Genomic DNA, 144,179 nt, shown 5'->3' with positions numbered 1-144,179 from the left:
CACTGAGCTTTGCTGTTGCACATGTGAGAGTGCCTTTGATTGAAGGAGGTCGACAGTGGGAAATGTCCCATCACATGTTGAAATTGCCCTTCCATCTGTGAATCTGGCATATGCCCTTGAAACATGATGAGGTTTTTTTGGAAACAAGGTTTCAACTGTCCATCACTCTATAAAGAGTTTGATACTGAAAAAGGACATAAGGAGAGAAAAATGCTTTCTCTTTTCCTGTGACCTGTTTACCTATCTGGCTTAGACTTCTAGCAATGTGGGAAGCTAGGAGTATTTGTGGATCTTGATCTTTCCGAATTGCTTATATTGGCTTAGGTAGAGTTAGAAATAGAGAGCAAGGGATTTTCATGATCCTGAGATCCAACTTAGGTTCCAAGAATGATTGTTTCTAGGAATATTTGTAAGCATTCTTTGAATTGCATGTCACTGTCATACTTTCAGCCATACTACTGACTGCTAAAGAAGCAGTTTCCTGCCTCTGAGTTTGGTGTGGACATGTAGCCATCTAACAGAAAGCATCTGCAGCATGTGAAACGGTGGACACAACAAACACCAGTGATGGAGTAGGAGCCAAATAAAGTGGCTACAGAATCTACTAGTTTGAGAAAATATCAGGTAGTACTTTGAAGCAACTGATTTGGGGCTATTATGCTACTGGTGGACTTGACATAAAAGATTTATGTTTTAAAGCAAGTACAAAGGTCTCAGTAATTACAGTTTCTAAAGAGCCACGACATAGGCATTAAACACAAATAATAAAGCTGAGATTCAGAAAATGTAAATGACAGTCCAAAAGCACACATACAGACTGAGTTAGTATGGGACTGTTTAGAAGGCTGGTGGCACCTTCACCCATGGTCATAAATTGGTATTAGAATTATTTAAGTTTGGATCTCTGATGTGATATGAACTTGCAATTTAATAAATGCAATATTGGAACTTCAGTCAATAAGAACAACAAGTGTCTTTCAGTTCTAAATTTGAGCTTCACTTCCCACTCAGCAGGGCAGAAGAATATGGCCACTGACTGTTTACATCAGTACTTCAGAATGATAAAGCACTTTATTTTTATTCTGCTTTTAAAAATCTCTAGAAGCCAATTTTATTTTCCATTTTGCACAATGCATCATTCCAAGATCAATTTTGAGTGGTAAAAAAAAAAAAAGCATGTTAGACTAAACACAAATTTTAGCAGGCTTTCAAATTACTCCTTGAATCTCACTAGATTTTAGTAATAGCACGTTGTGTATGATTTCATTATAGCTTGTGTATTATTTTGTATCATTATTAAGAGTAATTTTTTCTCAATATCATTTTTTCTCATTGTTCCGTGGGCTTTCAAGTGGAATGGGAGAACTTCACATGTAACTAACAGAAAAGGTCACAAAGGCTGATTCCTTAATGCCTTGGACCTCTGGATGGGCTAGAATGTAGTCAATGACATGTAAAGGACAAATCAAAACATACGATTCAAACAGATTGGATTTTAAATATCAATGTTTCCATTTTGTATCTGGGTAACATTGAGCAACTCACTTCAACATCATGACATTCAGCTGACAAATTAGAATAATTCTTAATTTAAATGCAGGTCTTCTATCAATTAATACTGCTGCAAAGTCAATCACCCTATAAGTTAATGGCTCGAAGTAATAATCATTTCATTCTTATTCTGCAGGTAAGCTGGGTGGTTCCTCTGCTCTGAGCTGGCTGCTCCAGAGTTAGAGGATCTGGAATGGTCTCACTCACACGTCTGCTCTCAGCTGGGGTTGCTGAGGGAGCTGGAGTCTCCCTTTCCATGGCCTTTCACCTTCCAGAGAATTAGCTCAGGTTATCCACATAGTGACAGAAAAGTCTCCAGAGGCAAGAGAGGGCAGACCTGAATGGCAAGTGTTTTTAACAATATGCTAGTCAGGGGTGCTAATATACCACTGACCCAAGTAAGACACCCAACCAAGTCCAAATAAGGTAGAGAAATAAACTCCCCTTCTTTACAGAACAGCCTCGAGGAATCTGTGATCATTTTCTGCAGTTTCTAATAGAGCTGTTTTGAATATTAGTGAAAATGAATGCAAAGTGTTTATCATGTAAAAATAATTAAATACATATTATTATTGTTAATGTGGTTTATCAATCATTCATGTTATCATCCTATGATTTAACAAATATTTATTAGCCAAATACTGTGGGTAAAGATCTTCTAATCACAATCACAGTGAATGATAGCGTTGGGCATAAACCTTTGCATGCTTACCCAAGTATTCCTGAGGAAGAGCTATTGATAAGTGTGAGAAGTTATTTTTAAATGCTAAATTCGGAACAGAGAATATAATCCTTTCCTTAATTTTGGTGATTTTCCAATATTTTATTTTTTGTTCTGTAAACATATCTATTAATTCACCTTTGGAATCATGATTACCAGGTATTCAAGAACTTTCTAAGTAATGATTAAAGGATCTATTTTCAGGATATTGAAAGTTCTAGTTTAAAATTGTAATCTTTACCATGACCTCCACTTTTCTGAATCAATAGTTTTTAATTCTCATTAAAACCTCCTCAAACTATAAATTACAAATGAAAATTATTAGTCTATTCATCCCGAAATGAGAAGATGTCCTTACAGTGAATGACATGCTCTCTCCCTGTGTACTTTCATCCAGTTTCATATCTGAAAGCACTAACTATAGACTGTTGACTTCCAAATTTTTTTCTTTTTGGATAATAAACATTTTTTGGGGGGGGTGACCCAGAGGGATGAAGGACAATTTGGCTTCATGGGTAAATAGACCACAAGAGGGACTTTTATGTTTTATAACATATACTTCCATGTTGTACACATTTTTTTTTGTTTGTTTTGTTTAGTTTTGTTTTGAGAGGGCATCTCTCATATTTATTGATCAAATGGTTGTTAACAACAATAAAATTCTGTATACGGGACTCAATGCACAATCATTAATCAACCCCAAGCCTAATTCTCAACAGTCTCCAATCTTCTGAAGCATAACGAACAAATTCTTACATGGTGAACAAGTTCTTACATACTGAATAAGTTCTTACATGGTGAACAGTGCAAGGGCAGTCATCACAGAAACTTTTGGTTTTGATCATGCATCATGAACTATAAACAATCAAGTCAGATATGATTATTCGTTTGATTTTTATACTTGATTTATATGTGAATCCCACATTTCTCCCTTATTATTATTACTATTATTATTTAATAAAATGCTGAAGTGGTAGGTAGATGCAAGATAAAGGTATAAAACATAGTTTAGTGCTGTAAGAGGGCAAATGTAGATGATCAGGTCTGTGCCTATAGATTAAACATTAATCCAAGCTAGACAAGGGCAACAAAATATCCACGGATGCAGAAGATTTCTCTCAAAACAGGGGGGGTGAGGTTCTAAGCCTCACCTCTGTTGATCCCCATTTTCTCACCTGATGGCCCCCTGTGACTGTGCCTGTCTTAGGTTGTTCCTCCCTTGAGGAATCTTACCCGTCTCTGGCTAACCAGTCATCTTCCGGGGCCATACAGGGAAATGTAAAGTTGGTAAGTGAGAGGGAAGCCTTATTGTTTGAAAAGGTTAGCTTTCTACTTCTTTGCAGATTTATGCCCTGTGGCTTTTATGCCCAGCATTTGTCTTGAGGTATCTTTACCACTTGGAAGAATTATGATACTCGCTAATTTTCGATATGAGGCACGAATTCTACTAAAGGGTTGTAATTAGGAAGGAAGAAGAAAAGCTATAGAAGTAGCAGACGGAAGAAAACATGGGAAGATTGATTATTTCTTTGACATATCTTCTTGTAGAGTAACTTCAGCATGTATAGGTTTTACCAAACTACTAATTAAATTGCGTACACACATTAACAGAATAGGAATACAGCTACATAACAAAAGCAGACCTACAATTACCAACCATATCCAGTGAAACCAAGAAAACCAGTTAGGTACCCTAGGCATTTGTGAAAACTTATCAATGATATGATGGATATTGTCTAACTGAATAGTTTGAGAAAAATCAGACAAATTAAAACAACACATTCCTGGGAACTGTTTGAATAGTTTGAGAAAAATCAGACAAATTAAAACAACACATTCCTGGGAACTGTTCACATCCTGTATGTTCTTTTATCAGTAGATAGTCTATTTGACTTCCAAATTTTAACTTTAGTATAGACATCTCTGCCGAGCCCCAGATTTGCACAACTACACTGTGCTATCTTAGAGTTATGGTGTAAACCAATTAGGATGCAACAGGTTAGAGATCCCTGGTACACTTCATTCATTTTTACTTCCACTGCGGTACAACACTATAAAGGACTCAGTAAATACACCATGTTATATAAAATGCAAAACGCAAGCATTTGAAATGAAAAAAGCCTGAGGAAACTTATCTCCAAATCCCTTCCTTTCAGTGGTTTAAGAGACTTCTCTGTAAGTTTTAATATCATCTAAAGTGGCATTTCCTAAATTTGGCTTGGAATCCTGTCTGTCATATCATATTGGCTCTTGCAAGACTCAGAACTTAATCTCCGATTTTGCCAGGACTGCTCTGCACCTGGGGCCTCCTGCGGCAGCCAGGAGAGCAGATGCAGGAAGATTTCCTGGCAGTTCTCATGTTGGTTGGATGGAGAATCAATATTCTTTTTTGTGATGTTTTATTGTATTCAGAAGTGTTAGATCTTCCCTCTCCTTTGTGAGTGAATTATTGTATTTTTGTACTTTAGGTTGCTGTTTAAATAATGATCCTGATGCTGGATGCTTTCAGCCACTCTCTCCATTTATATTATAATGGTGATACATGTACTTATATGTCTCGTCGTTATGCTTATTTCTGACCATCACAAAATCACTAGGACTGCCTCACATGATGGTGGTGAGGATTATAGATAAATAAGATGCTGTATGTAACATTCTTTCTAAACTGATAGGTTATGTATAAACGTTAGCTTGAAATTCATTCAGTAAATATCTCTGAAATAACTTTGCTGCACTAGTCAATTGCTGCGTGCTAAGGGTCCCCAAAATAAATAAATAAACTAAGACTGTATCCCTTTTTTTGAAGTCACTTGTGGTCCAATCATTCATTAAATGGCATTAAATATCTCTTGCATGAATTCAACACTTTAGATTCTGCACAGAGCTTTCATATGCATTAGCTATGAGTCCCTCATAACAAACCAGTGAGGTAGACAGAACAGTAATTATTTCCCCCATTTAAAAAAAAAAAAGGTAATTGCTCACCAAGGAGGTAAATATCACCCTTAGAATATTGGATTTCTATGAAATGGACCAGTGCTTTCTCCATCAGAGAAGACACATTTTATAAGAGGAAAATTGATTTTCACTTGAAAAATACTTTAATGTATAGATAATCTAAACAAGATTGCACCGTTGAAATAGAAAAAAAACAAGCAATAACAAAACTCAGCCTCCTTTTAATATCAGTTCTATCTTCCACATCTAATTTGATCATGCTTGTATGTACACTTAGCCTAAATAATTATTTATTTTTATGTCTCCTACCAAGGACACTGGGTAAATGCCATACATGGGAAGGAAGAAGCTATGCACTGTAATGCTAGTTCATTCATTAGGTATGTCCTCTTGAGTAAACTGCACATCTTTTATGTGCATTGATATGTATCATTGGAAATGAAGACAATCATATCTAACTTGGAGACATTTTATGATTTACGCAAACAATAGTCACTAAACAATTCATATTTCTCCTCATCCCTTCATTTCCCCCCCTCATCTTTACTTCCCCTTCTTTTTCAATATACAATAGATTTGTTTTGCATTTTGTAGTCCAAAGAGGAAGCTTATTCTGTAAGGAAATGGGACTTCCTTATCATCAGATGTTTTGTGTAAGCAACTTATATGATAATATAATAAATTTAATTAAATGCAAAGCAATCAAAGATAATCATTTAATATGACACCTTTCAGACAATTCAGCCCAAGTAACTTTCTGATGGTCAAAAATAAACATATTGACTAGAAATATAACTCTGTGTATCCCAAACCTGGTGGATAGACACAAAGCATCTAGATCCAAGTTTACTTACATGAACTAAAAGTGGTAGAAATATTTACTTGGCTCTCCATCTCCTCTGAACACAGGTAATTGTGTTGAGACAACTTAGTAAACTCCGAAGCTCCACATCCATATTCTGTAGCCTCAAGCCTGATTTCAGAGGCACGTCATGCCTACATGAGTTTCCCAGTGTTAATTTGGAGAAATTCAGTAGTAGCCCTAGAGGATCTGATAAAATAGTCACCCCACCACCACAGAAAACTGGTCTTAAGATAGAATGAGGACTACGGATCCTTACTGAAGGGAATGGTGCACTAAGGTCTCCAATAGTATTGGAATTTGGGGGAGCAAAACAGTCCCAGACTGGAGATGAGACGATGTCCACATTGAGCAAATGGGCAAAGGAGGGGTTTGTGACTATCTACATAATGCCTTCTACTTAGCCGTCTCCCATTGCTGGGAATTGCAAACAGGCTTGGAAAACTTTCAAAACACCTTACAAGCAAAAGCTCAGCCCACTGGAAAGCATAGTGCTGTGGTGAGCTCTGTCTTAACCCATGAGAGTCTGGATAGGTGAGCGTAGGAGTTTAAGTTGTCTCAACACCATTTGCATAGATGGTTCAGAAGTGGTGGAAATCTAAGTAAATGTTTCTACTACTTCTAGTTCATGTAATTACAACTCCTGGATTTAGATGGTTATCTATTTACCATAAGTGACACATGATAGGTAGCAGCTATATTTCTAGTCACTGCTTTTTTAGACCATCAGAAAGTCACTAAGGTTAAAATGTCTGAAAGTTTCAATATTAAATGAATTTTACTGATTGTTTTGCATTTAAATTTCCTGCTTTATCATATTTTGTTAAATAAAAATGTGTTCCTTTGATGGTCATGAAATCTCATTATATTATTATAATATATATGTATATATATATATTTATTTATTTTTTAGTGAATCTTATGTTTAAAGTACAAACAAGTAAAATTACATGGAAGAATCCTAAAATTTTCAGTTTAATAAATAAATATGGATTTAAAAGAAGGATGTCTATGAAATACTTTTACTAATGGGATTTATCAATATTAGTGTTAGTTTTACCAATAAATTTTATTTTTGGAAAGCACAGCCAAAGAACATAAATTGAATAAAACAAAGGTTATAGTTATTATATCCCATTCATTGAGTATGGTCTTAGAATATTTCCTCTTATTAAGAAGTTCATACACAAATTCATTAATACATGAAACAGCCCCAGGCTTAAATGCAATTTAATTAAATTACTTTCAAGCCACAAAAATTCCAATAAATCCAATGCTTATTGAATTCTTATTATGAACAAAACACTATGATAATGCCAAAAATAAACTGGCATGCTCCTTGTCACCATCAGGTGCAAATAACTTGTATGTAAATAGCCACCACCCAACCCAAACCACCAAGACTGGTGGTTGTCCTAAGATCTGAAAAAACATTGGTCAGTATCCCAGAAGCCATTGCAGATTAGACTCAAGATATACGCCTGTCTGAGGCATAGTTCTGCATAACCTAATGGTTCCTTTGTCTTTGAGGAACAGGAATTGTAGAGAAGTGAGATGAAGGAAGGAATGGCTCTTTTTTCTCAATAAGCCTTCTGGAATTTTTTTTTAACCATTTAAGCTACATACATCTGTATAAGCTCTATAACCTTGCTGAAAGGAAAATCTATTTAAAAATCAATAATAATTTTAATATCTTATTTTTTCTGCTGTATTTGTAATGGTTTCATGCTTACCTAGGAAAATTCTGCATCAAGTTCAGTTTGATATACAAGGGACATTGATGGGAAGAAAGTATGTCTTGTCCTTACTGAAATGATTTCTTAAAAGAAATGAATAATACATTCTTTTGTGTTATGATCCACCATCACAAGTGACTTGAAATGGAAGGGATTTCAGATAAGTCCTGGAACAGACAAACGGATGTTCAAATTCTTTGTGTGCCAATTACAAGTTGTGTTGTACTAGGAAAAATACTTAAACCCCTGAATCTGTTTGATTGTTCATAAAACTAGATGTTCATAACCACTTCATAAGGTTTTGTGAGAATTGGATTAAAATGTATATAAAGCCTTCAGCATAGTCCCTGATATAAGGTAATTCTTTGGTAAATACCTGCTATTATCGTTGATATTTTCATTCCTCTGAATATCCTTAAGGTAAAGTTTTAAAGCATCATCAAGGCATTTACTCAGGCTTATGTGAATTTTTAGTCAGCATGAATTTATTGCTTGAGTTCTGGTAGCGCTTAGGCATTACCAAGGAACTATTACAGGCCAAATTCAACCAATCAGCCTCAGATACGCCTGTACCTTTTGAAGACTTACAACCCTTGTCCTTCTACTTAATTCTATTTTGTACTTAACACTTCTTTCTTTTTCCTGTGAACACAAATAATATGCAAATGTTCATATTAAAATATTCTTATGTTTAGTTTATTTCATGTTCAGGAGAAGAAAAAATGACATTAAAGTCTAACATGAAGATAGACATAAAAATTCTTCATAAAATATTAACAAATTGAATCCAGCTGTATTAAAAACACATGATTGCCAATTCAGATTTATTCCATGAGTACAAAGTTGCTTTCATATTTAAAAAATAGTCAATATAATTTATTTCATTAAAATAATGTTTGAGAAAGCCTATATAACTGTCTCAAAAATATGCACAACTATTTTTAAAAGTCCAGGATCCTGAGGTCAGATGGATATCTATTACCAACATTTGTATTCATTTTTATACTGGAGATACTAGACAGTATAATAAAGCAAAAAATTATTTTTTTCCAGGTTTATTGAGATACAACTGACATGACATTGTGAAAGCTTAAGGTGTACAATGTATTGACTTGATACTCATAAATTTTGAAACGGTTCACACTACAGTGTTAGCTAGCACTTCCATCACTCACTTAATTACTATTTCTTTCTGTGGTGAGAACATTTAAAATCTGCTCTCTTAGTGACTTTCAAGAATATAATGCAGTTTTGTTGAGTATAATCACCATGTTGTACAAGAAGTTTGAATCCTTCTATCAACATCGTCCCTTTTCCACTGTCTCAGCGCCAGTAACCACCATTCTACTCTCTGTTTCTATGAGTTCAGCCTTTTCAGATTTCACATATAAGTGATACCAGGCATTATTTGTCTTTCTTTGTTTGACTTATTTAACTAAACGTGATGCAGTCAAGTTCCATCCATGCTGTTACAAATGGCAGTATTTCCTTCCCTCTCATAACTGAATAATAGTTGTGTCTTCTTTATTCATTTGTTGCTGGAAACTTGGGTTGTTTCCATATCTTGGCTGTTGTGAATAACACTGCAGTGATTTTGGAAGTGCATGTATGTCTTCTAAGATCCTGATTTTATTTCCTTTGGATATAGACCCAGAGGTGGGATTGCTGGATCATGTAGCAGTTCTTTTTTTAATTTTATGAGGAACATCCATCTATACTGGTTTTCATAGCGGCTGTACCAATTTACATATATCTGATAACGGGTTGGTATCCATATATAGAAAGACCTCATACAATTCAATAGAAAAGAAACAAGCAGTCCAATTAAAAACTGAGCAGAGAAATTGAATGGTCATTTTTTCCAAAGACTCAAATGACATTCAAGAAACACTAACCAGAAAGTACCATTAAAACTAAAACTTTATGTTCCTCAAAACAAACTTGAAGAGTGAAAGACTAATGAAGTATCTTTTTTTAAAATATTTATAACATACAAAATTCAGATACAACATATATAGAGAATCTTTTAAAATCAAAAAAAAAAAGGAAAGAAGAAAAAAAAAGAAGTTCAACTAAAATTAAACCACAGGCTAGTGCAGACATGTCACAGAAAGAAATAATATCCAAGTTGCCAATAAATATATGGAGAGATGATCAATCTCATCAACCAACAAGGAAATACAAATTAAAACCACAATAAGATACCAGTGTCAAGCCATTAAAGTGTCTAAAATTAAGTAGCCTCACCATATCATGTTCGTATGGATGCCAAACATTTAAAACTGCAAAACACTATTGTTGAGAGTGTAAAATTATACCACTTTAAACTCTGATAGATGGCATCATCTATCATGATGAATATCCACATGCAGCAATTCCATGCCTAGGTATATACTACACCCCCCAAGTGCACGTATATGTGGTCCTAACATCACATAATATTCGTAAACTGCTAACAGTAATAGCCCCAATCCTAATATCCACCAGTCATGAGTGGAATGAATAAATAAACTGAGAGATATACATGGTGGAATATGATTGTAGTGAACAAATTGTGACACACACAATAAGGAAAGAAGAAAAGAAGTCATCCAGGCAGAAGTACTGTGTGAGTCAACATATAAAATTTAACAAGTCAGAACTATGAAGTGAGAAGTCAGGATAGTGGCTACCTTTTAAGAAAAGAAATATTTTAGAAAGACAATTTAGAAAACTACCATGCAATGTTAGTAATTTTCTACTTCATTTGTTTGTTTGTTAGATGAATTTGTTGACTCATTGTATTTATGATTTATTTATATTTGCCATATTTTATTTAAAGTGTTTAATGAAAAATTTCATGTGCAAGACCTTAACAGTATTAGAATTCCATTATTTGGACTTAAAAATTACTATGTGAACTTGGGCAATTTTACTTAACTGTCTGACTCATTTCTATTCTACATTATAAAGGATATAGTGATACTATAGTATCAGTTTTGTTGAGAGAATTACATAGTGTGATAACGTAGAAAGTGGTTATAATGCTGTCTGTCATCTATAAAGTACTTAATAAATGGTATTTGTTGCTGTGGTTCTGTGCTATTTCCATTATGTTGTGCATTGTTTGCTTCTTAAAGCAATATTTGAATCTTACTGACAGTATTAGAGCTTTCATATTTTCAGTTTTCATGAACATATGGCTTTTATATTCATGGTAGTACTGGCAATACAATTTTAGCATCCATTTTATTACTACTCACTATGTAGCCTCGGGCAAGTCATTTCCTCACTTCCTCACTGTGTTTTACATATTTAAAAATATTGGGTTTAGATAGCATGAGAGTAAGAGTTTCTACTTAGTCTAAATTTCTAATGAATTATGTTAAAATAATATAGTCCCATGTTCATATACTAAAAAAATAACTAGATCCAATAGTAATCATACATTTGTTGAAGAATCATAGATTTTAAGCTTTGTAAGGTAATACCTTATTGCACGTTGAAACTATAAGAATCTACAGACAAGCAATTAAATAAAATTCCACTTTTCAATACCATTATTTAGGACAATGTAGGGTAGATATATAGAGAGAGATACAGATGTATACATCTGCATCTCTTTGTAAACATAAACATACACACAGAAACACAAATACACACATATTCCATTTTCTCATCACATCTTAGAGAGATGTCCCCTTATTTCTTGAAAGCGGGATATGTGTGGGTAGAACTTGGGTTCCAGTAATAGGAAGTCTGCTGAAAAATGATGCCTTTAGAAAAATCACTTGATTTTTTTTTCAGAAAGTTAGAGGAAAGGATATTTTTAGAATTTTGAGGATAAAAATAATGTCTTTTTTAGAGAAAATGTTTATAAGGTGGTACATTGTAACATAAGAACAAGAAAGACATGCTAAGAGAATAAACATACATATCTCTTTTTTAAGGACAACTCAAATTATCTGAATTAAGAGTAATATTAAGCAGTGTGGAAAACATAACAAAGGATATTTTATATAGAAAAATCAAGCACATTATAAGTAGTCAATAAATATTTAAAATAATAAAATTTGGATATTCATTTAAAAAGAGGGAGCATCTAAGGAAGATAACAGAAATTACTACTCATAAGTTATCAATACACACCATCTGATATAGGGTGGATCCTTATTACAGGCCACAGATAGAGACACAAATATAGAAAACTACTTTCCTACGGTTCACTAACATGGGAAACAAAATTTTCCATTTACTCAAGAGACGTTTCCTGAGTATTCTCCCTCATAAAACATACCCTTTAAAAGGAGCTGGAGAATATCTTTGTTAATAAGTTAGACAAGTGCTTTGTCCTCATATGAATTATATTTTAAGGGGAGAGAGAGACACAAACAACTAAACGAATGAACAACATAATTACAGATTCTGATAGACGCTCTGAAGGAAACAGACAGGGTGATTAAGCATATATTAATTCTCAGTGTCAACGGTAGATATACCCCAAGAACAGTCTTTCTGTAGAAGTAATAATTTGAGCTGAGAATGGCAGCGACATTCAGCTGAAGGAAGGGAGTTTTCGTTGGATAGTGAAAACACAAAGGGTCATCAGCAGAAATGGGAGGAAAGGCCAAGGGAATGAATGGAAGACAGGAAGGCTAGATCTGATTCAAAGCTCTTTTACGTAGCACCTCCTAACAAGGGATTTTCCGAATCCTTTATCAAAGTAGCACCACTTCCGTCACTCCCTCCTACAGCCTCTCTGCTATGGACTGAACTGTGTGCCCACAAAACCTGCACGCTGAAAATCACTAGCCCGCTATTTGGAGAAAGGGACTTTGGGACCTAACTAGGTTTAGATGAGGTCATGAGTGAAGCCCTCATGATGGAATTAGTGTCCTTATCAAAGGCTGAAGAGACGAGAGACAAAGTTCTAATATATTTCACATCTGTTTTCCCCTCACACCTTCCAATAGTATGGGATATATTTCTCAACTAAGGAACCAATGTTGAAACATTATTAATAACTAAGATCCATACTTTATTCTGATTTCCTAGCTTTTGCCTAATGTCCTTTTCTTCTCATAGGGTCCCATCAGAACAGCACATTACATTTAGTTACTGCCTCCTTAGATTCTCTTGGCTGTAACAGTTTCCCAGATTTCCTTGTTTATGGTAACATTGACAGTTTTGAGGCACTGTAAGATGTACTAGGGCCATCCTGTGCTGGAGTATTTTATATTTATTTTTCCTGTCCTAGTCATAGATCAGCCATTTCTCCTAGGAATCCAGGTTCCCTTTGTCAGAGAACAGCTTTAGAAAATAAGATTATTCTTGCTTTATAGCAAATCTTGAAATAGGGCAACTATGAATCCACCAAATTTGTTTTTCTTCTTCAGTGTTGTGTTGGATTTTCTAGGTTTTTTGTCTTCCTATGTAAACTTCAGTTTCAGTTTGTTGATAACTATAAAATAAGTTGGATTTTAATTTAGATTGTATTCAATGAATAAAGTTGGGAAAAATTGAGTCTAAACAATGGCAAACCTTCTAATCTAAACATGGAATTTCTCTCCATTTATTTAGATCTTCTTTGATTTATTACATCAGAGTCATTTTATTTTTTCACAGAGAAGTCCTGTACATAGTAATTTTTTATTTTTGGCTCTACTGTAAATTATTGTTATTATTTCATATACCAGTTATTCATTACCTTGTTCCTGATCTTAGGGAAAAAGCTGTCTGCTCCCTGAAAATGTTTATTGAATTACACATTTCCTTATGCACATCTATACAATAAAATACCATCACTGTATTTGACTTATCCACTGTCAAAGATCTATATTTATTGATATAGTAAGTGGGTTATGATAATTATTCAAAAGTAGTAACAGTTTTTAATAAAGCTTTCATTTCCTAAAAATTATAGACATACACATTTAGAAAACCATGAATAATAAATTCAAACACATTAATTGATGGTACTTTGGAGAGAAGGATATGGGTGGCACTTTTTTCACCTTTATCAGAAAGCAATAAGAAAATTCTCATAAATTGGATGTTCTAGAATGAAGAGATTTCTCATTGTGTTCACTGGAGTTTAAAGAGCATTTAGATGTGTTCCTCTGGAGCCACCTGCCCTAGTCTCCTGAGCTCTGATCAACACTACTCCCATTCTGCTCTCTTGAAGAAGAAAGTAAAAGAAAAGAAAAAGTTATGACAACTCTCCTAATGAACAATGAGAGGCTTAGAAAGTAGAATAAACAAAAAGTCATCCCAAGACAGAAAGTCCATGTTAAATACTGCTTTCAATTCCAAGATATTTTGACTTTGCACTAAGAATCCCAGAACATGGACCTGCAGTTTGGGGGTCCACCAAGTTGTTAGGAGATAGCAATAAAAGAGCATGCATTTCCTAAATCCTTATTCTGTATCGGCCTTGTGAATGAACAACATGTCATGATAAGAGTTTGTGAGCTACTACCAACACTTTTATAGAAATTGATTTGAAATATTTATAACAATATTTTGTAAAAAACTGAAACAAGAAGATTTTGTGGTAAGACCAACAAAGGTAAATAATGGATACAATTTCTCTGCTGTTTCTCAAATGAAAAAAAATTATTGCTAACACTAGAAATACAATGATTAGAATTTCAGTTTTGCAGAAAGGTATGAATTTAAAAGAGGAAAAGCAAATCATAAAAGTTTGCAACTAACAATAACAACCATCCTGTATTTAATTCTAAGACCACCGTTATTCACTCTGTGTTCATGTCTCACAGCCACAGTTGGGAAGCAGCAATGGATGGAGATGAAGATCAATTAGGCCAATTAGCTTGCTAAAAGGCTACACTAATTTCATAACAGCAAGCTGTTACTTCTTCACAGATGTTTCCTAGGCAAGGAACCTCACCAAACATGGTTTATATCAGGGGGAAGCAGAGTGAGAGGAAATAGCAATGAAAGGATTTGTTGGTAATAAGAAAGTTGGAAATCCATCCCAAAGTCTTGACCTCTGTATCTTGAAAAGTCTGCCAAGTCAGATGGGGAATGAAATGAAAATGCCTAAAACTGACCTAGACATAGACAACTGCTTTTTCACAGGCAAAGGGGAAACATATTATGCTTTGATTGCTTAGCCAAAGAATAGTCAGATTTGACCTTTCTTTGTGAAATAACTTCTGTTTCTTTCCATAAAATAGCTCCTTATTCTTCCTCTTTGAATTTCCATATATAAATACTGTCTTTAAATCATGTTCCACGTTAAAGGTTAAATCATTTTCTGCCCCTACAATATGTCTATTTTATAGCACACTGGTGTGCTTTTATGTTTATATTTTGCTCTAAATAGCATATTCCTAGCTTAGGGTCTATTATTATTTCTGACAAAATTGAAATGAGAGCATTAGAAGTTTGAATTTAGTGAGGTATGGGACCCTTAGGGACTATCCAACTCATTCTTAAAAACCTAATCCTAAATAACATCGAATTACTCCAGTGCCCTTGAGGACTTGTATGTTCTATATTTTAAGTACTCTTAACTCACAGCTATTGTTTATAGAAAAGTAGGAGACATTACACGGTTATTATGTCTGTCTTACTTAAAGGACAATTATCTTTATTTTCTGTTAAAATACAAATGCATGCTTCATTTACAGTAAATACATTAAGATTGAAGGATTTTTTTACTGCAAAATCCAGTCATTTTCTATGAATTCTGAATAGAGCAGTGTTATCATCTTCCTCCCTTGACAGCAATTACCTTTAGATTTAGTTTTTCAGTTTTAAGAATATTTTCTAATTTATAGTATTGTATGTTTAGATAAAAATCAATGGGTAACACCTACAGCAACAACACAGCTTAACATGGAGGCTTATCCCGGCGTGTGGCTAACTGGCCCAAGCAAAGAGGTTGCTCCCTGTGCACGGTTGACTGGCACAGACAGCAGAGATGGGCTCCAAGACCAGGAGGCATGAAAGGGCTTTGTTCTCACTGCAGAACCTGTACTGCTTGCCTACGACCACCACTAGCACCCTAAGCTAACCCGAGGGCCTGCCACACCCACAGCAGTTTAGGGGATTAACTCAGAGGCCACTCCCTGTGCTTGGTTAACTGGCATAGACAGTGGAGACAGGCATGGTGACCACAAAGCATGGAGGGACTTTGTCCTCCCAGCTGACACCTGTGCCACTCACTGGTGACCACTCCCATTGCTCCAGGACTATAAAAAAGCAGACGAAACTTGTTCAGTCCATAATTCCTCATACACCAGAGAGAGGGCTTGGTGAGAAAGAAATCACCAATATTCCTGAAAAAGAACTCAAAATAAAAATCTTAAGCATGCTGATGGAGCTACAGAGAAATATTCAAGAGATAAGGGATGAATTCAGGAGAGAGATAACAGAAATGAAACAAATAATGGAGGGATTTAAAAGCAGATTAGATGAAGTGGAGGAGACCATTAATGGAATAGAAATCAGAGAACAGGAATACAGAGAAGCAGAGGCAGAGAGAGAAAAAAGGATCTCTAGGAATAAAAGAATATTAAGAGAACTGTGTGACCAATCAAAATGTAACAATATTCACATTATAGGGGTACCAGAAGAAGAAGAGAGAGAAAAAGTGTCTTTGAAGAAATAATTGCTGAAAACATCCCCAGTCTGGGGAAGGAAATAGTCTCTCAGGCCATGGAAGTCCACAGATCTCCCAACACAAGGGACCCAAGGAGGACAACACAAAGACATATAATAATTAAAATGGCAAAGATCAAAGACAAGGACAGAGTATTAAAAAAGCCAGAGGGAGAAAAAAGATCACTTACAAAGAAAACCCATCAGGTTATCATCAGACTTCTCAGCAGAAACCCTACAGGTCATAAGGGAGTGGCATGATACAGTCAATGCGATGAAACAGAGGGCCTCAAAGCAAGAATACTCTATCCAGCAAGGTTATCATTTAAATTTGAAGGAGGAACTAAACAATTCCTAGATAAGCAAAAGTTGAGGGAATTTACCTCCCACAAACCATCTCCACAGTATATTTTAAAGAGACTTCTCTAGATGGAAGTGTGCCTAAGGCTAAATAGATGTCACCAGAGAAAATAAAACCACAGCAAAGGAAGTGGACCAACTAAATACCAAACAAACCAAAATTTAATCAGCTACACACAAAGTCAGTCAAGGGATATACAAAGAGTACAGAATATGAGTGGAGGAGAAAGAAAAAAGAATCATCAGACAGCTTTTATAACAGCATAATAAGTGATGTAAAGTAGACTGCTAGATAGTAAAGGTGCTTCCCTTGAACCTTTGGTAACCACGAATCCAAAATCTGCAATGGCAATAAGTACATATCTGTCACTAATCACACTAAATGTAAATGGACTGAATGCATCAATCAAAAGACACAGAGTTACAGAATGGATAAAAAAGCAAGAACCATCTATATGCTGCCTAGAAAAGACTCACTTTAAACCCAAAGACATACACAGGCTAAAAATGAAGGGATGGAAAAAGATATTTCATGAAAACAATAGGGAGAAAAAAGCACGCATTGCAGTACTTGTATCAGACAAAATAGACCTCAAAACAAAAAAGAAACAAGAGACAAAGAAGGACATTTATAATGATGAAGGGGTCAGTCCAACAAGAGGATATAACTATTATAAATATCTATGCACCCAACACAGGAGCACATACATATGTAAAATAAATACTAACAGAATTAAAGGGGGGAAACAGAACACAATGCATTCATTTTAGGAGACTGCAACACACCATTCACTCCAAAGGACAGATCAACCAGACAGAGAATAAGTAAGGACACAGAGGCACTGAACAATACACTAGAACAGATGGACCTAACAGACATATATAGAACACTCCACCCAAAAGCAGCAGGATACACATTCTTCTCAAGTGCACATGGAACATTTTCCAGAATAGACCACATACTAGGCCACTAAAAGAGCCTCAGCAAATTAAAAAAGATTGAAATTGTACTAAACAAATTCTCACATCACAAAGGTATAAAACTAGAAATAAATTGTACAAAGAAAACAAAAAGGTTCACAAACATATGGAGGCTTAACACCATGCTCCTAAATAATCAATGGGTCAGTGACCAAATTAAAACAGAGATCAAGCAATATATGGAGACAAATGAACACAACAGCTCAATGCCCCAACTTCTGTGAGATGCAGTGAAGGCAGTTCTAAAAGGAAAGTATATACCAATCCAGGACTATTTAAAGAAGGAAAAACAATCCCAAATGAATAACCTAAATTCACAATTGTTAAAACTGCAAAAAGAAGAATAAATGAGGCCCAAAATCATTAGAAGAAGGGACACAATAAAGATTAGTGCAGAAATAAACAAAATTGAGAAGAATGAACAACAGAAAGAATGAAAACAAGAGCTTGTTCTTGGAGAAAATAAACAAAATAGATAAACCCCTAGCCAGGATTATGAAGTGAAAAAGAGAATTTACACACATAAACAGAATCAGAAATGAGAATGGAAAAATCACTATGGACACCACAGAAATACAAAAATTATTAGAGAATACTATGAAAATCTACATGCTAACAAACTGGAGAACATAGAAGAAATGGACAACATTGTAGAAAAATACAATCTTCTAAGACTGAGCAAGGAAGAAACAGAAAATCTAAACAGACCAATTACCAGTAATGAAATTGAATTGGTTATCAAAAATCTATCCAAGAACAAAACACACAGACCAGATGGATTCACCACTTAATTTTATCAGACATTCAGAGAAGACATAATACCCATTCTCCTTAAAATTTTCCAAAAAACAGAAGAGGAAGGAATACTTGCAAATTAATTCTATGAAGCCAGAATCACTCTAATCCAAAACCAGGCAAAGACACCACAAAAAAATAAAATTACAGACCATATCCCTGATGAACATAGATGCAAAAATAATCAACAAAATATTAGCAAACTGAATCCAAAAATACATCAGGAGGATCATACATCATGATCAAGTGGGATTCATCCCAGGGATACCAGGATGGTACAGCATTTGAAAATCCATCAACATCATCCACTATATCATTAAAAAGAAGGACAAAAATCACATGATCATCTCCATAGATGCTGAAAAAGCATTTGACAAAATTCACCATCCATTCATGATAAAAATTCTCAACCAAATGGGTATAGAGGGCAAGTACCTCAACATAATAAAGGCCATATATGTCAAACCCACAGTAAACATCACACTTAACAGTGAAAAGATGAAAGCTTTTCCTCTAAGATCAGGAATAAGACAAGGATGCCCGTGCTCCCCACTTTTATTCAACATAGTACTGGAGATCCTAGCTACCACAATCAGACAACACAAAGAAATAAAAGGCATCCAGATTGGTAAGGAAGAAGTCAAACTGCCACTGTTTGCAGATGACATGATATTGTACATAAAAACCCTAAAGAATCCAGTCCAAAAGTACTAGAACTAATATCTGAATTCAGGAAAGTTGTAGGATACATAATTAATACACAGAAACCTGTTGCATTCCCATACACTAATGATGAACTAGTAGAAAGAGAAATCAGGAAAACAATTACATTCACAATTGCATCAAAAAGAATAAAATACCAAGGAATAAACCTAACCAAGGAAGTGAAAGACCTATACCCTGAAAACTATAAGACACTCTTAAGAGAAATTAAAGAGGACACTAATAAATGGAAATTCATCCTATGCTCTTGGGTAGGAAGAATAATTATTGTCAAAATGGCCATCCTGAGTAAAGCAATCTACAGATTCAATGAAATTCCTACCAAAATATCAACAGAGATATTAGTTCAACTAGAGAAAATAGTTCAAAAATTCATATGGAACCACAAAAGACCCTGAATAGCCAAAGCAATCCTGAGAAGGAATAAAAAAGCAGCAGGGATCTTGCTTCCCAACTTCAAGCTCTACTACAAAGCCACAGTAATCAAGACAATTTGGTACTGGCACAAGAACAGAGCCATAGACCAGTGGAACACAACATAGAGTCCAGATATTAATCCAAGCATATGTGATCAATCAATATATGATAACGGAGCTATGGATATACAATGGGGAAATGACAGCCTCTTCAACAACTGCTGCCGGCAAAACTGGACAGCTACATGTAAGAGAATAAAACTGTATTATTACCTAAATCCATACATGAAAATAAACTTGAAATTTATCAAAGACCTAAAAATAAGTCATGAAACCATTAAACTGTTAGAAGAAAACAGACAAAACTCTCTTGAGTATAAACATGAACAACATTTTCATAAGCATATCTCCTCGAGCAATGGAAACAGAAGCAAACATGAACAAGTGGGACTATATCAAACTGAAAAGCTTCTGTACAGCAAAGGACACCATCAGTAGAACAAAAAGGCATCCTATAGCATGGGAGGATATATTCATAAATGACATATCTGAAAAGGGGTTGACATCCAAAATATACAAAGAACTCACACACCTTAACAACAAAAAAGAAAATAATCCAATTCAAAAATGGGCAGAGGATCTGAACAGACACTTCTCCAAAGAAGAAATTCAGATGACCAATAGGCACATGAAAAGATGCTTCACAGTGCTAATCATCAGAGAAATTCAAATTAAAACCACAATGGGCTATCACCTCACACCAGTTGGGATGTCCACCATCCAAAAGACCAACAAGAACAAATGCTGGCGAGGATGTGGAGAAAGGGGAACCCTCCTACACTGCTGGTGGAATGTAAATTGGTTCAACCATTGTGTAAAGCAATGTGGAGGTTTCTCAAAAAACTGAAAATAAAAATACCATTAGACCCAGATATGCCACTCCTAGGAATTTATCCTAAGAATGCAAGATCCCAGATTCAAAAAGACATATGCACTCCTACGTTTATCGTAACACTATTTACAGTAATCAAGAAATGGAAGCAACCTAAGTGTCCATCAGTAGATGAATAGATAAAGAGTAGGTGGTACATATACACAATGGAACATTATTCCGCCATAAGAAGAAAACAAATCCTACCATTTGCAGCAACATGGATCGAGCTGGAGGGTATTATGCTCAGTGAAATAAGCCAGGTGGAGAAAGATAAGTACCAAATGATTTCACTCATCTGTGGAGTATAAGAACAAAGGAAAAACTGAAGGGAAAAACAGCAGCCGACTCACAGAACCCAAGAATGGGCTAACAGTTGCCAAAGGGAAAGGGACTGGGGAGGGTGGGTAGGAAGTGAGGGGTAAGGGGATTAAGGTACATTATGATTAGCACACATAATGTATGGGGGGTCACGGGGAAGGCCGTATAGCCCAGAGAAGACAAGTAGTGACTCTATAACATCTTACTATGCTGATGGTCAGTGATTGTAATGAGGTATGTGGTGGGGACTTAATAATGGGGAGTATATAGTAACCGCAATGTTGCTCATGTGATTGTATATTAATGATACCATAATAAAAAATAAAAAATAAAAATCAATGGGTATATTACTTACTAACCAAGATACTTTCTTCAAATATATAATCACATGACAGGATTCAATTTTGATTAACCTCTTATAAATTTCAGATTTCAGAACTTATTCTCTGTAATACTATGTGATGAGATTGCTAAAAATACAAATTAAATGAGATCTAGGCCAGCAGAATACCCACTAAACCTACAAAACAGCCTCCCTAAGTTCATCATAATATACTGAAGCTCTTGTCCACTTATTTTATGAAAATAAATAAATATGTCTTTTGAAGTCACACATAATTTGTCCTATAATACCAGATGTGTGGGTGCATAAGATTCTCTTATCTTTCATATTGAATTCTGTATCTATTTCCTAGATTGTTTTACTGGCAGTTCTGAGGAAACCCTCGTAAATCACTTCCTTGTCAGCTAAACTGATACAGTTAATAAAACTAAGAATTAGCATCAACTTTCTGCTCTTGTCTTTCTCATGAAATTTGGAGAATTTTTCTACACTGTTGGTAGACATAACCACTGACCTTTTAAACAATGACAGCCATATTGAAATAAGATATTTATTCTCCTATAATGACATTAATCAAACTCCTACTTAAAGACACTCAGACCAAAGGGTTTTGTGATGCAAAGCATTGTAAAGTTGTCTGGAACAGTCAGCTGTCATTTTCAAGATACCCTTTCTAGTACAGGGTTAACAAGGGAAAAACATCAATATTTCACTTTTCTAATAGACTGAGACAATATATATATATATATTTTTTTCCAAATGTACAATGTGGAAATATGTCCTCATAAAAGCATACTTTGAAGATTGGGAAGTTGGCATACATTACTGAAGGATGGGCATTCTGAAAGCCAGGTCCTGGGCACAGTGCAGAGAATTAAATATAATGAGATCACACAGTGGAAGTGATGGCAATGTCCTGGGAATGCTTTAATGTATATGTCCACCCTGAGAGGTTGAGGACCATCTGGAAGGTCATCAGATCTCCTCTTGACTTGTGACTTTACTGAGAGAAAAGGTGAAAAGAATTTGGGAATTAACATTTCACTTCCTATGTCAATAAGATTTACACTCGAACAAAATTCTAACTTCAGGGGTAGCACAGGTGCTATGGTGAGATGCTCGAGAAGTCAGAGTAATAGTCATGAGGACATAAGCACATGGCATTAGGTAACTTCTTCTTTGAAATAAATCTCCCTAGGGTTTTAATTGGTAGACCAGTTTAAGGTTTTCTGTTTGATATCTTTAAGCTGTACTTGGTTTCCTGAATTTAAGAGCAGAGAAAACATCCTGAGTGGAGGAAGAGGGCATGGCATAACTGATGGCATGGTGCAAAACATGACAAGGATGAAGGAGTAGGGGAGAGAGCTGCAGAAATCAAGTAGGAGAAGGAATGGGCCATGGAGTGCGGGAGGCTGATGGGAAAGAGGCGTAAATGCAACACATTCGGCTTTTGTAGTCTAAGAAATATGGGAGATTGTCATCTACATGTGTTAGTTTGGACCTTCAGAAAATAACAAATCCAGCTCTCAGTTTAATTATTCAAGCATATCGGTGGGAGAGCTCCCTGGCATTGTGTGAATGGAATGGAGTGGTCATAGAGGTCGTCAGAGCTCAGATAAAAGAGTTGGAAGTTTCTGCAAGGATAATCACTGACTATGCAGTTAGAATAACTCAGAATGATAGTAGGATCTAAGAAATGAAGAAGACAATATTTGTCAAATTAATTAATTCTCAACCCCCACCAGTCAGTCACTCTAGCTTTTTCATAAATACATTTAATTAGGTAGCAGTTGTGACTGTCCAAGCAAATGAGTTCCAGTTTCTAATTGCTCTCAATGCTGGAGAGCTCTTGAACATATTGAGATGGAAGTTTATGGGTGGATTTTTTTTTCATTGTCCATAATTAGTACCATCATGATTTACAAAAGAAAAAAATCAGGCCAGTGTGTTAAATTGTTGTGTGTATATGAGGAAACAGACAGGCTTTAGGTCCTGGGACAGGCAAGTAAAGGCTTCTTCTTTGGGAGAAGTAGGAGAAGGAGAGGACTCTCTCCCTAATTCCTAACTCTTATTAAGTGGCTTCCCCTTAACAAATGGAAACTTCTAGTTTCCATACCTAACTTAACCATATAGAAGCATGGGCAGATGCTCCAGGCAGCAGTGTGAGACCAGCCAGCCCTTTCCTTACCGGGATGTCTAAGCGTACAATGCGAAAGTGCAAATGTGCATTTTGGTTGAAATTAAAGGCCACCAGCCATACATGACCTGAAACAGCACAACCAGGCCAGGAATACGTGCCTGTCTGACGCTTCTGCACAGAACAATAGGTTTAAGATGTGAAGCCAGTTGTCCCACTACAGATGGGATCACGGGGCCTCACAGTGCTTAGGTGACATGCTCCTTTCTCCCCGGAGAACTGCAAGAGGAAGCCTCAGACGTAGGATCTCCCGATCCTGGTGTTCTACTTCTCCCCTGCTTTTGGAAAACGCTTTCTTCCCTTCTCCCCTCTCCCTTCTCCCCCACACCCTCTGGGTCAGGTGGCCCAGGAGCTAATGGCTGTACACACTGTCCCTTTTTCCCTGGACATGGAATTTTAGGACATTCACAAATATATACTTGCAAATGGATATAATTAAGCTAAGATACTTGACTGCTTATACCTATTTATATACCATCATGCACTTAATGTGCTTATAAGTGGAGTTGTTATTCTTGTTCTGCTGTGAGAAATTGTCAGCTTCCCACATAACTGCATTCTGTGCTGAGGATTGAAAGGCACCAGTATATATCTGTATTTGTTGTTTTATGTTTTAAGATATGCACTTTTTTGAGATGCAGACATTTGAGGGAGAAAGATCCACATAAGAAAACCAAGCAAGAGAATATTCAAGACAGCCACACACCACACATAATAATGAAATTTCCATGACTCTCTTTGGCTCAAGCTGGTCCCCTTAATAATTTATATATCAACTCTCCTCCCCTCTACAAACAGGTGAGTGTGGCGGAGCTTTGCAAACATTTCCTCTTTGCCCCTTTGCCTGTCTCTGAGAAGGTCAGATTGTCTAGAACACTTTCCTTTGGGTATCCAGAAGGGGAAACGGGCTCTCTTTGTCTGTAATTTGCATAATGTAAATGAGTCAGAAATGGCAGTTCTGGGACTAGCAGGCAGACTCTCTCATCAGTGCCATATGGACAGCACTGAGGTCCCTCAAGCACCACAGGAGAATGGGGTAGGGCTGAGGGGTGTAGAAAAATGTCAGCACACGAGTGGACTTTGGAACAGAGGCAGGCACTCAGATTACACCGGGTTCCATCAGCAAATGATGCCACAGAGCCAAAACCTCTGATTGGGTCTTGTCCAGTTGATTTTTGGTGTGGAGAATGTCCATGGCATCCCCCTCGTCCAGGTCTGTTCCTCTCCATACCTGGGCTCACAGCCAGTTTTCTTTTTTTTATTGAGGCGTAATTGACATGTGACATATTAGTTTCAGTTGCACAAGGTAAAGATTCAATGCCTGTGTATACTGTCATGATCACCGCAGTGAGTTCACTCAGCATTTCTCACCATAAAAAGATACAAAAAGTCTTCTTTTTTTAGTGATGAGAATTTTCAAGATTCATTCTCCTGGCACCTTCAAATATGCAGTATGATACTATTGACTATAGTCACCATGCTGTATTCCTGGACCTGTTCATTTCACAGTGGAAAGTCTGTAGCTCCCAACTCCCTTCACCCATCTCACCAAACCCCCTTCCCTCCTGGAAATCACCACTCAGTTCTTCATATCCATGAGTTTTGTTTTGGTTTGGTTTTTAGATTTCACATATGAGATCATATGGTATTTGTCTTTCTCTGTCTGACTTATTTCACTGAGCATAATACCCTCTAGGTCCATCCATGTTGTCACAAGTAGCAGAATTTATTTTGTTTTATGGTTGAATAATGTTCCATTGTGTGTATATGTATATCACATTTTCTTTGTCCATTCATCCACAATGGACACTTAGGTTGTTTCCATGCCCTGGCTATTGTAAATAATGCTGCAGTGAACATGGGATGCAGATATCTTTTCAAGACAGTGATTTCCTTACCTTCATATAAATACCCATAAGTGGAATTGCTAGATCATATGGCAGTTTTATATGTGATTTTTTGAGGAACTTTCATACTGTTGTGCATAGTAGCTTCACCAAGTACATTCCCACCGCCAAAGGGTGCAAGTGAAATTACAAAGAAAAACTAGAAATTAGTAAAGGCTTTGGAGGTTAGAAATTGACATAGTAAACTGTGCATCAGGATGTTAAAAGCTGTGTGTATGTTCTTGCTTAGATCCAACCTCTTCTACATCCAAAACAGGACATCATGAGTAAGTGCCCTTCTCCAAAAAAAAGCAAGTGAACATTCTGTGTCTTTTAAGAACAGGTAAGCCATTCGTAATGTGGTATAAATTATAAAGACACATAAACCCTGGTATGTGTTAAAAAAGAAATGTGTACCTCTAAAAATACAAAGTTTCATGTGAAAATTCTTCCTGAGTATTGCTAGTTTTTTTCTCCCTGCTAATTTTAGAGATTTCACTGCCTTCATTCAAGATGCTGTGATTGCCAGAGTTTGAATCAGATGGCACAGAGCTAAGTGAGATGAGTTTGTATCAATAACAAATTTAAAAATAATTTTTACTAAAAATATGCTCTGTAAGACTTAATTAACAACCAGAGTTCCCATTTTATACATGAGATATAAACAGAAAATATATTTTGAAGTCTTTATTGTAACCTTGTGTGAACATTGGATGTTAAAATGAGGAGGAGGCTTGTATACGGCAATTTTCTAACTAGAGAGCCTGGCTGAAATGGAAGTAGATCAGCAGAGGAGTGGGTGACAGGCATGATAAACACCTGTGACCTCTTGTGAGTCACTTGATGACTCTGTCAGTGAGGCCTCCAGGTCACATCAAATTTGCCATTCTTTATGTCTTATGCAGTCAGATCAGAGGATGAAGCCCCTGTACTGCAACTGGGTCATTAAACACGAGGACTCAGAAGCCCAGGAAATAGGTAGGAAGAGGGGATAAAGCTAACACTGAAGTCTTGCAGCGTCTGTAACTTTATAACTGTGCAATCAATTCACATGGACTTCATGCTCCAAGAGCAGGACTCTCTCCCTTTCTCAAGACCCCAAGCGGACTAAGAGAGCCACAGACTCACAGATACCAGCTTGACAGTGGGGAGTATACTGTAGATGGAGAAAACATAGATGTCCTGTGGGGAAAACTGTCTGATACTTTTAATCTTCTTTGCAAGGAAAAGTACTCCCCCCACCACTTACTCTACTCTAGGGCCTGCATGTGTTCACCTGCCTGTTTCCCCCTAGCACATATTCTGTGATCTTATGGAAGGTGGGAGCCAATTTAATTTGAGGACTGGCCTGGTGTAGTGCACAGTGAATAGGGACAGAAGGAAGAAAGGAGAGGCAGAGAAAGGATAAGAAGAAAAATGAAAGAAGGAGATAAAGGAAGAGGAAGTAAGGAATTCAGGAAGAAAAACATTTGCTGAGCTGTACTAAGTCACCATTTGTTTTGCCCACAGTGCTGTCTTTTCATGCTGCTTGTCATATTACAGATGTCCAAAAAGTAGCATTTGTTTTAAGCAGTAGAAGCACTTTGTATATAAATCACCAGATTTAATTTTAGATGGTGGAGCAATGCTATAAAGTAGGTATTATAAGAAAGGTACAAAGTATCTTCTTTATAAGCGGACAAACAAAATCCCATAGAGCATAGCATTAAATTACACATTTTTTCCTGCTAGATTCTACTGAGTTTTCAAGGTCCTGCTGCACCTCACCTCCTGCCCACCATGGCAGGCCCAGTTCCCAAGGCTTTCCTGGGTCTCTGAACAAACAACAGAAAATAAGGACTTAGTCCTTATCCAAATACTGCTTCTTAGCTCTGATTTTGTTTTGTGTGTGTGCACCATCTTTCCATCTAGATAACAAACCCTTAGGTTGTGCCATACTTTCAAACATCTACCAAAACCTGATAGAGACAAGGAACTTAGTAGTTACTCTTTTTTGTTTTAAGTGTCATTAATAGACAATCTTATGTTGGTTTCAAATGTACATCACAGTGGTTCAACAGACCCCGTGATCAACTTATATTGTGATTGTGAATTATTGTGCCCCTATATCTCACTCCTCTTACCTCCCTGCACGCATCCCAATCAGTCCCTCTTGGTAACCACTAGTCACTTCTCAGTGTCTATGAGTCTACTGCTATTTTGTTCCTTCTGTTTTGCTCTTTTATATTCCATAAATAAGTGAAATTTTATGGTATTTGTTTTTCTCTGCCTGGCTTATTTCATTGAGCATAATACCCTCTTATCCATCCATATAGTTGCAAATGGCAGGATTTCTTTGCTTTTTATGTCTGAATAATATTCCATTGTGTATAAGTACCACACCTTCTTTATCAATTCGTCTACTGATGGACACTTAGGTTGCTTTCATATCTTGGCTATTGCAAATAGTGCAGCAATAAACATAGGGGTGCACATATCTTTTTGAATCAGGGATTTTGTTTTCTTTGGGTAAATTCTTAGGGGTGGAATTACTAGGTCAAATTATATTTTTATTTTTAGCTTTTGAGGAACCTCCATACTGCTTTCCAGAGTGGTTGCACCAATTACATTCCCACCAAACAGTGTAGGAGGGTTCCCATTTCTCTGCATCCTTGCCAGCATTTGCTGTTTCTTATCTTTTGGATAGGGGCCATTCTAACGGGTATGAGATGATATCTCATTGTGGTTTTAATTTACATTTCCCTGATGATTATTTATTCTTTGACAGTTGGACCAGAGATGTAGAGTTATGAGAAACATGTATTGTTAGATTCTGACTCAAATGCTTAACAAGAACTTAGAATCCCAGCATATTCAAAGTGTGGTTAGTATGCTCCCGCCTTCTGATCTCTACTTTGGGTATATAGGAATATCCATATATATTTGCTAAAAGTTAAATGTACTTATTCTCTACCTTGTAGCAGTACAGCCTTTTCCAGTGGTTCTCCTCTTAACTGTTTCTTCTACTTGACGATCAGCATGTTCTGTCTATAATTATTTTTTAAGCAGTATTCACTTGCTTAAATCATCTTGACGGTACCCTAGTGCTTAAATGTTAGTTCAAATTCCTTGGTTCATCATCCACAGAATTTGCCACTCTCAAAATGTTCAGTCTACTTTCATGCTTCTCTGTCTGCTTCCTGTGCCTGAGATATTCTTTTCTTTACTTGGCAAACTTTTCCCACCCTTTAAGATCAAACTCAAGTGCCTCATCTTTCCAAAGGCTTCTCTGGACAACCTGCCCCCCGTACTGTAGCACTTTGTGCCTTTACCATTCATCATTTTTTTCCGCATCTAAATTAACATTGTGTTTTTCACATCACAAGTGCTCAACAACTATATCCAGAATAAGTCAATAAGTTATTATCTAATAAGTTCATGAGTTAGTCAACTACTGAAGCAGTTACTTGCCTCCTCTGTGTCTCACTTTTATTTCCTGTGGAATAGTAATATCGTTCAAAATATACTCCGAGGTGCTTCTCAGGGCTGCATTTTTAATGAGGTAACATGGCTAGTGTAGTATAATGAACGCACCGGTCTCAGCCTGAGTTACAAAATAGATGTTTACCAAGGTCAAGGATTTGGGGAAAGGATTTTGGCGCACCCCCCTTACATGTGCACACTGGCTCATGGAAGGCTAGATAAGGTCCATAATAACAATACATATTTAACGTCCTTGGACTCATTCATTTCAGAATCTGTTTAGATGTGTAATAAATTGTGTAGGTTGCTTCACATTGCCCACATAAATGTCTCAAAGTCAAACCAAAGACTCCCTATGTTAAGATAAAGCAAAGGATCCAGTTAAGTCACCTTCAAGCGTTCAGATAGGGAAGAAAAAGAGAGGCACAGATTCTGTGCCCTTGTATGAGCTCAGCACTTACTTAGGCAGCATTCCCCCCCTAGGTGATTACACAGCCTGCGAGGGAAGCATGAGCGCATGAGCGACTGCCGTGAGCACAGAGGAAGAATGAGGAAGAAGAGAAGTAAAGGACTTAGTAAAAGTCTTCAGCTATTAATTAGACTGGGACTGAGAGCTGTTCGCTTATATTCTCTCTCAGCTGATACAAAGGTTAGTTTTACCTTCACATTGCATCTTACATTTTAGCAAAGTTCCAAAGTGTCATTGGATTTTAAAGAAACTACACATGGCATAATTACTTTAATTAAATAATTATACTTAAAGGTGCTATCCTGCCATTTTCTTTTTTTCTGGAAGGCTCCTATAGGTGTAAGGACATTTTTAAAACTGTGGAATTATTACAGAAGAAAGTGACAATCAAGCTTGTTAACAATATGAAGCCATATCATAATATGCTTCAGATATTAAAAACAACAGTAATGACATTCAAGATTTTGATGAGATTAAGACAAATTGTAATCTCAGCAGTTAAGTGATATCCCTGCTGGGGATTACATAGAGTGGCAATAAATTTTCTGTGTAACAATTTTTAATGAAACATACTAGGAAAAGGCAAAGTTTTCAAGCTTAGATATTAATGGTGGGGATAATATTAAGGATTTGATTTGATTTTCATTTTTCTCTGAAGGTCTCATGGCACTAAAACCTTACTTAGAAGTTATATGTAAAAAGAAATAACAATTCACTTATAATTAAAAGCCTGATTCAGTTTACCTCATTTTTGGACGAGCAAATAATCTCTTCTGGCTCTTAAATGCATTGGAGATGTGAAGTATTTCTCCTGCTGCGGTGTCAACACCCAGCCCCAAGGTGGGAGCCGGCCGGACCATGATGTAGGCACATGGGAGATGCAACCACTTTGCAGAAGCCACACAAGTGGGAAAAGGTGCGCAGGGGAAGGAAAAGGATAGGTACTTCACTGGCTTCTCTTTTTCCGTTGCTCACTAATCCTCTGAAGGTGCAGTTGGCAAAGAAACCTAGAAAAAAAACTTCACGGGCCAGCAGCCTCCTCCAGAGAAGAGTAGAGCAAGGAAAGGTAGATGAGAGATCTGAGGCAGAATTCATAAAGGAACAGCATACGCACCTACCATTATAAGATTATGGTTTGGATCAAATGTGTTTGTAATAGTAATAACCTTCAAAATTTATAATTTACAAAACACAGTCATTTTACATCATTTAATTGTCCTGGTAAATCTGTGAGGTTATTGTCATTAACAAGGAAATGAGTGTTTAGAGAGAATTAATTTTCACAGGATTACTTAGAGAAAGGAAGTGTAGGATTTGAATCCAGATCATTATCTTCTTTGTCTTTCTCTTTTTTCTGTCTCCATATATACATATACATACATACATACACATATATATATATACATAATCATGTTACTTACATATGCAAATACATTACTTAGCATTTTATGCCCTTCTATATCATTTTGAAATTTCAACCAGATATGCAGTTTACTTTTTAAAACGTTTTTTTAAATGTGGGAACACAAAATATATGCTGCTTCACAAAAGGGCTTGGCAACTCATAAGCAATTCCAATAACTTCAAATGAACATGTTAATATTTTTAGATAATTAGACTGGCTGACCTTTAAAATCAGAGAGATCATTGCTAAGAAACTTTGCTCACTCTGAAATTAATGATAAAATTACTTCCTAGGGTTATATCATTGTTAGCAAAACCCTATTAACACTTTGGTGTCCTGAATCCTAATCCAATTCAATACTATTTCCACTGCCTCATAATCCCCCATGTGTGCTTATATTCCATCTGTTGTAAACTGTAATATTTACTAGTGAAGTTTCTGCTTAATTTCTATATATCCCACTAGACCATGTACCCTATGGAAGTATGAATGGTATGAATGATAAATTCTCAGTACCTAAAAACTAACCTCCTAATTCACATGTTTAGAGAAATGACAATTTGAGCTTTTTATATTGGTTAGATATTTTCGAAGATTCTTTTCCTTTACATTATTTCTTTATCCTCATGTCTATTCTTAGAGACACATAGCAAAAAACTATTATTATCCTTCTTACATATGAAAAAAATGATCATAAAAGTTAAAAGATTTTCCAGTAATTATGTACCAAGTATATAGTAAAGCAAGGTCTTCTGACTATGAATAGAAAGTCCTTTCCTTTCCTGAGGTTATTACACTCACAGGTCTGAGATTTAAGAAGGTTCCCTTATAGGTTTCAAACTTAAGCATAACTCCAACCGTAGTGTACTAAATTTAACATTGAAAAGAGAGTTTGTCTTTACCACCTATTTACCATTTCCAGTGCTATTTATTGTTCTAAGTAGGTCTTTTCTATCTGGCTCCAGTGTCCTTCTGCATGAATAATTACCTTTAACGTGTTTTATACTGCAATTCTATCAACAATGAATTAATGTCTGAAAAAATATTTATATTTTTCATTTTTGATATGTTTCACCATGTATGAAATTCTAGATTAGCAGTCTTTTCTTTTTTTTTTCCAGCACTTTAAAATCTGTGTTTGTCTTCTCACTTGTAGTTTGAGACATATCTGCCAAATTTATACCCTGTTCCTCTCTACATGATATGTTTTCTTCTACTCAGGATTCTCTTAAGATTTTTCTCTTTATCTCTTTTTTTAAAACATTTTAAATACAATGTGTGTTGTTTCTTGACATTTTGGAGTTCATTCTTTGTGTGTTTGGTTTAACATTTGCACATATGCATTTGTAATTTTACAATTCTCAGAATTTCTGTGGCCATTATTCCTTGAAATACTTTTTTCTGCATCTCCTTTTTCCTTTTGTGACCCACAGTGTTCATATATTGAACTGCTTGATACCATCTCCCAGGTCACTTAAGCTCTATTCACTTTTCATTTATTGTTTTTCCTGTTGTTTTGGTTTGTTCATTTCTATTGCTTATCTTTAAGTTCATTACTGTTTTCTTCTTTGGTGACAAATATTCCATTAAGCCCATCCAGTAAATTTTTCATATTAGATACTGTATATTTTCATATACAGAACATTTCATTTGTTCTTTTTATATATTCTGTTTTTCTTCTCAATACACTCAAAATTTTCTTTAAATCCTTGAACATATTTATAATATCTGTATTAAAGTCCCTGCTTATTGATTCCATCATGTCTGTTATTTCTGTCTGGTTCAACTGACTGATTTTTTTCTCATGCATGTGGGTTGTATTTTCTTATTGAATGTCAGATTTTAAAAATTTTATGTTTTTGAGTGCTACTTGGTTACCTTACTGAAAAGACTGTTGGTCCATGTTCTAGTAGTTTTTAGACACTTGTTTCTAAAGTTTTTTAGGGCAAATATTGAGCAGTTTTACTCTAAGACAGTTTACTCTTACTACTAACAGACTTTCCTTGGGTCTCTACTGGGGTCCAAGTATCCAATGAGGTATCTGCCTTCTGGCTAGTAAGAACTTTAAAAAAAGTGCCTTCCTCTGTGTGAATTGTAGAAACTATTTTAAGGTTCCCTTATAAGCATCATTTCTCCAGCAGTTAAGCTTTGACTAGTCTTGTGGAATTTCAGTCAAAGAGAAAACCTTTTGTAGATTTCTGTTATATTTTTCTCTCTTTATTCCTCTGCCTAACAAATTTAAGCCCCTTTAACTTCTACAAATTTCTGTCTCTTCTTCTTCACTTAGTAAAATTATGCACTCTGAATACCCCATTTGCTCAGCAGTTTGAAGAAAGTATGGAAATCAGTGTCACAATTAAACTTTGGAAGGGGGATTTTTTTTCTTATTGAGTTGTAAATTTCTATGTGATAGACTGTATACAACTAAAAATGGATTGGCTACTCGGAAGAATCTGAAATCATGAAACTTTCTCTTACTATTTTCTATTTCTTCTCTTGATCTCCTCTTCTCGAAGAACGTTGATTTTTTTACTATAGTCTATACTTTGAAACAGCAGTTACCATAAATCCTTTAGGATGTTATTAACTCACATATTAAAGGCCTTTATTGATACCCAAACCAGACCATCTGTTTGACATTCATAAGGAAGGTTAGAAAGAAAAAAAATCAACATTTGGATTAGCTCTATGTAACATTATATTCTAGATGATAATGCAAATTCACAAAAGAATTTTGGCAGTGCTTGCAGCCATTCGAGTTAGTTGTATTAAATTATTTGTGGGCAATTTGAGAACTCTGAATATTGTAATACATAAACATGATTAGCTTAACCTAGGAAATCTCATTAATAAAACACAATCAGCCTTTATTAGCACTGAGTGTCTGTAAAGACTCTCACTTCTGTTTAAGGAATTGTAATAGTTGGTTTAAAATGCAGGATTGTCTCCTTCCTACGTATTAGCTCCCAATTAGCCAGAAAATATAATCATTATCACTTTTCCATTGTAAATATAAGCCATTATATTTGGCATTGCTGTATATTTGCCACATTGGCTTTTTACTTCTTGAACATGGAAAGAATATAAAATAAAGGAACAGCAATTAATATACGATAAAGGAGCTATGACATAAAATGGGGAAATGACAGCCTCTTCAACAACTGGTGTTGGCAAAACTGGACAGCTACATGCAAGAGAATGAAACTGGATTATTGTCTAACCCCATACCCAAAAGTAAACTCAAAATGGATCAAAGACCTGAATATAAGTCATGAAACCATAAAACTCTGAGAGGAAAACAGCAAAAATCTCCTGAATATTAACATGAGCAACTTTTTCCTGAACACATCTCTTTGGGCAAGGGAAACGAAAGCAAAAATGAACAAATGGGACTACATCAAGCTAAAAAGTTCTGTACAGCAAAAGATACCATCAGCAGAACAAAAAAGGGATCCTACAGTATGGGAGAATATATTTGTAAACAACATATCCAACAAAGGGTTAACATCCAAAATATATAAAGAACTCACACGCCTCAACAACCAAAAAGCAAATAACCCTATTGAAAAATGGGCAGAGAATATGAACAGACACTTCTCCAAAGAAGAAATTCAGATGGCCAACAGGCATATGAAAAGATGCTCCACATCACTAATTATCAGTGAAATACAAATTAAAACCATGAGATATCACCTCACACCAGCTATGATGGCTGGCATCAAAAAGACTAAGAACAACAAGTGCTGGCAAGGATGCAGAGAAAGGGGGACCCTACTATACTGCTGGTGGGAATGTAAACTAGTTCAAACATTGTGGAAAGCAATATGGAGGTTCCTAAAAATACTAAAAATAGAAATACCATTTGACTCAGGAATTCTACTACTAGAATTTACGCAAAGAATACAAGTTCTCAGATTCGAAAAAATACATGCACCCCTATGTTTATTGCAGCACTATTTACAATAGCCAAGATATGGAAGCAACCTAAGTGTCCATCAGTGGATGAATGGATAAAGAAGATGTGGTACATATATACAATGGAATACTATTCAGCCATAAAAAGAATACAAATCCTACCATTTGCAACAACATGGATGGAGCTGGAGGGTATTATGCTCAGTGAAATAAGCCAGGCAGAGAAAGACAAGTACCAAATGATTTCCCTCATCTGTGGAATATAACAATGAAGTGAAATTGAAGAAACAAAACAACAGCAGACTCAGACTCCAAGAAGGGACTAGCAGTTACCAAAGGGGAGGGGTGGGGGAGGGCAGGTGGGAAGGGAGAAAGAAGGCTATTGAGGGTATTATAAGTAGTACACATGGTGTGTGGGGAATCATGGGGAAGACAGTGTAGCACAGAGAAGACAAATCGGGACTCTGTGGCATCTTACTGCACAGATGGACAGTGACTGCAATGGGGCATGGGTGGGGGACTCGATAAAACGGGTGAATGTAGTAACCACATTGTTTTTCATGTGAAACCTTCATAAGAGTGTATATCAATTAATACCTTAATAAAAAAATTTTATGAAAAAAACAAAAATAATAATATGAAGGAACAGAAGAGCTGGGCTTGTGATCTGTTCTCAGTTTAGTGTCCTTGGGCACAGCCCTTCACTGTTCTTCTCAACTGAAAATGAGAGTGACTTTTAATTCATAGAATTTGCCATAATCAGCTATAAAAATAAATGTGGAAATGTTTTATAAATAATAAAAAAAAATTTTATTAGTTATTGATATATTTATACATTCATTTGGTCACTTTTCTCAAGAATATATAAGACAGGAACATAAATCCTAAATCAGCAGTTTAATATGGCTGTACCAGTTCCCATTCTTGACTTCATGCACTCCTTAGTTTGCAGAATATAAAAATAAATAATGGAATATATTACTGAATGGCCCAGGCCCTGGACTCTTAAAGTCACATGACCAGAACCCCTCACTCTTTGGCTTTTATGAGCCTCCTTTAATTTTCACTTAGCTTTTTAAATACAGAGACAGTCCCTTCTTAACTCAGTAGTCTCACAGATGAAAAATAAAAAGGAAAAGCAGTGTGATGTCATCCAAACAGCCAAATAAAAATTGAGAATGTTTCAACATTTGGAGCTTTTGAACTTTCTATCACTCTCCTGAAAGCTACAGTCCCAGAACTAAGGCTGCTCAGACTCGGCCCTCGGCCCAGAGGACAGCTCTCCTCGGATGAGACAGGACAACGGCAGGGGGATCTTACTCTCCCTCCCACAGAGGGAACCATCAGTAATGATCCTCCACATTCTGATGTGTTTTAATCTAAATAATTGAACAAGCCAGTTCTATTTTTCGTAAGAACTATTAATAATACTCTAGAAGGAAAAACTCAAGAGAATCAGAAGAATTTATCTTTTTAAATTCACCTTTTCAACCTTGTAATTGACCCTTGGTAGCCTTTTAGAACTAATGATAATACTAAGGCTCATTGGCTTCTTACAAATCTGTTAAATGTTGCCTCCAGTAAACCTGTCACTGTGTAGGAATATTATGTCAATGACATTTTCCTCAAAGCCACGTCAGACACTGAGATAAGGATTCTTTCCTTTCCCATTTCTTATCTTGATGTTATCCAACTCAGTGATTTCACTGAAACATGCTCATCAAAAGGAATTATGCATGTGTTTAGATAATCCAAACCAAAAACATCCACCATAATATAAAATATCTTCCAAATATACCCCAGGTAGTAAAATTTACAGTCGCACCCTACACATTCTCAAATCATTCAGATGTTCTTGCAGAAAAAACTGAATTCCCAAAAGCAAAAAATGCAATTTCTTTATTGCTTTTGTTTTGCTTTATTCTGTTCTGTCCTAACCAGAATAGTCTTAGAATATTAATATTCTTAGACTGTCTCTCCCAGATTGATGCAAATTGTGTATCCTTCTGAGACAGGACCATGGGTTTAGGGAGAGCAGTGTGAGGGCCTCTGGAAAAAAAGCAAAGCAAGATAATTATAGTCAAAACAATGTAACAATGTGCAAAGAAGTCCCTATAGAAACTCTGTGTTAAGCATTATGCAAAGTCAGAGTCACACTAATTCTCTAAGGTAAAGATACCAGACTAGGAATATAGACATCTTCAGTGAGATCAGTTAAAGCTCGAAAGCCAAAAGCAGCTTGGGCTGGAATGTTTGAGTGTTCCACGAATAAAGAAGAGTATCTCAGCATAACCCATGACTTCACTGTATCAATTAGATCATGACACTGTAAAATTTGCCTTAGTCTGCTAAAAGGCCCAGCTTATTTTTAACTGTATCTATGTGTTGTTTTTCCTTCTCTAATCCTAATCAAGTGATCTGCAACCTAGGCAAAAGACTAATTTGGTAAGCAATCCCAACTATAAATGGCCCAAGAAATCAAGAAGTAAGATTTTTAACACATTCTCTAGCAAACAAGACAACAACCCAGCCCACCTTTGGGGCAGGGCAGGCAGTCTTACAACAAATCTGCACCCCTAGTCCTCTATCCCCATTCCTGAAAATCCTCAACTGTGCATTAAAACCCTAGACAATGCACCACCATGGGCTCTCTTGCCCCCTCCTGGCATGAGCCAGGAGCTCTGTCCTCTCACTTTCTCTCTAAATAAAAACCTCTACCTTGCTTTCCTATCTTGAGTGTTTGCAAAGTTCATTCTTCAGCTCTGCGAACAAGAACCCTGGTATCACTTCTAGATCCTTTCAATTTTATGTTTGCATTGAGTCCGATCTCTGTAATTCCATGTGGTAGTTTGAGGTTGGAATCAGATAGAATTAGGGATAATGGAAAAAAGTTGTAAAACTTGGCACCAAAATAACCAAAAGTGTCTATTTAAGAAAACTGATAAGTATTTGTTATTAACAACTGTACTAGTTCCTCCTATTTGAATAACCTAATTCAATGTAAGCAAAGCCTTTTCATACCACATGAACCCTTTGAGGTCATGTAAAACAGGCTGTGTTATGACCACTTGACAAAAGGAAAATACTGAGAGCCCAAGAAGGCAAATGAATGTCTAAGGAAATAAAAGGCAATTAGCATGGGTTTAAGATTTATAACCAGGGCCACTGCGCATTCCTGGAGACCAATAATGAAACAGAGCTGCCCCAAGATGGACCGAGCTCCTGGTGAGTGAAATTGTTAAATGGAAAAGAACAAAGCCATATGGTAGTAAGTGCACTCACTGGCCCTGCATCAGACAGATCTGGGTTCAAACTCTAGGTTGCTCTGCTTGCTTAGGTCTCTGATGATAAGATTGTGCACCACTAAACTGGTGTAAATATGCAAACTCCATAAAGTTGTTAGGAAGATTATAATTACTGAGAAAATGTGTATCAAATACCTGGTGTTATGCCTAGCAAGTAAATGTAAAGTTAATATGGATGTGATTGTCTTATTTACTTGTTCTTATCACATTAAATGAGATTTTGAGCTAAAATGGTCTCTAACACACCAAAAATATCAGGTTCTGGGAAACAAAGTACTGGGTGAGGATACACAAGTAAATGTTCATGTAAAAGTAAATAATGCATTTAACTTGCTCAGAATCATTCGTCTAGTCGTTCAACAAATATTTCTTGAGCACTTCCTACCTGCCAGGGCATAGAGATTCGACAGTGTACCTAGTAAGACCCTGCCTGATAGAAACTTGAATTTTAGTGGGCACAACCAATAATAAGCAAATAAAAATAAAATATGTGATATAATGTCAGGTAGTAATAAATATCATGAACTAAAAGCATGGTATGTGGATAGAGAATGATATAAAATATGTGAGGGAGAGGATTTTATGTACTGTGGTCAGAGAGTGTCTGGGGAAAAGTGACAGTTTAAAAGAAAGCTAAGTAGAAGGGCACTGCCCTGGGATGGGTGCTGGGTGAAGAGTACGGCAAGCACATGGAATGGTAAATGCAGAGGCCCCGAGGCAGAGAACATTTATGTGGCCAGGCTGAGTTGAGCAAACCAGAGAGCTTTAGGATATGGAGTAGGAAATAGGCAGGGACAGCATGTGCAGGGCTTGTAGGCTACATGGTGAATTTTATTCTGAATGAAATGGAAGCTGTAAGAATGTTTGGAACAGGTGACTGTCGCTACTGGACTAATTTTTAAAGATTAGTCTTTTTATTAAAGTCTTAAATATTAAAAAATAAAGACTCTGTTATTTGGAGAATAGACTGTATAAGTTATGAAAGTGCTGGAGAGAAACAGGGAAATGGCAAGGAAGTATGTTAATTTTAATTGTTCTTTTGTTCTATTTTCATTCAATATGTGCTTTTGTTGAAAAATTGCCCCATATCTACATCTTGTTTCAACGTAGTTTCAAGGAACCTCCAATAAACTCCAAGGTGGCTAAACTTGACCAAGAGCAAGTCCTTCCCCTGAGCTCCTGCTCCCTCCTGTGAATACTTTTCAAGATAATCTAATTAAATAACTGCTTTTTACCCACTTTCTCTGGAATGGAAATCTTCGAAGATGGCGTGATAGGACTCCTGCCAGGACTTAAAGAGCCCAGCCCATGCTAACCTCTTGGCATTTAGCAGTGAGCTAATGAATCTGCTTTGATAGGTCAGTAGGGGAGAAAGGGACCATGGAAAAGGCAGGGAATAAACATGTGCACCTTCTAAATGGCAGGAGTGGCCGCTGACCCTATGAGTAAAGCATGGAGGAGAAGCAGTTGACTCAGGCTGTTAGTTTGGAGGTAAGGATTTACTTTGGCTTCTCCCACCGCCCCTTTTGAAGCTATCTCATAATGAAAAACAAAATGGTCAGGAAGAATTTTTTGGTTTTTATTTAAGGATTAACACTTTCTAGAATGACCAAAGCTATCAGGGCTCATCGCATAAGGATTTTATTTAAGTGGTAATGTCTGCAGAGAAGATGAATTAGGAAATGCATTTGTCACTTTATAGATAAATTGACTACTTTTTAACACATTCCAGAGGGACTTTCTAAAATTGGAAGTGTTCTTTTTTATTTCTTTAAAATCATGAGGTAAGTTAAAGTTCCTTAACTTGAGTTTCATGTATCCTTTTGGCAATGACGCACTGAATCTTTTCCTACCTGTTTTTGAGCCCATTCTGGGCGGGGCTTGACCTTTACTAATCCCATGTGTATCTACTATCAGCTCTGCCCTTTCTTCTGCTTCCCACAGTGGTGATGCTTCTTGGGCTGGGACAGCCTATGGACTCCTCATAGTGACATTAATGTCTGATAACAGCTTTTCTTCCTGCCTGGGCTGAGGTGGTCCAGGCACTTAGAGACACAATGTCAAAAGCCACTAAGATTCTATGTGGGAAATATTTTGGTGTGCATTACACAGGTGAGGACACAGGCTATCAGAGGTGAAGAAACTTCCCAGAAATATTGTCCAGTAAGAAGCAGAAAGAAAAATCAACTGTAAGAACTCTGTTCCACTTCGTGGCTTACCCTAAATAGAGCTGCTTGCTCCCTTACCTATTTCCCACTCACAGGGAGTGATGATGATTTTAGGTCTAGTAAGTCAAAAGCAGGCGCTGAGCTTTTCTCTGCCCCCTTATCAAAAATGCCTTGATTTGTTCTGATTGTGAACTCTTTACAATGCTAATGAAGGAGAAAGTGAAATGAATTCATTTCAATTTTACTTTAAAGGAATGTTACAGTGAATTTAGTTAGGGGGGAGAATCTTGTCTGTTGGCCAGGATGGCTACAGAATTTTAATCTAGAAGTAATTTCGAGGACACTGCCAGGATCCTGAATAATGAAAGTAGGATACAGTCAATTCTTTCGATACGTGTGTAGGGAGGGCAAGAAAATGACAATTTCTACCCAATAGAAAACACAGCTTGAATTACTGATGGTCTGACACCTTTATTGGGCTTTCTCTTGTAGTGCTGAGTCACATACAAATGCGGTGATGTTAAAAATCATATTATGCCCTTTTAGAGAGGAGGTGGAAAAAGACATTTTGAGTTCATGATAATTTAATTTTAAACAACCCCCAATTTTTCTTTCCTTATCTCAGAGTTTCACATTAATATCCTGTGGCCATCATCAGAGTCTCAATGCAAAAACCCATCTGCACGATCCTAAACCACTTCCATCCATGCCCAAAGCTTAACACATGCCTATCAATGGTGCCAGCCCAGGAAACTATTTGCTTTGGAAAAATCTAACTAGTTGCAGTCCATTAAGTGTGTTCTGATAAGCCCTGGCCATGCCTTCACTTAGGAAAGACTTCCCACTGCTTTTTCTAGGAGCACTTTATTTGAAGGGAATTTTTACTTTGTGTATTCTTGCACTATTTTTATTACCTGGAAATTAGTCTGAAAATACCTGGAGGAATAGTCAATTCCATGGTAAATTATTCTTCTCCATAACAAGGGAGCATAACCACATTATTTAAATTAGTTTCATAACAGACACAGATATCATTTCACAAAAATCTGTCTGCATTACATTAGTACAATTAGCAGAGGCTTAAAAAGCACTTGATGATTTCTTACTTCAGTGAATTTTGAAGTTTATCAGTATATTATTATCATCTGTTTAACATTAACAGCAAAATCAGAAAAAGTAGCTACACCGAGCCCATTCTATAACATTTTTACCCAGCAAGTATGTGTTCTTTTCCCAGAAGTTTCTTTACTCAGATAATTTACGAGTTCCAAGTTGAATATGCTACCAACAACTTCTTAGCTTTTAAATAATAATACTTTCTGTGAAAGAAAGAAAATAAGGCTTCCTTATCTTCCTTATATTTACTATTGAGTCAGCTGTCACAAAGAAGGTTGGGTCCAAATTACCAGAGAAAAGGGTAGTGGTGGATACTAGAACTCATCATTTTCCAATATTAAAGTGAGATTTTTGACTTAGATAAAAAAATATCAAGTATAGTTCCATAATACAATTAAACTTTCTATCCAAGAAGTACTGTCTGACAAATTATTCTTCCATCTTGATCACAAGAAACATCCTGAAAATAAACTTATCTTAAAAACCTTTAAGTAACAATAGCAAGAATATCAACTCAGATGAGGTTTTCAATGATTTATTTTTTAAGTGGGATTTGGTCTACTAGTGCCTAGATTTCAGACTCCAAGATATCACTTCCTTCTGAAAGGAACCAGGACTCCTGTTTGAGAAGGATAAACCTAGAACATCTTGTCATGAGAGAAGCTACCAACAAGTTGGAAGATCATGTCAAAAGGACTTAGGAACCAATTCAAGGAGACTCCTCGTTGACCCAAATATTTAAGAAAACAAGTGAGGAATACATAAAATAAAGTAGGAAACAACATTTTCAATAGATGAATCCATAATGACAGTAAAAAAAAAATGGTGGTCACCTTTTGAGCATGCTAGAGAAGTAACTGGTTATTTTAAAAAGAGATAAAGGGACAGAATAAATCACATACAACACCTTTCCTATATAAACTGTCCAACAGGGTAACTTCTTGATTACAGGAAGTTTCTTGTTTGTAGAAGTACTGCAGCTGATAAATGAAGAAAAGTTGAGAGCCTATCACCTCTCTGCAACCTACAAGGGCTAATGGGTCTAGGCAATGGTCATCAATGGTTGCTAACTTCACGAAGCATTTTGGGGAAACTTAAGAGCTTTCTGCATATTGATAATTTACTTTCAAGGATTATGATGTTCATAACAGGAAATTGCACCTGAGTTGTGAATACAGAGCACTTACTAGAAATTTGTTGTTGTTTAAATATCTCAGCACAGTTGGTCAATTTTTTTGTTCCTTTCTCCAATCACCTCTTCAAAAACAAATAATCTTTATGGCATTGTGAACAGATCAGAAACCCCAAAGGACTACAACCTCCCTTGTAATTTCTAGTTTCTACAGTAACTCTTCTGTTACTAAATTTCAATCTCCACTGAGACCTGTCTGATTTACACTCACTGTAACTTCATCCTGGACAATGTCAACAGCCTCCTAACTCTTCTTTTAGCTACTCTGCCTTCAGAGTTAGCCTCCTAATACTCATTTTGCAGGAATTTCCCAAGAGTTTGCAGTGTCTATAGACTGCAGCTGTACCAACTTCACCTGGGCATGATCCTTTCCTTTGCACCTCCTGCTATATCCCTCACTGTAATTTCCAATCTCTGTAGAGGCACCTATGCCTTGGTTTCTGAGGTCTCAATGATTACATATGCTACTCTGTGAGCCTACATTACTCTTATTGTACTCTTACTCCACTTGAATGTTGTAGGAGATTTCAAATAATTAAAACATTTGAAAATAATAATGTGTGTGTGTGCATGAGTTAAGTGTCTAAAAATGTAAAAATTTGGCTGCTTGCAATGGGAAAGCATCCATTAATGAGCTTAAAGTCTGTTCTCCTCCAATGCATGTTTCTATAACACATATTGGCTCAGATCTAATTAGTATGTAGAGGATGAATATTATATAATATTGAAGTCAAATTCATTTATTCACAAATTTTTCCATTACCTTAATACTTTTATGCCATCCAAGTTAGAGAGGTAAATGCAAAGAACACCAGAGCAACTGAACACAAAGCAGAGGAAGGGATTATTGTACATGATGAATATTCACCTCACTTTTTTTTTCTCATCTTGGCTCAGTTTGGACATGTATCCTGTCCCATCTTCCAAGTCCTCCCCACGTGGTTCTCCCTACACTCTGGGCACTTTGTCCCTTGTGTCTATAATTTAGCAGCTCCAAACTTCTTTGTACCCACCCAGCATTAAACTTTATTTTAATGGTAAATTTCAATATATTTTTTAGCATTCTTTTCATTTTGGACAAACAACTTTTTTTTTACTCTGTTAACACTGACATAGTATTGATATCATGCTGTATTTTTTCATAAAGATGCATTTATTTTGAGCAGTTGGTTCATAATCCTATTTGCCCCATAAATCCTTTTATTTTACTGTTTTCAGAAGATAAGTTTATTCAGGAAATATATGTTACAGTACTCAGTTTGGGAATGTTAAAGAGAATGCATAAACGTGCATAAGGGGCTCCCTCAATGTCCTTCTCTCCAAAGTGATGATATGTAGCTTTAGACTGACTTACAGTGACTTTGTTACCCCCTTCATTTCTAAAAATATAGGAAACTATTTTTATTGCTAGTCTTTCTTGTCCCAGCTTCATTTAACATTCCTAAGTCTGCGTTTCTAAACCTTTAATTTGGCTCTGACTTCTACTTTATCACCTGTTTCTCTCCCCTTGCTCTAATTATTGCCAATGCTATAAAAAGAATTACCTTGTAATCTTTGATTAACAGCACATCCCATTGTGTGACCTTATTTTGCGGTGGGTTTTAATTATTTTTAGATACATCTTAACAATACATGACAATCTTAATGGGATTAAACTTAATGGTATCTCACAAATAATAATAGGTCCACTAATACCAAAGTTGTGGATTTTTCATTCTCTTAATGGATAAAATTCTGCCTGTGTGCTTTGACAGTGTCAGTCCCTGTCTGTCTTAATGCACCATCTGTGGTTCTAAAGGCCAGCGTGTCTGGGCTCTGTTCTTCCCAGTCTGTGGCCACTAAGAACCCAGTGATCAGGAGGCCACAGGTTGAGATCCAGAAATGGTGTCCTGCCGCCTTCCCCGAGCCAATATGCCTGAAGCTACCTGAACCCTGAGGGTCATGCCTCCATATGCAGGACCCTGACCTCTCCATCCCTTATCCCCACCAACATGACATCAGGCCTCCATCTGAATTTTAGGTTTTGCTCCAATTCCTCGTTGGAACTGCTTACCATACTGGGAGTTTGCCTTTCTGGTGAACTGGGAACTTGCCTTTCTGAGTTTTAAGCAACCCCTCTGCCTGGGCTCAACCTAGAATGTTTTCTGTGACTTCCTCTTGTTCCACACTGCTGGCCTTGAACTATACATAAGCCAGCCAGGCCAAGGAGCCTTTGCTTCCTAGGGGTCCTGGATCACGTGTCCTCCGGGGTCACCACAACGGTCAGCACGGCCGGTCATAGGTGTCAGACTTGCCTCTACTCTGTGGATTTGCAGGGTGAACTCTTGACGTTCCCTTAGATTAACTGGTCTTCCTGACAAGTTACTATTCTTCTGGGTCTCCTTGGCTTTGTGATTCCAGCCAGGATCCCCTAACATGCTCCTCAGCTGCGTGGGTAAGTTCACCTTTGCTGCTCTAACAAACCAGGCCGTCATTTCAGTGGTTTAAGGTAGTGGAAGTTTGACTCACTCATGCTACAGACCAACATGGTATCCCGACCCGCGAGCGGAAGCACCAGAGCTCGGTTCCCCACCACACATGGAGGACCGAGACCATCTATTTGTTCAGCTCCCTGGCAGTCTTGTAAAGCCTACATTAAGTTGGCCACACCACCACCTAACTGCCAGAGAAATTGGGGAATACAGATTCCCATTCCCCGTGTTTAGAAAAAAAGAAAAGAAAAAGAGAGAAAGAGGAGAGAGAGAGAGAGAGAGAGAGAGAGAGAGAGAGAGAGAGAGAGAGTGAGAGAGTACTGATCTGAAAGCAACCTCTGCCTGGCACATAAGAAAATATAAAGAGCACTAGAAACGTATATGTGCCATACCAAAAGCCTTTAAAATCATGACATACACTGTAAATCATAATTAAATGATGACAGAGATTTAAAGGAACTAAAAATAAATGTCCTTAGAATAAGGACCAGGTAAAATAAACATAAGTAGCATAATAATAGGTATCATAGCTGGGTTTTTATAGTTAGGAAATTTAAAGTAGTTACATTAGAAGAAGAGTGCAATGAAGCCAACATTTCTGAAGGTATTGTCTTAACACCATCTATGTAGATGACATTGAGGGGAAATACAGAAATGATTAACAGTGGAGGCATGATTCAAAGGCTTGTTTTCTAATGGGGAGATCAACATGTAAAAAGCTGGCTTTATTAGGAAGACCAGAGGAGATAACAGAGAGAGAATGAATTAAAACAGGTGTGGAAGGACCTTTGACTTCTGCTGAGATCTAGCTAACCTTACTTGATTGCCTGACTCCTAGTCCACACAGGGGTGATTTCCTCTGGCATTGCAATATGACACTTTCAAGGGTTACATTCTGCTAATGAACTTCTCTTCCATTTACTGACACATTTATCAGCATGCAAATGCCAACATCACTAATCCCCTTTCTTAATCTTCCATTCAAATTCAAAAATAAATTACCTGTTCCCTCCAGGGTCAAACTCCCATATCTTGGTGATGAGCAATGATATTAAATTACTGAAAATAATGGATAAACACATAAACTGAAATATTCTCTGGGCAGATGCATGGCGCATTATTTTCTGTTAGACATACACTCAGTCCTTGGCTCTCCAGGCTCATCTGCTCCATCAGCCTCCCCAGGAGAACATCTCTCCGCCTCCTTCCACCACACTGGCCATCACGCACTAGCCCATAGCATCTTTCCATGACTAATAGGGAGTCAATGTTGTGCAAGGTTTTACTTTATATCATTTATGGAATATTTCTATGAATTATAAATTTATCAGATCTGTCATGGCATACAGGTCTCCTCAAACTAGCTCCATTTTCTCCAACTCCATGCCCTACTACTTCCAGCTTCTGTGCACATGTGCTTGATTCTTCATCATGCTAGACTCAGGCTCTTCCCTGTTCCCTTTGTTTTGTGGACATAGCTCCATATACCTAGAAGAGCTGTGCTACTTCATTCATCTTGAAATTTGTTCTCCTCATTCAAGCCTGAGCTTAAACTCCTGTTCAAGGAAATCTTCCCTATCATACCAGGTCTACATTTGCTTCGTCATTTTGTATGGTTCCATTGAATTTTGGACACTCTTCTGTTATCGCACTCAGTTCAAGCTTATGTAGCTTTCTGTGCCTATGACTATTCATTAGACCACAAGCTCTTTGAGCATGAACTGTATGGTTTTTTTCTACATTTTTAATGCCTGACACAACAGGAATCCAATAAGTCCCCAATGTATAAATCAGAGAATGAATCAAGAAGTCTATGCCTCAGTTGAGGGAGACAAGCTATACACAAAAATGAATGTTTCCTATAGTTATTCATATATTTATTTAATAACTTTCTCCCTTTACAAAGTGTTATGTGTGGCAAAAATAATGCAAGGGTGAGCAGCACGTGGTACTTGACCTGGAGGAGCCCATTTTCTTTTAGGGTAGCAGATATCCGATGACCTCATTTCAGTGATGCTAAGACATATTGATCATAACATGTGCCTTGTGTTATGTGCCACTAAGAAATATAAAATAGCACTAAGGCAGCTCTGACACATTGTTCTTATTATGTAAAATTCTTACTTTATTCTTGTAAGAGCTATTTAAGACTTGTTCAAAACTAAATTGGTTAAGTTATTCTTAAAATTTCTTCACATTTTAAGTTTGATTCTTTTGAATTGCTTTTCAATGGAATTGTCAATCCTGTGTTTATCCAATCAGTGCCATCTCTGTGCTCAACAAAAGTATCAATTGGTATTGCTGAATTCCTTAAAATAATTCACAAAGAACTGAAAGCTATTCAGCCAGATTCATTATGTTTACTCCTTCTTTTGGAATATTACCTATAACTTCCGATTTATCACCTCCCTCATCCCCTTTCTATGGTCAGTTTGGTGCTAGTGGTGAAAACTCTTTCCACATTTGGGTTCTGGAAGTTTCTATGCTATTGCTTTTGATGTTTGCACAAGCACAGGCCATGACACCTACATCATGGCTGATGTATGACTGACAGCAACTGTAAGATGGCATTGATTAAAAGACCTATCATGAATTCAAAGATGTTAAAATGTAAATATACGTGAACTGCATTTCAGAATCAACAATATACAATATGACTTATTACAACGAGTGCTAAAATCATTATAAGCACAGCACATCACAGATATACAGAATATCGTTTAACTTTGTTAGATGAATCCAGGAAAGCTCTACATAGGCCCAGAAATTGATACTTAGAAATTATGCAAGTTCAATAAAAAGGAATGTGGGATGATCGTAATTCAATAGATATGATTCCATTTACACAAGCCTTATGACAACTCTAACTCAGTGATATTTGGAGCTGAAATTTTGATATTTGACTAAAATTGAATGCAGAACGGTTGTGACTTAATGGGTATGGTTACATCCACATAAACCTTATGACAGCTCTAACTACCAGGTCTCTAATGTAGTTCACACAGAATAGGTGAAAAATGTTATAAATATTTCATGGAAATAATGTCATCTTTAGGTAGAATGCACACATATTAAATATTGACTACTGAAGATATTAATATTTAATGTTATTTTTGACAAAATGAATGTTTTATGATTAAGAATATTGTACAAAGGCACATATTTGTTTGCAAAATATATTTAATATTTAATGGTATCATTGAAGGTAACAGCTCAAATTGGAAACATGATCCAGTAGGAAATGCATAAAATTCTAAAAAGAACAAACTTGGAAAGTATTTACAATAAAAAAGAACTATTATGGGTCTTATTTAGTGAACAGAATTTTTTTAAAAACTATCTCCAAATGTATATATACAATTACTACTACTACTTGCTCTATAAAGAAAATTGCAATAACAATAACAATTATCATTTATTGAATGACTAATATATGCCAGTTACTGTCCTAAGAACTTGCATGTATTTAACTTATGTAATCCCTACAGAAACCCTGCATGACAGATACTCTTATTTACCTGATACTAAAGATGGGGAAAGGGAGTGGAGCCAGGCTGACTACTGCCAGTGCAGTTTCCTCACCACCATTCAAACCATTGCCAAGGAGACTTGAGATGGATGCGGGACCATTACATAGCCAAAGGCCCAAGCAAGCAGGCTTTGGAAAGGGCAGTGTGACCCAGCACAGGCTTGCAAATCAGATGAATGTAGGCTAATATTGCGGCTCACCACTTGTCTCTTGTGTGACATGGGGCAATTTCCTTAATCTAGTGGAATTTTAGTTTCTTCATATCAAAAATGGGGTATAACATGCTTTGCAAGAAGGTTAGGAAAACTGGCAACAATGTTTCTATGAAATGTTTAAATAGAAAAACCAAATGATTCCCTGAAAGTTGTGAGACACTTTTGACAGAATGGGAATCTACAGTAGAGCTTCGCAACGCTGCCGTTCGAGGGAACTTGGAAGAAGAGAAAGATGCCGAACTTAAACCAGAGACGTTGGTTTAACCCAGCCTCTACCACTCCCTTAAGTGTGTGACCCTGAGCAAGGGGTTCTTCTTCCACAACTGAAGCCTCAGCTTTATCCTCCGTAAACTGAGATGTTAACACTTGCCTCTGAACTGTCAATTGAGTAAAGCAGCGGACACAGCATAGCGTGACTACACGAAAGCTATCATTAAGAGTTTTCTCTGCTGATCATCAACTCATTTGAAGGGATAGTGGACTTGCTCATGGATAGCAGTCAAAGATACCTCAACTGAGATGAAAGAAGATTGAGAGAATGCGTAATTCAACCTCTTGCTTTACGAGGAGGAATCTGAGGCTCTGAGGTGCCAAGACCTTTGTACAACAAAAAGCTACCAGTGCAGAGGGTGGACCCATTCCCTAAATAGAGGTATTGGTTCAGGTGCCAGTTGTTTCTTTTAGACAACGTTACAATCTGAACAGGAAAAATATGCCTATGCTTCTTGTATCACTACAAATACAAAACCAGTAAAGGAGTAATGATAGCCATTCCCCCATTCAAAGATGTTTACATTTTCTTATTGAGCTTTTTAAAAAATTTTCAAATATTTCTCACACTTTTAAAAATGTAAGGCTCAAACCTGCCGTATAAATTACCCAGGGAAGCATTACACCTATCATCCAGATGAACAAGCGGCCTGGTGGCCAGAGATGGTCCCCAGGCTGGAACCGTAAGGGTTGGTTGCTGAACTTGAACCCTTGGGTCAGATTGCTTTGTGCACCCCCTGACCAGGGCTCAGTCCCTAGCTGGGTGAAGGTTTGTGTACTTCAAAAATGAAAAATACATTCAAATATAACTTTTCTGTCTCTTAAAATCTCTCCAGCTCTTTCTCAGGGAGAAACTTTTGCTAAACCTTGCCTATCATTGTAAATAATAAATGACTTAACTCTATCAAAAACAAAATACATTTTTTATACATCTCCAGTTTAGAAAACATCTAACATGACAAACATAAACAGGAAAAAATTGAAAACTTGGAGAACAAGGGACTTGTAGTCTCAGGGAGTGCTGGAATCAGGGAATAAACAGGCCAATTTGCTGTATAATTTAAGCAACTCTTTTCCAACGGCTCTTATGCAGAAGAAAACTAGGGAAAGTTGCTGGGAGTAGATCCCTTTTATTTTATTTTTATTTTTAAATGTGCACAATTCCTGGCGGCAGACCAACTAATATAATCAGGACAGTACACATTTCACAGAACATGCAGTTTATAGTTTATGACTTCTCCCTCAAGAAAGTAGCAAAAGGATTCACACACACACACACACACACACACACACACACACACAAATTGTTTAATAAAAGCATATACCCCCTTCCACCTATATGTTTTACAGACTACAGAAATATTTGGAAGGAAATATTGGGTTGGAGTAATCTAATAAAAATAAAACATGATCAGAGAGGGGCGGAAGATGGCGGCGTGAGTAGAGCAGCGGAAATCTCCTCCCAAAACCACATATATCTATGAAAATATAACAAAGACAACCCTTCCTAGAATAAAGACCAGAGGACACAGGACACTATCCAGACCACATCCGCACCTGAGAGAACCCAGCGCCTCGCGAAGGGGGTAAGATACAAGCCCCGGCCCCGCGGGAGCCGAGCGCCCCTCCCCCCAGCTCCCGGCGGGAGAAGAGCAGGCAGAGCGGGAGGGAGACGGAGCCCAGGACTGCCGAGCAGCCAGCCCCCGCCATCCGGGCCAGAGTGCAGGGCCCTCGATACTGGGAAAACAGGGCAGCAAGAACAGTGAGCGGGCACCGGAGGCCGGGCGCCAGAGGACATAAGAAAAGCAAGCGACCATTTTTTTTTTTTTTTTTTTTGCTGTTTTGTTCTGGAGAGCGCTTTTTGGAAGTCTTAAAGGGACAGAGACCCCAATACTAGGGAAACAGGGCAGCAAGACCGGTGAGCAGAGGCCTGAGGCTGGTGCCGGAGAATAAAGAAAAACGAGCGGCCACCTTTATTTATTTATTTATTTATTTATAATAAATAAAATTTTTTTTTTTAATTTAAATTATTTTTTTTTTTGTGGTTGTTGTTTTGTTTTGGCGTGTGCTTTTTGGAAGTCTTAAAGGGGCAGGGCGGGTCACTTAATCCAGAGGTAGGGAATCCGGGATCTCTGGGCACCCTAACCCCTGGGCTGCAGGGAGCATGGAGGCCCCTTACGGAGATAAATAGCCTCCCAGCAGCTCCTGCTCCAACGCGACTCCACCATTTTGGAGTAGCTGCCCGAGCCAGGCCACGCCCACAGCAACAGCGGAGATTAACTCCGTAGCAGCCGGGCAGGAAGCAGAAGCCCTGTCTGCGCGCAGCTGCGCAGCACAAGCCACTAGAGGCCGCTGTTCTCCCAGGAGAAGAGGGCCACAAACCAACAAGAAAGGAAGTCCTTCCAGCCGTCACTCATCCCAGCTCTGCAAACTATTCCTATCACCATGAAAAGGCAAAGCTACAGGCCGACAAAGATCACAGAGACAACACCAGAGAAGGAGACAGACCTAACCAGTCTTCCTGACAAATAATTCAAAATAAGAATCATAAACATGCTGACAGAGATGCAGAGAAATACGCAAGAGAAATGGGATGAAGTCCGGAGGGAGATCAAAGATGCCAGAAAGATCGCAGAAATGAAACAAATTCTGGGAAGGGTTTATAAGCAGAATGGATAGGATGCAAGAGGCCATTGATGGAATTGAAACCAGAGAACATGAACACATAGAGGCTGACATAGAGAGAGATAAAAGGACCTCCAGGAATGAAACAATATTAAGAGAACTGTGTGACCAATCCAAAAGGAACAATATCCATACTATAGGGGTCCCAGAAGAAGAAGAGAGAGGAAAAGAGATGGAAAGCATCTAAGAAGAAATAATTGCTGAAAACTTCCCCAAACTGGGGGAGGAAATAATCGAACAGAAAACGGAAATGCACAGAACCTAGAACAGAAAGGATCCAAGGAGGACAACACCAAGACATATAATAATTAAAATGGCAAAGATCAAGGACAAAGAAAGAGTTTTAAAGGCAGCTAGAGAGATAAAGGTCACCTATAAAGGAAAACCCATCAGGCTAACATCAGACTTCTCGACAGAAATCCTACAGGCCAGAAGAGAATGGCATGATATATTTAATACAATGAAACAGAAGGGCCTGGAACCAAGGATACTGTATCCAGCACGACTATCATTCAAATATGACGGTGGGATTAAACAATTCCCAGACAAACAAAAGCTGAGGGAATTTGCTTCCCATAAACCACCTCTACAGAACATCTTACAGGGACTGCTCTAGATGGGAGCACTCCTAGAAAGAGCACAGCACAAAACACCCAACATATGAAGAATCGAGGAGGAGGAATAAGAAGGGAGAGAAGAAAAGAATCTCCAGACAGTGTATATAACAGCTCAATAAGCGAGCTAAGTTAGGCAGTAAGATACTAGAGAGGCTAACCTTGAACCTTTGGTAACCACGTACTTAAAGCCTGCAATGGCAATAAGTACATATCTTTCAATAGTCACCCTAAATGTTAATGGACTGAATGCACCAATCAAAAGACACAGAGTAATAGAATGGATAAAAAAGCAAGACCCATCTATATTCTGCTTACAAGAACCTCACCTCAAACCCAAAGACATGTACAGACTAAAAGTCAAGGGATGGAAAAACATATTTCCGGCAAACAACAGCGAGAAGAAAGCAGGGGTTGCAGTACTAATATCAGACAAAATAGACTTCAAAACAAAGAAAGTAACAAGAGATAAAGAAGGACACTACATAATGATAAAGGGCTCAGTCCAACATGAGGATATAACCATTCTAAATATATATGCACCCAACACAGGAGCACCAGCATATGTGGAACAAATACTAAAAGAACTAAAGAGGGAAATAGACTGCAATGCATTCATTCTAGGAGACTTCAACACACCACTCACCCCAAAGGATAGATCCACTGGGGAGAAAATAAGTAAGGACACGGAAGCACTGAACAACACAGTAGAGCAGATGGACCTAATAGACATCTATAGAACTCCACATCCAAAAGCAGCGGGATATACATTCTTCTCAAGTGCACATGGAACATTCTCCAGAATAGACCACATACTAGGACACAAAAAGAGCCTCAGAAAATTCCAAAAGATTGAAATCCTACCAACCAACTTTTCAGACCACAAAGGCATAAAACTAGAAATAAACTGTACAAAGAAAGCAAAGAGGCTCACAAACACATGGAGGCTTAACAACACGCTCCTAAATAATCAATGGATCAATGACCAAATCAAAATGGAGATCCAGCAATATATGGAAACAAATGACAACAACAACACTAAGCCCCAACTTCTGTGGGACACAGCAAAAGCAGTCTTAAGAGGAAAGTATACAGCAATCCAAGCATATTTAAAAAAGGAAGAGAAATTCCAAGTGAATGGTCTAATGTCACAATTATCAAAATTGGAAAAAGAAGAACAAATGAGGCCTAAGGTCAGCAGAAGGAGGGACATAATAAAGATCAGAGAAGAAATGAATAAAATTGAGAAGAATAAAACAATAGCAAAAATCAATGAAACCAAGAGCTGGTTCTTCGAGAAAATAAACAAAATAGATAAGCCTCTAGCCAGACATATTAAGAAGAAAAGAGAGTCAATACAAATCAACAGTATCAGAAAAGAGAGGAAAAATCACGACGGACCCCACAGAAATACAAAGAATTATTAGAGAATACTATGAAAACCTATATGCTAACAAGCTGTGAAAACTAGGAGAAATGGAAAACTTCCTAGAAAAATACAACCTTCCAAGACTGACCCAGAAAGAAACAGAAAATCTAAACAGACCAATTACCAGCAACGAAATTGAAGCGGTAATCAAAAAACTACCAAAGAACAAAACCCCCGGGGCCAGATGGATTTACCTCGGAATTTTATCAGACATACAGGGAAGACATAATACCCATTCTCCTTAAAGTTTTCCAAAAAATAGAGGAGGAGGGGATACTCCCAAACTCATTCTATGAAGCTAACATCACCCTAATACCAAAACCAGGCAAAGACCCCACCAAAAAAGAAAACTATAGACCAATATCCCTGATGAACGTAGATGCAAAAATACTCAACAAAATATTAGCAAACCAAATTCAAAAATACATCAAAAGGATCATACACCATGACCAAGTGGGATTCATCCCAGGGATGCAAGGATGGTACAACATTCAAAAGTCCATCAATATCATCCACCACATCAACAAAAAGAAAGACAAAAACCACATGATCATCTCCATAGATGCTGAAAAAGCATTTGACAAAATTCAACATCCATTCATGATAAAAACTCTCAGCAAAATGGGAATAGAGGGCAGGTACCTCAACATAATAAAGGCCATCTATGACAAACATACAGTCAACATTGTATTGAACAGCGAGAAGCTGAAAGCATTTCCTCTGAGATCGGGAACTAGACAGGGATGCCCACTCTCTCCACTGTTATTTAACATAGTACTGGAGGTCCTAGCCACGGCAATCAGACAAAACAAAGAAATACAAGGAATCTAGATTGGTAAAGAAGAAGTTAAACTGCCACTATTTGCAGATGACATGGTACTGTACATAAAAAATCCTAAAGACTCCACCCCAAAACTACTAGAATTGATATCGGAATACAGCAAAGTTGTAGGATACAAAACCAACACACAGAAATCTGTGGCTTTCCTATACACTAACAATGAACCAACACAAAGAGAAATCAGGAAAACAACTCCATTCACAATTGCATCAAAAAAAATAAAATACCTAGGAATAAACTTAACCAAAGAAGTGAAAGACTTATACTCTGAAAACTACAAGTCACTCTTAAGAGAAATTAAAGGGGACACTAACAGATGGAAACTCATCCCATGCTTGTAGCTAGGAAGAATTAATATCGTCAAAATGGCCATCCTGCCCAAAACAATATACAGATTTGATGCAATCCCTATCAAACTACCAGCAACATTCTTCAATGAACTGGAACAAATGATTCAAAAATTCATATGGAAACACCAAAGACCCCAAATAGCCAAAGCAATCCTGAGAAAGAAGAATAAAGTAGGGGGGATCTCACTCCCCAACTTCAGGCTCTACTATAAAGCCATAGTAATCAACACAATTTGGTACTGGCACAAGAGCAGAGCCACAGACCAATGGAACAGACTAGAGAATCCAGACATTAACCCAGACATATATGGTCAATTAATATTTGATAAAGGAGCCATGGACATACAATGGCGAAATGACAGTCTCTTCAACAGATGGTGCCGGCAAAACTGGACAGCTACATGTAGGAGAATGAAACTGGACCATTGTCTAACCCCATATACAAAAGTAAACTCAAAATGGATCAAAGACCTGAATGTAAGTCATGAAACCATTAAACTCTTGGAAGAAAACATAGGCAAAAACCTCTTAGACATAAACATGAGTGACCTCTTCTTGAACATATCTCCCCGGGCAAGGAAAACAACAGCAAAAATGAATAAGTGGGACTATATTAAGCTGAAAAGCTTCTGTACAGCAAAAGACACCATCAATAGAGCAAAAAGGAACCCTACAGTGTGGGAGAATATATTTGAAAATGACAGATCCGATAAAGGCTTGACGTCCAGAATATATAAAGAGCTCACATGCCTCAACAAACAAAAAACAAATAACCCAATTAAAAAATGGGCAGAGGAACTGAACAGACGGTTCTCCAAAAAAGAAATACAGATGGCCAACAGACACATGAAAAGATGCTCCACATCGCTAATTATCAGAGAAATGCAAATTAAAACTACAATGAGGTATCACCTCACACCAGTAAGGATGGCTGCCATCCAAAAGACAAACAACAACAAATGTTGGCGAGGCTGTGGAGAAAGGGGAACACTCCTGCAGTGCTGGTGGGAATGTAAGTTAGTTCAACAACTGTGGAAAGCAGTATGGAGGTACATCAAAATGCTCAAAACAGACCTACCATTTGACCCAGGAATTGCAATCCTAGGAATTTACCCTAAGAATGCAGCAATCAAGTATGAGAAAGACCAATGCACCCTATGTTTATCGCAGCACTATTTACAATAGCCAAGAATTGGAAGCAACCTAAATGTCCATCGATAGATGAATGGATAAAGAAGATGTGGTACATATACACAATGGAATACTACTCAGCCATAAGAAAAGGGCAAATCCAACCATTTGTAGCAACATGGATGGAGCTGGAGGGTATTATGCTCAGTGAAACAAGCCAAGCAGAGAAAGAGAAATACCAAATGATTTCACTTATCTGTGGAATATAAGAACAAAGGAAAATCTGAAGGAACAAAACAGCAGCAGAATCACAGAACTCAAGAATGGACTAACAGGTAACAAAGGGAAAGGGACTGGGGAGGATGGGTGGGTAGGGAGGGATAAGGGGGGGAGAAGTAGGGGGGTATTAAGATTAGCATCCATAGCGGGGTGGGAGAAAGGGGAGGGCTGTACAACACAGAGAAGGCAAGTAGTGATTCTACAACATTTTGCTATGCTGATGGACAGTAACTGTAAAGGGCTTTATAGGGGGGACCTGGTATAGGGGAGAGCCTAGTAAACATAATATTCGTCATGTAAGTGTAGATTAGTGATACCAAAAAAAAAAAAAAGGGGCAGTTCCTGTGTGGTAACCTCTAATGAGTTCTACACAAGGTTATAAAGGTTATATAAAAGCATAGGCAAAGGGTGTGTTTGTGTTTATACAGAGAATCGAAGCATAATTGGGCTACCCTGAAAATGAACTAAGATACGATATATAAAAGAGCTTCCAACATCAGCACTCTCTGGAAGACTCATGCCAGAAGATGATCATCAAAAAACCCCAACAAAGATCCACGCACTGCTACAGCTGTAGATGCACTCATCCCACCAGTTCCTGGACTTGCCATGGGAATGAGAAAGGAGATATCTAAGCTGGCCTGTGCATACAGTAAAACAACAAATTTTGTCTGGATCTATAGTGTTGGAACTCAATCAAGAATTAGGAGAAGTGCAAATTGTAGCGCTCCAAAATCTTACAACTACAGACTATTTACTGTTAAAAGAACATAAGGGATGTGAACATTCCCCAGGAATGGGTTGTTTTAATTTGTCTGATTTCTCTCAGACTGTTCAAGTTCAGTTGGACAATATCCACCATATCATAGATAAGTTTTCACAAATGCCTAAGGTGCCTAACTGGTTTTCTTGGTTTCACTGGAGATGGCTGGTAATTACAGGTATGCTTTGGTTATGTAACTATACTCCTATTATGTTAATGTGTGAGCGCAATTTAAGTAGTAGCTTAAAACCTATACATGCTGAAGTTACTCTACAAGAAGATATGTCAAAGAAATAATCAATCTTCCCATGTTTTCTGCCACCTGCTACTTCTATAGCTTTTCTTCTTCCTTCCTAATTACAACCCTTAAATAGAATTTGTGCCTCATATCAAATTTACCGAGTATCATAATTCTTCCAAGTGGTAAAGATACCTCAAGACAAATGCTGGGCATAGAAGCTACAGGGCATAAATATGCAAAGAAATAAAAAGTTAACCATTTCAAACAATAAGGCTTCTCTCTCACTTACCAACTTTACATTTCCCTGTATGGCCCCGGAAGGTGACTGGTTAGCCAGAGACGGGTAAGATTCCTCAAGGGAGGAACAATCTAAGATAGGCACAGTCACAGGGGGGTCATCAGGTGAGAAATTGGGGATCAACAGAGGTGAGGCTTAGAACCTCACCCCCCCTGTTCTGAGAGAAATCTTCTGCATATGTGGATGTTTTATTGCCCTTGTCTAGCTTGGATTAACACATAGTCTACAGGCACACACCTGATCATCTACATTTGCTCTCTTACAACACTAAACTATGTTTTCTACCGTTATCTTGTATCTACCTACCACTTCAGCATTTTATTAAAAATAATAATAATAAAGAGAGAAATGTGGTATCCACATATAAATCAAGTATAAAAACCAAATGAGTATTCATATTTGAACTGACTGTTTAGAGTTCATAATGCATGAGCAAAACCGAAAGTCTCTGTGATGACTGCCCTTGTACTGTTCACTATGTAACTTATTCATTATGTAAGAATTTGTTCTCCATGTAAGAACTTGTTTGTTATGCCTCAGAAGATTGGAGACTGACGAAAATTAGGCTTGGGGTGGATTAATGATTGTGCATTGAGCATTGACTCCCCTATACAGAATTTTATTGTTGTTAACAACCATTTAATCAGTAAATATGAGAGATGACCTCACAAAAAAAAAAAAAAAGTACACACTTCCAATGGTAAAATAAATAAGTAACCGGGATATAATGAATATAGTCAAGATATTGTAACAGCTTGGTATGGTGATAGCTGGTACCTAGAATTGTCATGTATATAAATGTTGAATCACTATGTTGTACACCTGAAACTAATGTAATGTAATACTGTGTGTCAGCTACCCTTCAATAAAAAATAATTATCTACAAAAAAATACAAATAAATAAATAAATAAATAAATAAATAAATAAATAAATAAAACATGATCAATGGTCACAGACCACAGACCAGCAATAATAATTTAGAGGATTTCAAATTCCCTCAGAAATGGAAGGTGACTCAGTCAAAAATAATGAGTGTTTGGTGTAAAGTCAAATTGAAAGTATTAAAAAAAATCCACCTCAAGCTGAAGTATTATGCATTTTATAAGCTATGAAGATAAATGTATCATACTAGGTAATATTCAGGTCACAAGATGGTAAGAACTGATTACTTAACTGCCTACAACAACTTTAACATCATTTTCTAAATGTTAGCATTAATAGTGAAACAGGCAGTAGGGGTGGGGGGTGAGGGGGTAAGACCAGTCTTAATATTTTGTAAATTCTTGCCAAGGATTCTTTGAGAATTAAACAAAAAATTTCCATGAATCCAAGTCTGAATATATTAAGTATTTTGAGACAAAAATATAATATGTAGGATAAAAATCATATACATATACATATATATGTGCATATATATATATATATATCATCATAGACTCTTACTCAGATATATACCTGTAAATCTGTATATTTATAGATGCTCTATATATCGACTCTATATATGTGTATGTATATATATATATATATATATATATATATATATATATATATATATATAGTCACTACATGCTTTTTCCTTTGCTTTCTTCTGCTGCCCAGGCTGTACCTACTATTTTGCCACATGAAACAGAAGGATGCTATGGGAAAACTAATGGCATGAGAGTCCAGTCCCAGTCTTACCAATTAACAGGAAAACAGCAGAATGGAAAAGGGCTTTAGGGTTGATGCTCTGAGCCAAACAAATTCTTATTTAAATCCAGACCATCCTAGCTATGTGACTTTAATCTCCCAAGTCTCAATGTTCCCATCAGCAAAAATAGAATATAGTAAACAAGTCTGTTATGATTAATATTTCTATTAAGATCAAACTTTACAAAATAGGAAAAATGCTTTGCAGAATGTCTAGCATGCAGTGGGTACTCCGTAAATGTAAGCTAATATTACCACTGTTATTTTAATTATTGACTGTTTATTTTCCAGGACGTCTTCACCTCTTGAAGCCTCCCAGTCTTGATTTGTATAAATGCAGCGGCTGATTTCTGCCTTTCCCCCTACTCTTTGGAATTTCCATGGAATAGAGCTGGGGAAAGGATGTGGGAAGCCGTAAAATATAAACAATGCTAGGTAAGCATTAGGATGGATGCATGACTCATAAAAGAGAATAAAACAAATGTCTCTACAGTTTTTTTTTGTCCCTCTACTTTCAGTAGGAGTCATCTTACTCTGTCCCTTCATAGAAACATGTGTAGATGCCCCAAATTTTCCTCATGATATTAGATAAGAGTGAGTCCTGTCACAAACCAGGTCAGAGTCCATCTATCCTATGGGATAATGCTTGGTTATACCCAGGAATGAGCCATGGATACATGCATATGTATGTGAAACAGCCCATCAAAAATGCATTTGTTAAGTGAAAGAAGTCAGACGCAAAATGACTACCTATTGTATGATTCAGTTGTACGACTTCTGGAGAAAGTGAAGCAAGAGGGACAGAAATTAGATCAGTACTTGCCAATCATGATACAAATATTCAGTACCTTTGTGTTTTGGGGTTACCTTAACGGAGCAGACAGGAACTCTGAAGGTCTTTAAAACGTTTTTCTGTAATTTTGGTGGTACTTACACAAAAGTATATATTTGACAAAATTCACTGAACTATGTCCCTAAAAAGGTGATTTTCCTGTATATAAAGTACACTTCACTAATTATAAATCATACTAACAATAAGTTATACTTCACTAATCCTGAGTTATACACACACACAGAGCCTTGGTTTTATCATCTTCCAGATTTAAAGAAAGAGCAAGAGAAGAATTTATGCATACGTTTAACTTAATTGAACTAGTATCTTCATAACAATACTGAGAGATAATTCCTAAAGAAAATGTTTTAAAAGTTTTCAGAAATTGGGGAGATAGGAGTCTAGGGATAGGAAATGATTTCCTGGAACTGACAGTCTAATAATAATATTGTTAGGAATGTTAGGTAGAAAGATAGACATGAGCAGCTGGGGAAGGGGAAGATAAGGTTCAAAGAAAAAATGCCCAAACTCGGCCAGGTTGGGGGTTACATGTGAAGACAACAAAGGCTTTGTGGGTAGGTAACTTCTTTGCCTACTGGCACCAGTCAAACTGATCCCAACCAGATCCCCACAGGGGCACAGTTGAACAGAACCACGAACTGCCCAAACCACACCTCGTCTTGGGAAAGGACAGGCTCACTAAGAGGGATGGCTATGTAGATGCACCTGTCAATCAAATAACTCCTACTTGTCAGTCAAAGAGGAGCCTCCCAGCCAGAACGAAGTACGTAGGCCTCCCGTCTAACCGGGGGCCTTTGTCTGCCTTGACTGGGGCTCATTCTTCCTTTGGGGTGAATTCAAATAAAACTTTTGCTTGGCTACTCTCCTGTGTGTTTGCCTTCTGTATTGTGGCAGGGACAAGAACCCGGGAGAACAAACTCAACCCAGTAACAATATTATAGATTGTTTACCAGGTTCTAGTCACTAGAACCTGTATTACACTCATGTCCTAGAAGGGGAAACTGAGGCACAAAGGATTACAGATGAACTAGTTTGCACAAGTCACGCAGCTTTTAATTGCTTTTTGAAGAATATCAGAGCCAGGATTTGATGCCAGAAAGTGTGATTCCAGAGTCTAAGCTCTTCAGGCACACCATGCATTAACTGTATAGGCTGGTCTGGGGTTGGCCGGTCATGTCAGACATTGGAAGCTGACTCTCTTGTAGGTGCCTGTATGGAATTTTGAAGTATCCAGCCCCAGAACATTTACTCTGTAGGGCTAACTCATCTGTACTCCACATTTCTGCTTGAAACTCCTTTTTATTCCTTAAGGTGTTTACCTCCAGCTTCTGAAGGCAGAAGCCTTGTTCGCCTATGATCGGCCTTTCTGAGACAGGATGATCCTATGTTAGTTTCTATTCCAGGTGGCCCGCTGGTGGTGCAAGAGATGCACATATGCATCCTGGGCCCCTTAAACTCTGGTCCATCCAGTGCAGCCCTCTCTCCTGCTCCCACAGTCATGGGTCAATGTTAGTTCTCTTTTTCTTGCCAAAGTAGGGGGCACATGTAAATGCTGAGTCATCCCAAGAAAGCCTCCTCACAATACTTGATATGAAGGAAGTACATTCCCCCCACTACATACATATGCACATACTGAGCTCAGTGGGAAGGAGACTGACCTCTTAGGGTACACACCTTTCCAGGTCTGCTGCGCAGGGACCATGCTCACACATAGGGGTCAGTGCCTTGTGGGATCAGCGCTCTCTTGAAATGCTTGGTAATTTGGTCTTTGCATTTGTGTTTTGTAAATGATGGTTGATGGAATAATGGACTATACACTGAGGGGTTGGACTCTGCACTCATAAGAGTTCCCATGTCACCCCACCTCCCTGCCTCTGTGGGTAAAATTGCAGTATTTCCAGAATCTCTCGCCTGGCTTTAGTGCATCTCCATACAGCAGGTGTTTGCAGGGGGTGGAGAGGAGTAGTCCATCTCCATATGAATAGGTAATTACGAGGGGCAGCAAGGGCTTATCTGGACTGGAGAGGTTGGTTGGGGGTCTCTTCTTCTGTAACTTGGTGTCGAGAGACACGAGGGAGTAGAAGTGGATGACTACTTATAAGAAATAAACTTTATTTCTCCCTTTGACTGATTTAGGATTCAAAGCTATTTGCCCGGGAGTTTCCCCCATAAGTTACAACCTCCCTGGCATGGATTCTCTAACCCTGGCAGGGGTCTGAGCATGGGTACTTGCAGGCCCTGGTCAGTGTCCTGGGGCAGGGGTCGAGCCCTGGGCAGCAATCACATGGGTTCACATAGCAATATCCCTGAATCAAGGGAGTGCAACATCATATAGCAAATAAAATTCTCTGTGATGCATCAAGAAGGAAACTGAAGAATAAAAGGAAAAATATTTTTCTTGCATTTTAAATAAGATGACCCCTATATTTTCATTTAGTACTGAGCCCCCAAAATCATGAAACTGAGCCAGCTCCTACCCCATCCTTTTGGGCAGGGGAAGAAATGCGCAGACTGGCTATAGCTGACACCAAAGACTTTTTGCATGGTTCCAAATACAATTTTTCTCCACGCTCTGATTCTTTTTATGCCCTTGATGTGTCTTTGATACCCAAGAGTCATGGAATTACTTCTTAGAATATATTTTGGTTCAGGGATTTCACATCTATTATATTTGCTTTCTTGTCCAAATTTCCATTTTTACATTCAGTTAAAAAATGTGAATTTTTTTCCCCCTTGTTTTCAACATGTTTCATTTCTCAACTCAATTTCTCACCCAGGAAAGCAGTAGTTGAATTTCCAAGTACCACTGGTGAGTTAGAAGTTGAAGCCCTGTCTTGAAAAGGTTTTATTAAGAATAATCAATGTTTGTCATTGATTTCAAGTAAAAATAAATACAGTAGACCCATATGAAGTCCTAGCCTGGTGCCAGACATCATTCTAAGTGCATTTTATGCCCTAACTCACTGCTTCCTGACAATGCTTTGTTGTAGTGAGTACTGATATTAATTCTGTTTTGTAGAGGAGGAATGTGAGTCAGAGAAAGGCTAACAAGTAGCCCACAGTCAAAAAAACTAGCAAGCAATCTAGCCAAAATTCAGATCCAAACACTTTAGCTCAAGACTCCAGGGTACACTACAGTTAGAGGTTCCAGAATGATTTCTTACAGGGTATTTACTCTCCCCTGCTTCATGAAAGGTAACAAAAGTAATATTAATTTATTTACTGAGGACTCACTGTACCAAGCACTGGACCATGATATTTGTGTTTTATAATTTAATTTTCAAAACACTTCTCTGAAGTAGGTATTACTCCCAGTTTAAAGATGAGGAAGCTGAATAGAAAAGATGACAGCTTGAGCTCCTTAATAAGGCTACAACAGCCCACTTCAAGCCCAGCGCTGCATGAAGGATGCAGACCAGCGCGAAAGAACAAGGCATCTGCTGCTAGCTGCTACGACCAGCACTGCAGCTGGCTTGCATCCGGCTTACTCTCCACACCCTCTAGCTCACTTCCTAGAGCCCATTATGTGAATCTCTTCCCAATTCCCCACTCAACTGTAGCAGGTTTTTACGTTGTAATTAAGCATGGGGAGTTTATTTACACTACAGAAATTGACAGACTGCAAATCACTGTTCTCCCCACTCACTTCCTCTTCCGAGAGCTGGTTTACCAGCATACCAATGTGTGACCTTCATCAAGTTACTTAGCATTTATGCAGACTTTCAGTTGGCCACTATTTCCTGATTTACTCTTGTCATTTATACTCCTGAGCCCTTTCCTACCTGATGATGAAAATTTTCTCCATTGATTTCTTATCTGAACTATTTATTGAATCCTGCTTCTCGTCTTCTCCCTGTTTTGTTCCACTTTCCACACTTCTGCCTGAACCATTACTTTTTTCCATCTTGTTTTTCTTTGAAAGTGAAAAAGAAATATAATGAAGTATAATGTTTAATGTGACAACGTCCATGCAGTGATACAGCGCTGTGATTCCTAACAAATGCAGAATTTATGAAATGGCCTGCAAATCTCTTTCGTGGCTCTGCATCCCCAAAAAACGAGCAGAGGCTCAGCATAGCATATGAAGTCTCTTTAGGATCTGCCTCCTGTCTGTGCATCAGCCTGATATCCTGATCAATCCCTCCCCACTCTGACTTCTTGCAGTGGTGCATCCCCATGAGCAGAGCTGGGCTCTAGATCCAGGCAAAGTGCTTGGGCTGGGAGCCTTAGCTCTGCTGTGGTTTAGATGTGTAGCTTTGGATAGATCCATTATCTAAGGGTTTCAGTCTTTTTGCCTGTGAAATGGGCAAGTGCTAGCAGCTAGCTTTTAATATTTTTGTGAAAATTTAGATAAATACATACATATACATAGACTTAAGGCACACAGAGAGAGCTATATACATGTAAATCATTATTGCTGCTTTTAATATTACTGTTAGTATCATCATCATGAATAGCATTACTTATTAGGTTTGATTGTTTAGAATTGGAGAAAAGGAATTATAAAATACCTTCTGGAACTTAACCATATAGTCTTATTGAACTGAGCGCTTGACAGAAGAACACTCAATTACCAGGCTTTTGGGAAAGGTAATAGACCTATTTGTTGGATGTAATGGAAAAAAAAAAAAGATAGTGGCACAAATTTCCTTCTTCTCTTTCCATCCCTATCAGTCTCCCACCTCTAGTACCAGAATGGCGTTAGGGGGAACAAACACAGAACAACTTCATATAAAATGATCTCATGTGAACTAATTACTGTGCATTTTCTCAGTAGTCCATGATGATATGTGACTTTGGACATTGGAACCTACTTGCCCTCTGACCAAAATATCCTTTATTCCCTACCTTCATCAGCTTCTATCAAATGCTAGCTCATGAGAAAACCATTCTGGGAAATCACCTCAAATCTCTCCAGATGCAGTGCATTCTCCCCTCCTCTGGGTACTCAGCACTGTTCAGATACCTCCAACTTGAACCTATTCATTTGTACTGCAGGTTATTAGTATGTGGCCCTAATTATAAACACAACATAAGATCCCTTAGGGTTGTGTTGGGTTATCCTTGTGACCTACTGTCTTGGAATTAAGATACTCAACCAACATTTCCTAAATGGCATTGCATTACATCAAATTACATTAAAGGGAGATGTAGTCATACCAAGCAGGGTTTTTGTGTTGTCCTAATGCCAGAGGAGTATTTTATCTATACAAAATACCAATAATGCCTCTTCAGTGCTAGAGAAGTAGAAATGAATACTTAAGTGCATATAAATGAATTGATTCCCCCCACCAAATATATCTGAAGGCTTTACTTGCACTAACAAAAACTAGAATGCTCTAGATAATGTTATTTTACTGATTGTATATAAAAGAGATTGACTCAGTTCAGGAAATACATTGACAATTTTTAAAGAACCAACTAACCAAAGAGCAGGTAAACCAAAGTCTACTGACTCAAAAATTAAGGACTTCATGCTATAGTTGGCTGTTTCCCCCGGCTCTGCACTCCTATTGCTTCACTTTTTTGGAATAGTCATTTGTTAATTCAGTGTTGAATTTTAGACTCCATGTGTTCCATATCCAGTTCCATGAGCTTCTGTGTAAAACTCCTGAGATATTTATACCTCTTGACCCATGAACATTAATTCAGTGAAGCTCATCCAATTTAATGCATATTTTTCTTCATCTTTGGCCTTATCTACCCCATTTCAGTTTTTATGCTTTCTTTGAAAATTTAATGTTAAAACTGTAATCTTTAATTCCTTAATCCAACTGTTAGACACCCAAAAACACATGTTCCTGCAGGGAAAGAGCCAGGTATTTTCTTTCCTCATAAATGACAATTAGATATGCTTCATTATTTGCAGTGTTTGGTATCACGGAGGTAAGAGGTCAAGAAAGAGTTGCCCCAAATGGGAAAAAAGTTGATGCCAAGAGAATGTCTGTGATATGAGAAATATCAGGTCTAGTGAAATGATTCCTTTCTGACCCACCACCTTTCCTTTTCTACAATATATATACTCTCTATACAGAGTATCTATCTGTCTATATATATATATATATATATCTACATATATATATATATATGTAGATATATATATATATATATATCATCTATCTGCCTATCATCCATTTATCTTTCTACATATCTCTATATATCTATATCTATCTATCTATCTACAGCTTTACTGAGATATAATTCAGGTACCATGAAATTCACTCATTTAAAATGTGCAATTAAGTAATTTTTGCATATTTAGGAATTGTGCATTCAGTCAACTTTAGAACATCTTTACGTCCCTGGAGAAACCCATACCCATTAGCTGTCACTCCTCATTATCCCTGTACTGACCCAGATGCAGGTAAGCATGAATCAACTTTCTGTCTCTATAGATTTACCTCCTCTGCAATAGTGTTTTCAAGTTTCATCCATGTTGTAGCCTGAATATTAAAAAATAATATTCCCTATATGACTATATCATACTTTATCCATTTATCGGTTGATGGACATTTGGGGTATTTTTTACCTTTTAGATATTATGAATAATGTCGCTATAGAAATTTGTGTATAAATTTTCGTGCAGACCTATCCTTCCATGTTTCCTGGATATATACTAGAAGTGGAAGTGCTGAGTCATATGGTGGCTAACTCTAAGTTTAATCTTTTCAGGAACTGCCAGATGGCTTTCTGATGCAGTTTTGCATTTTATATTTTAGCTGAAAATTTTGAGGGTTCCAGTTTCTCCACATCCTTGCCAACACTTGTTATTCACTCTCTTCTTAATTTTAGCAGTCCTAGTGTTGTGAAGTGGCATCTCATGTGGCTTGGCTTTGCATTATCTGATGGATGATGAGGTTGAGTATAGGTTCATTTATTTAATGGCCATTCCTATTTCTTTTTTTTGGAAAAATATTTATTCTAATCCTTTGCTCATTTTTAAATTGGATTCTATGTCCTTTTTATTATTCAGCTGTAAGAGATCTTTCTATAGCCTGGATTTAAGTCTTTCATCAGACACATGATTTGCAAATATTTTCTCCCATTTTGTGTTTTATTTTTTTTTTTAAATTTCTAGGTGGTATTGCTTGCAGCAAAACAGGATTTTAATTTAAATGAAGTATAATTTATCTATTTTTTTTGCCTTTGTCACTTGCATTTTTGGTGTTATATATAAAAGGGTTTTAGTTAACCTAAATTCACAAAGATTTACTGATATTTTCTTCTATGAGATCTGCAGTTTTAACTCAAACTTAGAATATGAGCCATTTTGAGTTAATTTTTGTGCATGGTGTGGGGAAAATGCTTTAAGGTAATTTTTTTTTGCATGTGGATATCCAGGTGTCTCAGGATAATTTGATAAAAAACTATTACTTCTCAGCATGGCGGTGTGAGTAGGACAGTGGGAATCTCCTCCCAAAAACATATATATTTTTGAAAATACAACAAATACAATTAATCCTAAAAGAGAGACAGAAGACACAGGATAACAGCCAGACTACATCCACACGTGTGAGAGTCCAGCGCCTGGTGAAAGGGGTAAGATACAAGCCCCCGCCTGGCGGGAACTGAGCGCCCCTCACCCCAGCTCCTGGCGGGAGGAGAGGAGTTGGAGCTGGAGGGAGAGGGAGCACAGGGCTGCTGAACACCCAGCCCCAGCCATCTGGGCCAGAGCACAGACACAGTGCGTGCGTGGAGGGCTGGAAACTAGGGAAACAGGGCAGCAAGACCTCTGAGCGGGTTCCAAAGCTGATGCCCCTGTGACAAAGAAAAGCGAGTGCTTTTTGAAAGTCTTAAAGGGACAGGGACTTAACAGCTTGACGGAAACAACCCAGGTCACAGTACAGCAGCTGGAAATTACAGGGAAAACCGAGCACACTAACCCCCTGGGCAACAGCTCTGAGACCCCTCACAGACATAAACAGCCAAACAGCCCCCCTGTCCATTACCCCTCCGGCAGCTGCGAAAGCAGAGAAGCAGCCTGAGACAAATTCCGCCCACAGAAAGGGAGATTTCTCCCTCCCGGCCAGGCAAGACACAAAGACCCACTCTACACGCAATTACCCAACACAAGCCACTAGGGGTCGCAGTTGTCCCAGTAAAGAAAGGCCAGTAGCAAGTGAAAATTTTGGCCCTCCCAGCTGACAGTCAATAGCACCTGTCAACATGAAAAGGCAAAAAAATATGATCCAGACAAGACTAACCCAGACAGCTTCGGCATCTGCTACATCTTCCCCTGAGAAGGAATCTGGGGAGATAGATTTAACCAGTCTTCCTGAAAAAGAATTCAAAACAAAAGTCATAACCATACTGATGGACTTGCAGAGAAATATGCAAGAACTAAGGAAGGAGAATTCAGAAATAAAACAAGCTCTGGAAGGACTTCAAAACAGAATGGACGAGATGCAAGAGACCATTAATGGACTAGAAAACAGAGAACAGGAACGCAGAGAAGCTGATGCAGAGAGAGATAAAAGGATCTCCAGGAATGAAAGAATTCTAATAGAGCCGAGTGACCAACGAAACGGAACAATATCCTCATTATAGGGATACCAGAAGAAGAAGATATTAAAAAAGGGATAGAAAGTGTCTTTGAAGAAATAATTGCTGAAAACTTCCCCAAACTAGGGAAGGAAATGGCCTCTCAGACCACAGAGGTACACAGAAATCCCATGACAAGGGATCCAAAGAGGGCAACACGAAGACACATAATAATTAAAATGGCAAAGATCAAAGACAAGGACAAAGTATTAAAGGCAGCCAGAGAGAAAAAAAAGGTCACCTACAAAGGAAAACCCATCAGGCTATCATCAGACTTCTCAACATAAACCCTACAGGCCAGAAGAGAATGGCATGATATACTTAATGCAATGAAACAGAAGGGCCTCGAACCAAGACTACTGTATCCAGCACGATTATCATTTAAATATGAAGGAGGGATTAAACAATTCCCAGACAAGCAAAAGTTGAGGGAATTTGCCTCCCACAAACCACCTCTACAGGGCATCTTATAGGAACTGCTCTAGATGCGAGCACTCCTAAAAAGAGCACAGAAAAAAACACACAACATAGGAAGAATGGAGGAGGAGGAATAAGAAGGGAGAGAAATAGAGAATCATCAGACCGTGTTTATAATAGCTCAATAAGCGAGATAAGTTAGACAGTAAGATAGTAAAGAAGCTAACCCTGAACCTTTGGTAACCACGTACTTAAAGCCTGCAATGGCAATAAGTACATATCTTTCAATAATCACCCTAAATGTAAATGAACTGAATGCACCAATCAAAAGACACAGAGTAATAGAATGGATAAAAAAGCAAGATCCATCCATATGCTGCTTACAAGAGACTCACCAAAAACCCAAAGACATGCACAGACTTAAAGTCAAGGGATGGAAAAACATATTTCATGCAAACAACAGAGAGAAAAAAGCATGTGTTGCAATACTAGTATCACACAAAACAGACTTCAAAATAAAGAAAGTAAAAAAAGATAAAGAAAGACATTACATAATGATAAAGGGCTCAGTCGAACAAGAGGACATAACCATTATAAATATATATGCACCCAATACAGGAGAACCAAAATATCTGAAACAAATACTAACAGAACTAAAGGAGGAAATAGAATGCAATGCATTCATTCTGGGAGATTTCAACACACCACACTCCAAAGGACAGATACACAGAGAGAAAATAAGTAAGGACACAGAGGCACTGAACAACACACTAGAACAGATGGACCTAATAGACATCTACAGAACTCTAAATCTAAAAGCAACAGGATACACATTCTTCTCAAGTGCACATGGAACATTCTCCAGAATAGACCACATACTAGGCCACAAAAAGAGCCTCAGAAAATTCCAAAATCTTGAAATCCTACCAACCAACTTTTCAGACCACAAAGGCATAAAACTAGAAATAAACTGTACAAAGAAAGAAAAAAGGCTCACAAACACATGGAGGCTTAACAACACGCTCCTAAATAATCAATGGATCACTGACAAAATCAAAATGGAGATCCAGCAATATATGGAAACAAACGACAACAACAACACAAAGCCCCAACTACTGTGGGACACAGCAAAAGCAGTCTTAAGAGGAAGGTATATAGCAATCCAGGCATATATAAAGAAGGAAGAACAATCCCAAATGAATGGTCTAATGTCACAATTATCGAAATTTGAAAAAGAAGAACAAATGAGGCCTAAGGTCAGCAGAAGGAGGGACATAATAAAGATCAGAGAAGAAATAAATAAAATTGAGAAGAATAAAACAATAGCAAAAATCAGTGAAACCAAGAGCTGGTTCTTTCAGAAAATAAACAAAATATAAAAGCCTCTAGCCAGACTTATTAAGAGGAAAAGAGAGTCAACACAAATCAACAGTATCAGAAACGAGAAAGGAAAAATTACGACGGACCCCACAGAAATACAAAGAATTATTAGAGAGTACTATGAAAACCCATATGCTAACAAGCTGGGAAACCTAGGAGAAATGGACAACTTCCTAGAAAAATACAACCTTCCAAGACTGACCCAGAAAGAAACAGAAAATCTAAACAGACCAATTACCAGCAACAAAATTGAAGCGGTAATAAAAAAACTACCCAAGAACAAAACCCGCGGGCCAGATGGATTCACCTCGGAATTTTATCAGACATACAGGGAAGACATAATACCCATTCTCCTTAGAGTTTTCCAAAAAATAGAAGAGGGAATACTCCCAAACTCATTGTATGAAGCCAACATCACCCTAATACCAAAACCAGGCAAAGACCCCACCAAAAAAGAAAACTACAGACCAATATCCCTGATGAACATAGATGCAAAAATACTCAACAAAATATTAGCAAACCGAATTCAAAAATACATCAAAAGGATCATACACCATGACCAAGTGGGATTCATCCCAGGGATGCAGGGATGGCACAACATTTGAAAATTCATCAAAATCATCCATCACATCAGCAAAAAGAAAGACAAAAACCACATGATCATCTCCATAGATGCTGAGAAAGCATTTGACAAAATGCAACATCCATTCATGATAAAAACTCTCAGCAAAATGGGAATAGAGGGCAAGTACCTCAACATAATAAAGGCCATCCATGATAAACCCACAGCCAACATTATACTGAACAGAGAGAAGCTGAAAGCTTTTCCTCTGAAATCAGAAACTAGATAGGGATGCCCACTCTCCACACTGCTATTTAAAATAGTACTGGAGGTCCTAGCCACGCAATCAGACAAAACAAAGAAATACAAGGAATCCAGATTGGTAAAGAAGAAGTTAAACTGTCACTGTTTGCAGATGACAAGATTATTGTACATAAACAACCCTAAAGACTCCACCCCAAAACTACTAGAATTGATATTGGAATACAGCAAAGTTGGAGGATACAAAATTAGCACACAGGAATCTGTGGCTTTCCTATACACTAACAATGAACCAACACAAAGAGAAATCAGGAAAACAACTCCATTCACAATTGCATCAAAAAGAATAAAATACCTAGGAATAAACTTAACCAAAGAAGTGAGAGACTTATACTCTGAAAACTACAAGTCACTCTTAAGAGAAATTAAAGGGGACACTAACAAATGGAAACTCATCCCATGCTCGTGGCTATGAATACTTAATATCATCAAAACGGCCATCCTGCCCAAAGCAATATACAGATTTGATGCAATCCCTATCAAACTACCAGCAACATTCTTCAATGAACTGGAACAAATAATTCAAAAATTCATATGGAAACACCAAAGACCCCGAATAGCCAAAGCAATCCTGAGAAAGAAGAATAAAGTAGGGGGGATCTCACTCCCCAACTTCAAGTTCTACTATAAAGCCATAGTAATCAAGACAATTTGGTACTGGTACAAGAACAGAGCCACAGACCAATGGAACAGACTAGAGACTCCAGACATTAACCCAAACATATATGGTCAATTAATATTTGATAAAGGAGCCATGGACATACAATGGCGAAATGACAGTCTCTTCAACAGATGGTGCTGGCAAAACTGGACAGCTACACGTAGGAGAATGAAACTGGACCATTGTCAGACCCCATATACAAAAGTAAATTCAAAATGGATCAAAGACCTGAATGTAAGTCATGAAACCATTAAACTCTTGGAAAAAAACATAGGCAAAAACCTCTTAGACATAAACATGAGCAACCTCTTCTTGAACATATCTCCCTGCGTGAGGCCAACAACAGCAAAAATGATCAAGTGGGAGTATATTAAGCTGAAAAGCTTCTGTACAGCAAAAGACACCATCAATAGAACAAAAAGGAACCCTACAGTATGGGAGAATATATTTGAAAATGACAGATCCGATAAAGGCTTGACGTCCAAAATATATAAAGAGTTCACACACATCAACAAACAAAAAACAAATAATCCAATTAAAAAATGGGCAGAGGAACTGAACAGATAGTTCTTCAAAAAAGAAATACAGATGGCCAACAGACACATGTAAAGATGCTCCACATCGCTAATTATCAGAGAAAAGCAAATTAAAACTACAATGAGGTATCACCTCACACCAGTAAGGATGGCTGCCATCCAAAAGACAGAGAACAACAAATGTTGGCGAGGCTGTGTAGAAATGTGAACCCTCCTACACTGCTGGTGGGAATGTAAAGTAGTTCAACCATTGTGGAAAGCAGTATGGAGGTACATCAAAATGCTCAAAACAGACTTACCATTTGACACAGGAATTCCACTCCTAGGAATTTACCCTAAGAATACAGCAGTCAAGTTTGAGAAAGACAGATGCACCCCTATGTTTATCACAGCACTATTTACAATAGCCAAGAATTGGAAACAACCTAAATGTCCATCGGTAGATGAATGGATAAAGAAGATGTGGTACATATACACAATGGAATACTACTCAGCCATAAGAAAAGGGCAAATCCAACCATTTGCAGCAACATGGATGGAGCTGGAGGGTATTATCCTCAGTGAAATAAGCCAAGTGGAGAAAGAGAAATACCAAATGATTTCACTCATCTGTTGAGTATAAGAACAAAGGAAAAACTGAAGGAACAAAACAGCAGCAGAATCACAGAACCCAAGAATGGACTAACAGGTACTAAAGGGATAGGGACTGGGGAGGATGGGTGGGTAGGGAGTAATAAGGTGGAGGGAAGAAGATGGGGGGTATTAAGATTAGCATGCATAATTGGGGGGGTGGGAGGAAGGGGAGGGCTGTACAACACAGAGAAGACAAGTAGTGATTCTACAACATTTTGCTATGCTGATGGACAGTGACTGTAAAGGGGATTATAGAGGGGACCTGGTATAGGGGAGAGCCTAATAAACATAATATTCTTCATGTAAGTGTAGATTAAAGAGAACAAAAAGAAAAAAGAAAGAAAGAAAGGGGAATTACTCCCTGAGAGAATAAATCTAACTGTAATTCAATGATTAATGCATGCTTTAAATATCCTTAATTTGGTCACTTAAAGGGTGTCAGATGATCAGCTATGGAGGTACATTTTTCTGATAATATTCCTTTCTCTTAAAAAAAAAAAAGCAGTTCCTGTGTGGTGACCTCCAATGAGTTCTACACAATGGTATAAAGGACATATCAAAGTGTGGGCAAAGGGTCTGTTTGTGTTTATACAGAGGATCAAAGCCTAATTTGGCTACCCTGAAAATGAACTAAGATACGATATGAAGATGAACTTCCAACATCAGCACTCTCTGGAAGAGTCATGCCAGAAGATGATCATCAAAAAACCTCAACAAAAATCCAGGCGCTGCTACAATTGTAGCTGCATTCATCCCACTGGTTCCTGGACTTGCCATGGGAATGAGGAAGGAGATATCTAAGCTGGCCTGTGCATACAGTAAAACAACAAATTTGACTGGATCTATACTGTTGGAACTCAACCAAGAATTAGGAGAAGTGCAAGTTGTAGCACTCCAAAATCTTACAACTACAGACTATCTACTGTTAAAAGAACATATGGAATGTGAACAGTCCCCAGGAATGGGTTGTTTTAATTTGTCTGATTTCTCTCAGACTGTTCAAGTTCAGTTGGACAATATCTATCATATCATAGATAAATTTTCACAAATGCTTAGGGTGTCTAACTGGTTTTCTTGGTTTCACTGGAGATGGATGGTAATTATAGGTCTGCTTTGGTTATGTAACTGTATTCCTATTATGTTAATGTGAGTGTGCAATTTAAGTAGTAGTTTAAAACCTATACATGCTTAAGTTACTCTACAAGAAGATATGTCAAAGAAATAATCAATCTTCCCATGTTTTGTTCCACCTGCTACTTCTATAGCTTTTCTTCTTCCTTCCTAATTACAACCGTTAAATAGAATTCGTTCCTCATATCAAATTTACTGAGTATCATAATTCTTCCAAGTGGTAAAGATACCTCAAGACAAATGCTGGGCATAGAAGCCACAGGGCATAAATATGCAAAGAAGTAAAAAGCTAACCTTTTCAAACAATAAGGCTTCTCTCTCACTTACCAACTTAACATTTCCCTGTATGGCCCCGGAAGATGACTGGTTAGCCAGAGACGGGTAAGATTCCTCAAGGGAGGAACAACCTAAGACAGGCACAGTCGCAGGGGGCCATCAGGTGAGAAATTGGGGATCAACAGAGGTGAGGCTTAGAACCTCACCCCCCCGTTCTGAGAGAAATCTTCTGCACACGTGGATGTTTTATTGCCCTTGTCTAGCTTGGATTAACACATAGCCTACAGGCACACACCTGATCATCTACATTTGCTCTCTTACAACACTAAACTATGTTTTCTACCTTTATCTTGCATCTACCTACCACTTCAGCATTTTATTAAAAAAATAATAATAATAATAATAAGGGAGAAATGTGGGATTCTTGTATAAATCAAGTATAAAAATCAAACGAATATTCATATTTGACCTGATTGTTTATAGTTCATAATATGTGATCAAAACCGAAAGTTTCTGTGATGACTGCCCTTGTACTGTTCACCATGTAAGAACTTAGTCACTATGTAAGAATTTGTTCTCCATGTAAGAACTTGTTCGTTATGCTTCAGAAGATTGGAGACTGACGAGAATTAGGCTTGGGGTGGATTAATGATTGTGCATTGAGCATTGAGTCCCCTATACAGAATTTTATTTTTGTTAACAACTGTTTGATCAATAAATATGAGAGATGCCCTCTCAAAAAAAAAATTCTTTCAAGGAGAGTACTAAATTTGTTTCATTAATTTGTTAAATAAATGTTTAGTTGTGCCTAAAAAAAAAAGAATACACCAAAGGGGAAGTGCTGATTATTTCTGGGAGTTAGGTATTGGGAGGGTCTTGATTTTAAAATTTTCTCCCATGAATACTGATGACTTGTTCAGTTAAATAAGAGGAAAATTCAAAAGGCACGCATGCTCAGTTCCAGCAGCAGCATTCTGGGAATTACTCTTAAGAGAGCAATGATGGCAGGCGTGAAGATTTAGCCCTGGCTCCCTGAGGACACGCGGCTGTCCCGTGTAACTCTTTGGGGAGGTTCTTTCCTTCTAATCTCGAGGTGCTCTCCAGGGCAAGTAGGGGCTGTCTGGCGTGTGATATGTCCATCTACTAAGCTGAAACCTAAAAACTCATGGAAAACTCGAAGGGGTGGGTGGCAAACATTGTCTCCTGGAGGGTTTCCATGAGATTAAGCCCCAGTTGGCTGTAGAAGTAACCTGCTCACCTACCTCCTAAGGCTTCCTCCATTTCCCATTTCGCTTCTCTCCAAAAGAACATCTTGTAGCTCTTCATCAAAGAGTAAAGGGATAGCAGTAACTCGTTTGCCCTATAATTACAGGGGAATAAAAGGGCCCCTCTTGTAGCAACAGAAAGTAACTTGATTGTTGAAGAGGCACAGAGTTTCCATTTGGAATGACAAAGAAGTTCTAGAAGTAGATGGTGGTGATGTTTGCACAGCATTGTGAATTGTACTGAACTGCATGCACACATAAAATGGTTAAAATAATAAATTTTATGTTATGTAGAAAAAAAAAACAAAAACTATTACATCTCTTGTAATTGTCTTGGCACGCTAGTCAAATAATACATACTCTTGAATTCATGGAAAGGGCTGGTGTGTTAAAGGAATGTAATTAAATATGTCTTCATATTTAATTGTACTCATTAAGATTACAGTTTAGGATCATTACATTTTTTGCAACAAAGCTATTTTTTCCAGCAAGTATGAGAATTTCATATTGGAATTTTACACATAGAAACAATGAGAATATTTACAGAAATGTATTAAGTTAAAGCTCACAGAGAAAAAGATATCAGAACACAAAAACGATCTTAATTAACTTACTAACATGACCATAAATTCAGAATAATAATTCTATTACAGAAAATATTTTAATGTATTCCTGACAAATTCAAAATAGTATTTATCTGTTAATATATTGAGCTGATGATATGAAATAAACAAACAAAAAGAAAACATTATATTGCTTAGTCATAGATGCTGGGAAATGGAGACACGGATAGGTTAAATTTTTGCTTAATTTAGGTGGCTGGATCCAACACAGAATACAGTTAAAGCTTTTAGTCCTCCCAATATATTCAGTTATTTCTAATATTAGGATAGCCATGTTAAAGGTCACATAGCTACCAGAAATTGAATCCACTTTCCCTTTTGTTTTCTGATTAGATCTGTAAAAGTCTCAAATTTGCTGAAAGGCAGCAACACTGAAATAACATTTTATATGACTTGCTTGGGCCCTGAGCGCACAAAGTGTGAAGCAGTGGTAACAAACCACAGGCTCTGCTGCAGAGAAGTGTGGCCGTGAGACAGTTCCGCCAAAGTAGATGTAAGTGTACTTTATAAAGTTAATCGCATAATTTCATAAACACAGTGGGAGATTTAAGCACTCCCTCTAAGAAAATGATAGGTTGAAGAAAAAAATATAATCATTATATTACCGAGAGGTAGAGATAAAGTATAAATAGCAAATTAGGAGGTAGATCCGGCCAAAGTATATGTGGGTGTTCTTTGTTCTATTCTCGCACCTCTTCTGTAAGACTGAAATTACCTTAAAGAAAATTGTGTCAGCAAAAGAACAAATTACGAAAAAAAAAAATTGCACTAGTAACCAAAATCCTTCCTCACCAAAATCCCCCAGATAAAACAGCTATTTAAAAAAATTTGCCATTTCTAAATAATTTTAAACTTTCAGAAAAATTGTACAAATAGTACAGAATTTCTCTATGTTTTTCATCTGACTCTCTCAAATGTTAACATCTTGCATAACTATGATACATTTATCAAAATTGAGACATTAACATTGGCATAATGTTAATTACCAGATTTTATTCAAGTATTGTTAAGTTTTTCCACTAATGTATTTTTGTGGCCCATTTTTGTTACACCTCTTTACTGTCTTCTAATCTGTGAGAGAACCTCAATTATTCCTTGTTTTTCATGACTCTGACATTTTTGAAGAACATTAGTTAAGCTTTAAAGATTTCCTACAATTTAGATTTGTTGATGTTTCTCATGATGAGATTGGACCTAGGCATTGTTGGCTAGATACCAACACAGTGGTGTCTCTTTCTCAGTGTGTCATAATAGGCAGTACATGATATCTATATGTCTCTATATATTTATATCTATCTATCTATTACCTATATCTATCTAACATCTTCCTGGTGATATTTACCTTGATCACTTATTTAACATGTGTATTGATTTTCTCCACTGCAAAGGTATTATATTTCACCCTGTAATTAATAAATACCTGAGATAATTTTAGACTATGTAAATATCTTGTTACTCTTCAAAATCTCACCCAATAATTATAGAATCCATTTGTGGATTATATTTGAAGCAATTATTACTGTAGTGTCTCAATGATGATTTTATATGTTCTTCTTTTCTTCAGTAAGAAAGAGCTACCACTGCTTATCTATGTTTTTATTTATCAATACGATTTCTTGAGCATTAATTGCAATCAATTTTATTTAAAAATGCTCTTTTTAAAGGTGAGTTTTAATAAGTATCCAAGAAAATTATTTTCCCTTTCTTATGCAGTATGTTGCAGAAAAGGGTATAGTTTACTCAATTCATGTTATGGGTAAGACATAATCTTGAAACAAAACACAATAACAGAATCCAAGAAGAATTATTAAATAGTATCAGTTATGAATATAGATTAAGTATCCATAATAAAATATATTTTATTTTTAATTTTTTTATTGAAGTATAGTTGATACATAATTTTACATACTGGTTTCAAGTATACAATATAGTGATTTGACAATTATATAAATTATTAAAACCTCCCCCCAATTAATGTAGTTACTATCAACATAGAAAGATGTTACAGAGCTACTATGTTCTCTATGCTGTATTTTCATCCCCATGCCTAATTTATATTATTATTGAGATTTTGTGCCTATTTATTCCCTTTACTTATTTTACCCACCCATTCCAAACCCTCCCCTATGATAACCACTAGTTACTTCTCAGTACCTATGAGTCTATTACTGTTTTGTTCATTTGGTTTTGTTTTATTCTTAGATTTCACATATAAGTGAAATAATATGGTATTTTTCTTTCTCTGCCTGACTCATTTCACTGAGCATAATACACTCTAAATACATCCATGTTTTCACAAATGGCAGGATTTCCTTCTTTTTTATGGCTGAAGAATAGTCCATTGCATATGTGTACCACAACTTTGTCTATTCATCTATGGACAGACAGTTTGGTTGCTTCCCTATCTTGGCTATTGTAAATAATACAGCAATAAACATAGGGGTGCCTATATCTTTGCAAATCATAAATTTGTTTTCTTTGGGTAAATTTCCTGAAGTGGAATTACTGGGTCATATGGTATTTCTATTTTTACTTTTTTGGAGGAACCTCCATACTGTTTTTCCATAGTGTCTCCACCAATTTAGATTCCCACCAAAAGTGTAGGATGGTTCTCCTTTCTTCACATCCTTGCCAACACTTGCTATTTCTTGTATTTTGGATAGTGGCCATTCCAACTGGTGGGAGGTGATTTCTCACTGTGGTTTTGATTTTCATTTCCCTGATTAGAGATGTGGAGCATCATTTCATGTGCCTGTTGACCATCTATATGTCTTCTTTGGAAAAATGTTTATTCATGTGCTATGCCCATTTTTTAATTGGGTGATTTGTCTTTTGGATTTGAGTTGTATGAGTTTTTATATATTTTGAATGTTAACCCCTTATTGGATATATCATTAACAAATATATTCTCCCATACTGTAGGTTGCCTTTTAGTTTCATTGGTATCCTTTCCTGTAGAGAAGTCTTTAGTTTGATGAGGTCTTACTTGTTTATTTTTGCTTTTGTTTCCCTTACTCTGGGAGACCTGTATAAAAACACTACTTATGCTAATGTTTAAGAAATTTTTGCCCATGTTTTTCTTCTAACAGTTTTATTGTTTCATGTCCTATATTTAGGACTTTAATCCATTTCAAACTTATTTTTGTGTATGGTGTTAGTCAGAAATTCAGTTTCATTCTCTTGCATATAGCTGTCCAGTTTTGCCAACACCATTTATTGAAGAAACTATATATCTGTTTCCCATTGTATATACTTGCCTCCTTTGCCATATATTAATTGACCACATATGTGTGAGTTTATTTCTGGGCTCTCTATTCTGTTCCACTGATCTATGTGTCTGTTTTTGTGCCATACTATACTGTTTTGATTGATGTAGCTTTGAAGTATAGCTTGAGGTCAGAAAACATGATATTCCCTCCACACAGCATTCCTCTCCCTCTTCCTGTAGGCTTGGATGGGGGACGGGCTTGGGTCCCAACGGACCATAGCTCTGTCCCTTTCCTTCCCAGTGTGGTCCTCTCTTCTTCAACAGGTATAGATGGTCTAGTCTGCCATCTTCAGGTCATCTTCAGGGTTAGTTGTATTTGTGAAGTTTTTTCCTTGGTTTATACATAAGAGGCGGTCTTAACCTTGCCATTCTACTCCACAGTCTTTTTCCCCGTTCCATATTTTAAATATATATAGTATATAGTACATCAAAGCTAAGTAGGCATGCACTGCTTGTCAAGTATAAAATGTGATTATCCCAATATATGTCTTTAGCGCATTTAATAAAATTTAAAAATAGTTCCTCTAAATATATTAGCAAATAAGGAGTTTAAATAATCACCCTTAATCTGAAGAAGCAAAATGTCAAAAGTCTACAAAAATAGCAACAGTATATGTTAAAAAAGCTTTCAAACTTTGAAATAGATGTTTTCTATAACCATTTCTATGACAGTTTACTGAAGGTATTGACTAGATAATTAAGTTCATAAATAAAACAAATATAAAAGGTGAAACTACACTTATTTCCAATTTGTATTATAGTTTACAGAGAAAAGTTCAAGAAAATTTACAAACTATAAGAACTTATAGGCATATTCATTAAAGTTGTTAGATAAAACAGAAACCATAAAAGGCACTAGCATTCTGTTACAACATTAATAACCTATTAGAAAATTGCAGGAGAAGTCTCATTCATAATCATTATAAAATGAATAAGTCCAGTAAGTAATGCATAAGGCACTTCTGTAGGAAATTAAGAAACATTCCTAAAAGAAACAAATGAAGATCTAAATAGAGAGATATGCTCTTTTTATAAAAGGAACTAGCACTATCATAAAAAAGACAATTCTCTCTTAAATTATTTATAAGTTCAGTGTAATTCAGATAAACAGGACACCTCATGGAATTTGAGGAGCTGCTCTTAAAGTGTATGTTTAATACTAAATGGCTAATAAAGGAAAACACAGATTGAAGAAGGGGGAGACATACTTTATTCCCATAGACAGGTAGATGATGGAAAGATAAATAGATGGATAGATAGGTTTTACATATATATATAAATATAAAACATTTTGATATCTATATCTATCTATATTGAATATATATACCTATATATTCAATCTCATAGTATTTCAAATTAGGGAAGAAATACAGGATCAACCAATAAATAGTGCTAGAACTATTGGTAAGTGTATATATATATATATATGAAAAAAATAGATGTGTACATATCCACTGATTACATCCAAATGTGAAGTACACTTTTATTTATTTTATTTTTATTATTTTTTTTATAGACAATTATTTTTTATTGAAGGGTAGTTGACACCCAGAATTACATTAGTTTCAGGTGTACAACACAGTGATTTAACATTTATATACATGATAATTCTAGGTACCAGCTATCACCATACCAAGTTGTTACAATATTTTGACTATATTCCTTCTGTTATACATTAGATACCTGTTACTTATTTATTTTACAATTGGAAGTGTGTACTTTTTTCTTTTTTTTTTTTTTTTTTGTGAGGGCATCTCTCATATTTATTGATCAAATGGTTGTTAACAACAATAAAATTCTGTATAGTGGAGTCAATGCTCAATGAACAATCATTAATCCACCCCAAGCCTAATTCTCGTCAGTCTCCAATCTTCTGAAGCATAACGAACAAGTTCTTACATGGAGAACAAATTATTACATAGTGAATAAGTTACATGGCAAACAGTACAAGGGCAGTCATCACAGAAACTTTCGGTTTTGCTCATGCATTATGAACTATAAACAGTCAGTTCAAATATGAATACTCACTTGATTTTTATACTTGATTTATACATGAATCCCACATTTCTCCCTTATTATTATTATTATTTTTATTATTATTTTTAATAAAATGCTGAAGTGGTAGGTAGATGCAAGATAAAGGTAGAAAACATAGTTTAGTGTTGTAAGAGAGCAAATGTAGATGATCAGGTGTGTGCCTGTAGACTATGTGTTAATCCAAGCTAGACAAGGGCAATAACACACCCACGTATGCAGAAGATTTCTCTCAGAACAGGGGGGTGAGGTTCTAAGCCTCACCTCTGTTGACCCCCAATTTCTCACCTGATGACCCCCCTGCGACTGCGCCTGTCTTAGGTTGTTCCTCCCTTGAGGAATCTTACCCGTCTCTGGCTAACCAGTCATCTTCCGGGGCCATACAGGGAAATGTAAAGTTGGTAAGTGAGAGAGAAGCCTTATTGTTTGAAAAGGTTAGCTTCTTACTTCTTTGCAGATTTATGCCCTGTGGCTTCTATGCCCAGCATTTGTCTTGAGGTATCTTTACCACTTGGAAGAATTATGATACTCGGTAAATTTGATATGAGGCACGAATTCTATTTAAGGGTTGTAATTAGGAAGGAAGAAGAAAAGCTATAGAAGTAGCAGGCGGAACAAAACATGGGAAGATTGATTATTTCTTTGACATATCTTCTTGTAGAGTAACTTAAGCATGTATAGGTCTTAAACTACTAATTAAATTGCGCACACATATTAACATAATACGAGTATAGTTACATAACCAAAGCATACCTGTAATTACCAGCCATCTCCAGTGAAACCAAGAAAACCAGTTAGGCACCTTAGGCATTTGTGAAAACTTATCTATGATATGGTGGATATTGTCCAACTGAACTTGAACAGTCTGAGAGAAATCAGACAAATTAAAACAACCCATTCCTGGGGACTGTTCACATCCCATATGTTCTTTTAACAGTAAATAGTCTGTAATTGTAAGATTTTGGAGCACTACAATTTGCATTTCTCCTAATTCTTGGTTGAGTTCCAACAGTATAGATCCAGTCAAATTTGTTGTTTTACTGTATGCACAGGCCAGCTTAGATATCTCCTTCATTCCCATGGCAAGTCCAGGAGCTGGTGGGATGAGTGCATCTACAGCTGTAGCAGTGCGTGGATCTTTGTTGGGGTTTTTTGATGATCATCTTCTGGCATGAGTCTTCCAGAGAGTCATGATGTTGGAAGTTCTTTTTCATATCGTATCTTAGTTGATTTTTGGGTTAGCCCAATTAGGCTTTGATCCTCTGAATAAACACAAACAGGCCCTTTGCCTACACTTTTATATGCCCTTTATACCCTTGTGTAGAACTCATTGGAGGTTACCACACAGGAACTGCCTTTTTGTTGTTGTTGTTGTTATCATTAATCTACAGTTACATGATGAATATTATGTTTACTAGGCTCTCCCCTGTACCAGGTCCCCCCTATAAACCCCTTTACAGTCACTGTCCATCAGCATAGCAAAATGTTGTAGAATCACTACTTGCCTTCTCTGTGTTGTACAGCCCTCCCTTTTCTCCTACCCCCCCATGCATGTTAATCTTAATACCCCCCTTCTTCTCCCCCCCCTTATCCCTCCCTACCCACCCATCCTCCCCAGTCCCTTTCCCTTTGGTGCCTGTTAGTCCATTCTTGAGTTCTGTGATTCTGCTGCTGTTTTGTTCATTCAGTTTTTCCTTTGTACTTATATTCCACAGATGAGTGAAATCATTTGGTATTTCTCTTTCTCTGCTTGGCTTGTTTCACTGAGCATAATACCCTCCCGCTCCATCCATGTTGCTCCAAATGGTAGGATATTCCCTTTTCTAATGGCTGATTAGTATTCCATTGTGTATATGTACCACATCTTCTTTATCCATTCCTCTATCGATGGACATTTAGGTTGCTTCCAATTCTTGGCTATTGTAAATAGTGCTGCAATAAACATAGGGGTGCTTTGGTCTTTCTCAAACTTGATTGCTGCATTCTTAGGGTAAATTCCTAGGAGTGGAATTCCTGTGTCAAATGGTAAGTCTGTTTTGAGCATTTTGATGTACCTCCATACTGCTTTCCACAATGGTTGAACGAATTTACATTCCCACCAGCAGTGTAGGAGGGTTCCCCTTTCTCCACAGCCTCGCCAACATTTGTTGTTGTTTGTCTTTTGGATGGCAGCCATCCTTACTGGTGTGAGGTGATACCTCATTATAGTTTTAATTTGCATTTGTCTGATAATTAGCGATTTGGAGCATCTTTTCATGTGTTTGTTGGGCATCTGTATTTTTTTTTTTGGAGAACTGTCTGTTTAGTTCCTCTGCCTATTTTTTAATTGGGTTATTTGTTTTTTGTTTGTTGAGGCATGTGAGCTCTTTACATATTCTGGACATCAAGCCTTTATCGGATGTGTCATTTTCAAATATATTCTCCCATACTGTAGGGTTCCTTTTTGTTCTATTGATGGTGTCTTTTGCTGTACAGAAGCTTCTCAGCCTAATATAGTCCCACCTGTTCATTTTTGCTGTTGTTTTCCTTGCCCGGGGAGATATGTTCAAGAAGAGGTCACTCATGTTTATGTCTAAGAGGTTTGTGCCTATGTTTTCTTCCAAGAGTTTAATGGTTTCATGACTTACATTCAGGTCTTTGATCCATTTTGAGTTTACTTTTGTATATGGGGTTAGACAATGGTCCAGTTTCATTCTCCTACATGTAGCTGTCCAGTCTTGCCAGCTCCATCTGTTGAAGAGACTGTCATTTCGCCATTGTATGTCCATGTCTCCTTTATCAAATATTAATTGAACATATATGTCTGGATTAATGTCTGGATTCTCTAGTCTGTTCCATTGGTCTGTGGCTCTGTTCTTGTGCCAGTACCAAATTCTCTTGATTACTATGGCTTTATAGTAGAGCCTGAAGTTGGAGAGTGAGATACCCCCTACCTTATTCTACTTTCTCAGAATTGCTTTGGCTATTTGGGGTCTTTGGTGTTTCCATATGAATTTTTGAATTATTTGTTCCAGTTCATTGAAGAATGTTGCTGGTAGTTTGATAGGGATTGCATCAAATCTGTATATTGCTTTGGGCAGGATGGCCATTTTGACAATATTAATTCTTCCTAGCCATGAGCATGGGATGAGTTTCCATCTGTTAGTGTCCCCTTTAATTTCTCTTAAGAGTGACTTGTAGTTTTCAGAGTATAAGTCTCTCACTTCTTTGGTTAAGTTTATTCCTAGGTATTTTATTCTTTTTGATGCAATTGTGAATGGAGTTGTTTTCCTGATTTCTCTTTCTGTTGGTTCATTGTTAGTGTATAGGAAAGCCACAGATTTCTGTGTGCTAATTTTGTATCCTGCAACTTTGCTGTATTCCAATATCAATTCTAGTAGTTTTGGGGTGGAGTCTTTAGGGTTGTTTATGTACAATAATCTTGTCATCTGCAAACAGTGACAGTTTAACTTCTTCTTTACCAATCTGGATTCCTTGTATTTTTTTGTTTTGTCTGATTGCCGTGGCTAGGACCTCCAGTACTATTTTAAATAGCAGTGCGGAGAGTGGGCATCCCTATCTAGTTTCTGATTTCAGAGGAAAAGCTTTCAGCTTCTCTCTGTTCAGTATAATGTTGGCTGTGGGTTTATCATAAATGGCCTTTATTATGTTGAGGTACTTGCCCTCTATTCCCATTTTGCTGAGAGTTTTTATCATGAATGGATGTTGAATTTTGTCAAATGCTTTCTCAGCATCTATGGAGATGATCATGTGGTTTTTGTCTTTCTTTTTGCTGATGTGATGGATGATTTTGATGAATTTTCGAATGTTGTGCCATCCCTGCATCCCTGGGATGAATCCCACTTGGTCATGGTGTATGATCCTTTTGATGTATTTTTGAATTCGGTTTGCTAATATTTTGTTGAGTATTTTTGCATCTATGTTCATCAGGGATATTCGTCTGTAGTTTTCTTTTTTGGTGGGGTCTTTGCCTGGTTTTGGTATTAGGGTGATGTTGGCTTCATACAATGAGTTTGGTAGTATTCCCTCTTCTATTTTTTGGAAAACTCTAAGGAGAATGGGTATTATGTCTTCCCTGTATGTCTGATAAAATTCCGAGGTGAATCCATCTGGCCCGGGGGTTTTGTTCTTGGGTAGTTTTTTTATTACTGCTTCAATTTTGTTGCTGGTAATTGGTCTGTTTAGATTTTCTGTTTCTTTCTGGGTCAGTCTTGGAAGGTTGTATTTTTCTAGGAAGTTGTCCATTTCTCCTAGGTTTCCCAGCTTGTTAGCATATGGGTTTTCATAGTACTCTCTAATAATTCTTTGTATTTCTGTGGGGTCCGTCGTGATTTTTCCTTTCTCGTTTCTGATACTGTTGATTTGTGTTGACTCTCTTTTCCTCTTAATAAGTCTTGCTAGAGGCTTATCTATTTTGTTCATTTTCTCGAAGAACCAGCTCTTGGTTTCATTTATTTTTGCTATTGTTTTATTCTTCTCCATTTTATTTATTTCTTCTCTGATCTTTATTATGTCCTTCCTTCTGCTGACCTTAGGCCTCATTCTTTTTCCAATTTCGATAATTGTGACATTAGACCGTTCATTTGGGATTGTTCTTCCTTTTTTAAATATGCTTGGATTGCTATATTCTTTCCTCTTAAGACTGCTTTTGCTGTGTCCCACAGAAGTTGGTGCTTAGTGTTGTTGTTGTCATTTGTTTCTATATATTGCTGGATCTCCATTTTGATTTGGTCATTGATCCATTGATTATTTAGGAGCGTGTTGTTAAGCCTCCATGTGTTTGTGAGCCTTTTTTGCACAGTTTATTTCTAGTTTTATGCCTTTGTTTTCTGAAAAGTTGGTTGGTAGGATTTCAATCTTTTGGAATTTACTGAGGCTCTTTTTGTGTCCTAGTATGTGGTCTATTCTGGAGAATGTTCCATGTGCACTTGAGAAAAATTTGTATCCTGTTGCTTTTGGATTTAGAGTTCTGTAGATGTCTATTAGGTCTATCTGCTCTACTGTGTTGTTCAGTGCTTCCGTGTCCTTACTTATTTTCTGCCCAGTGGATCTATCCTTTGGGGTGAGTGGTGTGTTCAAGTCTCCTAGAATGAATGCATTGCAGTCTATTTCCCCCTTTAGTTCTGTTAGTATTTGTTTCACATATGCTGGTGCTCCTGTGTTGGGTGCATATATATTTAGAATGGTTATATCCTCTTGTTGGACTGAGCCCTTTATCATTATGTATTGTCCTTCTTTATCTCTTGTTACTTTCTTCATTTTGAAGTCTATTTTGTCTAATATTAGTACTGCAGCCCCTGCTTTCTTCTCGCTGTTGTTTGCCTGAAATATGTTTTTCCATTCCTTGACTTTTAGTCTGTACATGTCTTTGGGTTTGAAGTGAGGTTCTTGTAAGCAGCATATAGATGGGTCTTGCTTTTTTATTCATTCTATTACTCTGTGTCTTTTGATTGGTGCATTCAGTCCATTAATATTTAGGGTGACTATTGAAAGATATGTACTTATTGCCATTGCAGGCTTTAAATACGTGGTTACCAAAGGTTGAAGGTTATCCTCTTTAGTATCTTACTGTCTAACTTAGCTCGCTTATTGAGCTGTTGTATACGCTGTCTGGAGATTGTTTTCTTCTCTCCCTTCTTATTCCTCCTCCTCGATTCTTCATATGTTGGGTGTTTTGTTCTGTGCTCTTTCTAGGAGTTCTCCCATCTAGAGCAGTCCCGGTAAGATGTTCTGTAGTGGTGGTTTGTGGGAAGCAAATTCCCTCAGCTTTTGTTTTTCTGGGTATTGTTTAATCCCACCATCATATTTATGATAGTCGTGCTGGATACAGTATCCTTGGTTCAAGGCCCTTCTGTTTCATTGCATTAAGTATATCATGCCATTCTCTTCTGGCCTGTATGGTTTCTGTGGAGAAGTCTGATGTTAGCCTGATGGGTTTTCCTTTATAGGTGACCTTTTTCTCTCTAGCTGCCTTTAACACTCTTTCCTTGTCCTTGATCGTTGCCGTTTTAATTATTATGTGTCTTGGTGTTGTCCTCCTTGGGTCCTTTCTGTTGGGAGTTCTGTGTATTTCCGTGGTCTGTTCGATTATTTCCTCCCCCAGTTTGGGTAAGTTTTCAGCAATTATTTCTTCCAAAATACTTTCCATCCCTTTTCCTCTCTCTTCTTCTTCTGGTACCCCTATAATACGGATATTGTTCCTTTTGGATTGGTCACACAGTTCTCTTAATATTGTTTCATTCCTGGAGATCCTTTTATCTCTCTCTATGTTAGCTTCTATGCGTTCCTGTTCTCTGGTTTCAATTCCATCAATGGCCTCCTGCATCCTATCCATTCTGCTTATAAACCCTTCCGGAGTTTGTTTCATTTCTGCGATCTCCTTTCTGGCATCTGTGATCTCCCTCCGGACTTCATCCCATTTCTCTTGCATATTTCTCTGCATCTCTGTCAGCATGTTTATGATTCTTATTTTGAATTCTTTGTCAGGAAGACTGGTTAGGTCTGTCTCCTTCTCTGGTGTTGTCTCTGTGATCTTTGTCTGCCTGTAGTTTTGCCTTTTCATGGTAATAGGAATAGTTTGCAGAGCTGGGACGAGTGATGGCTGGAAGAACTTCCCTTCGTGTTGGTCTGTGGCCCTCCTCTCCTGGGAGAACAGCGACCTCTAGTGGCTTGTGCTGGGCAGCTGCGCGCAGACAGGGTTTCTGCTTCCTGCCCGGCTGCTATGGAGTTAATCTCCGCTGTTGCTGTGGGCGTGGCCTGGCTCGGGCCTCTGCCCCAAAGTGGTGGAGCCACATTGGAGGGGGAGTGGCCTGGAGGCTATTTATCTCCGTAAGGGGCCTCCCTGCTCCCTGCAGCCCAGGGGATTAGGGTGCCCAGAGATTCCTGGATTCCCTACCTCTGGATTAAGTGACCCGCCCTGCCCCTTTAAGACTTCCAAAAAGTACCCGCCAAAACAGAACAATGACCACAAAAAAAAAATTTTTTTTTAATTAAAAAAATAAATAAATGTATAAAAAATGTCCTCTCGTTTTTCTTTATTCTCCAGTGCCAGCCTCAGGCATCTGCTCACCGGTCTTGCTGCCCTGTTTCCCTAGTATTGGGGTCTCTATCCCTTTAAGACTTCCAAAAAGCGCTCGCCAAAACAAAATAGGAAAAAAAAAATGGCTGCTCACTTTTCGTATGTCCTCCGGTGCCAGGCCTCCAGTACCCTCTCACCATTCTTGCTCTCCTGTTTCCCTAGTATCCAGGGTGCCCCGTGCACGCACTGTGTCTGCGCTCTGGCCCGGATGGCTGGGGCTGGGTGCTCGGCAGTCCTGGGCTCCGTCTCCCTCCCGCTCTGCCTGCTCTTCTCCCGCCGGGAGCTGGGGGAGGGGCGCTCGGCTCCCGCGGGGCCGGGGCTTGTATCTTACCCCCTTCGCGAGGCGCTGGGTTCTCTCAGGTGCGGATGTGGTCTGTATGTTGTCCTGTGTCCTCTGGTCTTTATTCTAGGAAGGGTTGTCTTTGTTATATTTTCATAGATATATGTGGTTTTGAGAGGAGATTTTCACTGCTCTACTCTCCCGCCATCTTGGCTCCACCAAGAAGTACACTTTTAAATGTTTAGTGCAAAGTATATAAGTATATCCTTATGATCTAAGGGTGTGTTTCTCATGATGGGATCCTGGGTCAGCAGAGATGTAATCATTTTGGACCCTGTTAAAAATGCAGATCATCAGCCCCCATCCAAACCTAGTGAATCAGAAACTCGGCTGTTTCTAGCAGTTTGCATTTTAATAAGCCCTCAAGTTGATTCTGATACATGTTAAAGTAACAAAGCACTATTCTCAAAATAGGAAGAGATTTATTCAGCAGAATGTTAATAAACTAACTATACAGGAAAGATAGATAAAACTGGTTTCATTAAAACAGAAAATTGGTGTACCAAAGAAAAACCAAAATAGCTAAAAGAAGTAAAGACCAGCTATCGACAAGGAAAAGATGCATGATTTAATGTATCTACTAAAGAATATGTAAGGAACCCCTATAATTCATTAAGACATGGAAAACACATCTAAAAAAATCTGCATAAGACATGTCAAAGGACATATTAAGGAAGATAAAAATGAAATATGGGCAAGTAACCTCATAGACTGTAGACTGTGGTAATAGTGATATGCCATTGCAAATCCTTCAGTGACCTCTGATTTGCATTCTAAAGGTTTTACCTTTACACTAACCACTTCATTCTTAAAGAAAAAGCCAGTGACCAACACATTTATGTTAAGTACTATTATGACAGGCATGTAGTTAATTGCAGGTAGTATGTCTATCATCACTGCCATTTGCTATGATTTAGCCTCACTCAGGATAAGCAGGACTTGGTTTGAAGTCAAGTCTTAAGTGCTAGTGTCCATGAGTGAATATATATCAGAAAACCAGAAGACAGAACAATCATGTCAATCTGAAGGGACTAAGCAAAGAAAATAAATTCACATGAAGGCAAGTCTCAGAATACTCATATAAAACAAGAAAATTTAGGACAAAAGAATCAGAGAAGGAAAGCCTGAGATCAATAGTGTGGGTAAAACTGCATTATTTCCAGAATCTCTTGCCTGGCTTTAGTGCATCTCTATATACAATAGGTGTTCCCAAGGGGTGGAGAGCAGTAGTCCATATCAGTAGGTCATTACAAGGGCAAGTGAGGGCTTATCTGGATCTGAGAGGTTGGGTGGGGGCCTCTTCTTCTGCAGCAGGGTCACAAGAGACACGGAGGAGCAGAAGTGGATAACTGCTTGTAAGAAATAAATGGGCTTCTCCCACTTTTTTTCTCCCTTTGACTGATTTCCGTTTCAAAGGTATTTTGCCCCAGGATTTTTCCCCTGGAGTTACAACCAGTCTTGCTAGAGTTAGCCATGGGCTTTTTCAGAAGCTGGTTGTGTTTTCAGCTGGTCTGTGGAGGAGACCATTAACTATGCTAATCTCGGCCTCTGATGGGCCAGTATGACTCACCATAGCCCTCCAGGAACTCCTGTCCAGATTTAGGTGAGAGAGACATAACACCAAAAAATGTTGCCAGAGAGCTGGGGGAAGTTTGGTCTCAGCTTACTACAAAAAATCTAATTTTTTTCCTGAGCACTTTTCTTTCTGTATTTTTTAATATAATGAGTTAAGAAATTGATTTTTTAAGAACATTTCCTCTCATTGACTGCTTTAGCATAATTTGTGACCCAATTTCAGCAAATATATTAGGTGAAATATTAGGTGAAATATATTAGAGTGAGATATTATTTTTGGATTTTCATGACTTCTTTTCCATCACTCCCCTTTCATTTTATTTGCCACTTCAATTTTTACACATCCCAAAGTTTTATATTTAATGCGTTTTCATAATAAGCCAATTTAATTACTTTCTGGAGCAATGGTGATATCAATGAATATAAAAATATTAATACAATAATAGCACTGATATATTAATAATAGATTGAATTTACATAAAATGGTGATAAATAGTGATATAATGAATTGTCTGAGAAATCCAAAGAAAGCTTGACAAAGAACAATTTGTAATCTGGATCTGGAATTATAATTAGGAATTAAGTGGATTGACCAGAGGGCTAAGAATACCCATGGCTAAATGCAAACTTACAGCACAGAATGACACAGAAAACTTCCTTTTCTCTTTAAGAAAGACATCTCACTTTCTTTACCGACCTAGCGTATTTCTTCTAGGGATCCCATGTTAAACACATGCAAAGCATATTAAAAACTTTAAAAAATTTTATGTACTATTATTATCAACTCTTTATCTTCTTCCAAAAATCAATTTGTTTACAGGCCAACAGTTCCAAATTGGAGACCAAAAATATAATCCTTTCTGTTTTCTGCAAAATGCAACTATAAGGTTTTGAGGATGCTTTTTTTACAGAAAATAACTTAGTTCAGTCAGCATGTGACTTACTTTGACTTTAAATTTTTTTTAATGTTAACATTCAAACGTAAAATAAAATTGTCAGTTTCTAAGACCTGGAATATATGTAGTTTTAACTAACTCCAAGTTTTTAGCATCCACATTAATTGAATTATTTGATGCCCACAGTTGAATGATTCTTTCCCTATGTTTGTATGGATTATTTGAATTTATGCCCTTACGACATTCAAATTAATTTGGCCTCTGACCCTGTTCTCATTGGTAATGTCGGCCTGCCCCCACCTTGCTACTGGACAACACCTTTTTCTAAGACACAGATTTAATTTGGGAAGTATTATGTTTCTTTGCAGCAGAGACATTTTCTCTTGAACCTTTGAGGGGGATGTTAAGTATTTTCATTAGGTTTTTTATGCTCTTTGTTTGTTTCTTTGTTATGCTTTTGGAAGATTGAGATTATGCTCTTTCAAAAGGAATTACCAAAGTTACATATCTGACTATTGATTTAGCAGGTAGGCTGGACTAGTGCTGCAGGCATTTGTGGGTCTGAAGTATTCCATTTGATAGAAGGGGACACTATTTAGAATATAATGGTAAAAAAAGAGCCTTTGGGTCCAACAATCCATTTTCTGGCAGCCCTTGCTAACACAATTCTATTTTTGGAAAACCTCTTATACCTTAGCATTCTTCTTTTTATCTATTTAATGGAAATCCTACACTTACCCTGCTTAGGTAACAGATACATTATTACTTGTTCTTATTTTAATTATTATTAAATTGTCATGTTGAATCAGATGCCCTGAAGGAATCTCTAGGATACCAAGTTGTATTATATAAGCCAATTTGAGAATAAATTTAGTAGTTATCTAGCTGAATCTCCCTTTTTCCTATAGAGAAACTGAACTGCAAAAATAGTTGTGATTAGCTGAAAGGCTCTCAGCCAACTGGGGTCCAAGCTGAGTAAAAAAAAATCAATCTCCTCACCCAGGAAGAAACAAAGCTGCAAAGATTTAATTGTATTGAAATGCATCTTTTTCAGACTGTGGGATTTGGGAAGAAATTCCAAATGTACAATTTAAATATGTAGGGAGCATTACGTAAAGTGACATCTTACAAGTGGCAAGGGAGAGTGACACACACTCTCAGAATGTTGCCAGTGTGCTGGGATCGCACAACAGGAGGAATGGGGCGCTGGAACTGCAGGAGCTCTCTGATGGAGTTAGAGAAGGACACATTGTCTGAATCACAAAGGAAAAGGAAAGCAAACAAAAAGGCCTATATAGATAGATCTTACTCAGTTTTAAGAAAGCTAAGCAAAGATTGTATCTGCAAAAAGGGGATCTTTCAGCAGAGAACAAAAATTGAGAGAAGAGTTTTGGCCCTGGACATGCAGTACTGTCCTCATGAAAGGGCTCTCATACCCCCGGGTTTCTGCAGTTGTTGGTCTTAGCTGTAGACATGGATGCGTCAGGTGACTTTACTGGCATGCTTTTAGCCATTCATCTCGTCCATTGGATTCTTATCCATATACTTTGTAATCACCCAACAATCGTGTGATCATTGTTTAGCCTCCTGTCTAGCTTTTCTCCACAGTGAGTCTTCTGAAAATGGAAATAAGTGGGCACAGAAAATAATTGATTCCTTAAATTCAATTATGAAGAAAAGTAGGCCTACTAGAGATATTTTAGTAGCTGAGTGTGTTAGAGATGGGGCATAAGACTTGGCCAGAGAAAACCAATGATCCTCTAGGGATGATTCTAATAATAATGACCTGAGAATGATGTCTGAGACTCCTCTTCTGTCCTGCAAGGGTAAAAGGTGGCACAGACCAGGGACACATGAAAACTGTGCTTCTTACTTAGGATTTAAATTTGTGCAGCAGGGTAGAATTTAGCAGAACAACATTCTACAGAAATTCAAGGTCAGAATCAAGGAAAAGAGCAAAAAATTTCGTCACCAAAAGTAAAGCAGGTGAAAGAAGTAGTCTCTGTATAAAAATAAATCATGGAAAATGTGGAAAATCAAGTTTAGTATGAAAAAAAGGACAGGATATATAGCAGTTTAGAGACTAGACAGTAAACTAACTCCATAAGCTTAAATTCCAGCTTTTCTACTTTTCTACTTACTAACCATTTACCCATAGAATCCTGTTTTCATAGGATATTATATATCATATACCATATCTAAATAGAATATATATAATCTCATGAGAATTGGGTAATATGTATATATATATATCATGTTAAAATATATCCATCAATTATCTGTCAATATTATGTTAAAATAGGTCTGACTCATGGTAAATACTTAATAAATGCAAAACATGGATAGGTGTGTCCATGGTTCTTGGCTGCTGAGGTAGGCATCCCTGCAACTTGTAAAGAGGTCAAAGTAAAGCAGATGGTAGCCGGGAAATAACAGGCCTCAAACAAATGTAAGTATAGAACTAAGCCAGTAAAAAAACTGGACAAGATTGGAATGATTATAATATGATCCAAGAAGCCAGCTTCAGGCCAAAAGGTTTAGATTGAACAAACCACTTATAAGTGAAGATGCAATGAATAATGTGTGTTTTTCTTTGTTGTTGCTTCACAGAGTACTTCCTCTTTTGTCTCTTAAGTTTCAGGTATTAAATCGCCATTACACAGAAAAGGGAGCCAACCTAGAGAAATGAAGTAATTCGCTCAATGTCAAAGAAATAGTTTGAGAAATAACAAAAAGTTGGCTTTGTTGTGTTAGATAAATACTGCAGTTATCCACTGATTCCACAAATATTAAAAAAAGGAAGAGAAATAAGACAGCGCAAGACCCTTCCCTCACAGAGAAAATTTTCCAGTGTGATGGCACAGAAAATACGTGGCTACTTCAATAGGGGACATCACTTACTTGCTGTAAGATGCAGCTGTCATTTATTGGGATGGAGTGAGATTAGAATGGGGGGCAGCTCTGTGACTGTTCCTGCTCTTTACGCATGCGTTGAAATTCACATTTTTGTACATATTTGGAAATTCTGTTGTAAGAGAAAGGACTTTTTTCCCCTGTGATATGATATGATATGATGTAATGTGATGAAAGTTAAAGAACCATGTATAAGTCTTCCATTCAGAAATAACCATCAGTAAACAATTCCTAGTTTATGACTTGAAGTTGCCTGGAACTGAATGACTGTGGAATATGAGATTTGGTGATACCATGTAGTTCAAGCAATAGAAAATTATCATAGAAATAAAGTGTATATATTTTGTGGGGTAGGCAGGCTGTTTCCGAACATACTGAAAATCTTAGAGAATGTAAGTGACAAGCTTGGGCTTTAAAATGTTAGCTGTAAGCATATCTAGAAAATAGACATTTATATCTATTTATATCTCAAGTAAACAATATAGCTCTGCTATATTGCTATAGGGCAAGTATTTCAGGAAACCAAATCCAGAATATTTTCTAACAAGTGGCTGAATTACAAAGTAAATGGAACTCATACCCCTCCAGGTAGGTCTCTTATGTTCCTATCAGTAATAAGTGCAACTCTCAGAATTGGTAATGAGACTGTGAATTCCTCATTCCTGGAGACAACAAAACAAAGAACAGAAAAAGAAAAAACAAAACCATACCTTACTCTGATCTGAGTAGATGAGCTTCCTCTTAACTAAGGATCCTAATAATAATCTTGCACAGGCAAACTGGATCTCCTTAAGACAACGGGTACACTCCCATACTTCAGAATCTCAAGCAGCCAGGAGCAGGTTTTGGGAAAGGTGGCAGCCACTGTTTCAACCACAGTCCTCCTCCTCCTGAGATCAGATTGTTTTAGGCATATTCTGCTCTTCTTGCATGTTTTGTTGAGTCTTGGGCATATGATTGCTGGACGAACATTTTCTGATGGAGAGTCTTCCTTTTATTAACATCCATATTCTACTGGGGATCTGAAAACATTCGTTTTTTCTCAGTAAGCTTCCTCATATTGAGGAAGTCATTATAGGAATTTGCAGCTGTCACACATAATTTGCACTATGGGTTTAGGAAATTTTCCCTTAATATATTCTATTTTTTTGTCTCTGTATTTTTGTTTCCTATGTGTTTTAATTATGCTGAATAGAGTAATATTGCATTTATTCTGCTATCTTTAACTCCATAAACTTTTAAATAGGAAAACTAAGGCTCAATGAGATTAAATTTTGGACCCAATACACAGAAACTAAGAGGAAAGCTATAATTAAAAAGGATGTGTCTGAGTCCACAGTATTTTTCATTTCACAATAAATCCCCTTCTTTTAGTAAAGAGACAAGGGCTCATAAACCAATAAATGACAAAATGAAGGACCTTACAAACATTTTTGCACAGGACTGCGTAATGGGAAAGGTTCTAATATCACAGAAAGCAGTCTAGACCAGCATCTCTAAACTTACATTTATGGTGTGATTTAAATCCTATGTTTAATAAGATTAGGAAGAAAGCAAGCATTAGAATTAAAGTAATGCTAGTTACATCTTGACATAGAATATAGAATTTCTTCTTATATTAAATTCTGGATTATCTGCTTATTTACTTTATGATACCCTTCTATGCTTCCTGCTATCTCTTTTCCTCCATACAGGATTGCCCAACGGAGGTGTCAAATATAAAAATAATAAATTATGTACGCAAATCCATATTTATCTGTGACTATTATCTACACCAAGTGAAACAGCATGAATTTGAAGAAAAATGATGCAAACTGAGAAACCAGCTTACTACTTTTTATCTTGCTTACCTCAGGCAGGTTTCTCAACATATTTCAACTACTGTTTTGATGTCTGTAAAATGTGACTAAACATTCTGCAGGGTCGTAGAAAGATTAGACATGACGTTTGGTATAAAGTATTAATACAACATTAATATTAATGATTAACTAAATATGCCATCTTAGGCAACCTGACCGTTTGGAACTTGTGTCCTCACTTGCAGGATAGGAATGAGCAGGTTCATTCATAGAGTATTGTAGTGACCATTAGAGTCAGCATAACCGGCACCCTTATTGACCACTGCTGGGTATGTAACACTGATAAAACTGCCCATCACTGTGTTTATCTAACTAGCATATCTTTAGCAGGAAGGCAAATTAGTAGAGTAAGAAGTGAATTCAACCCAGAGGGCATCATTTTTATCAAGTGTATTTCCAAATGATAAGGCTTAAATGTTATTTCTGAAATAGTTCAAATAATTGAAATCTTGCTTATCACAAAAGCAAAATGTACAATCCATCAGGTGAGTTTTTCACAAGCAGGGTCAATAAAATGTGCAAATTCCAAGATATGTCTATTGGGGAATACACATTAACTTACTTTCCTTGCCTTTTGTGAATCTTTAGGAGGCCATTTAAATGTAAAGTGGACTCCTGTTTGCACATTCATGACAGTCAATATGGCAAAAGTGTCAAAAGCCTTAACATATTTATTACCTTTAGACCTACGACTCTTTTGTTAATTAGTAAGAAAGTAATCAGGGGTTTTAACAGATTTACCTCAGGGTTAGTCATTAAAATTATTATAAAATTTAAAATGTTATTATCCAAAGTATAATATAAATATCCATGAGCCCATACAGAAATAAAGAAATGACTGAATAATAAATACATGGGAGAGAATAGACAAATTTCCTGTGTAGAATAATCCCAAGTAATTTAAGTAGGTACTCTGCCCTTAAGGAGAGTGGAGCATATTTCCTCCTACTTAAATGTGCATAATGGCTTTTTTCTAAAGAATACAATATGGAAAGGGAAGGAAAAAAAAGAGTAACTTTACAGTTGAGAAATCTGACAAACAGTACTTCAAGAGCAATGATAAAGGTTGATTCAATACTGCTAAGCCACATGGATAGCATATATATATATATCCTTTGATATGACGTTAAAAGACCGACACTTTACCTCTGTAGTCGGTCTTCCTCTCCAAAACACATTACCCCAGTATAATGAAAGGAAAACATTAGACAAATCTCAACTGAGGACATTTTACAAACTATGAGAGCAGTACTCCTCAACACTGTCAAGGTCATCAAAAACAAGGGAGTCTCTGCTTCTGTGAATTTCATGTTTTATATATCAAATCATCATATTGTATATCTTGAATATTTGCAATTTTTATTGTTAATGATACCTCTCTAAAGCTGGGAAAAAAAAGGAAAACATGAGCAAAGGAAAAGTATGTGTCCATTGATTATCTGATATGTGCTCAAAAGCCTGGAGCTGAGGGACCACACCTTGTATGTGTTATAAAGGAGAGATGATATCTCTTTCATCCCAATTGCTGCTAAAGTGAACCACATATTTGGTGCGATTGAGTTTTAACTTATCCAGTTACTTTTCCTCATATGATAGTTTGCAGGATTTGAGTCCTAGATGGCACCTTACAAACTGCTTAGCTCAGTCTTCTCTTTTTTATCTTAAGAGCCTGAAAGTCTTAGATATTTAGTGACTTACTTGATCAAGACTGAAGATTGTTAGTAGAAGACCCAGAATTAGTATGTCAGGTGTCTTAAACTTTGTTACTAATATGGAGCTCTTCTTATTCTACTATGATTTCTCCCACATTATGAAAATTATGTTTATTTTAATATGCAGAGATTTAAAAAATATTTTAAAAAATAAAATAAAACCTATTTTTCAGAAAAATAAACTTGGTGATAATCACATCAAACAACAACAAAACAAATAACAAACAACAAAAGAGAAACTGTCACAATGAAGAAAATCCCAAAGAGACAGGACTAGGAAATATAATGTGGTGTCCTACATGGGATCAGGAAACAATAAAGGTCATTAGGTAAAATCTAAGGAAATTTGAATACAGACTTTAATTAATAATAATAAATCAATATTGGTCCATCCAAATTAACAAACACAGCATACTAATGCAGAAAGTTAACAGTAGGAGAAGCAGTGTAGAATATATAGGAATTCTGTATTATCTTCTTAACAATTCTGTAAATCTAAAACTCTCCTAAAATAAAAAAGGTTATTTAAAAAAAAAAGATTGAAAATTATGCACAATAAAGTTTGTTCATAAGTAGAAACAAATACTGGATTAACAAATGTTTAAGAGTGATACAGTCTGAATTATGAGGTATAGGGAAAATGTAAGTTCCATGGCCAGGATTGTCACCTGATCCTAACCTACTCTTCCACTGTGTATATGCAATGATATAATATTTAGCCTACTGCTCAGGGGCATGTTTGTACACCCATTGGAGATAAGCTATAAAAAGAACTCTACCTGGTGCTTAATGGAGAACAGAGGCTGGAACAGGGGCAGAGACAGAGATGGACTTGCTACTTGCAGACTGCTCCAGAGGTAGATGGGATTCTAGTGCTTGACCTGCCACTGTGAGAATAAAGCTTTTGGTATAAGCTCCTTTTTACCCTCAATTTTCTGATGTCATTTTCAGCCTTACCAAGTCCAGAATGAACTTGCTCAGAGCTGAAACCCCCTTTGGTCCAGAGTACATGAAGTTATGGGTGATTTTAACTTTCATTATATTTCTCAATACAGAAGTAGAATTTTAGTTAGTTGAGAGACTTAACATTCACAAACTTTGACCTATCAGTCCACTTACAGGAATTTATCCTAAGAAAAAATAAAATGTTCTTGCTCATATATGTATTTTCTACAGCCTGAGAAATCAGAAATAATGTAATTTTCTAAAACCTTGGTCATTTTTTTTTAAGGAAATGCATTGAAAAAAGATAACCATGAAAAATATTTTTCAGAGAAGTAAATTATGATAGAGGAGAATGCCTTCAATAATCTGAAGGCCCAAAGGACATTCAGTATAAACTGCTTGTAATTAAATATATGTCCATATTAATATTAAGAAAAACAAAGAACAAAGGAAATGGTTTGCTAACCTATCAACTTGACCTTCTCTGCTTTGCTTGCACCTCAGTGTCCAGGAAAAGGATATCTGTTGAATGCTGGTCTCAGCCTATTGCTAACCAGTGTGGTGGCTGGACCAGTCCTTATGGTTCTTATTATGATTTAAGACACCCTCAGCAATAACCATCAGGAAACTTTAAAAAATAAAAGCTTTACTACTTAGAAGTCCTGGAAATATATGGAATGCGCAGGTTCACACAGTTAGCTTGAGGTGGGGGTGTGGGGGAGGGCATGGGTCTGGGGTACTGTTTTTACTGGGGTTGAAACCAGATTTAACAATAAAGTTCCACTAAATATAAGCTTATTAAAAAAAATGCTTGGTAGATCAGCAAGGTAGAAACACACCATGAATGATAGTAAAAAAAATAAGTGAATGAAACCATAAAATAAAACCCAAAAGCCTGTACATATCAGAGTTCTCAAACACAAAATGTTAAGCATTTCAATATATTTAAGTAAATCACATAAGCAATCAAAGGATAATGGTAGATCAGGAATTATCCAAAAAGTTCAAGCATATTTAAGAAAAAAATAAAAATGCAGAACTTCTAGAAATTAAAATGTTAATAATTGAAATACTGCACAAATCATATTTATTAAATAAGCAAATTAGACTTAGCTTAAAAAAATTAATGTTGCAGAATAAATAACTCAGAGTGTAGGACTAAGGCAAAATACAAGAGTTCTGAAAAAAGAAAGGTAAAAAAAATGGACAATTGCAATATTATCAGTTATAAGAAATTTTACATTTGGTCATGCAGATGACCAAACTATATTTCTCATATTTGGTCTTCCTCCATGATTCCTGGCTCAGAGTGCCTAAAATTCTTGGAATTTCCTAAGTGATGAGAGTAATAAAGATGCCTTTTGCTTTATTAGTCAGCATCTTTTATTATGTTAATGACCTCTCCTAAGGATGGGGGCTGGTCATCAGTGGAGCCAGCCCTGGAGAGAGTGCAACTTTCAGTCCACCCAGTACATCTCTGAAGAAGGGAGAGGAGCTGGAGAGCACATTAATCCTTAATGGCCAGTGATACAGTCAGTCGTGCCTGTGTAATGATGTCTCCATAAACACCCAATGGACAGGCTTCAGAAAGCTTCTAGGTTGAACACATGAAATGTAGGGAAATGGTGTGCCCAGAGAGGGCATAGAGCTTGGCACCCCTTCCCACGGACCTTGCCTATGCATCTCCCTTTCATCTAGCTGTTCCTGAGCTATATCCTTTTATTATAAACCAGTAATCAGTAACCAAAATGTTTCTCAAATTTCATGACCCTCTCTAACAAATTAATCAGACCCAAGAAGGGGGTCATGGGAAACTCTGATTTATAGCCAGTCAGTCGGTTAGCAACACAGGTAACAGACTGGGCTCGTGACTGGCATTTGAGAGGGTGTGGGCAATCTTGTAGGACTGAACTCAATCTTTGGAACCTTTGCTCTCTCTGGGTAGATACTGTCAGAATTGAGTTGAATTGTAGGACACCCAGATACTTGGTGGTGTGGGGGAACCCCTCTACCCACACTATAATTGGGTCCTAGAATCAAAGAAACAATTGAATGAGAGATTCCACTATGCATTTAAGCAGAATCCAGAAGTAAAGAATATGCAGAAGCAATCAATATACGGATAGATAAACTATATTCCAGAATTGATAAAAATATGCAGTCCTAGGATTCATTAACTTTAGTAAATTTTAAGAAAGATAAATACAAATTCAGCAGTAGGAAAACTGATGTCAAGTAATAGCACATAACAAAATAAACCTTATAGGAATAAAGACTAAAAGTATATCAATGTTGGCGGAGAAGAATTTACAGATTAGAGAGATATTGAAAAATGGAAAGGTTATCTGACTATATGAAGAATTGAACGTAGGGTGTAAAGAAGAGTAAGGTTTCAGTGAAGGCAATTATGTTTGTAACTTGTACCTCTGACTGGATGGCGAAGCCACGTCCTGAGACGTAGCAATGGAAATGGATCAAATCTGATGTGTGGAGTAGAAGTGGAGGGCAGAGAGATAGTTGGGTCCAGAGATATGGTGCTTATGTGCTTATGGCTGTTCAAATTGAGATATCAAGTAGGCAAGGAGTTATCCACACAAGGAAAAACAAACGGGAGCTCTTAAGTGGTTATATTTTAGAGTGATACACATCAAGGTGGTTAACTGAAATCTTGGAAAAGCCTGAAATTGTTTAGAAAGAGATTATAAAGAAGAATTGAAGGCTTGGGTTTTTATTCTAAGGGACGCTAAAATCTACTAAGTATAGGAGAAGCCTGTAAAGATAATCACAGAAGGAGACCCAAGTGGGATGGCTAAACCAGTGATGTTTTCACATGACTTACAGCAGAAGTTCACAGTGTGATGGAAATTGGGTATGTTTCAAGAAAGGAAAATTAGCACAAGCAATATGAGAAAAGTAAAACAAAAAATTGCCTTTGCATTTAGAAACTGGAGGTGTTTGAAGAATTTACTGATATGTTTTAGTTGAATGGACTGAGGAAATGGCAAAGTTGGAATGAGTTGAGAAGTAAAAGGGAAATGAATAAATGTGGTCATTAAATTGGAAAACTTAAGAAATTTACCTGTGAAAGGAGAGTTACGAAGGAAGGGTACTGATTCATAGACAAGTTTGTTTCTAACTTTATTATACATATATAGGTAAGTGTATATAGATGGGGCTGGAAAGAACGACACTATTTGATAAAGATCCTGCTAATACTAATCATGGGAAAAGATTGGAGTCTCAGCACACGAGATTAACATGAGGAATACGTTCTCTATCACAGTGGTTCCCAAAGTGTGGTTTACAGACTAGCAACATCATCATCACTTGGAAATACTCAGAGTTAGAAACCCTTAGGCTGGGGGACCAGAGATAAGTGATTTTACAAGCCCTACAGGTGATTGTGATGCATGCTAAAGTCTGAGATTTATGATCCATCACAGGGAGACAGAGAGTGATTGTATGGTTAAGATGTAGCTTGGTTTATGTGTTTGGTCAATGGAAGTTGAGAGATTTCCCATCTGATAAGTTATATTTCCTTAGTTAAGGAGATACCATCAAATGATCGTGAAAGAAGAGATGAGTTGGTCAAATTATGTAGAGAAAAGAATATGTTTCTTTCAGGGAATGAATTGATTAATGTACTATGATTTCCTGGGAAAATTGAGGTCCTGTTTGAGGCTGGCACTCCCCAATTCATAGCCATATGTGTCCTGCTGTGTGAGCTTTCCAGCACTTTCCAGTTGGAAGTGTGGGGAAACAGATATTATTTGTTGACATAAGATTTGGACACCAATAACACTAAAGTATGTCCAAGACTGTACTGAAATGATAGACTTCAAGTAGGTAGGGTTGGCAATTAATCAACAATACCTTTTTTAATATGACTAGTTATCAAGTAAAACTTAAGGAGAGCTCGCTGGGGATAAATAAGTGATTAATATCGCTGGGGATAAATAAGTGATTTTTTGACTGGAGTTCTTTCAGGGTTTCAGAGTGTGATTGCAGGGGTGGATGGCCTGAGGAAGAAGTCCACTGAGGATTGCCAGGAAGTTGAAGAGTCATGTATGGTAGCAAGCCACAAAAATCCAGGAAGTTGAAGAGTCATGTGTGGTAGCAAGCCACCAAAAATGGATCCAGTGATCCGTGATCTCTGGTCTTCACAACTTTGTATCATTCCCTCCCATATTGCACCATGTCTGGCCTGTATGATCAGTTAAATATCAAGGAAGCAGTGGTGTGTAACTGCTGAGGCATTGCTGCGTTGATGACTTTGCTTCTCTTAGGTGGCTCTAGCTGGGAAGTTGGCCAATCGCCCTGAAGATACCCAAGCAGCGATCTAGAGAAGTCCACGGAATGAGAAGCTGACACTCCTTGCCAACAGCAGACACCAATCTGCCAGCCATAAGGGAGCCACTTAGCAAGTGGATCCTCCTGCCTCAAGCCTTCAGATGACTCCAAGCTGGGCTGACGTCTGATTGACCTTCGGGGGAGATCTTGAGTCAGAACCTCCAGCCACGGCACTACTTCCAGACCCGAAGAGGATGCGAGAGATCACATATATTCACTGTTATGTTAAGCCACTTAGTTTTGGAATAAATTGCTATATAATAATAGATAACTGATGCAGCATTCATATGAATTTTGTAGTCACCTAGTGTTATCGCAATAAACAGATGGGAAGGAAGACTGAACTCATTTTCAAAATCTTAGAAGAATATTCCATCTCTCCCATGATTGTTGTAGGGAAAAATAAAAGAAGAAAGGGGTTGCTTACTTTCCATTAAGATAAAATTAATTTTAAAAAGTAGAGGATGATAATAATCCTGACGGTCTCGGTTTTCTTAGGCTGCGTCAAATGCTGCTTGGAAACTCTACAAACTAAATCAATCTTATAGTCAGCTGACCCGCTCAAGACAATTTTGTTTGCAAAACTGAAAAATACACAAATCTGTATTCCTTCTCATCTTTGAAGGTGAGGTGAGACCAAAAAATTCCCTGTATGTTAAATATTCATAGTAAGAATGTTTGGATCATTATGGTTTAACTAATCTGTGTGATGAAAATGGTGTTTTCCAGGCCAGAGTTTTCAGAAAGAACTTCAAAAGAAGAGCAGCAGTATTCTTGCTCCACCTGCCCTTCTGACTGAGACCAGCTTCCTGGAAAAGTGTGAGAAGCAGTGGGGAGCTCACGGGGAGGGTGGGGGTAGAGTGGAAATTACGGAATGGGAGCTGCTACACACGCCTCCTCTCTCCACAGGGGATGGTGCCTTCCAGGGAACACTTACTTTAGTGCCTGTGTTTTGTTTAATAAAATAATAATAATTATTATTATTATCCCTTTTAATTTTTACAAACAGTCCAAGATAGATGGTGCTGTGATTTTACCTGTAAGACCTTTCTCTGCTTTCATCAATTGGCTTAATAAAAGTACCCCCTTACTTTGCATCCTTACCCACATTCTTCCCACAGCCTTCTGTAGTTGACAACCTCAAAATGAATATGCTTGAAAGTCTGGTGTGAATTCCTAGCTGAAACATTCTCAATACTTTAATAAAAGCCAAAAAATATTTAAAGCAAAATGGAAGTTCAGCGTAAGCAAGGGTTCCTTTCTGTAATTGTTTTTGTAGATTCTAAAATAAGTTCCAATGATAATTCTTCTCTTCCCAAAGTGAACACCCATGGAACACTTGAAAGTCAAAATACTTATTTGCCCTAAAATTGTAGCCCTGAGCAAATGGAAGGTCAGGAATTATTTCCACAAATATTGTAATGACAGTATAAGGGATAAAGATGAGAGGAATGACTTGGATCCTTTTTATTAATATTTATTTTTCAGCTATATTTATTGTCAATGTGGGAATGGTGGATGGAACCTGAAGGCCTTCACCATACGGACATGGGAGACAGGAGACCTCCTGGGCATTTATGAAGGAGACCTTTTTGCTACACCTGATAAAATATTGTTCATTATCATGTCAGAGAAATATGTATGATAAGTAAATATTAGACACACTGATATAAAAATGGAACTTTGAAAAGCGTATCTGTTAAACAAAGTTAAAGACCAGAAAGGGAGGAAAATTTGGTGGTTGTCCCAGGAACTAATTAAATATTTTTTGAATTTTCATTTACAAGAAAAAACTCAAAGGTATTTTGCTATAATGGAAAATGCTGTAATTTTTTCAGGAGACCCAATAGGAAGTAAACATGTATTTAACAAATGCCTATCGATAATATAATTTGTATGTAATATAAAAAAGACTCATAGATATGAATTTGATTATTCTCTGTCCCCAAGGAGTTTGTAATCCAATTAGAGCTAGACATGGCAAGAATTGAGGATAGTATAGGACCAAATCATTAAAAGCTAAATAGAGTAATGAACCACATGCCACAGAATACGAAGAGCATACAACAGGAGAAAAACTAGAGTTTCTGTCCATAGAAGGGATCTAGATTTGCTGGAGGAAGGTGAGTTAAGGAAACAGTGAAGAGAATAGGCTTGCTGAGATGGAAATTTGTTTATGGAATAGACATGAAGCTTGCATGATTGTTAGATAGCCTACAAAATTTGATGCACTCCACATGTGTAAGGGATGTAAAACAAAGGACTGATGGCGATGTTTGAATGTACCGTAGGAGCCAGGCTTACTAGTTGTCACAAAGAATAAGGCTATATTACTTCATTAAATTTATATCTATGTCTTTTATATGTGCTCAAGTGCAATTTTTTATGGTTGCTGTTTTTTAAAATTTCACTTAATTTTTATGTTCCAAATTTTTATTGCTCATGTAAAGAAGTCAAATTGCTTTTTATATTAATCTGCAAACTTGTTAAACTTTGGTATCAGGTATTTTTGTGTGTAGGTGCTTGGGCTTTTCAGTGTTGAGAATCATGTCATCCACGAATAGAGTTTCATTTCTTTCTTTTCAATCTATTTTGATTTTATGTCTTGTATTATTGTGCTAGGTAGAACATTTATGCTACATTGAATAGGTATGGTGAGAGCAGATTTTTTTTTTCATCTTGTTTTTTGTCCTGATATTCAGGGTAGGACCTCCAGTCTTTCATTACTAGTTATAATGTTAATGGTAGGCAGTTAATCTGTAGAAGCCCTTTATCAGGTTAAAATTTTGGTAGAATTCAGCAGTGATGCCATCTAAGCCTGGAGTTTTCTCTGTGGCATGGTTTGTACCAGTACCAGTGAATTCAATTTATTTACTAGATATAGAGTTACTCATCTTATCTATTTCTTTTTTGACTTTTTGAACTTTTGGAGATATTGCTTTTCAAAGAATTTGCCCATTTCAGCTAAATTTTGAAATCATGAGCAAAAAGTTTGTTTTAAATATTTCCTTATTCTCTATTTAATCTGTGTAGGATCTGCACTGAAACTTTTTTACTCATTCCAGATATTGTTAATTTATTTTCTCTTTTTTTCCTTGATCTAGAGTTTTACAAGCTCTACTTGTTATATCAAAGAATCACCCATTTCATTTTTTTCTGCTATGAATTTAATGGATTTATTTTTGCTTGTTATCTTTATGATTTTACTCTTTTCACCCATTTTGAGATTAATTTGCTCTTTCTATTCCAGTTCATATATGTGGAAACTTAGATTATTGATTTTAAACCTTTCTTGATTTCAAATGTAAGCATTTAAAGCTAAAAGTTTTCCTCTCTCAGATTACCTTTTTACCTCATGTACTTTTTCTGTTCCAAGATCCTAGCCAGATACCACATTATATTTAGGTATCCTCTCTCCTTGAGCTTTTCTTGGCTGTGACAGTTCTCAGTTCCTCTTTCTTCAAATTTTTATTTTGATTACCTTGACAGTTTTAAGAAGTGCTGAGCAAGTATTTTGTAAAATATCCCTCGATTGGAATTTATCTGATGTTTTTCTCATGATTAGACTGAGGTCATGGATTCTGGAGAGAGATTATAGAGATAAATTTCTATTTTCATCACATCATATCATAAATACTATCAATATGACTTACCACTGTTGGTGTTGACCTTGATTACCTGGATTAAGTAATGTTTGTCAGGTTTGTCCCCTATGAAGTCACTCTCCCCGTCCCCTTTTTATACTGTGCTCTTACAAAGGAAGTCACTGTGCACAGCTGGGATGTAAGGAATAGAAAGTTTTCTCAACCTCTGTGAGGGCAGAGCAGCTACATAAATTTTGGAGATCCTACAAATTTTGATCTGCTGTATTTTAACTGGTATTCAGCTCAAAGTAATATTTGAAATTTCCCTTGAGATGTATTCTGTAACTCATGGATTATTTAGCTATTGACTCTTTAATTTACAAATACTTGTATAAGTTATTTTTATTGATTTCTAACTTGAATTCATCTTGATTAGAAAATATACTGTGTATAATTTCAAAGCTTTAAATGTACTGAGACTTGTTTTATGGTCCAATGTATATTCTATCCTATTGAACATAAAAGTGAGGCTGTAAAGAATATGTATAATGTAATTGTTGGGTTTAGAGATCAATAGATATTAATTACATCAAGGTGGGTGAGAGTATATTCTTAAAACTTCTGTATCTTTGTTAATTATTTCCTAGTTGTTCTATCATTTCCCGAGAGGGAGATGTTAAAATATAAATGTGCTATTAAAATATAAAGATGTCTCTTGAATACAAGATATAGTTGGGCCTTGCTTTTTAAATACATTCTGATTTAACAATATATTTAGTCTATTAATGTAATGTTCATTTTGATTGTTGATATGGTTGTGTTTGGGTCTACCTTTTTTTTTCCTAGTGTTTTGTTTCCATGTTGCTCCTTTACGCTTTTTTTGGAATTTTTTAAAAAATCCTTTTTTTTGGTGGCTTTTAGATATAGTTATTTGAATATTTTTAGTGTGTATTTTAGGAATTACAGCATACCTCCCTAATTGTTTAATGTGTTAGGAATGTTGTAAAATGTAGAAATATTTCAACTATAGATTCAAGACTCCTCATTTTTTATTCCACTAGTTAGCAATTATTTTCTATGAAGGGTCAGATACTAAATATTGCAGGCTTTTCAGGTCACACATATAACCCCTTCTTCTTCTTCTTCCTTTTCTTCAGAGAGTAGACTAGTTGTTGTCAAGGGTTTGGCAGAGGTGGAAATGGGGAGTTGTTATTCAATAGGCTATAAAATTTCAATTATTCAAAATGAAAGGTCTAGATTTTGCTGTGCTATGTACCATCTATAGTTAATAATACTTTAGTGTGCCCTTAAAAATTCTTTAAGAGGGTGAATCTTATTTAAAGCATGCTTAGTACAATTAAAAAAGTAAAAAGATAAGATTTGAGTGGGAAAAGCAGACATTACTCAGAAAAAGACATAAATATACGTTTAACTACTTACTGAAATAACATTTATCAAGAAAGTTCCAGAATTCCATGACTTTATTAAAGTAGGTGACTTAATAATCCAAGGGATCATGGATTGCTGCCCTGAGATAGTAACAGCTAAGCTGAGGTCTGAAGTAGGCAAGGTGAGGAGGAATGGCCTTGTGGGGACAAAGGGTTGTGCAAACCTTCTGACGGGAAGGATGCCTTGAGCCTTCCAGGGATAAGAGAATGTCAGAGAAGCTGGAGACCTGAGAACAAAGTCAGACGTTTGGCTACAGAAAGAGGCAAGAGCCCATCATACCAAACCCTTTTGTCCACATTACAAGTTATGTCTCTTATCCTTAGGGTAATTAGAAACTTCAGCAGGATATGAGCAGAGATCTCTGTTAGAAGTGCAAGTAACATACTGGGAGGGAGACTCTAGGAGCTGGGAAAGCAATGAAGACGGAGTTGTACTAATAGAAGAGAAAAACTAAGACAGAGAAAGTGGATATAGAGAAAGTAGACAAACTTAAAAAGGTATGTAGCAGACAAAATCATATGATAGTCCATTTGCTGCATATTGTGCATGACAGAATTACATAAAGGATGATTTGCAGGCAAAATACAATTCAGGAAGAGCCTTCTGGGCTACCCTGGGTTGTCCTTTCTTTTTCATATCTGGATCTATTGTAATATCTGAAGCATAAAAGTGGCAGGATCAGATAGACATTTTTAGAATGAGCATTAACATAGAGGAAACTGGTAAGGCTGAAGTCAGAGAGGCCCAGTTAGGAGGTTATTACTGGAACTGAGGTCAGAAATGATGAAGGTGATGGGAATAAAGGGATTAAATACCTTTCTGGTGAAGTGGGAGAAATATTACAGGAGAGCTCTCGGGTTTCTACTTGAACTATTGGATGGTTGGCTCGTGACAGTAAGATAGGATTATAGAAGGAGAAAGAAGGTTCACATTTTAGAGGAAAGATTATCCATATTGTTCATCTTAAATCTTTGGTATTTAGGAAATACAAATGGAAATGAGTAGTTTGGTTTTGTCCTGAATGCAAAAAGAATTGGGCAGAAGTCTCAACCCTTCACAAGTCAATTGCCACCTCTTCCCTTTATCCCTCAACAAAGATAACTACAGGAATACATTTCAGAAAAGGATCACTTTGGCCATGAGAAATCAGTCTTTCCCTTGGGACCTAATGTTTCTACACTGAATATGGGGCCATGCCCTGAACTGACCCTGCCCACTGGTTCTGACTTCTCTTATGGTTGTGGGAAGAACAAGATGCCAAGTTCAAGAGCAAGGAGGCTTGCCCCTGCCCAAGGCTCATTAATAATTCTCCCATCAAAACCAAAATTTATACAAAATGGCTTGACTGTGTTTTGTTAAGAAATCTCTTCTCTTGAGGAGAAAGGAAAACACTGTGCTTACCATGGAGGGGAGGATGTGTCCTTAGAATCAGTAGGTTACTGCACATGCTGATCTGGTCATCTCAGGAAAGAGCTAAAGAGTTAGGAGTCTCTCACATATATGTGGCACTAGAAGCCATAGTAATAAGGAAGGATTAGCAATAAACCTGATGTCCTCCACCTCCTTCCCCAGGACAGAACTCGTTCTTTGGGAATTTTTAAAAATCCACAGAAGGACATAGACTCAATCCAGTAAGCACTTCTGTTTAAATGCTCATAAACACATACACTGAAATCCAAATCATCTTTAGGGATGGATATCACATCCCTAAAGAATCAATCATTCTTTGTGTCAATGAGATCAACTCAGTTGTGCAGCTTTTGTATTTTCTTTCTAATAGTTCATTTTATGCCTGCAGGCAACTATGTATCAAACTTGTATATGTAGACATTGCCTCGTAAGGCTGCCTACACCAAGCCCTGCTGCTTGCCTGTGTCTCTCCTGGGCCCCTGGGCCGGCACACCTATTCCACCCGTTCAGGACAGCCTCGTTCATCACACAGATGCTCACTGAGACTTCTCTTCCTCACATGACTGTCACCACACCACGGCAGAGAATGTGGCCCATCTGACAATCCATACTCCTTCCCCTGAACTTATTTTTTATTCATATGCACCCTATTCCTGAAATCCTTAACACTATTTATTATTGAATCCAAGAGACTGGCTTAATTCCAGAGTCAGGATAGGGAAGTACCAAGAAAAAGCTTTCAGGATAAGGGAAAGATCACAGTTAACTGTTGGATATAAAGGGGTCTCTGAGAAACTTAAAAGAATTAGATAAGGTTTCCAAACCTAGAGATATGTCAAGAATATCATTAATGTCTCAGTTAAAAATATATCAAGTACATGTGATGCTCTTCAACCAGAAATGGGTACAATACACCAAGGGAAGCCAGGCTTCCCTGAGCAATGAACGGCAAAGGCAGAAGGGTGGGTGTAGACATTCCTGAACAGTCTGAAAGCCAAAGCTTAAATCCCTGAATTTTGCAGGAAATCGTTGACCCTAACACTACTTGCATTCTGCAGTGAATGACTGGGCAAAAGCCAGGCTAGAGGGGCTCAAAACTTTAACTTACCTAACTAAAAAGTGCCCTGTTGCCCTGAGTCAGGAGTAAATTGAGGTAGAAGATAATTGACTCACAACTTCAAGACAGCTGTTTCCTAGCAGAGACATGCCTGGCTGCACCCTGGCCAGACCCAGCCTGAAATCAATTCCAGACACTGTTATGAGAGAAATGCTCGGGTTCAGGGCTTGAGGTATGAAAGGTTACAAAAGAGCTGGTACTTAGAGTGAGTGACAGGATAGAGATGTTTCTTAAAAAGGGAAGTGGCAGATATTAAGGAGCCAGGGAACTTCAAGCACCAGAGGAAAAGAGTCATTAATAAGGGAGCAGAAGCCTGGAGATAGGAACAAATGGCATCTGAAAAAATTGACAGTACTCATTTTAAGAGACAGGAGGGTTTCTCAATTGCTGGTGGAAAGGTCAGGATGGGACCAAATAGGTGAAATGGCCCCGAGGAGGGGCTGCAGGGAGAAGCTCCAAGAAGATCCCGCTTCTATGACTGGCTTGGTGCATAAATAGCCTAAGTCAGAGGGCATTGCTCCCCAGGTTCAGGGTTAGAGAGAATGCCTCTCCTGGGACCCCTTAGCCTGCTATGCCTTCACTTAGATGTGCAGAGGCTCCAAACTGATATGCACGATCCATTCTGAGATTCTTAGATACATCCACTTATTCATTTACTTAGTTATGTATCCATTCGTCCATAAACACACAGGAATGGAAGGCACAGGCATATTACAAATACAGGTCGTCGCAATTAAGAGTAAGATAAGGTGTTGTGGGGACACTTAGGAGATGTAGCCTCGGGTGGGTGTCAGTAAAGGTTTTTAGAGATTTGCCTGACCTGAGACTGACTAGCCAGCTATATGACAGTGAGAGAAACAGCAACACCAGGGCCCAGGCAGATGAAAGTAGCAATTAAGATATCTCTGTAAAAGAACATTCTGGTAACATATTTCTGGTAAGTGGTGTTGCAATAGTGGGAAGTGAACAGAGTGTGTACTTAGACAAATAGGAATTTGAACTCGTTTGCCACCTATTTGCTTGTTCACTTGAATCTCATTATATAAAATGGTGGAATCGGTTCTCTGTGTGTAAATGAAAATGTTATCATTTTTCTGTCTGAGCTTTACAAAACTTAAATGAGATCATATATGTAGAAACTTGCACACCCCTTGGCATGTAACCGTTTTGCTCTTGGATCTGTAGCTCAGTGACATGAGGAGATGTGCAGGTGCCAAGCCCCGCAGCCAGCCCCTTGCTTCTTTCCAACAGGGTCAGAACCAGGACATCAAAGCTGTCAGTGCTGCTCTGTGAACAGGGATGTGAGCTGAACTGACTGGAAATACTGAGGAGAAGCTGGCTGGGGAGGCGCAGGTCACCGTAACAGTGACTGTCGGGAGGGAGTGAAAGGCGGCCTGTGGATCAATAGGAGTAAGAAATCAGGCGGACGGGATAAATGGGCACAGAGGATTGCTGTGATAGTGTAGTTTTGGCTTTTGCATGTTGGAGCAGCAGTCACATTAAGGAGCTTTGAGGTATTCATATTTTAAAAAGGGCGTTAAAATGTGGACAGGGTGGAGAACTGAGAACTCAGTCTTTTGACTTTGGAAATTTGGTTTTGGTCCCATTGGATCCTATCTGCCATGAAAGGCTCTCTCTCTGGCATTGCACTGACAGAAGAAATAAAACTTATCCATGCTTTCCATCATTACAGCTTAAAATGTTTCCCAAATCACTAATGCCTTCCACTTTGCCAAATCTAATAACGATCACTTCTCTGTCCTCATTATGATTTCTCAGCAGCATTCATAACGAAGATTAATTCCTTTTTGAATATGTTTCTTTTCTGAGCTGTGCGATGGCACCCTCTTTTTTTTATTGAAGTATAGTTGATATACAATCTTATGTTGGTTTCAAGTATAAAACAGTGGTTCCACAGTTACCCATATTATTAAATCCTCACCCCCACTAATGCAGTTACTATCTGTCAACATAGGAAAATGTTACAGAATCATTGAATATTTTCTCTATCCTGTACTACCAACCCTGTGACCAACTTATGTTATGATTGAGAATTTTTGTGTCCTTTTATCCTCATCTCTCTCTCCCATCCACCCACCTCAACCTCTCCCCCATGGTAACCACCAGCCACTTCTCAGTTTCTATGAGTTTACTGCTCTTTCATTCATTTTGTTTTGTTTTTATATTCCATAAATAAGTGAAATCATATGGTATTTGTCTTTGCCTGGATTATTTCACTTAGCATGATATCCTCTAGGTCCACCAAGTTGTTCTAAATGGCAGGATTTCTTCTTTTTTATGGCTGAATAATACTCCACTGTGTATATGTACCACACCTTCTTTACCCATTCACCTGTTGATGGACACTTAGGTTGCTTCCATATCTTGGTTATTATAAGTAATGTGGCAGTAAACATAGGGGAGCATGTATCTTTTTGAATCAGGGATTTTGTTTTCTTTAGCTAAATTTCTAGAAGTGGAATTACTGGGTCATACGGTATTTCTATTTTCAGTTTTCTGAAGAAGCTCCATACTGCTTTCCACAGTGACTCTACCAATTTACATTCCCACCAACAGTGCAAGAGGGTTCTCTTTTCTCCACAACCTTGCCAACAGTTGTTATTTCTTGTCTTTTGGATAGTGGCCATTCTAACCGGTGTAAGATGATATCTCACTGTGGTTTTGACTTGCATTTCCCTGATGATTAGTGATATGGAGCATCTTCCCATGCGCCTGTTGGCCATCGTATTTGTTCTTTGGGGAAATGTCTATTCAGGTTCTCCACTCATTTTTTAATTGGGTTATTTGTTTTTTGTGTGTGTTGAATCATATAAGCTCTTTATATATTTGGATATTAACCCCTTCTCAGATACATCATTTATGAAGTTATTCTCTCATACTGTGGGTTTCCTTTTTGTTCTGCTGATGGTGTCTGGTATAAGAGCTTTTTAGTTTGATTTTGTCCCCCTTGGTCATTTTCTAATTTTTGTGTCCCTTGCTGGAGGAGATGTGACCAGAAAAAAAATTGCTCATGCTTATGTTCAAGAGATTTTTGCCTATATTTTCTTCTAAAAGTTTTAGGGTTTCATGTCTTATACGTAGGTCATTAATCCATTTGAGTTTATTTTCATATATGGAGTTAGACAGTAATACAGTTTCATTCTCTTGCATGTAGTTATCCAGTTTTCCCAACACCAGTTATTGAAGAGGCTGTCATTCCCCATTGTATATTCATGGCTTCTTTATTGTATATTAGTTGACCATATATGTGTGGGTTTATAGATGGGCTCTCTATCCTGTTCTGTTGATCTTTGGGTCTGTTCTTGTGTTGATACCATATTGTTTTGATTACTATAGCTTCACAGGATAGCTTGAAGTCAGGGTGTGCAATGCCCCCAGCTTTGTTCTTCTTTCTCAGGATTGCTTTGGCTATTTGGGGTCCTTTGTGGTTCCATATGAATTTTAGGATCATTTGCTCTAGTTCATTGAAAAATGCCATTGATATTTTAATAGAGATTGCATTGAATCTGTAAACTGCTTTGTGCAGGATAGATGCAACCCTCTTTGACTGTGTTCAGATTTCTTTTTGTCCCTTCCATCCAGTCTCTGGTTTGATAACCCTGAGTGCCCAGAACTCAGTACAAGAATATTTTCTCTGTTTTACTTTCCTTTTAAAAAATACTCTTGGTCATTTAATTAAGACCTATGGCTTTAAAATACCATCTCTTCAAAGTGTTTATGACACTGAAGTTATATCTATTTAGGGTTTCTTTATATCTGTACTTTCTTTTCTCATTATGCTTAACTTTTCCTGTACATTATAATCTTGTGAATTGCCTTCATAATGTCTATTCTGCATAAAGTTCTTACCTGCTAGTTCCACTGTCTCTGTTATTTCACTGTTTCTGTTGGTTGCTTTTGTTCTGGTCATGGATCACCATGTCCTGCTTATTTCAATATCTGAGACTAAATAGTAGAAGCCAAATATTGTGTTTTTAGTGTTGATTGTTGAGTTTTGTAATTTTTAAAAATTGATCCACAAATGTGCAAATAAACTTCTTTTAACTGATTGGCTCTTTTGGAAGCTACTTTTAAGATTTCTCTTAGTTGACCCAGAACAATCTTTACCCTGCTGTCATTATAACCCTACTAATCCAGGCAGACTCTTTTCTGAGGAGCCCACCCAATGTCCCAAGCTTCAAGACCTTTCCACTCTGGCTGCTAAGCACTGTTTTCTTCTCTCCAAAATATATTCTGGGCCCTGTTCAAGCTCCAGAATTTTTTCTTTATGCCTATTCTTTTGCAGTGGTTCATTTTTTGGCTTTGGGAAGTTTCTTCTCATATTTTCAAATTAAAGAGTCAATGAAATCTCACAGCAGTTGTCCATAGTTCTCTCTCCAACATTTTTATTTATTATTTTTATTTTGTAATTGAAATGTATTTGATATACAATAATATATTGTTTTCACGTATACAACATAGTGATTTAATAATTACATTACTAAATGTTCACTATGATGTGTGTAGTTACCATCTGCCAAGACAGATATTACAATTTTATTCACTGTATTTTCTATGCTGTACTTTCATCTTGTGGCTAATTTATTTTATAATTGCATGTATGTATCTCCTTATCCCTTTCACCTATTTTGCCCATCCCCCTAACCCTTCTCCTATGGCAATTACCAATTTTCAGTGTTTATATATTTTTTTAGACTTCACATATAAATGACATCATATGGATAGTATTTGTGTTTCTTTCTCTTATTTATTTTACTTAACATAATATCTTTAGTTCCACCCATGTTGTTGCTATTGGTAAGATTTCCTTCTTCTCTATAGATGTGTAATTCCATTGCATACATGTACCACATCAGCTTTATCCATTAATCTGTCATTGGACACTTGGGTTGCTTCCACACCTTGGCTATTGTAAGTAATGCTACAACATAAGGGTCTTCTCAAATTAGTGATTTCGGTTTCTTTTTGGGTAAATGCCTAGAAGCGGAATTACAGGGTTATTTGATATTTCTCTTTTCAGTTTTTTGGGAAACCTCCATACTGCTTTCCACAATGGCTGCACCAATTTGTATTCCCACCAATAATATGTGAGGGTTCCCTTTTCTCCACATCCTTGCCAACACAGTGATTTGTCTTGTTGATATTTCCATCATTTTTAGCTTTCTATTCCACATATTCTAGCCACCTTATCCTTCCCAAATTATGACATTCCTTTTCAATTTATCAAGAAGACCAGGGTCTATTTTACTATATCTCTAGACTGGCCAAGAGATTTTTCTCCAGGTGGCAAGGTGATGCACCCATAAGACTCACATCGTTCACTATGCTTTGATAATGGACCACAGTCGTAGCCTGCCTGTTATCTAATGTCTGAAAACCTGTCTTGTATACTTTACCAGTTCCTACTTTTTTTATGGTAGAAAGGAAATGCCAGTGACACTTAACTCTTTGTGGGAAAAATTGGATCTCAATACATGTTTAAAGGATAAAGATTTGACATGGTAACAGGAAAAAATGAACATAAGCTACAGAAACGAATTATTTGAGAGATCAAATAAGTTTAAAACCTCTTAGCGGATTAAGATTGGAAGGGACATGGAGTTTTACCGATTTAATTCTAGAGATTTGGACACCAGAGTAGAAACAGGACTGATTTAGCCAAGTTTACAAAGTCTTCAAGCCAAGACTGTAAGGTCCAGTATCTTGACTTCATAGCCTCTGTGTGCATGCGTGTGTGAGTGTGTGTGTGTGTGTGTGTGTGTATGTGTGTGTGTTGTATGATACAATATAATCTTTAAATGTAGAAATATAGATATAAAATCATATATAAGAAATTCGGCAGTTTTCATTTTTAATATTCTTCTTTTCAGCACTTCTTTAACGCTAGGGGGGAAATGCCCACCAGATAGTCCCTGCAACCTGGGGGAACAACTCTGTTGCAAAGCACATAACTCCGCTGCTGTTCTCCCATCACACTGTCACTACTGGCAGAACTGCAGAGCAGAATCCAGAGGACTGAGCTGTGAGTTGTCGCGAGGCCAGTAACACCCTCGCTGTCCTCAGCTCTAACAAGCTTATTTACTTTGCCCATAGGCCTGTCAACATAAGTTTTCTGGTAGAATATTTTGTCTGAAATAAACACAGACTCACCTGCCATTTGAAAACAGCAGTTTTCCAATATATGTATCCAAATAGAACTCTGCTGTAAGGAAAAGGATATGTAGGTGGGTGGAAAACATGTTATTACAATAATCGGGACTGTTCCCAACGTCTGTCTCACACACAGACACAGTAGATTACTGCCTACCTGCCAAGATGTTAGAGGCGCTGAATAGTTCCCCTTGCCTGACAAAATTCTCTTTCACCTGCCACCCTTTTTAAGGTTACTTAAGCCTCTGAACCCACAAAAAGACTGTCCTGGGTAATGTCTCAGCTCTGGCCATTACTAGTAACGGTCTACTTATGAATAACACATTTTAGTAAACAATCAGCAGAGTCTCGTGTACCTAGAATTTTAGCAACACTGGTCTAATATTTAACCCTCAGCACTCATTCTAAAATTCAGTGTTTAATTAATAATCTGCCTGATAAGCTATCTTTTCAAAATTTATCCCATCTGACATAACCGTAGGCCCCTGATGGGCTCTGACTTAGTGAAACAGGTCCTTTCTCTTAATAATAGATAAGGCAGGGGTCCAGGCATACTAAGGATTAATCATGAGAGAGAGGTTTAGGACACTAAAGAGACAAAATAATCATCTATCTTAGAATTTTTCACATGAAATCTTACTGTTTTGTGTAATTCCTGTTTTTAATACAGTCTAGTAGTATGTGCTATATATGGCATATTGAAGGTACTTGGTAAAAAACACTTTTCTGTTTGTAAATTTCAGAGTTACTGTAGTTTTATAGATGTCTTTATTCTCCACTTCTGCCTACCAATATTCTATGCTCTTTTGAACAGTATTTATCAAGCTTGACTGTGTCCTGGAATCATCTACAGAGGTACGGTGGACAGCAATGCTCAAGTCCATTAATGCCTCCTCTGTGAAGTGTTTCTTTCCATCAAATAATATAATCTAAATAATTTTTAATCTTCTGAGTTGCCACAGGACTCAATATGGAATTCTGTTATTCCATGTATTCACTCTCTTCACTCGGACATGATCTCCTGGACCGCATCTTGCGCTGTTTGTTTTCTATCAGCCATGCTGCTTTCTCGACCCCACCCTAATCTTTGGGCATCTCTGGGATGTGCATAAGCACCTGATATATGGAAATAGGTCAGAAAACAAAAAAGCCTAGAACACGGAAACATATCACTGAAGGTAACAAGAAATGAGGTTGGAGTTTCCAGTTATTCTTAAACGCATGTACAAAGTTTATATTCGGACAGTACCCAGAGCAAGAGAGTATACAGAGAGACATTTACAGGTAGTTCTACCCTGATTCAATGAGAAACTGGGATCTGTGGGGTGTAATACAGCACAGTGATAGAGTGAAGGTTCTGAAACTCTATCTCCCAGACTTGAGTTTTGTCTCTGATACTTAATAACAATATGCTGGACAAATTAGTCAATCAAACATTTATATAATTTTTAATCTGCAAAATGTCTGTCGTGGTAATAGTATATCCTCATACTGTTGCTGTGAGAAAATCTGGTATACATCATTATAACTTTTAGGTAGTTAAAAATGCAGACAGTAATGTTAAATTTAAACTGGTTGTTGAAGAAATGCCATTTTATTATTCGTTGTCATGACATCCAATAATACTGGTGATCCGGAGCATTTTTTTATATTGAATATATATCAGACTTACTTACCACATCACTGTTGCTTCTCATTGTGGGCACCTGTCATGTATTTGTCAGTTAAAGTGTGCCTGAGTTGAGAGAAGTGTCTTCTTTGAATTGTAAGTTTACAGAATGTGTTTTCAATTTCTTAATTATAATTGAAATGCTAATATTATAATTACTTTGAAGAACCAGATTACAACATGGCTGATAAAATGAAGCAAAATTGCCATGGAAAATGTGATGTTGTCATCAGTTTTGTTTGTTTTGTAGACAATATTTGCCTCAAGTCTTTGAAGCCAATGTCTACATACCCAGCATATAAATGAAAAGTCTGATGGACTTTCTTTGAACTTGTTTATAGTCATTTTACAATTGGTGGATGTGATTCCATTCAGATGTTCTAATTAAATGGTGATAACAGTAAAGTTTAATGCTGTAACTTGGATGGAAAAAAATGAAGCATCTTATAGAGGATGGCATTAAGTTAAGCTAATGTAAAATAATTTTAACTGTAGCATTAACCATTAATATTCAATTTGTTTTTTATTTGATGTGCTAGATTTTTTCATGGAATATGCACATGCACACTCATTGACAAGACAAACAGCTCACTTTCAAAAATGGGAAAGAATTAAACAGACATTTTTCCAAAGATTATAAGTAAAAGGCAAGTGGACACATGAAAAGATGTTCAACATCATGTTATTAGGGATTGCAAATACTCATAAAAAACACAATTAGATACATTCACACCCATGAGTAGTCTGTAATTTAGTAGATATGGAATAATAAAATTTTGACAATGTGGAAAAATTAGAACTCTTGTGTATTTTTGGTTGTAATGTAAAATAGTGTACCAGTTTCTTAAAAGTACTCACATAAAGTTACACATGACCCAGCAATTTCACTCCTAAGCATATGTCCTAGAGAGACATATGTACACACAAAGACTTGTACATAAATGTTCCTAGCAGCATTATTCAAAATAGACAAAAAGTGGAATTAACACAAATGTCCATCAACTAGCAATGGATAAATAAAATATATATTCAAACAGTGAAATAATATTCTGCAATGAAGATGAATGAAGTACTCATGCATGCTACAACATGGGTAAGAGTTGAAAACATTAGACTTTGTAAAAGAAAGAATTCACAGAAGACCATATATTGTATGATTTCATTTATATGAGATGTTCAGAATAGGCAAATATATATGAAAGTAGATTTTTGGTTGCCTAAGGTCTGGGTTAAGTGATGAGGGAGTGACTGTTAATGGTCTGGACTTTCTTTTTGGGAAGATGAAGACATTCTAAACTTAGACTATTTGATGGTTGCACACTCTGCGAATATACTAAAAAAATTTAATTGTATAATTTAAATGGGTGAATTTCATTTTATATGAACTATATCTCAATAAAGCTTTTTAAAAAGTATCTTTGGTGACAAAATGTTTTCAAACCAAAGATTATATTTTCCATATCAGCCAATGAAATTACTCCTTAAATCACGTGAGATCAGTAAGTTGCAGAATTTTCCACCTTTCTGCCATTTTAAGTATCACTTCGTCAACTTTATCTTCTAACTCAATCCTGCTTATTTTCTCTACATCCATTCCTTGCAGCAGAATTAATTCTGATACCTACTGCTAAGTAAGAAAACCCACAAAACTTAGAGATACAAGATAATAACCATTTATTTACTCATGATAATACGCTGGGCCAGGCTCAGTGAAGGGACGAGCTGTCCCTGATCCATGTGGCGTCGGCTGGGTAGTTTGACTGGAGCCAGAGTATCCAAATCATCTTTATGCCCTTGGTTGGCAACTCAGCTGGGGCAATTAAAATGGCTCAGGGTGGCTCAGAGTGGCTGCACCTCTCTCTCCCTCTGTGTAGTCACGTATTATGTGATTCAGGGCTCTAAGGAATGAAAGTAGAAGATGTCAGTTTCTTGAAAGTTAGGCCTGGAACTGCTAACCTAATGCTTGGAGAATGATTAGCACATACTAGGTATTCAAGAAATATTTGTTGACTGCATTCACTAGTAAGTGCTCTTTGTGGGGCAAACACTGATTTACATTTTAAATACACATAATACCTATCTCTCAGAGCACATACTTGAAATGAAAGGGTGGAAAAATAAATATACTTTAAAAATAGAGTAATAAATGCTAGGATAGAAGATATACGAGAAGCTAACATAGTACATGAAATTATCAACTAAACTGGTTTAGTAAGTGTTAAGGAAGATTTCCTGGAAGAGATGCATAAACCACAAAGCTGAGCAAAATAAGGAATATATAGTATGTTTATACATTCAGGCTGGCTGAAATTTGGGAACTCTAATTTGCATTTTATACTCTGTCTTAGTCCCACAGAACTGTACCAAATTTGATTTATTTTCTCTTATATCCTCTTGATATATTGTCTAGCTTGATATAGTTTTACTTTCACCTTTAGAATGCATTCACTTTCTCCTGTTCCGGGAAAATATCCTGAAAGACATAGTAGTTTATGGCTATTTTTAACTACCTTTGATGGGATGATCAGAAGTTTGATTCCTAGAAATGCACAAAAAATTGGAGCTTATAGGAAAAAATGAAAATTGGGAAAAAGAGATTTATAAATCTTACTTCAATTATATCTCTGAAAAAGTGAGTTTATGGTTTTTTTTCAACTAATGTACATGTGAAACAAAAAAGGGCTTGTTTTCTCTTTTTTTGGCAAGAAAATCAATAATTTTTGTAATAAATTTCCTGGAGATTAGGTGAATAAAAACTATTTTTTTCTATTCTATTAAGTTGGTATTTTTATATCTATTCTGAAATGTCAAATTAAATTCATGTTTCATACATTTTCAGAAGTGTCTAGATGTCTCACTGAAGTGCAAGAAAAAGTGAACAGATATCTGACCAGGTTTTAAGGGAATGTGTGTACATGTGTATGTACACTCCCACCATGTGTGGGAAACTGAAAAAAACGAAACACAGGCTATAATTTTTTGCATTATTAGGAGGATATGTAGTTGACTAGCTTATGATTTTACATTTTTAGGAAGTTAAGTGTTTGTATCTTCAAATATGGTTGTATTTTAAATATTTTATTTGTGGTTGTTTTAATTACACTGTCAATGTAAAATATTTAAACATATAATCTGGCATTTTTAAAAAGGCTAATAAAACAACTAGGGACCGCCACCACCAAATTTTAACAACTCTTAACATTTGCCTATTTGCATCAGATTGTATCAAATAAATGGCTACCAATGCAGGTGAATACATTTTCTCCTTAATTTACCAAGAGTAACTGCCATTCAAACATGATGACTCCAAAGCCTATGCATATTTTAGATGATACCAGATATGGTTATGGAAAAACAATATTTAAATATTGTTTGTTATGCTAGAATTTTCAGAAATCTTATGTAGAACAAAATCACAGTTACGCATTAAAAATGCAGGTACTTTCTTTTCAATATAATGTTGAACGAGGACACAAGATACAAAGGACTATCTACTAGATTATAGTTAGAAAATGTGGTAAATGAAATGTGTCTTTGCAGGTAGAATCTCTGGAATGGTGTTTCACTATTTGACAATATTAAAACTGCACATAATTATTTGAAACAACCAGAATTCTGAACTGAATAGTATTTTTAGAATTCTTAAATTTGAGCAAAAACATAAGACTAATTGTGAAGCATTTATGCAAAAAACTCTAATGAACCTTAGATTAAAAATAGTGGGCATCTATGGCATTGTCACTTAGGTCTGTTCAAATCTTGCCCTTCTTCCCAGCTTTGTTAGAGCAATAGGTCTACCAGTGCAAGGACAGACAGAAAAAAAAAAAAAAAGAGCAACTGAGCTTAACATAGAATGCAGAAAAATAGAGTCAGAGAAAGCCCTCTGCATACACCCAAGGCTATGACTGCTGAGCAGTGAAACCATGAGCTTCACACTATGGGAGAAATAGACTTACTAAGATAGTACAAACAAGATACTAAACAAATAAGCAAGCAAACAACAAGCCCTAAATGGGAATGGGAGGGGGTGGTTAATAGTATCAAACATTATTTTTAATGTCCAGGTTTCAACAAAATTCACAGACATGATAAGAAACAGAGAAGTATGAACCTCTACACAGGAAAGTAAAACAAACAAGCAAAATATGGGCAACCCAAACGGCCTGTGACAAGTCCAGATATCAGATGTAACAAAGCTTTCAAAGCAATTGTGACAAATATGTTAAGAACTAAAGGAAACCATACTTGGAGAAGTAAAGGAAGGTTTGGTGTCAATGCCAACACATAAAGAGGATATGAAAATGTAGAAATTATTTTACACATGCACCAGGTGGAAATTTTAGAGTTTTAAGATAAAATAACTGAAATGAAAAATTTACTAGAGAAACTCAACAGTAGACTAAACCAGTAGAATAATCAGTGAGCTTGAAAATAGATTTATATAATCCAAAAACAGGAAGAAAAACATAATGAAGAAAAATGAACGAATTATAAGTGAAAGGTGGGACACTGTTAAACCTCACCATAATGGAAGCACAATAATAAGAAGAGAGAAAGAAACAGGAGAAAAAATTACTCAAATAAATGATGGTTGAATATTTACCAAACTTCATTTTTTAAAAAACGTTAATTTGTACATCCAAGAAGCTCAACAACTTCCAAGAAAGGATAAACACAAAGAGATCCATATGCAGACACATCAAGTAAAAATGCTAAAAGCCAAGACATAGAGAAAATTGTGGAAGAGATCAATGAATTGTCATCTACAAGGGAACCTAAACAAAATTAAAAGGTGGCTTCTCATGAGAAAAAATGCAGGCCAGAAAGCAATGGGATGACATATGTAAACTGATAAAAGAAAAAAACAAAAAATAAAAGTCAATAACAAATTTTTAAATAAAATAAAATTAACTTTCAAAAAAAGAAGACAAAATAAAAACATTACTTGAGACATGAAAATCAAGAAAATCCACTGCTTGCAGACCAACTTTAAAAGCAATACTCGTAAAGTACTTTAATAGGCAGAAAGCATTTGACCCCAAAGAATAATTACACTAATTCAAATTCACATTAAAAAAGACATTGGTAAAGTTAGTTGTATAATTAACAATGACTGTAAAAATGCATATTTTCTTTTTCTCCTTTTAATTGATTTTAAAAGCCATTGTATAAAATTATATGGCTATAATTTATTCTTTAGAGAACAGAGTTAGAGGACTCAGATCTCCCCATTCCAAACTTATTAAAATTATACAGTAATAAAGACAGTGTGATAGTGACATCATGATAGTGACATAGATCAATGCGATAGAATTGCTATCCATACATCTGCAGTCAATTGATTTCAACAAGGGTGCCAAGAAAATTCAATGTGGAAAAATAGTCTCTTCGAAGACTTGTGCTGTGACAACTCAATGAAGTTCCTCACACCATATACAAAATTTCACTCAAAATTGATCAGACGTCTCATTGTTGGTGCTAAAACTAAAATTATTAAGGGAAAAAACAGGCATAAATCTTTCTGACCTTGGCATAAACAATGGTTTCTTATGTATGATACCAAAAACATAAGACACAAAAGAAAAAATAGATTAGACTTCATCAAAATTAAAAATTTGAATTTCCCTGTGCAATTTATTAATAAGTCCCTTTTTATGCAAAGAATCTCTAAGGCAGCTGCGCATATTGGTTATCAATTAGTGGTAACACTGAGTCACGAAGAAACCCCGAGATGTAGAATGGTGTGTACAAAAATGAAACATTATAAATTCTAAGAACAATAATTTAAATCAAAAGAACAATGAAGTTAAAGAGTTTGGTAATACAACTTAACCTCAAGTCTTAAGAATTCAAAAGTCTATGTTTTCTATAGCTTAAAAATAAATTATTACAGTTCTATAGGAGGATTTGAGAAGAGTTCCATAGGTTGTTATGAGAGTAGAGATAAAAAGGGAGAGTTTAACTTTTCCAGAAAGTAGGCAGGGAAGTTCATCCTGATGCCACACCAGTTTCAGTGTCCTTTAGGAAGACATCATACTATTGCAATGCTTTAAAAATATATCATTGTATTTAACACACATCTTAAAGAAAGAAATCTCATTTCTATCCAAGAAAAACATGTATTTTAATTATAATCTGTTCTTGGAGTTGGCCTATTAAACTGGAACTTTATTGAAATCCTGAAGGAAATATTAATTCTGCCAGCTCTGATTTATACATTGGTGAACTTTATCCTTTTAATTGGTCTGTTAATAACATCCATTTTTAGCTTGGAGAAATCAGCTGAATATATAAAGCTTATATACATGGTATCCTGGGTTTTCTGGATGTGAAGTGAATATTGTTCATAGGAAGTAGTAGCCAAATACAAGAAAAGCTGAATCTTTGGATAACTGAAACATTTTTCTTAAGGTTTTGGATATGCTTGTTGTTTATTTGAGGATGAACAGAAAGACTACTTCAAATCGGCTTTCTAAATCAAAATGAATAGTAATCAATTAATTTCTTCCATGAATTTTTTCAGTCTTCATACACTTGTCAGGTATTTTGAAAGATATTTAGTGACTTTATGCCCTTATCAGCTGATTATTATTCTCTCCCAAATTTTCTTATTTTTGTCCTATTTTAAAATAATCCCCTAAATCCATATTATTTATAATTTTTCAGTCATTTTGTTTTTTACTCTCATAAAAACAAAATGACAAGAAAACCTGAGGTTCAGAGAAGCAAATATTAATCATCTTTATTCAAAGATGTTGAAATGTCATCATTCTTTACTGACACTATTTGTCAGAAGCAAGGCACTCAATATTTTACCTTCATACTTCAAATGACTATAAAAATAAGCTTAGAAGTTTGATGCTAGTATTATGATCACTTTAGAGAAGAGTAAACTGAGAAACATTAATTACATCTCTACATTTCTACAGCTGAATGGCAAAGTTGAGAATCTGACCCAAGCATTAGAAATTCAGAGTTCGTGGAAGTAAAACTTCTTTGTTATAGTACATTTAGCTAGAAGTGGAACACAGATTCCTAACTTCTATTTCATTGAAACTTTTACTGACTATACAAGTGTAATTCAATGAATGAGACAAGTAAGGCATCAATATAAGTGTGAATATTACAATTAAGCAACATGGGACATGGGTATTTTTATAGCTTTATAGAGATTCAATTCATATGCCATATATTTCACCCATTTAAAGTTTACATTTCAGTGGTTTTTAGTGTACAATCACCACTGTAATGTACTTTATTTTATTTTATTTTATTTATTTATTTTTTTTTGAGAGGGCATATCTTATATTTATTGATCAAATGGTTGTTAACAACAATAAAATTCTGTATAGGGGACTCAATGCACAATCATTAATCAACCCCAATTCTAATTTTCAATAGTCTCCAATCTTCTAAAGTATTACGAACAAGTTCTTACATGGTGAACAAATTCTTACATAGTGAATAAGTTCTTACATGGTGAACAGTGCAAGGGCAGTCATCACAGAAACTTTCAGTTTTGATCACGCATTATGAACCGTAAACAATCAGGTCAAATATGAATATTCGTTTGATTTTATACTTGATTTATATGTGGATCCCACATTTCTCCCTTTATTATTATTATTATTATTATTTTTTTAAATAAAATGCTGAAGTGGTAGGTAGATACAAGATAAAGGTAGAAAACTTAGTTTAGTGTTGTAAGAGAGCAAATGTAGATGATCAGGTGTGTGCCTGTAGACTATGTGTTAATCCAAGCTAGACAAGGGCAATAAAACATCCACATATGCAGAAGATTTCTCTCAGAACAGGGGGGGTGAGGTTCTAAGCCTCACCTCTGTTGATCCCCAATTTCTCACCTGATGGCCCCCCTGCGACTGTGCCTGTCTTAGGTTGTTCCTCCCTTGAGGAATCTTACCCATCTCTGGCTAACCAGTCACCTTCCAGGGCCATACAGGGAAATGTAAAGTTGGTAAGTGAGAGAGAAGCCATATTGTTTGAAAAGGTTAGTTTTTTACTTCTTTGCAGATTTATGCCCTGTGGCTTCTATGCAATGTACTTTTATAATCTGTCACCCCAAAAAGAAAACCCATACATTAGCAGTCCCTTCCCATTTCCCTATCCCTAGGAAGCCATTAATTTACTGTTTCCATGTAGAAATTTGCCTGTTCTGGACATTTCATATATGGAATCATACAATATGTGGTCATTTGTGACTGGATTCTTTCACTTAACCATAAGGTGGTCAAGGCTAATCTATGTTGTACCATGTATCACTGTATTCCTTTTTATCGCAAATAATATTCCACTATGTGTATATATTATATTTGTTTATCCATTCATCAACTGATGGACATTTTGTTGTCTATACACTTTGGCTGTTAAATAAAACATCAGTCTAACTGCATCTATAATAATTAAGCACTGTGGAACACTGATTTTAACTTCTTCACAGTGTGGACTGGCTAATTTCAGTGTTTCTAAAATAATTAAATGCTTTAATTGAATATTTTACTTAGGCCAGAATGTATGTGTACTGCCAGTGTTAATAAAAACAGACAAGTGGATTTTCTTTTAGTCCCATCAAAATACTATGCAAGCAACAATATAAATGGGGTATTCAGAAAATTAATGATATTTTTGCCCCAAATAGGTTAAAGGGTTCTCGAATATTACAGATTATGTCACAATGCAATTGAGAGCTAAAATATGGCCTTGGTAAGTTTCAAACTGTTTAATAATTGGACACAGGATTTTAGATCTTTAACTTCCTATGGTAAGGATGCAATATTACTGTCTTCGTCTGCTCAGGGATGCTGTAACAAATACCACAGACTTAGGGGGCTTATGAAAATGGAAACTTCCTTACATTTCTGGAGGCTGGAAGTCCAAGATCAGACTACTGGCAAGACTTGGCATCTGATGAGGGCCCACTGTCTGGTCCATAGAAGATAGGTCTTCACACGGCAGAAGGGATGAGGGAGCTCTCTGGGGGGTCTCTTTTGTAAGGGCACTAATTCCACTCTTGAGGGCTCCACCTTTATAACTGTCTTGCCAATGGGTTTCAGCCCCTGGGTAAGTTCACTATGGATTTCATGTGACCAAAGAAATGACAGGAAAATGTTCTTGGGGTAAAAGGGTTACATCCAGCTTCATTTCTACGGTGGCAGGTCAATCACTAAAATCCCATTCACTCAGAGGGAGTCTGCATGCAGCAAGCTGATCTCTGCCTCTGGGCCCCTCTGTCCTCACAGCCGTCCTCTCTGCCTCTCTGCCTGCACAGTCATCCCACACAGCTGTCCTCTGGGAATCTGTCCTCTGCTCTGCTCTCCTGCAGCCTTGCAGCCGTGCCACTGTGCTGCACCCAGAGCACTGGGAGGGGCTCTTTATATAGAGTCAACAGCCATGTATTGCCCACACGTGTGCAGTGAGCTAGTCAGCCAGGGCCAGGTGAGAATCCTGGCCATAGGAACTTTCATTTTATCCACAATAACCTAATTACCTCCCTAAGGCCCCACCTCCTAATGCCATCACACTGTAAATTAGAATTTCAACATATGAATTTTGAGGGAACACAAACATTTAGTCTATAAGCATTTCACCATTATCCCCCCAAAATTCATGTCCTTTTCACCTGCAAAATACATCATAAAATCCCAATAGCCTCAAAAATCTTACCTCATTCCTCTAAAATCTAACTCCAAAATCTCATCTAGCCATCATTTAAATCAGATACAGGTGAGATTCAAAGTAGGATTCCTCCTACCGCAAATTGCTCTTTAGCTGTGAACCTGTGAAACCAAACAAGTATATTTCCAATATACAATTCCATCCCAAAGGGGAGAAGTAGAAAAGAAGGAAGGGATAATGGTTCTCGTGTGGATAAAATTAAGGTTCCTGTGGCCAGGATTCTCACCCGGCCCTGGCTGGCAAGCTCACTACACAGGTGTGGGCAATATGTTGTTATTGACTCTATGAAGAGCTCTGCCCAGTGCTCTGGGTGACACGGTGGCAGGGCTGCAAGGCTGCAGGAGAGCAGAGTTAAGACTGGAGTGGTGGCAGCACTGAGGACAGAGACTGAGATGGCTGTGCAGGCAGAGAGAGGTCCAGAGGCAGAGGCCGGCTTGTTGCATGCAGACTCACTGGAGTGGATAGGATTCTAGTGATTGACCTGCCACCGTGGGAATAAAGTTGGGTATAAACCCTTTCACTTCAAGAATGTTCCACTCTTGTTTCTTTGGTCTCATTGAATCCACAGTGAACTTGCCCAGGGCTGAAACCCAGTGACAAGACATCATGTAAGTTACAACTCAAGGTGAAAACCATGAGATTTCCTTATGATGCCCTGTAGATTCACTGGGGTGGAAGGCCCTCCTTCTGGACCTGCTTGGGTGCCAACCCTGCCCTCCCCCCACAGCTTTGCCAGGCAGGGATTGGGCCTCCAAGGCTCCAGACACCACTATGCCAACTGCTTCAGGCACTATAGCACTTAGCATTCAGAGGCAAAAGTGGATAATCTGATTCACATATCTAGTTTACATCTACAGTGGCTATCTGCTGTTTTTTCCTGCCCATCATTTGTTATTCCTACTTATATCAGAGCACCTTGATTTTTTTTCTATCTATGTATTTCTGCTAGAGCTAACGTCACCTACTGGCTCTAGGTATGGCTAATTAGAGTGATAGTGAATCGATTAGGGAGGTTCAAAAGGTCAAATTACCAAAGCCATGCCCAGATATTCGTTGAACTTCTGAGGGAAATGGTCATTACATTTTTACATAATGTTTTTTAAGCTAATATAATCCTGAAGATGTTAGTGGGCATCTTCTTCACAGCATAGGCAGAATTTGCTTGATGAGGAAAGCAAACCAGGAAAAGGCGATCAATACACATTCTTGGGACATCATTTGAGCACCCCAATTCATACCGGCAGGAACCAGTCTGTCATTGGTTTGAATGTTTCCTAGGACAGCCAGTAATCCTTTCCATCCTGCCTAAGGGATTTTCCATTTGTTTTCTTTCACTTTCATTGAGAGGAGTCCTTAATTCCTAATGATGTCAAATCCATACTAAAGCCCAAGTGTTTTGATTCTCTGATTGTTGGATTTATATTTTTCTGCTACATCATGATTGCTTGACTTGCCTCAGGATTGCCAGAGCAAGATGCAACCTGGGTAGCATTTAACACTTTTGATCATTGTTCATTCCAGCAACATTTCCAACCCTTGCTCCCAGTCAAGGGTTCCAGGCAATGAATTCATGACAAGGAATACACACTAAGACATTCCCACACAAGGAGGCAGAGGCCTCCCTCTCCTAACCTTGGTTTCGCAAATGGGATCAAGCAATAAGACTGCTTTCTTTCTCTTCCTACTGTTTCTCTCCTCCTCCTCCTCTTTGTTCTTAGTTATTTATAGTGACCATAAGTGACAGTCATAAAGAGATGATAATTACAATCTGTTTATTTTAAGCACTAACTTAAAGTAAGAAATTCTGATGAATAAACCAAGCAAAAAAAGTTGTAAGAATCTTCTCATTCAGGAAATGGCACCAGGAATTAGGGTGCAATCAGTTCTAAGAAAATTTCAGAATAGAATGACCACATATGTATTCCTTTTCATGATATAATCATTTGTTTCTTGGGCTTGTATTTATTACTGTAAAATGCAAAATAACAACATCAACTGTATGATAACAAAACAGTGAAATAATTTCTGCATTATATCCATTAGAACCCACGCAACCAAGTTTATCAAATTTATCAAACAAGGGAATGAAAAATATCCCAATAGAAAATTAACAGGATATTAATGAGTAACCAAATAAATGTTTGGAGTGATAAAGACATAAAAACATCAAATAAATGAACTATAAATTAATAATAAGAATCTCTCATATTAGATTCTAATTCCAATGTGAGCAACTTTCATTTTCCTTATCACAATATTCTTTTCTTACAATTCTTCAATAATTAACCTGTATTACTTTTGTATTCAGAAATTTCATTTTCAGTCTTAGTTTGAAAAATGTTTTGGAAAAATGGACATGGGATTTGGAATTTTAAAAAAGATAAGATCTTTAGTGTTTTCTTCATTAAAGCTCTATTTCTATTTACCAATCAAAAAATATAGAAACATAAAGATTAAAGTAGCATATTACTGTATTTTGAGTGTCTTCAAAAAACAAATTAGACATTTTATAGTGGATTCTAAATTTTTTCCTTATTTTAATTCCAAATTTAATCAGGATAAGTAAAAACTGAGGTTTTATTACTTAACAAAGACTTATAAATGCTAAGGAAAGAAATCTTCACTTGTCCAGAATTTTTCAGAAATAAAATGAAAGTACAAAATTTGTATATTTTTGTCCTGTCTGTAACAGGAACATTCAAATAGTGCATAACACTCAAGCATTATTTTAATGAACTTTAATGAGTCATTGATGCAGTCCAACAGTGTGCAATAAATGCCAAAAATATTTGTGCCTCTAAATTCCTTACTGAATTTGTGCCTACAGAACTAATTCCCTGGTTTCTGAAACAATCCTTCTGTTTTTAATGTGTACATTTCCACATTCAAATGAGATAAAGGAAGTAAAATATGAAGCTTTTAAAGTGAGATTTAAGGATATGTAAAAATCAGATGTGCTAATTTTAAATGGAAGTATTATTTTCATCCTAAAATTCTCATTTAATCAGGTTTAATTTGCTAGAAAGTACATAGTCATTAAACTATATTAAGATGAGTCATAAGACTCTCCAGGCTAATGGAAATTTTAGAGATAATGTTACAGAAATGGAAAAAAAAAAACACAGGAAATGAAGGAAAGAGAGCAGTATTACTACATTAAGATTATTCCTTAATTTTAACCCTAGGTGAAAAAATCATATTCTTCTGTCAAGTTTACATGATGCCCAAATTTTTTAATTGAAGTGTTTTTGAACATGAATATTGGAGAAAATAATTTTAATTGATACAGCCAAAGAATTTTCCATACTCAATATAAAACTTGAAAATTATTTCTTAAGCAATTTATGTTGATTCCATTTCTTCTTCAATGAATTTGGATTACATTTAATATGATGTTAGTAATGTTTCCCTTAAAAAGGGGGAAAATCACAAAAATTAAAGATACCATGGAAATTCCCATATGCCCCCAGAAATGAGCTACAGGTTCTAAAATGAGGAGATTGGATTAATTCGTTTAATTAAAGATGTAGTCTCCTTTGTCTCTAGAAGACATGTTTCAGATCAAATGTATTCTTTAAGTGTGTAAATGGAGATGAATGTTAAGGGTGGAGTAGAGATGTTGTTAATATTCATTAAGGTATTTTATCTTCAGATAAAAGGGGCTCAATAAAAATAATACCATAAATAAAAATTTGACAGGGACAGTTGAGGACATATTAGAGGATGAGTCTCTGCTCGTGGACAATGACATTTAGGTTCCTGAGCTCTGAAGAGCCTTGGGTACCATTTTTTACTCATTCTGTGAACCACTGTTGTACAGCACCAGACTAGGAAAACTTGTGGACAAGGTAGTACATAAAGATCATTGGGAAATAGCCCTTTCTCTCATGGTCACAGTGTACTACAAAATAACAAGGAGTTATACTACATACAATGGAAAAGGATTTAAAATTAGTGGTCTAGATATGACATTCTAAAAACAAAGAAAATGGAAGAATATATTCTAGCTATTGAGATATCAGAAGGCAGAAGTCCCCTAATTCTATGTAGCTGAAACAGGAGTTCTCAAACTTATTTGACAACAGTATTATTTTTCCTCATTATCCCAATTAACACCTGTCAAAAAAGTGTTCTTCAGACACATTTTAGAAAAAGATGCAGGAAAATCATGGTTCTCCAAACAGGCTGATCAGCAGAAACACCAGGGATTTTTCATATCCTATCATGGAGATCTTGATTCAGCATTTTAGTGTATCGTTGGTAAGAACGTGGCATATATACTTAAAAAATAAAGAAAAGAAAAGAGAAGGGAAAAAAGAAAAAAAAAACCAAACAAATCCTACACTGACAAATTTATTCTAGTGATAAGCCATGCCCAGGTTTCGGATAAAACAAATTGAAAATTATATAGAGAAGGGATCCTCTATAATCAGATTCTAAGACTGGTTGGATCAAATTGTGAAGTCTTAGATATCATAAAGCCTAAAGATTAAACAGTAAGCCATTTTTAAAAAGCATCATTTAGACAAGGTGTAATGTGATTATATTAGTTCTTTAGAAGGACTTCTCTGGTAATGACAGGATATTGGTAGGTAGAGACACATAGGCTTTGGAATTAGGTTGATCCTGTGGGAACTGGAAGAGGACTGGATATCAGAAGCAATTCTGACAAGGAATCATTCAGATGGATGATTTGGATTTGAGGGATCATGGAAGAGGAGACTTCAATGGTTACTGGAGTCCTTAGCATGGGCAGAAAAAAAAAAAAAGACCCCACAATGGTAATGACATTAACTGGAGAAAATGAGAGATGAAAATTTCAGTTTTGTATGAAATGCTAGTAGTTATTAACATTAATGGAGAGGTTACTATCCTGCAGTTACTTTTCTAAGTGCTTTGCACATACTAAATCATTTAATTCTCATGGTTACCCTGTGATGTAAGTACGACTATTATTTTCAATATTTCAGTGAAGACATTGAGTACAAGGAGGTTTAGTAATTCACCCCATATCAAAGACTATTAAGTAGTAGAACAGTAATTTGAACGTATTTAGTCTAACTCTAGAATATGTGCTACGTGCTATTGTGATGCACTTAAGGACCTTTTGGTGTTCAGTAAACAGCAGCCAGCATTTGTGCTCTTTATCTCAGCTTCTTTGATAAGATCATCTAAGTAATAATCATAACTATGTATTTTGAGGTTTGTAATTGTGCAGATGCAATATTTGTTAAAATAATACTTCAAATTTGGCAAGTAGGGAATGGAGTTGTATAGAAACAGAGAGTGTTTATGTATTTCACTGGAACTAAGTAGGTATAAAACTGAAGCTGATTATAAAATAAGATGTAAATTGTATGCTCTAGAGAAATTTAAAAACACAGTAAGAAAATAAATTAAAAATATATAATTAATTGGGAAAAAGCTACAAAACCTTCAGATATAAATAAGTCCTGGGGACATAATGTACAGCCTGGTGTCTAGAGTTAACAATATTGTGTTGTATATTTTTAAATTGCTGAAAGAATAGATCTTAAAAGTTCTCATCACAAGAAAAGTATTCTTTAATTACATATGGTGGTGGACATTAAACTTATTGTAGTAATCATTTTGTAACATATACATATGTCAAATCATGAAGGTGTGCACCTAAAATTGATGCAATGTTGTCAAATATATCTCAATAAAATTTAAAAAAAGACATTAACATGTTAAAACGAAAAATATTCTATTAATATTATTATAGGATTTGGTTCACATGATTATGGAACCTGGCAAATTCAAAATCTGCAAAACTAATGTGTTAGTCTGGGAGACTGCTTTAGAACCAGCAAGAGCTGATGTCCCAGTTTGAATGCCATGAGGCTGAAAATTCTCTTTCATATGGAAGAGAGTCACTCTTTTGCTCTCTATTTCAGCATTCAACTGATTGGATGAGGCCCACACCTATTTATGTATGACTCTCTGCTTTACTCAGTCTACTGAATAAATGTTAATCTCATCCAAAAACATCCTTGTGGAAAGATCCAGAGTAATTTTTGACCAAATATCTGGACATGTAATGGAACACTCAAATTTACAGATAAAATTAACAATTATCAACTGATGAATTTTATTCAGACATTTAGATAAGACATAATACCCATTATCCTTAAAGTTTTTCAAAAAATAGAAGAGGAGGGAATACTTCCAGACTCATTCTATGAAGCCAGCATCACTCTAATACCAAAACCAGGCAAAGACCCCACCAAAAAAGAAAACTACAGAACAATATCCCTGATGAATATAGATGGAAAAATACTCAACAAAATATTAGCAAACCGAATTCAAAAATACAAGAGGATCATACACCATGACCAAGTGGGATTCATCCCAGGGATGCAAGGATGGTACAACATTCAAAAATCCATCGGTTTCCAAAGAAACCACATGATCATCTCCATAGATGCTGAAAAAGCATTCGACAAAATTCAACATCCATTCATGATAAAAACTCTCAACAAAATGGGCATAGAGGGCAAGTACCTAAACATAATAAAGGCCATATATGACAAACCCACAGCCAACATCATACTTAACAGTGAGAAGCTGAAAGCTTTTCCTCTAAGATTGGGAACAAGACAGGGATGCCCATTCTCCCTGCTTTTATTCAACATAGTACTGGAGGTCCTAGCCATGGCAATCAGACAATACAAACAAATAAAAGGCATCCAGATTGGTAAGGAAGAAGTCAAACTGTCACTGTTTGCAGAAGACATGATATTGTACATAAAAATCCCTAAAGAATCCACTCCAAAACTACTAGAACTAATATCTGAATTCAGCAAAGTTGCAGGATACAAAATTAATACACAGAAATCTGTCGCATTCCTATACACTAATGATGAACTAGCAGAAAGAGAAATCAGGAAAACAATTCCATTCACAATTGCATCAAAAATAATAAAATACCTAGAAATAAACCCAACCAAGGAAGTGAAAGAACTACACCCTGAAAACTACAAGACACTCCTAAGAGAAATTAAAGAGGATACTAATAAATGGAAATCCATCCCATGCTTTTGGGAAGGAAGAATTAATATTGTCAAAATGGCCATCCTGCCTACATCAATCTACAGATTCAATGCAATCCCTATCAAAATACCAACAGCATTCTTCAACAAACTATTTAGAACAAATAGTTCTAAAATTCATATGGAGTCACAAAAGATCCTGAATAGCCAAAGCAATCCTGAGAAGGAAGAATAAAGCAGGGGGGATCTTGCTTCTCAACTTCAAGCTCTACTACAAAGCAATAGTAATCAAGAAAATTTGGTACTGGCACAAGAACAGACCCATAGACCAGTGGAAAGAATTGCTCAGATATTAACCCAAGCATATATGGTCGATTAATATATGATAAAGGAGCCATGGATATACGATGGGGAAATGACAGCCTCTTCAACAGCTGGTGTTTGCAAAACTTGGCAGCTACATGTAAGAGAATGAAACTGGATCACTGTCTAACTCCATACACAAAAGTAAACTCAAAATGGATCAATGACCTGAATGTAAGTCATGAAACCATAAAATTCTTAGAAGAAAACATAGGCAAAACTCTCTTGAATATAAACCTGAACAACTTCTTCATGAACATATCTCACCATGCAAAGGACACAAAAGCAAAAATGAACAAGTGGGACTATATCAAACTAAAAAGCTTCTGTACAGTAAAGGACACCATCAGTAGAATAAAAAGATGTTCTACAGTATGGGAGAACATATTCATAAATTACATTTCCAATAAGGGGTTGACATCCAAAATATACAAAGAGCTCACACACCTCAACAAATAAAAAGCAAACAATCCAATTAGAAAATGGGCAGAGGATCTGAACAGACACTTCTTCAAAGAAGAAATTCAGATGGCCAACAGGCACATGAATAGATGCTCCACATCGCTAATCATCGGAGAAACACAAATTAAAACCACAATGAGGTATCACCTCACACCAGTTAGGATGACCACAATCCAAAAGACAAACAACAACAAATGCTGGTGAGCATGTGGAGAAAGGGGAACCCTCCTACACTGCTGGTGGGAATGTAAATTAGTTCAACCACTGTGGAAAGCAGTATGGAGTTTCCTCAAAAAACTCAAAATAGTAATACTTTTTAACCCAGGAATTCCACTCCTAGGAATTTACCCTAAGAATGCATGAGCCCAGTTTCAAAAAGAGATATGCACTCCTATTTATCACAGTGCTATTTACAATAGCCAAGAAATGGAAGCACCCTAAGTGTCCATCAGTAAGTAGACAAAGAAGATGTGGTACATATACACAATGGAATATTATTCAGCCATAAGAAGAAAACAAATCCTACCATTTGCAACAACATGATGGAGCTAGAGGGTATTGTGCTCAGTGAAATAAGCCAGGCAGAGAAAGACAAGTATCAAATGATTTCACTCATCTGTGGAGTATAAGAACAAAGAAAAATCTGAAGACTCCCAGAACCCAAGAATGGAGTAGCAGTTACCAAAGGGAAAGGGACTGGGGAGGATGGGTCGGAAGGGAGGGATAAGGGGAAATAGGGGCATTACCATTAACACACATAATGTTGGGGGTGGGCATGGGAAAGGCAGTATAGTTCAGAGAAGACAAGTAGTGATGCTATAGCATCTTACTACGCTGATGGACAGTGACTGTAATGGGGTATATGGGGGGGAATCTAGTATTGATAATGGGGGAATCTAGTAACTACAGTGTTGCTCAAGTAATTGTATATTAATGATACCAAAATTTAAAAAAATTAACAATCATCATGTATTTTCTAATTTTGTGATTCGATTTTGTTTTGTAATACCCTTGATTTTGCCACTTGTTTCCGGCACAGACTTCTCTCCTGACACCCACTTTTTCTCCCATGCCCCATTGTTTACCTGATATTTCCTTTGGTTGTCTTTTAGGAACATGAAACCTATTATGGCCAAAACATAATACTTGAGTATATTACACTCTAGCCTTACTGCCTTCATAGTTTCCTCTCTAGTTCTTCCCCAGTTCAAAAAACAATGCCACCAATCTATTTACTCAAGACAAAAATCTATAAATCATTCTTAATTTATTTTGCCTTTGCCTTATCCCTCATGTCAAATTCATCACCATTACCTTGAATGTGTTGATCTCCAAATCATATCTCAAGTTTATCTACTTTTCCAAATTTTATCACAAATTTTTCAACTTCCTTTATCCTGTGCAAAATTCTAAATCTAAGCCATCTTCATTTCAATTACAGACAATTTTAATAACCTCCAGACTGATCTTCCAGATTCTATTCTAATCTCTCACCAATGCTTCCTTCAACTAACATTTGGAACATATATATTTAACATACAAATTAATTCATTTCACTACTAAATTTAAAATAACTCCAGTTGTGCTTTGAATAAAATTCAACCATGTTACTGTATAGTACAACGACCCTCCAAGCATCTTGCTCAAATCTATGGATCTGACTTTACTTCATAATAATTCTCTCCCTAGGTCACTACATTCCGGCTGTCCAGGCCTTCTTTAGGACCCACAAATATCAGGAATTTTTCCGTGTGATATTTTTCATGCTTTAAAGTTTTTTTACAGAGTTCTTCAAATGCAGTGGTAGGTTTCCTTTCACTACTTGGAAATCAATCAGGTGAATACATATATATGTCTTTCTGGACCAAGCTACCTATTTTATACCCCCACCTGTAGCACAATTCTATCTTCATTTCATTCAAAATGTGTAATTAAATTGTTTGTAGGTTTGTTTACTTTACTGCAGTCTCTTGCCTCACTTGAATGTATACTGTTGAAGGCAGAAACTACCTGCATGCTCACCACTGCATGCCAAACACCCAGCACAGAATCTGGCACACAATAGGTGGACAACAAATACTTGTTGAGTAGATGAATAGACAAGATGCTGAATGCCAAACACGCTAGACAATACTACAGTTGGCAGACATATTTTACCCAAAGTCTAATCAATTATTGATTTGCAATGGTTTCATGCCTGATAACCCCTGAGGGGATATTAAATGCTTAGACTGACTAATAACTTTGCCAGGGTGTTTTGAGTGCTTGCCTGTGATATCCTCAGGAACCATGAATTAGACTAAAACAGAGAAGCTGTTGATATAACTGATGCCAGTGAAGATGGATTGATTGATCTATATATTCCCTTACTGTAAAAAATGCAACTAAGGTCCCCCTCTACTTGGGAGATTGGTCATTGGAATATCAGTCACTGCAGAGCAACAAGAAAAAGGAAACACCTGAGGATAAAAGGCAGTGAACCCAGCAGCCATGTGTCTGGGTGAGTGTGAGGTAGGTCCTAAAAATTATCTGAACTCTTACGGACAGACATGGGTAAGGATATATACAAAACCATTTTGGAAAGGCAATATATTTCACATTCTGTACATTATTTCACTTTTGAAATTACAGTTAAAGGAAAATTAATACATGTTGTAATAAAAACTATAATACATGCCTATTTCTTTCAACCATGCAGCCAAAATATTTCTAAAAGCCAGGCATAAATAAAACTATAATACATGCCTATTTCTTTCAACCATGCAGCCAAAATCTTTCTAAAAGCAACTGCACTCTATCAGGGCCATTCTAGGTCTGCGGTCCTGTGTCTATGAAACCACGATCAGATACCCTTTCTTGTGCCATAAACATCTGTTTATAATTGTCCTTTACCACCTTCACTGTAGAACATAGTTGAATTTATTCCAAGGGGAAAGTGAATGCATATCATAACATTTTACATTGTAGTATATTATGTATCATCTTTATGGTATGTGTTTTGTGATAAATTCAGATGACTGCCAGATGAGTGGAAGATCTGTGTTTTAATTCTGATTGATAAAGGCAAAACTGATCTGTGGTATTCCTTTTAAAATTATTCCTTCCTGTTGTCATACATTTTATGTTTTTAGAAAACAAGTCATATATTCTTTGCCTGAACTACCTTTCAACTAGTAGTATCTCCTCTTTTAAAAATACTATATTTAATGTAAGGGGTGGGGCACGGGGAAGGCAGTATAACACAGAGAAGGCAAGTAGTGATTCTGTGGCATCTTTCTACGCTGACGGACAGTGACTGTAGTGGGGTATGTGGTGGGGACTTGATAATTGGGGGAATCTAGTAACCATAATGTTGTTCATGAAGTTGTACATTAATGATAGCAAAAAAAAAATACTACATTTAATACACAATTTATTGAAAGATTTTTTGTGACTTAAATGAAGTAGAAGAATCAGTAATATTGCCAGTGTCCATCGAGGAGGAAGGGAAATACAGTGCCCGTGGTGAGTGGATGAATGGGCTGCTGGACAGAAGTAAATTAGATGAATCTGTGAATGATTAAATAAAGAATTGTAGCATATTTAGGAAATCCTCATGTGGCTTAGAGATGGTTGTTGAATTCAAATAAACTTCACAAGTAAGTGAACATAATATCTTTCATTTCTTTGGATCCTTTACTTAGTTCCTCTTTTTAGTGTGAACAAGAAGCATGTTATCAAATGCTTTTAAGTAGTTCCCATAATTTAGATAACAATTTCAAAAAATATAAGCTGTCCACATTTTTAAAAAAGCACTCAAGAAAAAGATAGAGTATCTACAATAATATGTCCTTTGTACAGGCTTTAAACAATTTTGCTGAACTAAATTGTTCCGATAAACTTTACATTATTAGACTTAATCTACAGAGAAAGTAAATGGTTTGCCCCAGGTTAGACTGATAGTAAAACACAACGCAGAGATTTAAAACAGAATCTGATTTCCAAAGACCATACTTTATACAAATCAGTGTGCTTCCCCACAGTAAGGGAAAGTATTTTCTCCTCCTAAATCACTAATATGATGAAAGAGAAATCTAGCTGATGTCTACCCCACTGATGAATATTGCTTTTTGTTCAATTATACTTACAACTTTATCTGAATACACAAATACAGAAGTCTCCGCCTGTATCTTAGCATAGTATATTGTTATTTGTTGTTCTTTCTATAGTATTAAATGCTCACACCTTGATAAATTAAAACCTGCTTCTGGATGTTGTAAGCTATCATATTTGAAATAGCAGAGCGCATTTGTCAATAAGAGTGTCATAATTCCCAGAGGGTGACTGATATAATATAACAAAGTAATGATTTGGAGATCTTAATATTTCCATCCATCAAAAGAGCTACTCTAGTTGGTCTGAGAGCTTGACTTGGGTCAGTCCTCCATGAACCAGCTGACATACTACTTCCCACTAATTTTTTGGGAGGTGACCATAATGTTCGTTTAACAGTCTTTACATTTTAGTATACCCCAGATTACAAGAAAAGCTAACTGGCTAAGCATAAACCAAGCATTAATCAAATGTATTTATATTTTGCAAGGAAACAATGAAATTTTTTATGTAGCCAAAGAAGCTTTGTAGAACAATACTCAATATATCCTCACTGAATGAATACATCTTATTCTGTTTCCACCACTGAGTTCCATATGTGATCTTGGGGAAGTCATTTTATTCACTCTGCTTTTACATCTTTATAATGGAATAATTGACTTCTAAGTGTCTTCTCATTTTTACATTTCCATGAAGCTATGAAAGAGGGCAGAATTTGGAAATAAATGTTCTAGATAAGTGCTGTTCAGTAGAAAGTTCAGTGATTATGGAAATGTTCAATATCTGAGCTCTCCAATGTGACAGTCACTGGCCATGTATAGCTTTCAGTCATTTGAAATTCACCAGTACAACTGAGGACCTGAATTTTTAATTTAACATAAATTAAACTAATTTAAATATAAATAGTCACATGTGGTTAATTGCTACTATATTGGCAGATACAATTCTACATGGGAGTGGTTCTATGAGTTGTTGAAGTTCCATGTGGTATGACTATAATTTTATTAAGACTTTTAATTTAGGGATTATAATAACAATAATTATTATTATTATGGGTTGCAGAGTGCTGTGGTAAAAGATCAAGAAACTGTCTGCAAAGCTGAATTTTAATTTCAGCTCTGATTTTAGCCATTTGACTTTGGCAAGCAATTTTGTTACATGGTGTACAATTTCCACATCAATTGTTTTTTAAAGAGATTATGTCAGTGAAGATGGAAGAATGGGGAATTCCAAAAAGTCTATTCTTCCAAGAAAGCGATAAGTAAACTGGAAAAAACTTTCAAAATCAATTTTTTTTCTGAATTCTGCTAGCTAGTCAAAAATTTGAACAAACCAAGAGAATGCCTCATAAAGAAAAAGCAACTCAATCTTGGCAAAAGAGCTGTGTGGCATTTTAACTTAACCTCAATTCCACTCAAAGCACTCCACTCAAAGTAAGACTTAAAGACAACAGTGCACAATTTTAGTAGGTACCAGAGGGAGAAGACAAGACCTTATTTTCAAAGAATTACAATTGTTTGTTCTTTCCTATCTGGTGACTCCCTGAAAGACCCTTTCAAAAGACTTGTTTTTCTTAATCATCTAACTCAGAACTCTCCCAGGCTGAAGCGGCTACCAAGGGACCATTTGTCCGAAACATTAAATGGCAAATGTATGAGTTGCTTCCATCTGGAGCCAGAAAAAATAAAGACAAACAATGGGCTAGCCTCAAAGCTTGGAGGAAATTATGGAGAATTTGGTGATTCTCTATTAATAATCACATTAAATGTAAACAGACTAAACTCTTCAATAAAAGAGATCTGCAGGAAACAATTTAAAGTTAAATCATTTTGCCAATCTCTGACTTCTAATTGAAGAGTTTAATTCATTCCATTTAATGTAATTGCTTATAAGAGAGGACTCATTTTTGTCATTTTGCTACTTGTTTTTTATATATTTTATGTATTTTTTGCTCTTCTCCATTCTGCACTAAATTGTGTTAAATAGATATTTTCTAGGATACCACTTTTGACTCCCTTGTCATTTCTTTTACCCTTTGTTTCTTAGTTATTTTTTTAGTGGTTGCCCTATTTATAATTTATATCAATTCATGCCAATCTAGCCCAAATTAATACTAGCTTAATTTTAGTAATACACAAATATTTACTCTTATATATATAGCTCCATTTCCCCACTCCTTGTTATTGTTATAACTTTCAGTTGTTTGTATGATTGTATCTTGAACCTCACCTACTTTTATTTTCCCTCAAATCTCAATTGAGCAAATATTTCTCCTCCTCTACATCATCAAACCCTCACTCTGCACCTTTCACTCATTTTCCAGCTGTTTGGTTATATGCACACTACTCAGTCTGTCTTTTACCTCTTCTCCTTTATTTTCAACACTGACACTTCTATGACTGATGCAATTTAGTACTTTCAAGTATTGACACTGAGGCCCAATTGCCTGGGTTCTAACCCTGACTCTACACTAGATGAGGGGCAAGTTCTTTATCATTCATTGCCTCAATTTGCTCATCTATGAAGTAGAGGTGGCAGATGTAATCCAGGTAAAAAGATCTATGAAAATATCTATCATATAATCAAACTTAATAAATGTATTTTACTATGTCCTTTCAACTTTCAAATTTGTTACCCTAACATTTTCCAGTAACATTAATTTAAAAAGTCAAATTCTAATGACCATTTTAACCTTCTCTTCTCATCCAAACTTCCCATATATGTGTTCTCCCACCAATGTTTTGCATTTTCTCAGTTTACACTCTGAAGAAATGTTCCTCAGTCTGGTTTCGACTAATACACTATTTAAGCCACTTTCAGTAGAGACACCAATTGATGTTTAATTGGTAGTTTCATTTTTTAATGCTTTTGACAACATGGGCCACTTTCTTCATACTCAAATTGTTAATGCTCTTAGGTTTCATAACACATACTCTTGGATCTCTCTACCTGTTTCTGTTCTATCTCTGCATCTTGTAAGGATCCTCTTCCTTTGTCCATCTGCTAAATGATGGTAATCCTTATAGTTCTGTCTTAGTCTAATTATCCACCTAAAATTATATACATCGTTGATATAAACTGTTGACTCATTAGTGCATATTTTCACCCAGGATCTCCCCTCAGAGCATTAAACATCTATATCCAGGTGTACAAGAGGCACCTCAATACACCTTGCTATGTACTGCTTTATATTTTTCCCACCCATGTATTCACATACACACTCATTTGGCAGATCCCCACTCATTTGTCTATGTCTAAACCTGAAAATAACACTAGCCACTATTTTTCACATTCCCATTCAAATAATCATTACATTTGCCAATTTTTGAATTTTGATATTTAAAAAATCAAGTCTATCCTTTCTTTCTGCTAACACTAATCTAAGGCATGTTTTCATTATCCATGGAATAGACAATGTAAATGATCTTTTAATGTTTCCCCCTTGTCGCAAACTTACCCAACTGAATTCCATTCTAGCCTAAATAGCAGTGTAATATCAAAATGAGATTCTGACTGAGTCACTTTCCTGCTTAAGACATGTCACAGTGACAGGTAAAAAAAAAAAAAGAGATAGTCCTAGTCTTTAATTACATGTTCCCTACTAGCCTCTCAGGGCAAACTTGCTTTGTGTTCTCTGCTTTATTAATTCCAAAGATTTTGAAGTTACCCTCACATTCATGCTGTGTTTTGAGTTCTGTGTGGCTTTTGTTTATGCTGATGCTACCGCCTAAAATGTTCTTGCCACTCTTTTTTTATTTTAT

The sequence above is a fragment of the Manis pentadactyla genome, chromosome 2 (assembly GCF_030020395.1).
Source record: "Manis pentadactyla isolate mManPen7 chromosome 2, mManPen7.hap1, whole genome shotgun sequence".
In the NCBI taxonomy this organism is placed as follows: domain Eukaryota; kingdom Metazoa; phylum Chordata; class Mammalia; order Pholidota; family Manidae; genus Manis; species Manis pentadactyla.
The sequence above is the reverse complement of the archived record's forward strand: the minus strand, read 5'-3'. Positions refer to the sequence as shown.